The 102,213-nt window shown below is 43.8% G+C and overlaps 4 protein-coding genes across 8 annotated transcripts; 2 read left to right on the top strand and 2 right to left on the bottom strand.

Annotated features, from left to right (window-relative positions):
* The first annotated feature begins 400 nt into the window (after positions 1–400).
* Positions 401–23,593, top strand: SEPHS1 (selenophosphate synthetase 1). Of its 2 annotated transcripts, none has more exons than XM_033058280.2 (9): positions 401–520; positions 3,598–3,859; positions 6,926–7,029; positions 11,457–11,564; positions 12,307–12,461; positions 13,285–13,375; positions 15,834–15,933; positions 17,430–17,642; positions 22,251–23,593. In XM_033058280.2, the coding sequence occupies exons 2-9, from the start codon at positions 3,667–3,669 to the stop codon at positions 22,463–22,465; spliced, it is 1,179 nt and encodes a 392-aa protein (XP_032914171.1). In that variant the 5' UTR covers positions 401–520; positions 3,598–3,666; the 3' UTR covers positions 22,466–23,593. The 2 variants fall into 2 exon arrangements, with proteins under 2 accessions (XP_032914171.1, XP_032914172.1); XM_033058281.2 differs by lacking the exon at positions 401–520 and adding an exon at positions 1,083–1,317.
* A 4,959-nt stretch (positions 23,594–28,552) lies between these two features.
* PHYH (phytanoyl-CoA 2-hydroxylase) lies at positions 28,553–37,302 on the top strand. Its single transcript, XM_033058881.1, has 9 exons — positions 28,553–28,664; positions 30,814–30,869; positions 30,984–31,094; positions 31,186–31,351; positions 31,923–32,004; positions 32,928–33,109; positions 33,861–34,010; positions 34,961–35,092; positions 36,297–37,302. Exons 1-9 carry the CDS (start codon positions 28,578–28,580, stop codon positions 36,348–36,350), a joined length of 1,020 nt encoding a protein of 339 aa, XP_032914772.1. The 5' UTR covers positions 28,553–28,577; the 3' UTR covers positions 36,351–37,302.
* A 3,436-nt stretch (positions 37,303–40,738) lies between these two features.
* Positions 40,739–58,537, bottom strand: MCM10 (minichromosome maintenance 10 replication initiation factor). Its single transcript, XM_033057567.1, has 19 exons — positions 58,447–58,537; positions 56,502–56,822; positions 54,778–54,882; positions 54,067–54,201; positions 53,765–53,939; positions 52,893–53,058; positions 52,217–52,384; positions 50,767–50,883; positions 49,534–49,733; positions 48,590–48,690; positions 47,479–47,580; positions 47,269–47,386; positions 46,694–46,922; positions 45,671–45,830; positions 44,893–45,011; positions 43,897–44,010; positions 43,022–43,167; positions 42,768–42,810; positions 40,739–42,389 (listed from the first exon to the last, which is right to left on the bottom strand). Exons 1-19 carry the CDS (start codon positions 58,535–58,537, stop codon positions 42,306–42,308), a joined length of 2,694 nt encoding a protein of 897 aa, XP_032913458.1. The 3' UTR covers positions 40,739–42,305.
* A 1,671-nt stretch (positions 58,538–60,208) lies between these two features.
* Positions 60,209–77,499, bottom strand: OPTN (optineurin). 4 transcript variants are annotated; one of them, XM_033058205.2, is made up of 14 exons: positions 77,298–77,499; positions 76,474–76,650; positions 74,617–74,819; positions 71,351–71,506; positions 70,250–70,326; positions 68,047–68,181; positions 66,859–66,940; positions 65,666–65,781; positions 64,839–64,988; positions 63,793–63,886; positions 62,964–63,122; positions 62,155–62,285; positions 61,348–61,427; positions 60,209–61,189 (listed from the first exon to the last, which is right to left on the bottom strand). In XM_033058205.2, the coding sequence occupies exons 1-14, from the start codon at positions 77,482–77,484 to the stop codon at positions 61,068–61,070; spliced, it is 1,869 nt and encodes a 622-aa protein (XP_032914096.1). In that variant the 5' UTR covers positions 77,485–77,499; the 3' UTR covers positions 60,209–61,067. The 4 variants fall into 4 exon arrangements, with proteins under 4 accessions (XP_032914096.1, XP_032914097.1, XP_032914098.1 ...); XM_033058206.2 differs by having other exon boundaries at positions 68,047–68,178; XM_033058207.2 differs by having other exon boundaries at positions 76,474–76,647.
* Between the last annotated feature and the right edge of the window lie 24,714 nt (positions 77,500–102,213).

Genomic DNA, 102,213 nt, shown 5'->3' with positions numbered 1-102,213 from the left:
GCAGGTGGCGGAGTCACCGTCCCTGGAGCGAAGTTTGGGAAGCGCCTGGCGCCGCTCGATGAGGTTCAGGATTTAAGGGGTTACAGCGGCACTGCTGCGTTGGACTGGCTGAGCTTAAAGGTCTCTTCCAACCTCGACGATTCCGTGATTGCCAGAAGGGACCAGACCCCACACACACGCCCCGGCTGCCCTCACGTGCTGAACTGAGGGGGGGGGGGCGGTGTCGCGACATGTCGCGCTGCAACGGCGCGCGCCCCCGCGCGGGAACGCGCGTGGGATGCGGTGTGAGGGGGAGCGGGAGGGGGCGGGAAGCGCGGAGCGGGGAGGCGGGAGGGAAAGGGAGGGAAAAGCAGGGACAGGGAGGAAAAGGGGGGGTTTAACCCCCCCGTGCCCGGCGGCGGCGGCGGCATTTTCTATTCAGGCGGCGCTGAGGGAGCCCGGCGCGCCCGGTGCATTGTGGGACCGCGCTGGGAGTCCCGTTCGCGGGAGGAGGCGGAGGGCGAGGAGGCGGCGAGAGCCGGTGAGAGGGAGACCTGAGGAGGGAGGAGGAGGAGGAGGGGGGGTGCAAGGCGGGGAGATTTAAAGGGGAATTCGCCTCCGCCGTTCCCGCCGGGCCGGGCGCGGGGGGCGGCGCGGCGCGGCCGGGGCGCGGGGTGCCCGCCTGGCCCGGGCCCCGCCGCCCTCCCTCGGCCCGGCCCCGGGGGAAGGGCGGAGGAAGGAGCGGGGATGGGGGGGCAGCGCCTTCACCGCGATGTGGCCGCTTTAAAAAAATTTGGACGCCGGCAGCGGACGGGTTAAATTTTCGCCCGCCGACATTTTTTTTTTTCCCTTTTCCCTCCTTTCTCCCCCCCCAATTCCTCCCCCCACCGCCGTGCTTCCCTCCCTCCCCATTACGGAGTGTCGGCGGGGGCGGAGAGGGGGCTGCTCCCAACATCCCACCGGCCGTCCCCGCCGGCGAGGGGTGAACCCCGCCCCGGTGACACCGTACCTGCACGTGGGGACACGGGGGACAGCGGGGTCGGGCACCGCGGGCTCCGGCCCCGCCGCACCCCGGGAAGGAGCCGCTGCCAGCGCCGCTCCGCGCACCTTCTTCCTCCTCGTGCTCTTCCCCCGCCGCCGCTCCGGCCGCACAAAGAGCGGCAGCGAAGGCCCCGGGTTTGCCTCTAAAGGCAGCGGCTGGAAATTTAAGGTGTCCCGGAGCCATGTCTGCCCGCAGCGCTCCCCGCCGCATTCCCCGGATCGATGGTGGTTGCAGCGCCTCGCCTCGTGTGTGTCGGGCGGCCGGGCTGGCGGTGGGTGCGCTGGGGTTTGTTCGGGGTATGTACCTGGCTCCAGTTCTCCCTCCCTCCCCCCCTTTTTGCTCCTGTGCTCTCCTCTCTCTGCTGCTTAGGAAGGCAAGGGTTAACCTTCAGCTTTTAATATTTATTATGCCGCTCTTTTAAAGTAAGAAACGTCTGGGTTAGGAGGTGGTGTCTGCTGCTGGGGAGGGATGCTTGTCGCTCACATCGCAGTGCTGCATGGATTGCCAGAATCACAGAATGTTCAGAGTCGCAAGGGCCGTCAGTCCAGCAGCTGGCTCGGCACAGGACAGCCCCAAGAATCACACCTTGTGCCTGAGTGTTGTCCAAACTCTTCTGCCAGGCTCGGTGCTGTGACCACCAAAGTTACCAAAACTTGTTCTTGCGGGGACTGTTGCTGCCATGGGAGTGTGTGGATTGCACATTTGCATGCAGCTTTAATCAGATCTTTATTAGAAAAGTTATCGTGTTCTTGAGCTGCGGATGTTTTCCATTAAATGAAATCGTCTTGTTTGCTTCACGAGTTGTTTTCAAACGGGGGAACTGTGTCCTTACAGTCCTCAGGGCTGCAAAAAGTTCCTGGTAGTCTGTGACCTCTGCATCCATCCCTGTGTAAGTAGGCAGGGGGTGCTAAGCTTATTGCACTTTTTGGTTAGATGAAGGAAGATGTTTCCCTTGTGGGGCAAGCTGCTTTTTATAATTTTCTGGAATTAATTAGAATGAAGTGTTAAAAAAGAGTGAAGGAAAAAAAAAACCAACCCCCATCCTTTAAAAGCTTTTGTCTCGTATTTCTGTTGACAGGTTGTTTTCCAGACACTTTTTTTTTTTTTTTAATTGCAAGTGCTTAGTGTCTTGCATTGGAAGACAACAGCTAGGAACTGCATTCATTGCTCATCCAAGACACGTTCTTGTAACTGGAGTTTGGATTTCTGCCCGAGCCTAGGCTTTGGAAGATTTGTTTTAAATAAGTGCCACACCTCCCAAAGAAGGAGGGAAAACACAGTGAAGGGGAGTTGGGCTCCACATCAAAAGTTCTCAGGGAACTTAAAACTTCAATCTGTACAAATTATAGTCCATAAATTGACTTAAAGGTTTATGGAACAGATGTACTTGTTAATAAGTGCTGTGTAGGGCAGATACAACACAGTCTGTAGATTTACTTCTTCCCTTCATCTAGCAAAGTTGAACTTGGCAAATACCAGTAACTTGCGTTCTTCTTTTCAGCTTAACCTCATTAGGGCATGGCCATCAGTATCATGTTTTGTCAGTGATGCCACTGAACTCTGTTCTTGTTGCTTTCTAAGAACCTACTGCTAGACAGGTTGCTTTTGGTAATTCCTGAAAACTTGTTCTCTGAGAAAGATGAATTATCACAGCCGTTCCTGTTTAGAAGTCAGTGTCTCTGTTAGGCCTCTTACTAGTTTTGGAGTGTGGTGGATGTGAGTCAGAGTGGAAAAACGTTCTAAAATTAGACATGCATTGTTAAGAATTTTATTAAATGAATTGCATCAGTGTCTTTTTACATTACCATTTTAATGGGCAATTCTCTGATTCTCTGTATCATTAGTTGACTAAAAATGGGCTGAAGAGGAAAGAAACTTTTCAGCATTTTTTTGTCTGTGAACAGACAGCTAAAAGGTAAACTGGCATGTTTGCAGGTGAACCACTCCGCTTAAATGCGGCCTCTTTGTTCTTCTGCTGCCTGTTCTAACAGAACACCAGGAGCGTGTTTCCTCCCAAGGAGGACAGGTGTATTATGGAGCTTCAGCTTCTTACTTCAGGACTGAAGCAAAGCCATTACTTGAAAAGCATCTTATTTTTGAGATTAATATGTTAATGGTGAAAATTATGGCCCCACACTGAGCTGAGTACAAACAGATGTCTCTGCTGAGCATGCTGCAGGATCAGGGCCCAGGTTGCCTTTGGGAAGTTGGCCTCTGTGCTCTGGGAACTATTATTTCTTTCATTACCTCTGTGTTAAATGAGGTCGGTAAGTGTGTTGGATTCTTTTTTTAATGGAAACCTTACTCAGCATATCTGGAAAAGAAGTTAATTCTCTGATTCACCTGGCACAGTTATAGTGTTAAATGTCAGAAGGTAAGATGAGGAGTCATCTCTTTGTAGTCGTAGGGAAATGAGTTGTGTGAGATGGGCACACCTGTCTTAACAGGTGAACAACAGCAACAAGGGCTTTCTTTTTCTTTTAACTTGAACCACGTGGTAAACATGATGTCTTGCAAGTCACAGGAATTTCTAACGTTCCCTCTTTTTTTTATTCTTATTTTTATTTTTTAATAAGACTGATCAGCAGAGGAACTGATCCTGTTGCTCTGGGGTGGGAGAGGCCGGCAGTCTGTGGGAGAGAACCATGTCTGTTCGGGAGTCCTTTAACCCAGAAAGTTACGAACTGGACAAGAGCTTCCGTCTGACCCGATTCACGGAACTGAAGGGCACAGGCTGCAAAGTGCCGCAGGATGTCTTACAGAAACTGCTTGAATCTCTACAAGAAAACCATTTTCAGGAAGATGAACAGTTCTTGGGAGCAGTTATGCCCAGGTTGGGTAAGTAGTTGCTGCTCTGGACATTGGTGGTCCTTCTGCTCAGTTTGCTTAGTGACACAATCGTATTTGTGGTTTGTTTAATCAGTTTGAAAATTGTGTGTTGTATAATGCATGCACAGCATCCAGAAAGCTGAAGAACGAATCTCATGCTGTCATTTGTTGGCATCTGGGATACAATAATATTATCTTAATTATTTAACATCCTGCAGTGCACTCAACTACAAAAGCAAAACACTCAGGAATGGCCATTGTGATGGGCACATGCTTAGGTGTTAGTCTGCTCCTCCCTTTCTCCCCAGTAGATGCTGTGCAAACTGAAGTCCTGTCAGTTAATTTCTCAGTTAATTTTAGACTTTTATGTTCATGCATTGCATTTGGAATTTGATGCAATGAACAAATGAATTTGGATGGCTCCCAGGTGAATTTCCTCTCTCCCTCCTCTCCCCTCTGTTCCTGGGTCACAGAAAGTGAGCAAGAGAACTTCCTTGCTTCAGCTGACTGGGAGCAAATTGTTTCACAATTGTCATGATTCCTTTGAGTCCTTTCATTGTTCCCCACTCTAACTCTTTTGCTCACCTGTAGAAGCTGCCTGGGAAAGGCTGCCTTTCCAAGACCTCTGTGTTCTTGCCAGCTTCACTTTCTCTTTGATATTTGCACAATGATGCAAGCAAAAAGGGAAAACAACCTGCACAAGCCACCTACATGGGGAACAGGGCAAACGTAGGTATTTTGATACCAGCTACTGTACCTAATATTGATATAGATAAATTAATGTAGATAATGTGTTTAATGACACTTTTAATTCTGTTTGTCTATTTACTCAGCCTTGCATATTCAATCTCTTTGCAGTGCAGAATGGTATTTTCCCCCCTCAACTTAGGAATATCAATGGAGCATTTGTTCTGAAGTTATTCATTATCAATTTAGCGTTCAGTAACTTTATTTAAAATTATATAAACATTGCTAATTGTCTATTAGCAGGCTAACAGGTTGCAACCCATTATTCTGGTGGAGATTGAATATAATGAGAGATTAGTAAGGCGCCCATGCTCTTGCTTAAACAATGGGAATCTTTGTATGAAATATATAAGCAGCAATTGTGTGTGAAGCTGGGGTGGCACTGTAATTTAATATTCCCTGATGGAGGACGCTTCCATCTTTTTTCATCCCCAAACTGTTATTTTTTATGTATTTTTCTAAATTAAGTAAGCTGTTCACAGCAGCATTTCAATTTAGCAATTTTCTAAAATCAACAATAGTTTGGTTTAGATTTTTTTTCCTCTTACAGACTTACAGGCTCTAAACAATAATGGAATTGCTAGTAGACTTTTCTTCTACTGCTGTATGAAAAGGTATAAAAGTAGATTTATGTCATCAGTGTGTAGGTGTGATACTATGTAACAGAAAATCTGTTAGTAATAGACTGTGAAGAGTTTAGGTCTCTTTTGTGATGAGTATCCCTTTAGCAAATGTGTCTTTGTATAAATTTGGTGTGAGATTTGCCTTTGATGTCTTGTGCTTAAAAAGTATAGACGGGTAACTTCACCATCTGTGCACAGGCACCATGCTTTTGAAATGCAGTCAGGAGGGAGGTTGCCAGCAGCAGGCTCAAGCTCTTGCCTTTTTAGTTTAGCGAGGGATGTTACCCAGAGCAGACTTAAATATGGCTGTGAGTAAGAAACTGCAAATCTGCAAAGCTGATGTTTATTCTCAGTGCTGTTATAGACCTGAAATCAGTCATGGCTCTGAATTGTTATTCAGGCCTGTTTTGGTGGGACATTAGCACAGCCTCAGAAGGACCATCATCATAGCCCCTTGGCCTGGCTGTCAAGCAGCTCTTTTGCTGAAATTGTGGGAAAATGCACGGGTGAAGTTGGTCTTGCAGCAGTATGTCATGGAGAGGTGAACCCAGGGCAAAGCAGCTCCTGCATCTGGGCCATTTCTCTGCAGCTGCTTATGTACCCTACCCTGGAGGCACTGAACATCAGGCATAGTGGCTTGAGAACTACTGTGACATTGAGCAACCCTAAATTTCTGCTTGGGAGCTTGTCAGTATGTGTTCTCTTCCAAGGCAAGCTCTCTTGTCTCTAGCAGGAGAGGCAAGATCCTCTCCACCTGTATACCTACCTGACAGACCTCTGTCCCCTTAGTAAGACTCAGATGACAGCAGGTTGCTCCATCCCTGTACAGGACACTGCCAAGCACTGCTTTGTAGCTCTTGCTAGGGTAGTGTGTCTCATTAATACATGGTGAAAGGTTCCTTCTCCCTAAAAATGGGCTGTTTTGAAGACTCTTGCTCTGTGGGGCATGCAGAGTAATTCCGGTCAGCTTGCTGCCAGCCTGGGAAGGAGGTGAGCTTCCTGCCATTGCTGCAAGGTACAAGGCAATCCATAGGGGAGCATGGCTCAAGCCAGCATGTTGTGATTTGTCACCTGCCCCTTTGGCGTGGGCTCTTCCATTGCAGCAAATGCTGGGAGTTGTGGTTTTCTCCAAGGAGTTGTGTGTCCATCAGGTGGTCTGCAATCTTCCAGCCTTGTAAGGTGAGGTCAGTTTGGTTGCTAAAGCTTCAAATGGGTGAATCATCTTTTCACCAAGGACCTGGACTGTGACTTGTTCCTTCTGAAATGAAGGAATGTCCTTTATGAGATGCTGTGTCCCTTCATGGCTGTTACCATATTTTTGTTGAGATCAGAGTGACTGGATAACTTACTTGCTTTTGACAATATCGATGTACTTAGTTCCTCTTAACTTTAAATGTACTTACATAAAAGCACAGATGTTCTTGATGTGCTGTTATGCTGCTGCAAAAGAATAAAGAACATTGTAGTTAAATTCTTGCCTTCAGCCATTTGCACTTATGTTCAGTTCCAACCAGGAGGTTTTTTTTTCTTTGCTTGTTTTTAACTCTTACTTGTGCTGTGTGCTTTCTCTGATGAAGGAATTTGCCATGTCTGTTTAGGCAATATTAGGTATTTCACAGACATGTTTTATAAACTCTTTTCTTAAGAGCAACAGATAAGTCAGGGCACAGTTACCCACCTCACTCATGGATTTCTGTCTTTGCAGGAATTGGGATGGACACTTGTGTAATTCCATTAAGACATGGAGGTTTGTCATTAGTCCAGACGACAGATTATATTTATCCTATTGTGGATGACCCTTACATGATGGTAAGTTGGCTAAACTTGATTCTTGGGCCTATTGCTGATTTGGGCTTCTCAGCAACCTGATGGCAGTTCTGACAGTTTCTTCTAGATGTGTGGTGCTAATTGTGTGATTAATTGCATTCAGAGTCTTTCCAAAATAGATTTGAAGAGGAAAGGCATAGTTTCATCCTGGAATCTCCCAGGAATGCTGCAGTGCTGCTTTCTGTGTAGGTGAAAGTTGGGAGAACTGCCACCTTTTAATTCAGATTTTCTTTCATCTCTTGTGGGATTTGGTTTGAAGAGCCCAAAAGGGGGAAAATGAGCAGCCTGTGAAGTAGCAGAGAGTAAACTCCACTTATGAGCAGAACCACTGGCCTTTTTTAAGTATTGAGATAACCAGGTAACCTGTTAGAACTGGAAATACCTAATGTCAGTAGTTGGCAATAGCAGCTGGCAATTTCAGAGTGCCTTGTGAAGACCAGTTTCCTGTGGTGCTACCTCCACTTGAACGTGGACACACTGAAACGACTGATTGGAAGGTGTGTGCACTTTGGCCTTGCTTCCTTCTGTGTTCCTGTCACGTTTAGTCTGTCTCAGCAGAGATTCCTCCATGTGTGGCAGTGATCAGTATTGACTTGAACAGATCCTGGGAAACAAGTGAGCTTTTAAAAAAGACATTAATAAAGCTATAAAGAAATGTTAAATGAAAGGTGCTAGAATTCATGTTTTCTGTGGTTTGGATGTGACTCCATTGCTTTTACTGCTGTTGATGTGACTGAATGTTTTATGTGCTGCTGTCAGTTTGTTTGCTCTATGAGACCTGTCTGGTAGGTTTGGATGCAGTTTGAAATTGGGACTTTTTTTTTTTTTTTTTTTAAGCATGCTTGACCACGGGTGGTGCCCATGTGTAAGCCTAGCTCCTGTGATTTCTCTTCCAGGAGAGTTCTCTTTCTGCAAACTGAGCAGCCAAAAATCTCAGGCTGGCCTCTGGAGTTTGGAGTTGATTCAAGTGGGTTACTTTAATATCATGTGGAAACTTGTCAGGGAGCAGAGGAGAAAAAAATTGTTTTGGAGATCTGTGTTCAAGTTCATCATCTGAGAAACTCTCTTCTCATCTTGTAACAAAAACTTGAGGGACAGTGTTAAAGGCTGTGGTGAAGTGGGGGGGTTGCTTTGTTTGGACATACAAAGGGTTTGAAATGCCACAGGAGTAGATAGATGGGCCTGTGCCCAGATGAAGTTTAGGTCAGTGTGGTAGGAGTGGAATGTAAATTTGGCATTAGTCCAGCTTCAGAGGTTGCATCATAGTTAGAGTCTGTGCTCTGATCCACATGCACCAGCACTGTAACCTTGGTACTAACTCTCAAGTCCTTCACTTTTCATTCTTGAGGGCATTTATTTTAATCTGATGGCTGGCCACTTCCTAATCTGTTTACATATGTGTATTTCTTCCTAAGAGCTAACTGAGGATGGAGATTCTGTCTCAAGCCTTCTTGCTGATACCACCAAAGATGATCCAGCAGGATTATTGCTCCTGGACCCTCTGCTTAGACCTGTCTCTTGAGGGCCAGAGTACCCCAAGGGACAGTAGAGATTACTTCTTGCTTGTGTGGACTAACATTGGTTAGAGGACAGTCAAATACAGTTTGCCATGGGATTTATGGATGGTTGTTACTAGCAGAGGATTTGTGAGGTTTGGGAATTTCGAGGCAGTGTCCAGGCCATATAAAAGGTTGTACTGTGGCCTCCTCTGCTTGAGACACACTACTGCTACCCTCCTTCTCCCAGCTGCTTCTTTCCCTGGTTTAAGTCCAGCTGTCCCCTGACCCACACCTATCACTCACCTGCAGTGCACACTTTCCTAGCCCTTCCCTTCAGTGTCCTTACCCAGGCACTTCTAAACTGGTTTTGAGTGAGGGTTCCCTGATCTAGAGTCTCTTCCTTTCTCTGTGCACAGAGTTTACCTGCAGCTTCCTATCTGATCTCTCTTCCTAATTGGAGGGGAGGAAGCAGAGAGGGAAAGCCAAAAGTGAACTCCAAGCTGGGTGCTGTGACACAAGGGATTAGGAAACAGCTGAGGAAGGCAAAACTGCTTGTGGACTCAGCTGAACTTCCGATTTCTGCTTCAGAAAACAGCTCACTCTGGCACTGCCTATTTTAAAACTAAGTTCTGCAGTTATATGCAAAATCATTCTTCCTTCTTTTTCTCTTTCTCTTTCACTTTGGCTCTGTCCTTGAAAACAGTCCATGTGTAAAATCATTCCTAGAATGTACACCTGTAAAATCTATACCAAGCACAGGATTTATTCAGCTTAAATGGTTTATTAGAAAACTTACAAACAATCAAAAAAAGGTTTTGTAATAAGCATCAATCCATTGGGACTAGCACTGGATACTGGCCTCTGGTGTAGCACTGTGGAGACACCTGTCTGAGTACAGGAGCAGAGAACTGCCTGGTTTGAGAGAATATATCTTTCCTCCTTCATCCAGGAACCTTTTTGTTGCTGTTTTAAGAACCTTCACTCAGGACTGGAGATGAATGTCTGATCCTTCATCCTTTGCCCTTACAAATAGTTCTTAGTATTGCATAAAATCTTTTGTGTTTCAGGGCACTATGCAAGCAGGCAGGTGGCCTGCAGGACCTGGCCACTGTTTGTGAACCCTGTTGGATTTGCTGGTGTGTCACAAAAGCCCTGTGCTGTTCTCTCTGCTCTTTCAGACCTGGGAATCACACTTCCCTGAATTTGTTTCCATAGTGGTTTTGGCAGTTGGCAAAAGCATTATTAGACTGACCTCTGACTATCAGAGGTGTTGTCCTTACGGTTTTTAAAACCATAATCTGTCATTCCTAACAGGGCACAAACCAGCAGTTTGCTTGGTAAATACTGAAGATTACAGACAATGGCTTGATAGTACCACAAAAGGGAAATGGCAGGCATGTAGAAATTTAGCAGCCAATATCCATCAAACAGTGCAGTATACAACTCTTTTCTTAATAGTTTAAGATTTTAATTATTAACTGGAATTAAAATATATTCCAGTTCCAAATATCATGGATTCCTCTGATGCCACTGAAAACTCTTGAACTTAGAAAAACTGTATTATATTTATTTGTGATTTGGAGATGTTGTTTCATGTTATCAGTGAGTGAAGTCACTGCCTGAAAACATTACCCTTTTTGCAAATTGTATCAAATAAGCATGCTGTTGCTTTTACCATGGTGGTGTTCCCTTTGAACATAACGAAAAGCACAGACTTGTAATCATAAAGCCAGGTGTTGATTACAGTTCTGCAGCTGTAAACCTAAAACAACTTTCATAGAATGCATGAAGTCTTCCAGAGTAACACAACAGAATTTGTCCTATATTTTTAAAATACCTTGCTGTCCCTTGGGGCACACTCTGTATGAGGAAGTTCTGCATCTTCATCAGAAAACTTGATGTCTCATCTGTGCTGGGTCTGTACCTCAGAAACCCTGACTCTAATTTAGTAAAATTAGAGTAACTAACCTCATGTAATGTGTATGATGGCTTCTGAGTCCTCTCAGCTTCCTGACTTCTTAGAGGAATCTTGAGCAGACAGACAGATTTGTCTCTTGTACAAGTTTTTATTAGTGGAGATACATACACAACAGTCAGTAAAATTGGTGCTGTAGCAAAATTCAGCCTGATCTTGTCATCTGGAAAGTGACAGATAAACACATCTCTCTCACTGTGTGAGTGGTGGGGATACACAGCTTCCCTCAGTGGTGGCAAATGCAGATCCTAGGAGCCCTGAGCTCCTTTATTGCCTGCACACACTGTCATCCCCAGAGCAGAGGAAGCAGCCCAGTGAGGCTGTGTGCTCACAGCACAGCTGCATCCTCTGGGAAAGAGGAGTTCTGTCCTAGAAACTCAGGAGTGCAGACATGGCCTCCAGAGTAGTGCAGGGAACAAACATTTTTCTCAAGGACCCATCTCCTGTGTATTCTGATGCAGAAGTTCAGCAATATGTGCATTTTGGATTAATTTCCTAGCAGTTGTGAATTCCATGCCATGGCCATCTCCATCAGGATGCAGAGTTTTGTGCTGGAATAAAGTTAATAGGAGTATACCATGTTAAGTAAACAGAGCTTGTTATCAAAGATAGACTGTTGATCTTAACTTATTCTCTCAGATTGGGCATCCAGTCTGAACTCTGGGATTCCTATGGAGTCAGTGGGAGAGTGTTGACCAGGACAGCTGGGATGGATGAATTCTCTCCATGCCTGTAAAGGAATGATACTTGCACTTCTAGGTGGGCACATAGCACATAATGGATCCTACCAAATCTCTGCCTGGATTTCTTAATGCTGTGGAGTAAGAAGCTGTGTCAGAGTGCAGACTCACACTGGAAGCTTTGCTTATGGAAGGTGTTTAAACATTCATCAACAGTGCTGCAGATTTTTTTTCTTGTCTCTCTTTGTTTTTCAGGGACGAATAGCGTGTGCCAATGTCCTAAGTGACCTTTATGCCATGGGGGTCACAGAATGCGACAACATGTTGATGCTCCTTGGAATCAGCAATAAAATGACAGATAGGGTAAGACTTTTGGCACTTTATCTTGAAGGAAGACTCAAACAGTTAAATGTGCTCAGAATGTATTTATCTTTAGTGTATTTTCTCCTCAAAGTTTGAAGCTGTTTGAAGACATGGTCTTATTGAATGGCTTAGTTCATAGTATGGATCTTGCCTCATAAGCATTCTGAGGTCATGTGCTAAAAGTTCAGTTTTCTGTGGCATTGTAATCTACTGCCTTCATCCCCACCAAAATGGGGTGCCACCTTCTATCAAAGGCCAGCATTTGATTGCCAATTCATCTGTCATTTTGGATAGATGATTTTGAGTTGGTTTTGCTTTTTTCTTTGTGGAAGTGATCTGCACATATGTTTATTTTGCTGTAGTTAAAAAGAGGTGTTTATTCTTAGAAGGATGTAAGTTGAAACTTTGATGGTTAATGGAGCCCAAATGCATCTTGATTCTTGTAGCGCTGCACTGCTGTGGCTGTGCCTGATTACAGCAGCAGGGTAGTTCTGAGTTTCCAGAGCTCTGATTACTCTTACATGACCTTTTCTAAAATGTTTCTTCTACACAGAGCTGTAAAATGGTAACTCTGTGGGATAACATGCAGTTTTCAGGAGGCCAGACCCTTCTTAAGGGTTGCTTTTCTGTCACGAACTATTTGCCAAGAGGGCATTTGGTTGGAGTGGTTAAAGCCTTGGACCAGTCTTGCAATGACTAGCACTGCTGTGTATGGAACTCTGACTTCTGTTTTGATCTCTAGGAAAGAGACAAAGTGATGCCTCTAATTATCCAGGGTTTCAAAGATGCAGCAGAAGAGGCAGGAACATCTGTTACTGGTGGCCAAACAGTGTTAAATCCCTGGATTGTTTTAGGAGGAGTGGCCACGACAGTCTGTCAGCCTAATGAATTTATAATGTAAGTTAAATCACTAAACAATCAAAGGCACTGGTCTGAGGGATAATATTCCTTTAAGTAATGTTCCTTTAAGCACTGTGTTGTGATCTTGTGGTGTGTCTCCTGATGAATAAAGCAGTACCTTCTCCTGCTTGCATTTGTCCTTAGCACTCATCAGATGCCACATCTCTTTGTACATATTTGCTTTTTTTAAACAGGATGTCCTTTTACTTCTCCCCACCCCCCAGTCCTTTTTGATCCTATTCTCCTTTTGACAGGAGAATTAAGCTTCTAATCTTTAAAGGTGGTGGAGATTGTTTTGAACATAAATTTGTGCCACATTTATACATACATTTCTAAACCGTGTCCCAGTTGTCCTGTTAGTGGCTATAGAGAGCTGCAGAAACTGCTGTCTTTAGAGCATTCTGTCCATTTAACAGTAGCTGATTTTGAATGTCCCACTGTGGCATGTTACTCTACACAAATGAACTTGTGCATGATTCTAATGCTGGATATGATACCCTGGGTAAAAAATGTAATTTTTTTCCCTTATCCTCTCTTCCCTTATCAGTCTCAAAAAATCTGAAAGATGTAATTTGGTATGTGTCTGACTGCAAGCATTGTTTTTTTTCCAAGAAAGAAGGATTAGCACTTTTAAAACAAGTTTGCAGCATTTTCCTCAATAATATTGCAGTGAATCCCAAAGGGTAATTCTGCAATTAGTCAGTTTTTTAACAGTGCAATAAGATGCGTGGGTCTGTGGAAAATGTAATTATCAGCACTTATTCCTAATAATGTGTTTGAATCTTGCTGTGTCATTAATATGTGAATTCTTTGTTTCCAGGCCAGACAATGCAGTGCCAGGAGATGTGCTTGTATTAACTAAACCCTTGGGAACACAAGTAGCTGTAGCTGTCCACCAGTGGCTAGATATTGTGAGTACACCACAAAAAAAAATAGGGAAGAGGGGTGTGAGTTAAAGATGACCTTCCTCATTCCCTCAACAAAATTCAGCTCAGATGGGAGTCATCTGTCACTCTCTCTCCTTCCTCCTTGATATACTCCAGCCTTCCCTACTTGTGTGCAAAATTCCTTTGGAACCGAGGCACTTTACAATTTTGTGCTTAGTGAGCCCATCTTAATTGCACCTAATTCTTAGTTATTTCTCAGGCATTGCTGTAATAACCAAAATTGTTTACTAACAGAACAACAGACTATCACCCTGGGCAACATTATGCCCTACTCCACCTGCCAAAGTAATTGGCAACACTTATTGATGGCAGTTAGGCCAAGAATGCTCTCTCTGTTCTTGGGCTTTCTGCTTGTGTACATGGAAGTTTATCTGCGTTTCACACGTATTGCCCTGTGCATTCACTTAGAATATTTCTAGCAGCATTATGGATGTAGACATACTTCCATCTGTTACTTCAGGCAAAAATGTAACTACTGAACTGAAAAGTAACTGCAAAATTGGCATCTGCTTATGTTGTCTGGCTCCCAGTACGTGTCTTCCGAGTTAGAACTGCTCAGTTTACACTCTAAAAAAATGCATCTTTTCTGCTTTTGGGACTTCTGAGCCAATAGACTGGCAGAGGAATGAGCTGGAATCTACTCTGGTTTGGCTGTTGGCCACTGCATTGTCAGATGAATTCTAATTAACACAGCAAAGTGGGAGAGAACCAGCTTAAACCTTCACTGGAGTCTGAAGTGTGAGCAACAAGGGAACAATATTTTTCTCCTTCTTCATAAGGTCTGGCCTAGCAATTTTGACCTCTTCAGAATCCTGTGTTTTCCACAGATACAAGGATCAGGGCCTCAAATAATCTTGATATGAAAATGAAGTGAAACAACAAGACCCCAATTCCATAGTATGTTTTCTGGCCATAATCTTACTTCTTAACATACCTTCTTGTACTGACAGACTTGCAAATTAAGGCTATTCTGAATTTCCACATATCTCAAATACTACTAATTTCCTCAACTGCCAAAAAGAAAAACCTGGTCTGAAAAATGAGGACAGCCAGGAAATCAATACTGCTATTATGTGTAAACAGAATATATCTTTGATTGTGGTAGGAAAATTTCTGAGTAGCTGTGCTGCCTTTTCTTTAGCTTTGTTTTGTGAAAGTGAGACTAGAATTAATTGCCCATCACAAATCCACCTGCAAATCAAATTTTAGTGGGAAATTGGACTTCATATTAAAAAGTGTATGGGAGAAGGTATAGTATAGCACAGTTATGCACAGGCAAGAATGGAAAACTGGAGTGTAGAGATATGTGTGCTTAAAGGTATGAAAGGGGGTGCTGTGATGTGCCCCTTCAGGGAGGGTTTTCTAGCTCTTTGCTGTTGTCTACAGACCCGTCATATTTGGAAATCTAATCTTGCTTTTATAACCTGTTAGGGAGTTTTTGCAAACTTTTCTGCCATAATTCCCTTTTGACTAACCCCAGTATTTGACTGCTGTAGTGGAGAGGAATTTGCCTTCAGTTCATACCTTACCTGTGTTTGTGTCTCTTCTACCCTCAGTCTGGAGTTGTGCTTCCACATGGTTTGTGATTTCCATTGCCATCATCTGACCAGTTTCCTTCCTGTGATCAGCCTCAGAACTGGTTTTGAAACCTAAGGCAGAACCCCAAAAAAAGCCAAACAAAAAAAACCCCCCGCTTAAATCAGTTTGTAGTGTGGCTTTTAAAATAAAATAGTTGCTTTGTTTCATTCTGGATCTGGAATCACTTCAGCTTGAAATGAAAGAATTACCCCTTTATAAAGGTACTGTTTCCTAAATTGTTGTGAAACCCTTCTGGGACGAAGAGCATTTATGGGAATATGGTGAAGAGATGAGACCATACCAGACACTGGAGAATGGATGGAAGATGCTGGTATTAAATTGTAAAGGAGGCTTATGAAACTACCTTCATCATAAACTAGAGTGATTGTATCCTGCCTTAGCATATATTCCTCTGCCAGGACTGGTGGATATCAGTGGTCTTTCCTGATCAAAGTGTCCAAGTGTGAAAATAAGAACAATCTCTAAAAAACCCAAGAAGCCAGAAATTACAAATCTCAACATCCAGCAACAAAGTTCTTTTAATTTTGCTGTGGGAGTTCAATCCAGAGAGTTGCCTGAAGGAGTTCTTTCCCTAGGGTAGTTTATTCCACTCCACTCAGCTGCTCAAAGTAGGATTTGAGGTGCTTAGTTCCTAATAGATCTTTAAATGAACTTTTCTGGGATGCAGCAGACTAAGGCACCACCTGTGACTGGAACATTTTGCGCCTCTTTAACTGTTTAAAAAAAAAGTGTATTTTGGGTTTGGGTTTTTTTAAGTGGTCAAGGTGTACTTTAAAATGTACAGCTGAAAATCTGAAAGAAACATCTTTATTTCATCCATTAGCCTGAAAAGTGGAATAAAATCAAACTCGTGGTGACACAGGAAGATGTAGAACTAGCATACCAGGAGGCAATGATGAATATGGCACGGCTGAACAGGACAGGTAAGAAGAGATGTGTGTGCTGGAGGGGAGGGATTGTGAGGCTTTTCAATTCCATATCAATTTCATTTCACTGCCTTGGGGAATTGGGCCACAGACACTTTGTCCCCTTTCATTCTGCCCCATCCTTCTGCTGTTCAGTGTTAGTGAAACCAGCAAATTGAAATCAAACGCCCTCTTGTAATTATACAGCAAAAACACAAAGCTGCTGGATATGGTTATGACTCATGTGAGTGCTGCAAGTAACATCCCAGTGAGTTAAAGGATGTTTTAAAGGGAAAAATACTGGATTTGTTCCTTACTTTCTTGCATAGAGAAGGCCTGACTGTGATAAGGTTAAGAGAAATGTAAATAGAATGAAATAAAGGAAAAGCTCTAAACTTATGTAAGCTTAAATTTAATTTTTTATTTTTAAAAAAATTACTTTCTTCTAATTCAGTCTCTTACTTTGCTTTCCATAGTGCGGAGTATGTATGTGGAATATGTTGTTGGGGTTTTTTTTTTCTGTTTGTCTTTTTCCTCCAGTGAATTTTTAGTTTTGATTTTTTTTTCTTTTAATTTTGGTTACAGAGCAAAGGCTTTGCTTTTACTCTTGAAGTTTCCCTTCTTTTTACCCAGGATTTCCCTTCTTTGTTCAAAGTATCTTTTGGCAGAGTGGAGAATTGAATTACTTACTTCTTATTACTTATTTCTCAGCTGAAGGAACAGGAATAGTTAAATATCTCTTCTCCCGTTTATTCAGTTTTAATTTCTTTTATCATCCCCCTGGTTTTTCATTCCTTGTCAAAGCCTTCCTGGTAGGATAAATGATCGGCATTGTCTTATGGCAAAGAACTTGTTCCTGCTCAAGTGTACCTAAAGAAGGTCAAAGCGTTCTTGGTTTTGTTTTTCTCTGTTCTTGTCAGACACCTTTAACAACACTTAAATACTCTAAACTGGTGCCATTGTCCTGCATGCATGGGTGCCTTTTTCCCACTCAAGAGCTGCAAATGTGCAGGAATTTCATGAATGTATAGGTGGGGAGGCTGGAGCCCTTCCCCCACAGCCGCAGGCTTTGTTTTTTCAGCTCCTGAACCTTGAGTGTCCACATCTCAAGTTCTGATGTCACCATTCCAGGGCTGCAGAGGAAAAGATGTGAGAAGACTGAGCTGTGTCTGGTCCTTGCCCTTAGTGGAGCAAAGCTGAGCTCAGAACCTCCCTGGCTCTCAGCTTTGGGAAGTTTGGATCTGAAGTAAACCCTATTAGACTGCCAATATAAATGAGTAGCACATGTCTAATAGACCATGGTCATAAATACAACTTCCATGACAGATTTTCAGCATGAGTTAATACCTTAAATACAAATTGAATTTTTTAAGTGTTACGTGCACTATTGGTGAATTCCAGTTCTTTTTATTTTATTAATTTAACTCAACCTGGTTTGCATTAAATGTATGTTAAAGCACTTCACTGATAATTCTGTATTTTCTGATTTGATGTTCTTTCTCCCTCTCTTGTAGCTGCTGGACTCATGCACACTTTCAATGCACATGCTGCTACAGACATCACGGGATTCGGGATCCTGGGGCATGCACAAAACCTTGCCAAGCAGCAGCGGAACGAGGTGTCCTTTGTTATTCACAACCTCCCTGTCCTGGCTAAGATGGCTGCTGTCAGTAAGGCCTGTGGCAACATGTTCGGCCTCATGCACGGGACTTGTCCAGAGACCTCAGGTAGGTGGCAGCTGTGCCAGCCTCTTCCTTCCCTACACCTGCACCTCAGAACTGCATTTCAAACGCACAAATCGCGTGCTGTGCCTTCAGAGTCACAGTTGGTTTGGCACCTGGCCAGGCTCATGAGCAGCAGCCACACAGCTGTTCACAGCTAACTCCTTCAGCCTGACTTCCAAACCACTACTCTGTCCTGAATGTCTGCTGCTCCCTTATGGAACACGATTACAGAAACCCTCCAACCCTCCAGTTTGCAGTTGGAAGTTAGTGGTGGTTCTGAATTCTTTTGAAACCTGTTTTTCTCTGTTAACTCCAGAACAGTGAATATCTGGAAATGCCACCGCATCTGGCACAGTTTTTTCAAAAGCAAAGCCACTGGCAGTAGTTTGCCTTACAAAGGATGGTGTTTGGTTTGTTATTATAGAATTTAGTGTTGAATGGGCTGGTGTTGGCAATTGAGGCCTTCTCTGTCCACAGCATACAGACATCCAAGAACACAGCTTACAGCTTTTCTCCCTTACTTTTATGAAATTTGACTTTATGGATTGGGAGTAGCAGCAAAAAAATAAATGTTGCTCTCTGACCCATTTATTACTTGAAATCAATAAATCTGCTGCGTGCAGTGACAGTGAGTACAACAGACTGTGCTGAAAACCTGGCTGTGGACAAAAACAGTTACAGAGTCATCAGGTGATGAGAACTTCTGATGGTTTTTAAGTTGCCTTATTAGGAGTAGGCTCTTCTCTGATGAGCACAGTCATCTTCTGTATGTATTTCTACTTCACTTTCCTCTTGACTCTTCTATCCTGTTTCATTTTGTTTTTCTAATTTAGTCTGACTCTCTTTGGGAGATAGAGAGAATCCATCTTTTTTCTCTTACCTCATTTCCCTGCCATCTTCTGGCTCTCTAGAAGTATTATCCACATTCTCTGCAGTTCGCAACAGAGGGGCCCCCTTGAAGCAAAACAGTCTGAAGATCTGGAAGAAAGCACCACAGTGAGAGCCATAAACTTTTCCCCTAGTGAATACATAACTTACCCTGATCTGCTGAGTTGTTCCTTGGCCATCTGTGCTTGAGCAGACACTCTGTCCTACAGAGACTGTGTGGCTCAGATGATGTGTAACAGGATATGGGATGTGAACCCTTTCCAAATCCAGAGTCAGAAGGGAGCAGAAATATCTGGTGGCAGCTTGGCAAGCTGTGTTGATAAGGTTGGTAGCACCAGTCAAATTCTTACTGCCCAGAAGCCCACATAGTTGGAGTGCCAGTAGCATTTATTATTTGGAAAAAGCCCAAAAATTAGCATCAGACACAGCTGGAACTGCAAAGTGCTCTTCCAGGTGAGTGGCTGTGGTAGAGGTTTGGATAGCAGTTGTTGTGGGAATGGTTTAGCTGCAAACCAAGTGCTTATATCTTCAGAACTGCCCATCCTGCACCTTGGGGATACCCAATTTTCTTTTCACTGAAAGAATGTCAAACAGTGCAGACGGATGCACTGCTGGGAAGTGGAAATGCCTGGCTTCAGAATCTCTTCTGGGAGTGAGAGCAAGAGGTCTCTTTGAAATGCAGAGCCTTGGCAGAGATGGATGGTGATGGGAAAAACAGCGAGACAGATCTGGTTGGTGAACTGTGGCTGCCTCAAAACACATCTTTGTGATTTGATCACAGTGCTGTGTTTCTTGCATTAGAGGTGGACACAGGGATTTGTCACAGGGCAGTGTTTGCCACATACCCAAAAGATCCATAGCCACATGGACATGCTGGCCAGGTTCTGGAAGCTGAATAACCACCCACAGGCCTCAGGCTTGCACTGCAGGGCCTGGTGTGTGTCAGAGTGGAAGCTGAGCAGGCTGTGCTGGCATGGCTCATTGGCATTCAGACCAGGCTGTTTGCACACCTCCAGCCCTGGGCTTGATTTATGTGAAGGCCAAGGCCTGCCTTGCTGTTCCCCAGCTGTGGGGAGCCCTGCTGGGGCTGCTCAAGGCTCTGCTTGCTCTAACACAGACTCTTACTGGCTTAAACTTCTAGACACGCTCTGTCTGTAGCTTCTTCAGCTGGGAACAGATGTTTTTCAGCAGAGTGGGCAGGCAATAAGAAATTTACTGGAAAACTATTTGAATGGATTTTAAGGTTATTATGTTGGGTTTTTTTCCCTATGTGCATTTGCTGGGCACCTGTTCACAAAAGGCAGTGTTGAAAAGATGTATTATGTCATCTGTTCCATCCTTCAGGCACTCTTGCTAATGGTGTAGTCTCCTAAAATTGCACTTTTATATCATTCTCCACTCTCTTTTAGGGAACTCCTTGGTAATGGTTAAAGTTGCAGTTGGGCATTTGGTTTCAAAAGAATGAGTTAGAGTGGCTACTTGCAGAGATAAGTCACAGAGTTTGGGACATTCAAATGTGTGTATTTTTCAGTCCTAATAACTTTTGGATGGTATCAAATTACTCTTTTAGTGTAGTAGAGGTATCTCAGCAACTTGGTATTTGTGGAGATTTGGTGGAAATAGGCAGATGGATGGAAAAGAAGGGCTGTGTCAGTGCCTGACAGAGAGGCAAGGCTAATGATGTCATCCTGTTGTAAGTCATTGCAGGAAAAAGCCATTAGCAGGAGCAAGGACTTGGTTTTGATTCATGAACTATTTGTATCTCTGCTCTTAATTACAGAGCTTTGTCTGGGCTGCTTTTGAAGTGTTCTGTGCCTCCTTCCCTGATTGATACACTACTTGTTAAAACCAGCAATGTTCAAAACCTCTTACCAAAAATACCCTTTTGTTCTTACAAAGATAAGCTAGGACAGCCACCAAGTATCTGCATCCTTTCAATCCCCAAAAAGCAGAGCATCTGGGAATGCCAAGAACACAGACTAGCCTAAAAAACATGGTGGAGAACCTTAAGGACTTACCCAGAGGGTTAAAGAGACTGGTCAGTGTAGCAGAGAAGTAGCTGCAATCCCTGCATACAGGAAGCCTGCTGCTGGTTGAGAGTAGTTCACAGCCTTTTTAGGCATCATTGATCAAACTGGAATGTAGCCAGCAGGTGGGAAGTGATTTTTTTTTTTTTTTTTCCCCCCACTGGAAACTGGGATTTTGTACATGTTTTTGGTCTTGCCAGAGAATGATAAGGGGGTATATGTACAGGTGATACAAAATTGCAGGAAGAGTGTGTGTGAAAAAAAAAACTGAGTGAAGATTATTTTTCTGCTCTTTCTTGTTTCCTTTTTTACCATACTTACCCACCTCCCTTCTGGCTGGTTAGCACCTTCTCTGCACTGCCACTTGCAAACCTCTCCCATGACTCGATTGCACCAGGATGTAATTTGCCCTTCAATTGGATTTAGAGCCTTCCATGGGAATGTCACATAATTCCTTTGCAATTGATTTGTCTGTTACATCTGGAGTAGTTCTAGGCACTGTCATTCAAGCTTATGGGTTTTTTGTTGTGTTTGATGGAAATACTGAGATGTTATTTTGAAATGTCAGAGAGGTAGGCATTTTTTGGCTGGCACACTTTTCTTCATACAGAATCCAAAAAAATCACTTTCACACTTCCACTTACCCTTTTAATTAACTCCATGTTCAGTAGCTGCTTCTTCATGGCCCTAAATGAAAAGTATCTTTAGTCACCACCAAGGGGACTGTGTGCTCAGAAAAGCCAACATCAAGGTGCCGACGGTGCTGAGGAGTTGTCTGTGGAGGAGGAGGTGGCACCTGAGCCCAGGGTGATCTGCTCAGCAGGTGGCCCTTTGCCCCCAGGGCTGGCTCAGAGCTGGTGGCAGAACTTGTGAGGATGAGAATGCTTTGGGTCAAGGAATAAGTGAGGCTCAGCACGTGCTCAGATTCCAGGGTGTGTGAATCTAGTCTCTGTGTTCTCCAAACATTTTTCAATTCACTTGCCAACCTTTCAGTGCTTTGGGATTCTAAGGATGGAAATGCTTTTAGGTTTAACAGTGGAATGGTGAGCTTGCTAACTCATCACTGTGCTGCTTCTGAAAGCCTTAATTAGTAAATGAAGTAATTTCAATTGTGTCTGAGGAAAAAAAACTTAGAGGAAAGGCTGAAAAGGTTAGAAAATTGTCAGACAAAGGGGTCACAAGGTCTGGCACAGGGAGCACTGGATCAAGCCTGTGTTTCATGTTCTGCCTCTTGCATTCTCAGCAGGGCAGTGGTCCCTGCTTTGATGAATGATTTCATTGCATGCATCAGGATTACTCACCAAATCAGCTGCCACCAATATGTGCTTACAGGTATCTGCAGATGACCTTTATCCAAAATGTTTCTGTGCAGAGGCACTCTGCAGTCCTCTGAGGAAGGTTACAGTGCTGGTGTTGTTTCAGTATGTCATTTGTTGGCATCGGTACCAAGTCCTTTTGCCAACATCTTTTCGTGTGTATTTGGCTTCATTTATATGAAACCAAACACTGCATTCAGGCACAGACATCTTGCTGTAAAGCAAGAACTCGGACTTCCACTGTGTCTTTTCTTGGAGTCTTTGGAGCTCAGCAGACTCCACTGAAGTCACCAAGTGCTTGTCCAAGTAGGGGTCTGGCAGACCAAGGCTGGAATACTTTGCAGTCAGATGTTCTGATGTTGTGCTCTGTTTCTTTGCAGGAGGCCTCCTCATCTGCTTACCACGAGAGCAGGCAGCGCGTTTCTGCGCCGAGATCAAGTCCCCGAAATACGGCGAAGGCCACCAGGCGTGGATTATCGGCATTGTAGAGAAGGGCAACCGCACGGCCAGGATTATAGACAAACCCCGGATCATTGAAGTGGCACCACAGGTGGCCACTCAGAACGTGAACCCCACGCCCGGTGCCACCTCTTAATAGAGATGAAATAGCTGTTTGTTTTTGAATAGATCTATTCCCTTATCATCCTACAATTTAAAGAACTGTAAAAAGAAAAGAAAACTTGTTGTGTCTGCACATCTGGTGGCCTTAGGTCAGTTTATGAGTGGATACAAATAATAAAATCCATTGCCTTTTTTTCCTGTTACATTAACTGAAGATGCACCTAATCTTGAGGCAGCTTCTGAGTTGAGAATTATATTGTTATCCAATACTGTTGATTCATTTTGAATCTTTAGACACTTATCTCTTGCCGCATAGGCTCTTTTTAAAGGTGCTTTCACGTAGCACAGACATTACCAGTAGTAGTGTCGAATAGCAGTTTGTGTCCTTTCATTATGTGTATATTTATCATGAATCTAATTTTGATGCCTTGAGTGATATTCCAGAAAGGCAATAAATTGACAAGCGACACAGTGGGTTACCCAGTAGTAAGAGGTTGCATGATTGCATTCAATCTTTGATTTTTTTAAAAAAAATTATTTTATTTTATTTTCTAAATTTTTTTGTAAGGTTTAGTCTTACCAAGAGCATCTACGGCCCTGGACATTGCTTGGTAGTGCACTCAGTTTAAACAGCAAGTGCTGACTTTTTGCATGGAAAGCGCTTCAGAGTCGAAGGAGTCATTTTGAATTTCATTATTTGTAGACCTGACAATATTTACTGTATTTGATTGTTTTCTTTATTGATAGTAAGGACAAATAAATCTTTTTTTTTCTTTTTTTTTTTTTTTTTCTGGCAACGTGATTGGATGTGCTATAGTGCAACAAAGGTTTTGCAGACCAAAAGGAGGTTACTGTATAATATTCATTTACAATTCACTATATAAATAACTACACAAATAATTTTTAAATATAATCAAACTAAAATAAACCTCTGTTCTGTGGATGGTAGTGTTTAATACATTTTATATTTTGTATAGTGATTACAAGCCTTTTTTGTTTCTTTAAAAATCAGCAGCTGTTTAGTATAATTCTTAGTATTATTTTGTTCTTTGCTCAAATACAATTTTCTGCACGCTTTTGTGATCTGTGTTTAAAACCAACATTGCCAACAATGCAGCTGAACTTAAGCTTGTTATTCAAAATAAATATTTAATTTTTTTTATTGCTCTTGTATAAGTGCATGAACTTTTTTGATTCCTAGCTGAATTACTCACTGGAAAGAAGAGAAATCTTAATTTTAAAAAATTCTTTTGCATGTGTTATTATATTAATAATTGTGATCACTCCTTGAATCAGTTCTCCAAGCTGTGATGTCCAGGGGTAACCTCGAGTAAAGCTGAGAGCAAGTAGGTTATCTCCAAGTGTATTACCCACTTGATTTTGTTTATTTTACTTACCAGCACAAAGTCTGCAACATTTTGACTAGTTTCCCCTGCAAGTGCTCCTGTGCCTGCTGTCAGCAAGAAGAGGGCTCGTGGAAGGGATGCTGGACCCCTCTTTTTTCAGCCAGCACGGGGAGCTGCCCCTTGCAGCAGCCTCACCACTGATCCTGCTCTGCCCAGACACTCCCTGCTGTCCTGGACTGCACTGAACCCGCTTCTGAAGCTTCTGGAATTTGCTCCTTGATATCCAGACCAGCAAGAAGAAGATCGTGGATAATTGTTACCACAGCAAGAATTACGAAGGCTTCCATCTATAAAAAACGAGTTACTGGTCAGATCAAATCTTGTGCATCATGCAAGGTTTAAATTTCCAGTCTTCCTTGTAATGGCATCTCTGGCAAAACTTGGCTCGTCTTTTTTCCACTCAATACTGTTTTCAACAGACACCTTTTGCAAAGGTAGAATGTTTTGATTTTTTTTTTTTTAATTCCCTCCTTGTCACTAGCTTAAACCACACAGTCCCTCATGCTCCTTTTCCTGGAAAAGAAGTCTGAGAGTTGTGGGTTCACCACAAAACCTCAAAGCAGTAACCAAGTTTTTGACTTTGGGTTTTTTTCTCCCGCTCAAAGCAAATAAAAACTGTTAGGTTTTTCATGGCAGATCTCAAAATAAAGTATCTAAAACCAGTTGTGCAAAAAAATACTGATTTAATTATTTTTTTCCTGTTGTTTTGTGATGCTTGTTCTGTTCATTTTCTCTATGGTCATGGTCAAGACTGTATCTGTATAGGTTATTTTAGTTTTAAAAAGCAGTAAGTAGATCAAATGGCCACAGAACAGCTGAGTTCTGCATGGGAATGCTTTTTACAAAGGTTTGGTGTAGCTGAAGCTGGCACCGGATGTGTCAATTCCCCTCCGGCAGAAGAAGCTCCTTGCCTATGGATGCTGTTGGGTTTTTTCACTTGTTGTGATAATGGGTTCATCAGCCAGGTGTGAAACATTTGTCCTTCTCTAGACGTGCTCCGATGGTGGAAGGTTCATCTCCAAGGGAAGGTGTCTGAAGGACGGAGGATTTCCTGTCACGGCCACTGGAGGCAGCTGCAAGGAAAACCCCTCGGGTGAGCCGATTTAAAAGCCTCTCCCAATGCTTCCTGATGGCTGGAATTTACATCCCAAAGCGCTTCCTGGTGCACCGCGGAGTGGGTGACAACTTGGCTCCTCTGTGAGCATCACCTTTGTTAACGAAATGTTATTATTTGTTTTGCTAAATCAGAGATTGTAGATCCCAGTGAGCTGTAGCAGGATGTATTGTAAGGGACTGGCAAGTCCTGAATCTTTCACCATTAAACAAGACACTTAGAGATTCCCCTTAAATGAAGGGGTTTTGAGATGCTGGAGTCAAAAAAGCTGCGGGAAAACAACAGTGAACAATTTTTAGTAGCCACATCCAGTCATTTGTACAAACATGATGTACTTTGTTCACATACACAGGAATCTCTGTATGCACCAGCTCCCATTCCTGCTTGTAAAACTCCATCCAAGTTATGAAAAGAGTGGAGAAAAAAAATCTTTATTTGAAAAGAAAGCATTTAATAATCACAAATATTAATCTTTAAACATTAAAATATTCACTAGGCTAATCAACATATTTGATAAGTAGCATATATTTCTGGAAAGTTTGTAGCAGTTGTTTTCTTTAGCCTGTTTTCCTCAGCGTTTTGCTTTCCCCCCCTGCATCAGGGAAAAACAACAACTCAAAATCTGTGGCAGTTTATAAAGCCAGAATAGTTTGGTCCTTTTTGTTAGGGATTATTTCATATTCTGCTCTAAATTTAGGATTGAACCTTTTCTAATAAGGAGATAATGAAAATTAATGTGACTGCTGCAGTGAGAGGGCAGCAAACCTGAGTGACCATGGGGAGTGGCTGATATTTAGAGCTTCACTGACTTTTTAACTGGAAGTCAGGGGAACAGCTGGGAAGAGTCGCCTGAGTTTATATCTGCTTTCTGACCACAAGATGTGATTGCAACCCGTGACTGGTGCTTGAGAAGGGAAAGGTAATAAAATACCCTCCTGTTCAGCACTTTGGTAGGTGTTTTTCTCAGCCGGGTGGTTGGGATATCCATAGGAGCAACATGTCCATGAGGGAGACTTTTCCTTTGTGGCTCACTGGCTAGTGAGGATGGCTGGCACCACAAGGGCCAGCCACAACTGGGGATTTTTACACTCTCTGCTCAGAGCACTGGTGGATCCAGCTGTCTCTGGTATTTCCAAAGGGATTTGTGTCAATAAGGAATGGGTGGGCACGCCCAGCTGAGAAGTTTGGGACAGCTGGAGAGAAGCCTGGCAGGATAAAGGCTGCCCAAAGTTTGGAATTCAGCAGAAACCAGGAACTAAAGCAAAAGCCCAAGGCAGAGAAATCATTGAGACCCTCGACCCTTTCCATGTCCTTTGTCACTATGCCCCTTATTTTGTTCTCTGGTGAATCCATATCTTCCTTTCCCTCCTTCTCCCTTCTCTGTATCCATAGAAGCCCCTCTTGACTCCTCTGGTGATGAGAAATGAACCTGTGTGTTGGTGGTGGATTTTGTTGTTCTTGTTATTGTCTCATCAACATCTGTTTTCCCTGGCATCTCAGTTAAAAAAGCTAATTTTGCTGAGTTGGAGCAGCTGCCGCTTCCCACCACAGTAAATTAAGCTTTCAGAAGACCTCATCTTTGGAATTACAGTTCTGATCATAATGTGGATTTTAATAGTCAATTGAGATGCTTATTAAATTATAAGACTCTGCATTAGGAATGTTCCTGTGCTGCTGGAGGAATCTCAATCGTTTAGTTTTTATTAGTTTTGTGATTTAATGAACAGAAAACATTAAAACTAAAAGCCAAATGCAAACCATCTGTATAAAAGTGTTCTATAAAATTCAGGAAACTGACAGACATAGCTGTAAAAGTACTTTGCAAAGACACAGCCTCTCTTAAATGCCATCCATTTTAATACAATGATTAATGCCACCATCAGTTTCCTTAACACAGAAAATTTCTCCCTTGTTTCTTTTCCGGCGTTCATGAGATTCAGCCTGTATTTCAGGGATGCTTATCAATAGATTTGAAAATTATTCACTCTGCACTCTGGATGCAAACTCCTAAATCAGTACAGCCAAATTCCTACTTTTTGTTCATTTTTTTCAGGTATGAAAGACACCTTTGCATAAGATGCTGTCAAACACATCCTTGTGGAAGAAATATCTACATTGCCACAATAGGCATGAGTACTATTGTTCTGCTTCATCTTTTCAATGGGGCTTTTACCTAAACTTTGAAACAGATGAGATTTATTGAGGTTCCTGCTTCAGTTTGGATTGTGAAAGCAGTTGCAGCATAGATCTGAATTATATATAGGCCTTTCAATGCAGTTATAACTAGGAGTTCAATAATAAAGCTATTACTCTAGTTACTTTTTTTTCTGTTCCCCCTCACTAGTTTGATTTGAGGGACTTTCATTAACTTTCTTTTTTCTTTTTTCTTATGACTAAGAGTTTTCCTATGGCTCAGGAGTCAAAGGTCTGATTTTGTTGGCAATGAAAGGTGCTGTCACTACTGCTGCTGTTTTACCTTCACAGTGCCTCTGTGACTACACAAAATCGTTTAGAGGGTTTTTTTCTGGGCTCCCAACCTTGTTTTTCCCATTTCTGTGAGCAACTTGTTCTGTTATGCCCCTGAAGGGAGTGATTCCACCAAGCATACTGTAAGAGCCATAAACATGAATGCAACACAGACCAGAGCAGTTTGTAAACCTGCTGTAGTTTACTGATATCAGTGGGAGTTTTGCCATTGAGTTTTAAAGGGACTGAGCTCCCAGGACACAGGTTATGTGCCAGAGCCCTTCCTACCCATGCCTTGGCTTCTGTTCATCTGCAGCACTAACAGGATTTGTGTATTGACACCAACATGTCACCCCAGATTCCAGCAAAACCTGTTGCAGAATGGGAGTTAAGCTTCCTCAAGCAGCTGTAAGCAGAGTTTTGCTGCACACCCTGTCATCACGAGACTGCCTGGAGCTACAGGAGACTTTTGATGGTGCCTCTTTGGCAGCAGGGCCTGGGTTGCTCATGAGCAAGGGTTTTATGGAGAACCTGGCAGGTGTCAGATCTGTTCTCACACTGGGGCCGCAAAAATCCCTCCAAACGTTTTCATGGAGGGATGAGGCAAACTCTGACGGTCTCCTTAGAGACAGGAGACAACGCATCGATCCCTGCCGGCCTCAGCAGTGCATGGTGCCAAGCGCTGCTCTCCACACTGCTGATGAAATCCGCAGTCACTGCTGGCAGAGAACGGGAAAAAGAGGGGAAAGAGGAGGAGAAACGTAAAGAAAAAATTCCGAGCTGTCCGCACGCCCGGCCTGGCCTTCCTCAGGCCGTTTCCGCCCGGGAGTGCCGCCGGCCTGCGGCTCGCGGCGCTCTGAGGGCGCTGGGTCCGTCACTGCCGCCTCCTGCCCGGCACGGCCCTCACACCGCGGCTCCCGGCGCTCTGAGGGCGCTGGGTCCGTCACGGCCGCCTCCTGCCCGGCACGGCCCTCACACCACGGCTCCTGCCGGGATCCGGGCTCCGAGGCCGCCGGGTCCGCCCTGGCTTCCCTCAGGCCCTTCCCACTGCCGTCCCGTGCCTCCCGGCGGAGCCGGGGCGCTGAGGGCGCTCGGGCTCTGAGCATGCGGCGGTCCCGGCTCCGCCCCGGCCGGGACAACGCTGAGGCGGCCCGGGCGCCATGGAGCGGCTCGGGGAGCGCTCGGCGGCCCGGCTGGAAACCCTCCTGCGGCACCTATCTCCGCGGCTGGGAGCGGCCCCGGCCCCGGTATCCTTTGTGCTGCGGGATCGGGAAGGGGCGGCAGCAGCACGCTCCGCGTTCGCCGGCCCGGCGCGCTTTGTGGGTGCGAGGTTTGTCCTGCAGGGACACCGGCCTGGGAAGGGCTCTCAGGGCGAGCCCTGCCCTGTGTCCCGCTGGTGAGGACAGCGCTTCCGTGGCAGCCCGGACTGGGATTTTGGGGTCAGCACCTGACCCACCCCCAGACCTCTCGCTGAGCTTCATCCCCACAGCCTCTGGGGAGCTGGGATGTGCATCTTGGCAGCCCCCCAGCACCGAGCCAGAGGCTGCCCCGCAGCGAAATTTCCTCGTAGAGATTCAAGGGGTTTGGGGAGAGAAGCTCCGTATGACTTAGAAATTGCACGGCAAGTCACAGATTTCGTTGAAAGGCACAGACTCGACTGGTAGAGCTGCAGCAGGAAAAACATCAAGGTTTGGTTTGTGAGTGGTAACCGAGGTGGAAATGTTGGAGGCTGCCAGCATGAGGCGCAGGAAACCTCGGTAGAAAGTTTTTGCATTATGTCCCGTGGTTCCAAAGTTGAGACTGCTTGCTGAGGATCTTTTTAAAGCTGCTGTCATAAAGGTTGCTTTAAAAAAATGCTTTTTCACAGAGCAGAATGCTGACAAGTTACCTCTGAATTATAGTACATAGAAGAGGATGTGATCAAACAGGATGTAGGAGTCCTCAAATTGATTACAAATATGAAGGCAGATGGATGGTTGTTGACTCAGACTGCCGTAATACAAGTAAGAACACAAAATTAGGAATAAATGATAGAGGAAGAACACCCTGGTTGTAGAGATACAGGGATTAAGGAGAGGTGCTGCACAACCTGTTTGTTTTTAAAGCTGGGTCATGATGCAAATATCTTTGGACAAATGCATGACTCAGCTGGGCTGGAGCAAGAAAGGTGTGTCGATAAAGTAAATGACAGACTCTGATAAGAACAGATTTATTTGATACATCAGATGGTACATCAGTTCACTGGTTTTGTGTTAATCATCTCTGCGCCTCCTGATTTCAGTTGTCCAAGCAACCCAGACTTGTCCTCTGAGTGTTGCAAAGTGTCAAGAGCCAAACCAGCGAGAGGAAGAGGCACTGCAAAGCCTGGGAGGAAGGTGCTGAAATGGAGCTCAGCACGGGGTGGATTTGTCTGCTCTCCCCACGTTCGGGGAGGTGGAGGTGCTGAGGGCCCCGTGCTGGGTCAGCCTGTGCCCGTGTCTCCATCAGCTGTCTGTGGACATTTTGGAACCTGAATGGTCAGGAGTCCCTGACTGAAATTAGGCCTGAAATGTGGTGTGTGGAGCGCTAGTGCCCTCAGTTGGGGGATTCCTTGCTCTGGGACCTGCTGTGGCAGTTGCCAGCTGCTCTCTCCGTGTTCTCTCTCTCTTCCATTCAGTTTCCTCCCTCTGGCTCATCATTTTTGCCACGCGCATTTGCATGTGTCGTTCTTCTCCCACGGTATGTGGCTCTTCACAAGACAATGTTTAAGCTTCCTGGTGTGGGGACCATAGACACAACTGCTGTGATTAAAACCTGTTTCTTATTCCCAAAGCATTCATGCTTTTGTGAGCAGTAGAACAAAGTCAGTGGCTTTCATAAAACCGTGATGCAAATATGCATGTGCAGACCAAAAGATCAGCATGAAAATGCTCATTTTTGTTATGGATGACACTTCAATACCATGCACAAGGCTCTTGTGAGGCTTCTTTAGCATGTGGGGTTTAATTGCCCATTTGATGGGAATGTGTCTCTGCATAAGAGAAAACAAAGGCTTTTTTAAAACCTGTTGAAATGTATTGAAGTGGAGGACAAGCCTAAAGCTCTCATCTCTTCCTGCTGTCCCTGTCATTTGGGAGGGGCCTAACTGGGGAGAAGGTGAGGGTTTGCAACTGTATGAGAATGTGAAACCTCAGGTTTACTCCTATTGCTTTATCGTTTTAGATTATTTTCATTTTCATTTCTTATTTCTTATTGTCATTTGTTTTTATAGAAGCAAAATGAACAAGAATATGGATTGAGTGTCCAGCACAGCAGCTACCTTTAAGATGAGCAGCACAGTAGGATAGAGGACTCATGCCTGCAGACAGTGTTCTAATCTATTTTGCTTGATTGTATATTCCTTAATTCCCACCCCAGATAAGCATTCCTACTTCAGCCCAAGTCAGTGTTGTTCCTCATTCAGGGAGGTTTTGGTAAGCTCCATCTTCCTTAGTGGGGATAAAAGCAAAGCAGCCTTCAGAGCTCAGTTCTTCCTTCCCCCAAGTGTTGGTCACTAGACATGGTTAACATGTCCCTCTGTGTCCCAGCTACACCCTGGACAACGATGTGCTGAGCACAGAGCAGAGGCAGTTCTATGAGGACAATGGGTACCTGCTCATCAAGAATCTGGTTTCTGACGAGGACATCGAGCGCTTCAGGTATGAGGCACTTGTCTGAGTGCTCGGGGGAGCTCTGGGAAACTGGAGATCGTTGGGTTCTTCCAACATGGACATTCCCTCTGGTTTGCAGGAAGGAGTTCACCAGGATCTGTAAAAGGGAGGTGAAGCCACCAGGAGTTATGATTATGAAAGACGAGTCCCTGAGATCCCAGTTCGGTCAGTCTGAAAAAGTGGTTAATAAAGTGCAGGACTTCCAGGAAGATGAAGAGCTGTTCAGATACTGCACTCTGCCAGAGGTAAAACAAAGGGTGGTGGTGGAAGAGCCTGTATGAAGGTATCTGACCCTACAGGTCACACCCATAAACACGCAAGTGAGGAAAGATCAGCTTGGCTTTTAAGAGTGTTCTGCATGAACAGGGGATGGATGGAGGTTGTGGCAGAAGACTTAAAGCAGTGCTACTGTGCCCCTGGTGTGGAGCCATCAGGAATGTGATTTGGCCAAACCATACCAGGCTAGAGGGACAGATCAGCGACATATTCTGAATGTGTTTTATCCAGCAAACATCTGCCCCTGGGCAGGTCCAGCCTTGCAGCCAATATTCATGTGGCAGGTACAGGTCTGTGGGAGTACCCTCTCCATCTTTGCCACCACTCTCAGCAGCCTGCAGCACCCTTTTCCCTCTTGGTCTCCTCCCACCATTCCCATTTGTGTGCCCTGCCAGATCCAGCCTCCTGTCCTGCATCCCTCCATCCTCCTCCTGTACCCTTGCCCTCAGTCAAACATCCAGCTCCTAGTGCTTCCTCAGAAATATTTCCTCTTGTTTTTCACATTTCTAATCTTTTTTTCTAATGTTTTCTTCCCTGTAGGTCCTCAAATATGTTGAGTGCTTCACAGGGCCAAACATCATGGCAATGCACACCATGCTGATAAATAAACTTCCGGATTCTGGTAAGGAAAACTTGGATTAGAGGAAAATGGATAAATTATTGTGTGCCAGAATTGAACTTAATATTTTAGCAAAGCTGTGAAAAAAGATTAAACGCAAATAACATTGAAAATTTACAAAGCCATTTCGGTGATAGTTTGTTTTCTTTTTACCTTTATGAGGTAAATGAGACAATATGAGAAAATGCAGGAGAGTTTTTGAGGCTGCACAAAGTCTAAATAATATGGCAAATGAGGCAAGTAAAAATATCCTAACTGTATCTATTTAAGGAGCAAAATCAATGGGCAAAATAAGTGTATAAATTATATATAAAAGGCTCTTTTGGTGTGGATGATGTTTCCATTTCCATGGGGGGAAAAATAACAAGCAAAACTTCAAGAATATTTATTTTTGTTTAGACTTCATGGAAGAGAGCCTCTAGGGCTGAGATTCCCTCTGGAGGCTGCAATCCATAAATTGAGATTTTTTTTCCCCCTTTTTTTTAAGGAGAAAGCTAAATAAACATGAGCAGGGTGCAGCACAGACAGGGTTGGTTCTGCTTGCATCACAGCAGTACATTCAGTGCCTGCAGACAGCACAGCTGTTGGAAGGTCTTTGTGCTGGGGAGGTTTGTGCAACACTGCGCTGGTTAAAGTTCTCAAAACTGGAGAGCAGCCAAAATGAGTGATGAAAATGGGTGGTGGTGGTCAAGGCCAGCAAAAAGAGCCTTTTGAGGGGTCACAGAGGCTTTCTGTGTGACCCAAGAGCCACCACCATGGTCCATTTTGGGGTGGGATTGCAACTCACCTGCTTGTCTTCCATGGCTGGGCTGGAGCAGGCACTGAGTACACCAAGTGCTGCTTAGGATGTGCTAGAGTGGTTTAACAGGAAGGAAAAGGCTGTGTCACATTTGATGAGGCTGGAGCCTTCTGAACCTGTGTTGCAGACACACAGACTTTCCTGCACCCCATGCACCAGGACTTGCACTATTTCCCGTTCCGGCCTGCGTCCCGCATCGTGTGCGCCTGGACCGCCATGGAGAGGGCTCACCAGGACAATGGCTGCCTGGTCGTGCAGCCAGGGACACACAAGACAGCCCTGAAGCCTCATGGCTATCCAGAGCTGGAGGTAGGGCGTGGGAAGGGCATGCAGGAAGGGGATGTGTTTTGGCTGGGAAGGACTCACTGTAGGGGGAGGATGCGCCGTTCAAAGCTGAGGTTTTCAGTGATTTTTTTTTCTTGTTTATGCAAATACTGCCATTGATTTGGGAGAGAGTTTCTTGGATGACCTCACTCCATGTGACATGGGTAGATTTGCCTCTGTTCTCACCTTCACCTAGAAAATGGCTAGCACGTTGTGGCATGCCACACAGGCCAGTGTTTTCCACTGCCCTTGCCAAGTCTGAGGGCTCTGTCTCCTCCTGTCAACTTGTTCCTGCCTGGGAGCATGTGCACTGTCCCAAAGAGGAGAAGTCTGACAGTTAACAACTGTATGGAATAAAATACCAAATGGTACCTTCCTCTTAAGAGTGTTTCCTGGCCTGGACTGTCATTGGTGATGGTTATACCAGGGGCAGAAGGCTGGACTCCAGCAGTGGCATCAGGCCACCCTTGTGGGGTTTCCCAGTGCTCTTCTCTCTTCTCTCCAGCTGAGAATGTCTGTCCAAACCAGCTGCAGAAAATACAGAAGGTATCATTTTTCTGTACATCAGGCTTGAGATAGAAGGGCTAGGTAGGCAATAGTCAGACTTGGCATATGGAGTTCTCTGTCCAGGGGAAAGCAAATCCATAGCTGTCCCTACTGCCCTGCTCTGCTCTGAGAATCAGCCCTTCCTCTGATTTTAGCTGAGTGATTTCAATTCAGCCTCTTTCTTTCCTAGGGAAAAACCAACAAACTTTTCCATGGGCTGCTTGATGAGGATGAGAAGATTCCCAAGGTTCACCTTGTCATGGAGAAGGGAGATACAGTGTTCTTCCATCCCCTGCTCATTCATGGCTCTGGGATAAACAGGACATCAGGTTTCAGAAAGGTAGGAAAACATCTCTTGATAATGTTTTTTTATATTCTTGATTTAAAAAAAAAATCCAACTATTCCTCTTTCTGTTGTTATTCCCCACCCCCTTTGAATCCTTTCTCATTTCATGAATATGTGGATGAATGTTTTAAAGAGTTTTTATCTTCCTAATATACTTTAGTACTCTCTTGTTTTTTTATTATTTTATTTTTAAACATCTGTCTTCTCTAAAAAGACCATGCTGTGCAGCTGCTGGAGAAAAATAGAACAGGAGTAGAAATTAGATGCTGAATCTACATTGAATAAAGCTGTCTGGCTGTTGCTTTTTCCTTTCAGCTGTCCCAGACATCAGGACTTTCCCTATTTTTTTTCCTGTCTTCTTGGTATCCCATCTCTGGATAAATAAATAATATTTATTTATATAATTGCACAACATTTTTCTATAAAAGATTTGTTGACATGCATAATTATTTAACTGAAACAGGCAAAAGTACCTTCCTTTGGAGGCCTGCTCCTGTCTCATAGGGGATTCAGGCAGCACAGGCTGCTCTGTCTTTATTTTGGTTTGCCTATTGTGTGGCCTGTTTTTTCAGCCCCTGTGAGAGTTTATTGGTGGATTCAAAATAAGTGGGTGCACCTGAGTGGAGCAACTAAAAGAGAGCACACAGGTCTGCCCCAGCCCTGACTCTCCCTATTCCCACTCTGGCTACTGATACTCTGAGATCAAGTAGTGCAGCTCATGCTGAGGGAGAGAGGGGGAGAAGGGAAGGAAGAAGAACATGTCAGCAGCAAGAATATTTCTCCAAGGGGACGCTCTCCAGAGCACTTGGAAAGGAGGAAGGAATTTGCTGACATGGTCTGTAAGGAAGGAGGGATGTGTCCACAATCTGGAATGCATGAGGTTTTCTTCCAGCAGTTGTTTGCAGTGGATGTCACAGTGAGTGATGCCCACTTTCCTCACATAGAGCATCAGCTGCCACTTTGCCAGCTCAGAGTGTCACTACATTGATGTCAAGAACACGACTCAGGAGCACCTGGAGAAGGAGCTGCAGGATATGGTTTCCAAGAAATACAATGCAACTAATGTGGATCTCAAGGTGAGACTTGGCTGAGTGCTTTTTGTTACAAACCAGGTCAGTTCCCTTTCCCAGCTCTCTTGTGTGGCAGATTGGTGCTCTTTGCTATGCCAGTTTGGCAGATCAGACTGCACCAGGCAGAGATACTTGAGAGGATAAAAGACCTGATGGTCAGAGGATGACTGGCAGGCTTTTTTGGGACTTTTTTCCTCATAATGTCTTGCTCTCTGGCAGCCTCTTCATGTCCCTTGAGCTCCAGAAGTTCCTTCTGAAGCTCTGCGTGTAAATAAAAAAATGTGGTCATTTGCCCTGAATTCAAAACTGTAAGTTGGAATAAATTCAGTGCTTGTCCAGTTTGTAGCCCAGTTCTTACAGTTTCCCCTCCTAATGGTGGGTGGATTTTCCTTTTAAAACAAGTAGCCACATCTGATCGCAATAACAAATGATTCTTCTTTGCTTAAATATATTTATACTTGAGGCTACAGCACGTTTGTCAGCAGTGATACCCATCTGCCTCAAAAAAAAAAAAAAAGACTAATGAAGTCTTGCTGAATAACTGAGACCATTAAGTAAAATAGAAAGCAAATGTAAATTCTTCAGGGATCCAGCCACTGAAAGAAAAACCTTGTTACTGGGGTGAAAATATTCTGAATATCTTAATCCTCAGCAGTTCCCAAGTGTGTGCAAAGCCAGTATCAAGGCAGTAAAGTCTAGATGTAAAAGCAGCAATTTTCTTTTAAAATGTACATGTTTTACAATGTCTGGGGCTTTTTGGAGGGGTGAGGGGAGACCACTTTCTTTTTCACCCTTGGCATTTTTGTGTTGTTCCGCATGTTCCCCCCCAGTGTGCCTGGGTGTGGCAAGGTGCCCAGCTGTGTTTTGCAAGCTGATCTTTCATGTCTGTAAAGCCACAGCTTGCTTGGCTTTCAGTTCCTGGGGTTGTTTAGGTGCTTGGGGATGTGTAGTGAGGATCTCTCCTTCTTCTGAGTGGAAGTGAGGTTGTTCAGGCAAACCCCAGAGAAGTCTGTGCTTTCTTGTAGCTTTAAGGATTTTTTTTTAAGCCAGAGTTGGTTTTCTCCCAGAGGAGTGCCTAGGTCTTATTTCACCTTCACAAGATGCTAAGAACTAAGTAATCCTCTGTTTCCATCTCTGTAAACTGGAATCTTGGTCAGTGTTTTTTCTGGCCCTCAAGGTGCTTTTCCTTTGTTTCATTTTTGTTTTGAAGGATATTTGGAACTTTCGAGCACGGCTTGTGCAAGGGGAAAGAATCAACCTGTAGAAGACCTCTGAAGAGCAGGAGGGAAAACATGAGCTTTTCTGAGGGAAGAACACAGACCCTGCATGGGCAGGCAGAATTCCCTTTGTTGATCTCTGTAATGGTAACTTAGCCAAATGCTGCATTGCAAAATCGTTTTATGCTAATTCAGAATAATTGCACTGAGCTTGGACAGCTGATGTATGTCAGAGGAAACCTAGCCTAGAAAAACAGATTTGCTGTGGGTGTCTTAGACAATCAGAGAATCAAAGTTGTGAAAGAACACCTTGGTTTTCTTGGTGTTTACATTCTTGTTTCTTAAAAGTTTTTAACATGGCACACCTTTAGAATGATGCTATACCAACGTAGGATTTTACATAAGAATTTCCAGCATTTCCAACTTCCTTTCCTATGCAAAAAAAAGTAAAAAAAAGAAGTCAGAGTTTCAAACAAGCCCTCAGTGACATGGGGAGTTACTGATGTAGCTGATGAAGATGTGGGTGTTGGTACCTGCAGAATCAACAGTGTCAGGAAGTAGCTAAAGAGAAAACAGCAGCCACTCACAGAGAAAAATGGGATTTATGGGCAGGAATATGATTGCTGGTAGAGTTCCTCAAGCATGGCTTGGTGTGGCATTGTATCTGACCAAACAGCTCTGGCACAGGTGAAATATGTGTCTGACAGTGCTGGGAGCTGCTGGGCTAACAAAGCAGCCTCCCACTGGCCTTGCACAGCTGACCCAAGGCTGTGTGAAGTGAGGGAATCCTTTGAGTCTGGCACGTGTGGGAAAAGATGCCTTTTGCTGCTGCCAGGTTGAAGAAGTGTTTGGATGCTCCCCAGGATGCAGTGCTGGCAGGGTGGAGTGATGCACACTGAAATGATCCTCTTGCCTTTCACAATGTTTTTTCCTTGCTTTCTGAAAGATTCTTTCAGAATCTATTTTTTGAAATAAAGAATAAATCAGAGTGAAACTGCACTCAAGGGCTGTGTCGTGTCATTGCTGCTACTCAAACTGGCAGTGGAGATGTCGTTGAACACTCCAGTGCAAAGCATCAACCCTCAGCTTGTTTCTACTGCCCCCCAGCCCACCCAAAAGAGGTGTCAAAACAGCATCAGAGGCTGCAGTGATGAGCTCTTCTGGCACCTTCTGCCTTGTTTTGTGCTTCTTCATCTTGCAGCATCTCTAGGTTTTCTTGTTTATTTGTTTTTTAAAGAAGTTGAGGTTTGAGCACAGTTAATCATTGGTCCTACACCCTTGCTGCTGGAATGAGGTGTCTGGGCTGTGGTTCCCACCTGGAGACAGACATATTCTCTCAGCAGGCTCTGGTTTGACCACAACACCAAGAAGTCTGATGATGTCACTTAGGACAGACACCCAGCTCTGCTCAGTGTGTGATTTTGGGTATCCTCGTTCCCCATGCCCTCTATAATCCAGACACTGATCAGCTCCTGTGGAGAGCATGGGTCTAGATGAATGATTTCCAGTGAGTTGGAGATCCCTCTGCTGACTTTGCTGAGTCCTTTCCATCAGATTTTCGTGAGAACTTGGTGTGTTGTCTGGTTCACAGCCCATGGAGCCTTCCCTGTCTGGCATCACTGGTGGAGCTGGGTTGACTGCAGAGGGAGCTGTGACCACAGAGAAGAGCTACAGGTGTCACATTCCCAGTTTCAAGACTGTGTTTCTCTTACTATAGCTAGGAAAGAGAAGAAAATGAAGAAATTTGTTTTTAAAAATTTGTGCACCTCTGCCTATGGATTTTGGCTTAAAATTGGCTCAATCAGAAGAACAAACCTATCAATGACCTCGGAGATCATCTAAACTCGGCAGTTGTCCCGCCTGATGGGACTCTGTCCTCATTCCTTCCTACACCTTGTTTGGGAACCACCCTCTGTGCTTGTTGTGCTGGGCAGAGCAGTTGGATGAAGCTGGATTCTCCCAGAATGGTTGTTGGTGTTGCTGGATACCTCCTCTGTAACAATAACACCTTTGAGAAATAAACTTCCAGATCTGATAGGCAGAGCTTGAAGAGACAGGGAAATGCAGGAGCAGCTGAAATGTTTGGGTTGCTGTGTATTTTAGTGATGCAGCACTTACCCTATCAGAAAAGTTGCTTGAATTGAATCAAATTCAAAGCAAAATATTGAAAGTTACTTTGGTAAAGTGTTTTACTTTAGCCTGGGCTTGGTGGGATGTTTCTTGTAATTTGGTTTGCTGTAGGTGTTCAGGTTCACAGGTTGGACAGACGTGTGCTCCTAAACTGATGTTACATCTAAAACCTTCTTTCCAACTAACTACATGTTCCTGCAGTTTAGGTTAACCATGTCAGCCCTCCTTGGACTATTTTTTTTTAATAGCAGCATCCAAGTTTCAAAAAAGAGCATGTAAACATTAGACATCCAGCTGCTTATTTGGCCATCTGCAGTTGCATGAATTGTTTCAGACACTTTTTTTTTTGCCTTGACATTTCACATGTGTTGAAAACAAAGGCTTCCTGAAGCTTTGTAAAAGACAATAAACACAGAGAAGATCTTTTGCTTAGAATTTATGTGCTATTTTCCAGACTAGCAGTTCAGAAATGTCATTTAGTCTGACTCCTGACCTTGCTGACAGCAGTTGCAGGGTCAGTGCTTTGATGTGAAGACTCTGGGTAGGTGCCAAAGGAAGGATTTTGAAACCTGGCTTTGGCTTCTAATGCTGTAGATCAAAGTCTTACTTCATGCAAGAGAAAAGGGGGGAAGAAAGGAAGTTTAATTAACTACATTATAGTTCTTTCAACGTAGATTTGACTCTATAAGCTGATCTGGGATGTGGGAGATCCTTTTCCAGCAGTCATTTGTAATCAGAGTGGCAGTGAGTGATGCCCAGTGTCCTCACACAGCTGCCACCTCACCAGCTTAGAGTGCTACTACAGTGATGTTAAGAACAGATCTAAGAGCAGCTGGAGAAAGAAGTAAATGAATTTGGACATAAAAAATATAAAACGGTTTCTGCTCCAGACCTTGTACTAATCTTAAATCACTACCTTATCTTGTAACTCACATGTAATTTTGGCCTTTCTGCTGATAAGACTTCTTGCTGCTTGCCTGTGCTGGAGAAGTGCCCTTGCTCCACAGACAGCCCCTTCACATCCCTGGAAATCAGCCCAGGAGCTCTGCAAATTCTTCCTCCAGCTCTATTCATCACCATTTGCATCTCTGGGCTGCCAAAATTGATTTCACCCATATTCTTTGCTATCTTTTCAGTGCAAATCAACACAGGTAGGATGAGCTTGTGCTAGCAGGTATTTAGATAGGAGAGGCTGTTATTCAATCCTTCTATAACTGGATTTGCAAGAAGAGGACATAGTTTATAAAACACCCATTCAAGTGCCTTCCCTGCTCACCACATCAATCCAATGAGCCTTTTGGCTTACACCAAGCAGGGTTTTGTTCACTGGAGCTTGTAGCTTTTAATTTAATTTAGTGTTGTCTGTACAGTTCTGTTTGAGACTTTGAAGAGATAGAGAATAAGTTAATGGGTGTTTTTATGGCCAAACAGATCTGCTCACACCAGGAACAAACAGGAAACACTGCATCCAAAGATGCTGTTTCCTAGGTTTGTTTTGTGGTTTTTTTTAATGCAGGTAGTTTGGAAGAAATGAGCAAAGGTAGTGCAAGGAAAAATAATCAATCTTTAAAGTGACCTCTAAAAACCAGGATGGGAAACCAGTGCCTGAGCATCAGCTTCTGAGGAGCCAGATTCATGTGGTTTTTGCCCCCCGTGAAAGGAATTTGCCTCAAATGCTGCATTACAAAAGCATTTCATGTTAATATAAAATAGGTGCAGCAAGGCTGAAGAGCTGACAGATGGAGAACATGGATTTTGTTTTTGAAATAAAGATGAAATTGAAGCAAAAGCAGCTTTATTGGTTGCACTGGATTATTTCTGTGGTTAAGAAATTCTGTTGTGACTTGTATGGCTGAATATCCAAAGTGAACCCTGGAGAGGCAGGTGCTGGGTCTGAGGGAAACATTAGGGTGCTACAGCTGAGAATCACCCAAAAATCCAGTAACTGGTGGTCCTGCAGGATGTTTGGGTCAAATCCATTTTGGAGACAGCTTTGGGCAAAGCACCTGCCACTATCTCCTCATGTCCTTGCTGTGACCATCCTGACTGATCCCAGTTTTCCTGTTGTTAGAGTTGAATATTCAGGAATCAGGGTAGTAGTGCAATCTCTGGCACAAGAAAAGCATCTGAAAACAATGAGGCACATAAATTCTAATACATCCATCTCCCCCACTCCTTATTTACTGCTAGAGCTTAAGCAAAGCAACTGCTTTGGTTTCTTCACCCTATTTTTGCATGTAAGCATTGCTTTCACTCCTATGGAGATACAGGTCTTACAGATCCTGGGGCATTACAAATGCACAGTAGTCCTGGGGCCATCTATGAAAATAAAGCATTAACCCTCCTTTGACATTTTAATTTCTGCAGAATCTCCTTTCCTTGGGCCCAAGAGACAGGAACTGCAAAGTGTGAAGCTTTCAACATGCTGGCTGAAGGCTGATTCCAAGGTGGAATTTCATGGTGGTTTTGTAGACTCCAGGTAGGAAACTCCTGTTAAGTCTGAATGAGCATATTCTGTGAAAGCTGAAATTACAGACCACAAACCACTTCCTTTTGGTGATTCAGCACTGAGTTTGTGGGCAAAGATGTTGAGGAAACAACTCATCCTCTTCCTCAGAGAGATAGCATGCAGACCCAGGGAGTGTTTTACTCTGTACTGTTTATTCTGAATGAGACATTGCCAAGCAGTGTCACAGTTACCAATTTTGTCCCCTAGCAGTGACACCCCACTCAGCAAATGGCACCAACAGGAGACTGAAATGAATGCTGTGGGCCAAGTTGCACCAATAAAAGCACCAGTAAGAGATGAAGGCTGCAGCATGCTGCCGAGTTGCTTCAAATGAAGTAACTTATTTCTCCTGCAGTCTCTGTGCAAGCAAACAAGAGGCATCAACAAGACTGCTGGGACATGTGGGACATTTAGTGGCATTTGGATTGAATCACTGAGGTTGGAGGGGGTTTAGGCACTTAAAAATATCATGGGCATGAGCCAGTGACAGGAAAAGGCTCAGGTCCGGGAAAAGCTGATTAAATGCCCCAGACATCCCTACAGAGATGTGCTGTCAGAAAAATGCCTGTATGGAGACAGCATTTCTCAGGAGCCACCTCTTGGAGGGAGATTTCATCCTGCTTGGTCTGAGGCAGCTACTGTTCCTATTTAAAATACCAGAAAAAGGGTAAAATCTTTCAAGTATAATCACTCACCTCTTTAAAAGCACTCACAAAATGGTGCCAGTTTCATTAAAATGTTTTTCAAAGTGGAAGCTACAGGTCTGTAGCCACAAGAGCACTGTAGTGTGGATGGTGCTGGGGGGACAGGGAGCTCTGAGTTTCCAGCAGAAACATTGCTGACTTGCAGGGCTAAAGCCATGGAAGGGTTTTATATAACAGGTAAGCCAAGGAAAAACTTGTGACATCTGCTTGACATCTATTCCTAAGGGTTCAGAGTAATTTTGAAGCCAATGGAGAATGCTCTGTGCCTTCAACCCTCTCATACCCGTTTTTGTCCAAAAGCTGAAGACAGGTTGGCACGAAGACATCAGAGTATTAATTTCGTAAGTGCTGATGGAATCTATAGTCATTCCCATTCATGATGATGTCACCTAATAGTGAGGTCACTCTTGTGTTGTTAGTTGGAAAGAACAGGCACAACCATGCATTGCACATGCAGTCTTATTCAGTCAATTAAAAAAAGATCAAAGTTCAATATCCATGCAGCGGCCTGGTGGACACTTGGCAGATGGTCCTTTCATCCAAAACTGGTTCCCCTACTGATTCATCACTAAAACCTGAATCCTTTTGGCAGTCCAGTATAAATGTGTGTTTCAGACACAAAAATCCATCCATATGTTGTGAAAAAAATCAACTCCAGGTCACTTAAGACTATTGAGAAATTTTGGTTGTTCTTCTCCTCTTGGTAAAAGTGTTTCTCCACCAATCTTCGGACCTTTTTTCTCCTGAAAACATGAACCATGGAGAAAAGAAGTTAAACACGTGGTAGGTGTCTCCCAAACACTTGTCTGTCAGAAATTGTGGCAGGGCTAAATTATCTGAGTAAACATTGACAGACCTTCTAGGGACCTTGACATTCTGAATTCGTACAACTTTGTTCAAAAGCCATTTCCCCATGGTTAAATAAAACAAAGCTTTGAGAACAGAAAGCGAAAAGTGGAAGTCCACTATAACACAGCTTGCAGACTCCTGTGTGTACCTGGCAAAATGCAGTTGTGGCTTTGCTGGGAGCTCATAAGGGCACAGAAACAAAAAGGGGGACAAAAGTATCACAGGAAGCAGCTGGAGTGCTGAGGTGCTCAGCACTGCTGGCTCACACTTACCTTTAACATCCCATCTCGCTCCCACTTGAAGAGGCCACAGTTACTGAAAGATGAAGAGGGCATGTGAGGATCACTGTGCTATGTTTGCTACACGCTATGAGGGGATCCTAAGGCAGCCCCACATCCAGCCCATGCACCTTGGCACAAGGGCTAATATTCCCCTTTTAGGACACGGTTATGTGACTCTCAAGAAGTTACTTGTGAAGGGACAGTACCTCAGTCCCAGTCACTATTTCATGAGGCTCATTTCTTACCTGCAGGGCTTTTTTGGAAGCCTGTCAAGGGAAATAGCTCTGCTTCCACAAGGACATTTGAAAAAGCTCTTGATGGCATCATGCCAGCGGTAGTCGTGGTTATCCTGCACACAGGTCTCCAGAGGCTTGAAATAGGTGTAATTACACTGTGAGGGAGGAGAGAGCATGTGAGACCTGTTCTGAGGGCTGGCAGCAGCTCAATGTTCACAGGAAAGCATCCCTGTCCTCTCCCATCCTGAGGAGCCCAGCAGTTGGATCACCACCCTAGGTTTGTCACTGCTACTTCTAATACCATCCTCCCCTTGCCACCCTGTGGTCCTGCTCCCAGCACTTCATGGGACACAGGTATCCCCCTGTGCAATCCCAAAACAGGTAGGGAAGGCAGCAAGAGGGAAAGTTCAGGAGGGGCTGAAACTTTGAAAGTGGGAGGTTTGGAATGCTTCCCTTCCTCTTAGTGCATTTGGGACAGTCATAAAGCTCCACTCCTCTTCCTGATGGCAAAGTCCTGGAAATGCAGATAGAGTATTTCCAACCAGTGTTAATGTTTTCAAGGACTTTGCTTATTTTTTTCATTAAATATGGGGAACTGAGGGTCCCTGGTACAAAGCACTTAGTGGAAGCAATGTAGAAATTCAGGACAGCAATACCCATGGCATAAGCATTGAGTTGAGATGTTGAGCACAGCACTAAAGTCTTGCCATGTCTCAGTCACTCTGTGCACAGGCTGCTCTCAGAAACAGGCAAAAAAGGGACAAAACATCAATCCCTGGACCAGAGCCAACAGTGACAGATGGGAGTCTGCAGGATAGTCCAGCACCATTTTGTAGAATCCATGTTCCACTCCCCTGCTGGTACCCTGGCTCCCCTTCACTCACCGTTTTACACGTCACAACTCGGCATTTCACTGCTTTAATGTTCCTCATCTTCTCTTCCAGTTCTTCCTTTTTCACCAGTGGCTGAAAGTATTGCTCCTGCAGTTCAGCCTCAGCCTGTGGGGCACACAAAATGGGTTGTGAGGACACAAAGAGAAGAGAAGCCACTCCATAAATGGCCTTAGGACAAATTATTACCAGGCCTGCTTGAAGCAGAGAAAGCCAACATCTCTCTTGCTTGCAATGGTAATATAATCCATTAATAAATATTAAATATAATCCATTATTATACATGTACTGTAGTTCACCAGCACTAAAATGAGCCACCTCTGAAATGTATGAGTGGGAAAGTTTAACAACAGCAGGAAGTACTGAAATAAGCACACAATCATGAGGACAGTGCAGAGAGAAATCAGGTAGGCAGATGTAGTTAATGGAATAGGTTCTTAGCCAAAATATTCCTCCCAGAAGACCTTAAAACAACTATGACTTCATAGCAGTAAGTGTCCAAGACAAGAGCTCTGTACCATAGGAGGTGCTGTAACCCTGGGAAAGGGGTCAGCAGAGATCCCAGTGTGAGAAACCCAAGCTCTCAGCTCTTCAGGACATCCAATGGCACTTCACAGCTGACATGAGCCACAGATGAAGGTGGCAGCTGGCGTTATGTGACCAAGATATCATATAATGAGGCACAGAATAGGTGTGTGGCTCATTCGATTTTAAGGCAGAGGGATTTCTTGGATTATCCACCAAGAGGAAACTTTACTGATCCTTCCAAACACAAAAAACCTGATGTCAACTGGCAACATGACCTTACCCCAGCTATGGCAACAGTGCTGACTTGCAGGCCCTGTGCCCTGTGTGCTCAGAGACACCAGCCCTGCTCCTAGGAACAATCTGGCCTACGAGATGTTTGGGTGCCTGATCTTGCTGAAATCATAAGGAGTCCAGTCAGCTCCCAGTTCTAAGCCCTCAGTCATGGCTGGATGGAGGCCATACCTCTTTTAGGACATCTGTGTGCTTGGACTTGGCCTTCAGGATTTTCTGGAACTCTTCTGACTCCAGATAGGCCAGCTGCTCACGCCGTTTCTTTTGAGCAGGTTCCAGTTCATCCATTTCTAGGGAGACAAAAAGGTTCAGTCCAACAAAACAAGGCTGTGATGGCTAAACTTGCTCACTGCAGGAGATTTTGGAAATCTCAGGTCTCTCAGGCAGATGTTCAGGTCAAACAGCAGCCTTTCATAGTTTGGGAACATGAAAACAAGTTAAATATGACTTCAGAAAAAAAAATAAAAATAACATTGCATCTTCTCTCAAAGCACTGTACTAGGAATTTTCACATTACTCCCAGGAGTGCAAGCAGTGTTCTCTCACTGACTGATGAAGAAACTTTAAAGGGAATTAAACAATTAATCCAAGATAACACAGTAAATCACCAGCAGGGAAACTGAAGTTCCCACAAAAAAATTCAGAAACCTTCCCAGCTGGGATTAGTTCTTGGTTTCCCCTGGTGAAGTCAGCCTTGCACTGCAGATGCTCAAGTGCCGGAAGAAAGGGAGCAGAGATGAGCACAGGGAGCTTTCAGAGATTACATCTCACACTTTTTCCACAGGGTTAGAGATTTTTTTATTCTTTCTAACAAACCCTTGAAGTTCCAAACAGATTTAACTGGGCCTTTTTTTAGTACAGCAATTAAGTCCTTAACCCAAAGCAACTACTGCTCTGTCAGTAGGACAGGAGCACATTTTTTCTGTTTCTAGAAGCTAACAGTACACACCATTGTCTGCTTTGGCACCTTGTGGCTGAGCAACATTTTTCTCAACTCTTTCAACGATTTCTAGGACATCCTCAACATCAGTCCGTTTCCTCTTGACACTGTTTGGGTCTGTTTTAGGAAGAATCTGCCCTTTTGCTCGCAGTCGTTGTATTGCAGCCAGCTGGAAAACAGGAAAGAGCAGGAAAGTGTTGGTGACCTGTCTGGCTCCCAGCTCCTACTTCCAGAAATAGCAGAGGAAGGCTGTCAGCTAGAACAGAGAACATCCACTGGCCTGAGCACTGCCTGGAGGGAGGCCCAACAAAACTCCCAGCTCTGATATACACCCAGCCTCTTGTGACTTCCCAAACCATAAAATCACTTCTCCACAGGTGTTACCAGGCCTGGTGTCTCTGCAAGTGAGCTTTACCTGCTTCACAAATCAGTAAGTTTTTCAGAGAAATCAAATCACTTGAGATTTCCACAGAAATTGATAATAATTTGGAACTAATAGAAAATTTCTTACAACTATTCCTTCTCATACTCTCAGAATGCTAATACTTCCACATTCTAGTTGGAAAAGTTTCTTTGACAAACAAATGAACACATTTTTGCAAAAAAAAAAAAAAAAAAAGAAAAAAGAAAAGAAAAAAGATGCAGTCTGTTCTGGCTAGAAAACAAAACTATCCAGACTCATGACACAACACAGCTAAACCAGTTGTTTACCCACCTTTCAAACAGAAAACACCTGCAATACACTGCACTAGCAATGACAGAGTTTAGCACTCCAGGGATTTTCAGCACAAATCCCTTGCCCTAAGAGGCTGAGTGAAGGCAAGATGGCAGCATGGACTTTGGCACTAATAGCTATCAGGAACCACAGGTGTCCTGTGTGCTGGAATACAGACCAGTGTGGTCCCACAAACGAGAAATTTCCCTAACACCAGAACTGAGCTGGGCCATATCTGACCAAAGATGACTCTTCTACCACAAACCAAATTTCCCTTAACTTCTCTCTGATACTTAAAAGATCCAAAGACCTGGTACCTTTTTGGCTTCTGCCAAGCTGTCTAGCTTTGGCCTTGGAGGTGGAGTCTTGTCAAAGAAGAGGATATCTTCTCCTTCTGAGAAGCCTTTACCTAGCCTGGGCCTTTGAGGAGTTGACATTTTTGCAGCTTTGGGAAACTCTGCCCCAGGCACTGGGGAATGGAGGGAGGTCTGTCTGGAGGAGGATGGGAGAGCAGGAGTGCTGGCTTTACTTGTGTTCTGGAGAAACCTTGTAAGACAAGAATAATTCATTCAATTAGGGACACAAGTCAGAGATAGAAAGGTTTAAGAAAGGAGGGGATGCAGACTATGATTTTTTACTATTTGACCTTTAATTGCTGAAAGAAACACAACAATTTTGGCATTCAGGAGAAGAAAACAAGACTGGTAAAGGACTCACTGAGTCACTAAAATCAAGAGTGACCTGGAGAAGTCACCAGGAGTGAATGGCCAATTGTTTTCAAAGCTAAAGGCAGAGAGAGGCATCACACAAAACCAAGAAATAAGAAGTGAAACACTGCTATCCTTAGGGCTACAATAACAGAACCCTTCCTGTGAAAGCCAGTGTGTCTTACCGCCTCTGAATCTCTTCAGATCGCTTTTTTCTGGCCTCCAGCAATTTCTGTTTCTGTTGCTTGAGCAGTGCTGAAGCAGAGATAGATTGGAAATTTGTCCCTTGCTTCTTTTCAGCATCTGGGAAAAAAGGAAAAAAAAACCAAAATAAAAAGCCACTTTGTTCAGAGTGATTTTAGAAGTGGGTCTTCCTTCAGGCAAGAAGACAATACCTGTTTTGGTCCAGTGTTTGCAGAGATTTCGTGCTCCAAAAGTTGGTTGTGCCAGGAGTTCCCTGAATTCTTCAGAACATTGCATGGGTCTCTTTGCTGCACCTGAGTGGAAGGGGCAGAAATACAAGAGATTTGAAGTGAGGAAGGGGAGTAGGCCTTTGGAGATGTAAAGTTGTGTATATTGGAAGAAACCCTTGAAGGTCACCTGACCACTTCTCAAAGCAAGACCAACATTTACATTATATTTGGTTGCCCAAGGTCTTGTCATTTGTCACAGCCATTTCTATCCCTTCAGCAATTGAATTGCTCAATTTCTCATCAGCCTTGGCTATCTGTTTTACTCCCACCATTGTAATTTTTAGGATGCTTGAACAGTCCTGAAGCGTCCATACTTTATTCCTGGAGAATTAAGAGCAGCTAAAAGCTGTTATGGACAGACACTATGCTGTCTGAAATGGAGGCAACTGATGGAACTGAAAGCTGTGAATAAAACTAGGTGGCATCTAGAACACAGTTTGAATAACCTGTCACCTGCTCTCCAAGGAGCATAGAGTATAATTATTAAGTGCTTTACAGAAACAAAGCAGAGAAGCAGAGAAGACTGGTGACATCCTAGGGCTATGAAAGGAACATGCTCTGACACAAAAGAAAAGCACTAGAAACAAGGTGGGTTCTCAGGAGGTCCCCTGCATTGCAGACCTGACTGATTTATACTTAGTATTCCTTAGGAGCTTTCAAGGTTGACAGAAGCAATTTGTTTTAATCAAATAAAATAAATTGTCTGGTTCAAAGTTCTTAAAACTTCCAATTCCTATTACGCTGGCAAAGATCTTCTGTCACTGTCCAAAGACAGAACAGGAGACTTAATTTGGGGGCACTGATGAAAAAAAGATGCATGGAGCCACACAGTTGCTTAGTTACATTTGCCTTGAAACTGTGATCTCAAGAGGGAAGAGGAGTTTTGACCAACTGAGGAAGCTGCCTGCAAATGACCCCTTCTGCAGCCAAATGATTTCTAGGTTCACTCAGTGACTAGAAGGCCCTGGGACACATTTACACATGAAGCTGGAAATATCTAAGGAGTGAAGAGACTACTTGGGTAATTGCATACCAATTTTCTGCCTGGTTTCCTGGACAATTGCATCAGATCCTCTCACGACCAGGCTGGAGAGAGTGGTTTGAATCTTCCTTTTTGGCACACCAGCTGCTGCACTAGAAAGAGGAAACAAATTCTGAAAATCAGAGTTTTCCCATTCTTAGAGCAGTGACAGAAGCCTGAATACTCTCCCAGTGCTACAACAAAAGTCCAGCCACCCCAAAGGGCCATCTGTCTGTTTTTTGGAAGGAAGTGAATCTAAATCCAAATTCCAGCATAATGTTTAGGATCTCCCATTTCTACCTTTGTTGAGATTTGTATTTCCTATGCATTACAGGAAAATGAAACATAAATCAAAACTTTGCTCTTCTCACAGGTCTTTCCAGGGACAGAAAGGAGGTTGGAATTGTTTCATTACTGTGGAGTCACGCCAGGTGTCAGAGGGCAGTGGTAAGGGAATAAAAGCTGTGTCCAAGCACAGGGCTGGATCTAGCTGAGACTCATCTTTCCACAGCATACAGATCTTGGTCATTCCTGTTTCCTCATTAACACAGAGTGACACTGTATTATTTCAGCCAAGGAAGACATAAGGAAATACAGAAAACACTGACTCTGGGATTAAATGCAGTAAACCATAAGAAAATACAGTAACAATCTCAGAGACTCGAATGCTTGGACTCTCATGATCTCAAAGTCCATTAATCTACTGAAACACAAAGCTGCCTGGTTTCACACCACATCTTAGTACAAACTTAAAATTTTCCTGTCAAGCAGCAGCTCTGTTACCCCATGTGGCTGGTAGGACTATGCCAAATGTGGGGTTTTATTCCTGTTTGATGAATAGTTAATGCAAAAGCATTCTCTAAATGAATAGACTCCCTTAGACAGGGCTTCAGGCTCCCTTGTACATGTAAGGGAAATTCTGTTCAAAAGCAAAAGAAATAAATGGTTTTTCTTACACTGAGGCTGCATATGCTGCTGAAGAGACTCCTCCATAGTAAAACCCATCCTGACACAGCTTTTCCTTCAAAGTGGGATTTTTCCGACCAACTTTTTTGGGAATGCGGCCACCAGAAAAGGTGGACTGCAGATCTGCCCGCTTTGAGCTGAGCTTCTTGTACTGGGATTGTATGTGATACTGACAATATTCACAGTCATTCTGAAAAGAAATGGGAGAAGCCTGTTACTGGACATCAGCAATTACAATCTCTTTCATTCCTCTCACCCACATGCATCCTTGTATGGCTAAAATGAAGTAACATCTCTACTGTGCTACTGCAGCATTTGATCAACTAAGCAAAAATACACCCACATTCAAGTAACTAAAAACAAAGCTAAAATTGCCTATACTAATCACTGGAAACAACCTTGTGCATCAAGGAATTTTAAGGCCATTCCTTGAAGTCAACTCATATCCCACCCAGGCCCTCTTGCCCAGATTCTGTATTCTTGACTCCATTCAGTTTTATGTATTGCATGCACAGCCTCCGCAATCACAGTCTTGATTGGCTACAAGTACCTTCTGTATTTGTCTCCTTCCCACTTCCCACACTTCCAGCTCCTCCCCAGTTCTTCATTCCTTTATTTTTCTCCTCCTTCTGATACCCTGTTATCTACAACCCTTCTGACTCAGACAAGGTTACTTTCAGGTATCACAGCATCACCATAGCCATGAAGTAACATAATCCAATAGTCCTTTAAACTAGTACAAGTCAGTAATGTCCTAAAAGAAGGATCTCAACACTTCCTTCTCTCATCTCCAGTGTCCCACATTCAGATGTAAGTATCCTAATAGCTTGCAGGTACACTAGACAAGGGAGTTCATTGGGTTAAAATAATTTCAAAAAAAAAGCCACTCCCCCAGAAAAAAATCTCGTGTTGTTTTTTCCTGGATGAGTTTTCTAGTGCAGTGCATGGAAGTTTGCACTGCAGTAAAGGAGGGTGAAAGGGTGTGGCATCATGGGTCAAGACAATCTCCTTTCTCTGCAGCACCAATTCTGCTTTTAGGGAAATTCCCTGCACAGTGGCAGCACAGAAACAGCTCCTCTGGGTTTCATTTCTCACTTTCTCCACTCACTTTAGTTAGTTGCAAGTCAGGATACAGAAACAAGTAAAAAGGTCAGAGTATCAGTACAAAATCAGGAGCCAGATTTTCACCAGCTTAGGAATGCCCTGATTACTGAGATACAGACCAGGTTCACAATCTGTGCACAAGGATCACCATTCTTCTTTCTGGCTTTGCAGGTGCCCATATCCAGAGCTTCTCCCATGAGGAGGATCTTCTGGGGATGGTCAACAGACAAACACACCTAGAAAAAAATCAAAACATTACTGGATAGCCTCTTTTTAGATGTCACTGGTTTGTCTCTGATCTGGTTCATTACCTCTAGTACTAACAAATAGTATTAAAATGAACACCTAGCTTAAGAAAGCCACATGTCCTATTCAGATTTAGAAATGGCTCAGTTCAAAAGAAAAAAGTAAATTTTTTTCCTCACAAAGAGATGAAAGACATTTGAGTTCTACACTCAGAGCCTCAGGGAGCCAAAAAACACCTAAGGCAGTTCTAATTGTGCTGTAAATCGTCCTGTACAGCTGCTTGGCTCTGATACCGTCATATCCCTACATCCAGCAGGGGATGGGAGGAAGAGCTCTCTGTCCTTATCCAAGTGTCTTGGTCCAATCAAAACTGAGTCCTGTACCAGAAAAGCATCTGCTTCACACAACCAAATACACCAGGGACTGTGTCTGTAGCCAAGGGACAATTTCAGAAGTCAGTTTTAATGTAGTAATAAATGTGGACATTTTAACTACTAAGAACCATTCTTGACAGTTAAATACAGCCCTCCTATTAAATCTGGTGTGCCTTTCTGCTCACCAATGGGATTATCTACTGCTTATTCATGCTAATTTAAGCAATTATATAGCTTAAAAGACAATTAATGACATCCTTAATTTTTCTAGTTGGAGAATTTAAAATGCAGAACACTACATGATCAGCTACTAGACCAAAATTCCTTGACAGAAGTAACTGGAAACAGGTTCCCTTCCAGTGCAATTAAAAATAGATTCATTTATTAGCAAAATGAAACCATCTTAAATGTTCTGCATTTATAGATAATCGATTTAACAAGTGAACTACTAAGTATCAACTGACATATATTGACATAATCCATTGTTTGTTTAATAAATTAAATAATGTTGCTTCTCCATTGCGATTTTTGAATCAGAAACATTATTTTGTAATCGTATCTCATGCTTGAATTAGAAGAATGAAATGTGCTTCTCCACCTTTTTCAGCTTTGAGAGACCTGTAAGTGAAATAAGTGTTGCAGTGAAGTAGCTGAATAAACTGAAATGAAAATACACTCCATATATTTGTGGAAGAGCCAACTACTACCAAGAGCAGATTAAAAATTGGAATAAACTCTGTGTTTAAATGCTTAATAGGACTTCTTGAAGTTCAGTCTTCCAGGAGGCCAGGAGCAGATACACACCATGCAACTACCTGAATGCAATTCAAACTGTTGGGCAGACTGCTGCAATTTCAACTTGAAGATGTGTTATAAAGCTGTATCTCAGTCAAATATGAAAAGGTTCAGCTATAGGTTTTATCTACAGCTGAATGAAAAATCCTCTCACCTCATCTGAGCCTTCTTTAGGTTTCATAGGGTTGGCATTGAGCAGGCCAATGACTGTGCCTTGGTCGGTCTTCCAGTGCTCCTTGTGGACATCACCAAACAGGAAGAGTGAGACGCACTCGTTGAGGTCCCGCAGGTCGTTCAGCCGCCAGATACTGAAGGTCCTGCCCTGGAACAGACATTCCCTGAGCTTTCAGCTTTGCTGCAGACACACTGACTGCATCCCCTCTGGCTGCTTCTTTTGAAGAGCTATTCTGACTTTCCTCTTCCCAAGGTTGTCCCGATTTAGAAAAGGACAGTTTGTAACCTTAGATATATTATCTACAGCCATCCATGTTGCCAGTTCTGGGGCTCCTAAAGTTCAAAACAACAAATAGTTCTGCTGCCACCAACCTTTCTGATATCAAAGCTGGGCAGCACACTTGTTCATTGAATAAGAGGTTTCTACCCCACTGAACACACAAAACCATGGCAATATCCAGACCTGTTTTATCAGTGACTTTCTATAAGATACATACAATACTGAATGAAACCACACAAGCCAAGATTTTTCATGCAGAAGTTTTCCATTAACTACATTAAGTCAGCTAATTAAGCTGAAGATCTAGGAAAGTTTCTCAGGAAAGACCACCAGCATTCCACTTGAACTGAGCAAGGGATACAATGAAGTTACTTACATTGTTTGCACTCTGAGGAGTGACCTTCCTCACTATGACTCCAAATGTTACCCAGTCTATTTCCTCCAGATTTTCAGTAGCAAGTTTGTTCTTCAGCTGAGACAGTCGGATGAGCTTCCTGTTAGCCATTTTCCTGTCCATTTCGGCTGAAGACACCCGGGGTTTTCTAGATCCAGTGAAAGCAGGTAGAAGACAACACATCCATTGGCACAAGTGGACAATCAAAACCAACAGCACTTTCTTGGGGAGACTACATCTTGCTGCAAAACACCTCTGTGTGTTACTTCACCCTGAGGTCACTTGAAATAAAACCCCCCATATCAGAAAGCTACTGATGACACGGGTTTTTGTCCAAATAGCCACACTGCAACTCAGCCCCAAGCCTGCATTAACTGCTCATTTCAGACTAAGCAAGAATGGCTGACTGAGCTGGGAATACAGCTCGGGTTCTGGTGGGGACACCGTGAGGATTCGGAGTCCTCTTGTGGCCACACTGAGTATAAGGATGGTGAGCGGCTCCTGAGGCTTCTGTGTGCAGCAAAAACAAAACTGGTTCAACTGGAGCTCAGCTGGGCTTTGCACATGCCCACTGCTTCCCTGATTCACCACTGAGGATATCCCAGGGAAGGCAGTGCTAATAAAATCAGAGCTTTTCTGTTAAAAAGAGCAGAGGTGAAAACAGAAACATGGTACTAAGCCAAAAGTCAGTGTTACATGATCACTGATCAACCAGCCAGTGCTGTGGCTTTGTGTTATAACCCTTGATGACAAGTGACTAATCTGACACAGTTAAACCACATATATCCATTGTGTTTTCTTTGCCTTTACTGGAGGGGTTGTCCCCAGACAGGGCTCAGAGCTAGGCTGCTGACCTTAATCTCAGTCCTGAGAAGGTTTCCACAGACACTGGCTGCGTGGTTGCACTGGAGCATGCAGGCACATGAGAAGTCTTCTCTCTGGTCACCTTACTGGGTGTGTTCCCCGCAGCAGACTTGAGAGGTTGGAACGCCAGACTGAGGACTTGTTGTGGAGGAGGAATCTTGTTCTCTTTAGCAGAAGAAAAAAAGTACAGCTCCCATTACAAAGAATACAATAATTAACTGTAATAAGTTCTCTGCCACATTGACCAGACCAGTCCTGGTGTACTCAGTAAAAGGTAGACTGAGAATAGTACCTGCTGAGGATGCTTTTGGCTTCTGCATTCCTCGTTTGGCTGGTGGTAAAGGATTGCCCAGCTGGGCCGAGAAGCATGGTGACTCTTGCAGCTTCTGAACTTTCCTTTCCTTTAAGGGTGGACAGGGAGATTTACCTGGCCAAGGGAACAAAAAACTATGAGACCTTGGGATCTGGACTCAGACTCTAAGCACTGCTCCAAACTGTGTAATTCCTGAATAACAAGTCCAAGTCAGTGCCCCACATGGAAACCTTTCAGCCAAGTTGTCAGCTGAAATGCAACAGCTGAAAAAGCCACAAAGACTCCTCCCCATAACAACTTAAGACTTTAGATATCACTGCAACCTCAAAGCTGTGGAAAGAAGAAACACCCCCTGTTCTGCCATCTTTCCATGAAGTCTCATTACTATATCCAACATGCTACAGCAACAAATACAGCTGTTTATACTGGCTGTACCAACATCTGCCAGTAAGAAGGGACTCCAGAAGAGTCTGGAGCACTCAGTCATGACAGCTGTCCAAGGTAGAATTAAGCCATGATGCAGAGATCAAAACTGATTTAATCAGTAGCTGTAAGGAGCAACCTGTGTGGGAATACACCAGACTACCATTCCATCTTGCTACTTTGTGCCCACTTCAGGATTAGTTTAAATCCTGCCTATAAACTCAGATTGGTAAACCAATAAATCATAAATTCATTTAGTGTCATTACCAGGGGTTTTCTTCTCAGGGCCTGAACTGGATTGTTGCCCAAGAGCAGTCTTCTGCAACTGTTCCTGTAACATCTTCATCTGTTCTTGCAATTTTTTCAGCTCAGCTAGGAAAGAAAGAAGAAAAAGGATAATAATGAAGATAGCAGGAAGTCATTGCAAATAGGGATTTATAAGATCCCTAGAAGTCTGGCAGTTTTACTGTATCATGGAAACTTAGAAAATGAAAACTTGAGTCACAATGCAGATTTACTTGATTCTACACAGCTCATAATGAAGGTAAACTTTTCCATACAGTCTGGAGCTGGGTTGTCTCATATAAACATTTTACTTAATTGTAATGTTGAATAAAACTTTCCTGCTCACCAGTGCTGATGATTGCACTCATTACCATAAAGAAAGTAATTTCACAATTATAAGCCGCACCATTTTGACCAAAATTTTGGTCTGAACCCGAAGTGCGGCTTATAATTAGGTGTGGCTTATATATGGACAAAGAACAAAAAGCTGCTGTTTTAGTTTGGAGGACAGGTGTCTGCTGAGAAAGGCAGGACCTTCTCTTTGAAATGGAGAATGTAAACCCTCTCCCTCCATATTATTATAATTTTGAAATCAAGGGGCTTTCAGGCAAAAATATGGGAATTAGGAATAACAGCTCTTTTCTAGGAGAATTAAAATAGAAATACAGTACTACAAAGAAACAAACTCCAAACCCTGACACAGTCAGAGCACAACCTGACACCCCATCAGGCAGGGTGTTGGTAGCAGTCCCATTCCATGGTGGCTGCATCCTCCTGCAGTGACAGATGTGGCTCAGTTGGAGCAGTGCTCCTGTACAAGGTGCAGTTTCCCTCCAGACATCCAGTGGTGATGTGGAGAAATCCGGTTTTCCTCTGGAGTCCAGTGGAGAAAGGGGCTCCCTTAGTGTCCCAAAACCTCTGTTTTTATCTTGGTAAGAAATGTTGAGTTCTTCTCCCTGGCTGGAGCAACTTCCAATGGGATGCCGTAATTTTATCTGTCCCACAGTGGGACTCAATGGGCCATTAGCAGAAAATGACTCTCTGGAGGAAGGATGGGTTGTGAAAAGATAAAGAACAATGCCCTGCCTGGTTTCAATGGATGGCCCATTAGCAGAATATCTGCCGTTGAGATAAGGATCACTGCCCCCACCCTCAATAGATGGTGATAGAACAGATACCTTTTATCACACTCTGTATTGTAACCTGCGGCTTATAATCAGGTGCGGCTTATATATGGACAAAGAATGAAAACTTGCTGACACCCAGAAGTGTGGCTTATACTCAGTGCGGCTTATAATCGTGAAATTGCACAATGAATTCCACATTGACCTCCTGTCAATAAGCCCTGAGAGGGAAGGGACTGATGTGCTGGTGAAAGATGCCAGGATAATATCTGTTACCCTGAAGACAGAGGCAACATTGCTCTTCATCAGACAAGGCACAGGTACACAGGCAATCTTCCCTATGCTACTCAGCACAGCTCTGTTAGTCTCCCTGGCTTACTTAGGTCCTCTGTCTTTCTTTTGGGAAAAGAGGTTTGGTGAATTTGGCCACTGGATGCTAAAAATTGAACTTAGAAACTTTCACAAGGCCTTTCACTTTTCCTCTCCAGCCATCATCAAGAGGCAGGCCATACCCCCTGCCCATTAGCTCTCTAGAGACAGAATATATCAAACAAAACAGCTCAAAGATGCTGTTGCAGATACCTTGCAGTTCTTCATTGGTTTTCTCCTTCGCCTCACTGGGAGCTGAAGTGGGGACAGCTTCCTCTGCCTCCTCCTCTTCCAGCAGGTCATCCACATCTCCGAACAGCGTAGCCAAGTTCTCCTTCTGCTCATCAATCATGCTGTCCTCAGCATCAACCTCCTCGGTGTAGGAGGCATCATCTTCTGCATCAAAGAGCTCATCGTATTCGTCCGGTTCTCCACCCTCATCCTCTGGAGCATCTTCCTTCACAGGAGAATTCCTCTCCTCAGTTGCTTCGTTTTCTTCCAGAAGGGAAGCCAACAGATCCAAGTCATCATCAGCTAAGGCAAAAATTAGACTCAGAGTTATTTCTGTCCAGTTAAAGAAAAGCTGCTAGGGAATAAAACATCCAAGACACCTTGATTACAAGCTAATGACAAAAGAAACTACATCAGAGCAGCAAGTAGCATTTTTTTTAAAAAATACACTTCATGTTTAGTTGAAGTCTTCTAGAGCAGCTACTGGCTGTGAGGCCAGATGGAAACAGTTGCAGATGCTGTCAGCTTGTGGCACCGGCTGGCAAGTCAGCAGAAAACTTGCCAGCTACTCAGCACTGGTTTTCCCTCCTATGCAGTTCCTTGAGCAGCAGCTGCTGTTACACAGACAAGCCTGGAACCTGGAAGCACGTAGCCAACAGAGACATCTGTGTGGCTTTTGCCAATGGAAGAGATGCACAGCGGGCAACAAAGCAAATCCTCAGACATAGGGACAAAGGGACCAAAATGGGGACAAGATAAGTACAGAGGGAAGAATGGGACACAGAGGAGGAATGAAAATCTGAGCAAACCAAGAAACTGATTTAGCCTTTGCTGCTGAGGAAAACGCCAAACCAGGGAAGGCACAGAGCAGCCTCACAGGAAAGTGACAAGAAGGAAAGCAAGAGGCAGTCTCAAAGGACTCAAATAAACTCAGTGGAATGTAAACTCAGCTAAAAACCTTACCAGCTTTTCTGAACACTTGAACTTATTAACTAACAGGCTGATAAGAAGACAAGTTCTCCACTGAACGAAGAGAATTTTCTCCCTTACCGTCCATAGTTTCACCAGGATTTCTTCAACAGCCCCTCAAAGCAAAATATTCTGTTATGGGGAGAAAAAAGTGATACTGTTAAAGCACATATACCTCATCTAGAAATACATATTTGACAACTTGCAATCCACCAGCTTGGTTTTTCTTTAGAGATACAGATGACGACTTCACTAGATTTTAAACCCTCACAGACATTTTCTACATCAAAAGTCTGACCCATGCTGAGTTCGCTGCAGGGCAAGGACACTAGTTTTGTAAAAAAAGCCCATTACAGACTCAGAATTTAAGGAATGCCTACCATGTTCTCATAGTAATAACCATTTTCACCTCACCTGATTGCACCAAAATTAACTAGCATTTAACTAGTTAGAAGTCTAACAGTTGTTATTCTCAAGTGTACATTCCACGTTTCTCACAGCTGCTCCATTTCATGAAGAAAGGTCCGTGAAAAACAATCAGCACGGGCGGACATGAATGGGCCAGGGAAGCTTGGATAAGAAAGATGGAATATCCACTGAGGCCAAATGAGTCACAAACCCACACTCTAACTGTGCTTACAGATCTTGCTGCTGCAGGATCTCTTGTTTCGCCTATAAAACCTGCTTTCGATAGCTTTCTCATGCTCCAGAATATTCATTTTCAGCAACACTGCCTAACTCGCACGAGCAGGGATGGCCAGTGCTCACCGCGGACCCCGCGCTTTTTCATTCACAGTTCCGCTCTCCGCTCGGCAGCCTCCCCCGCCCCGCAGAACCCCGACTAACCCTGGGGCTCCTTCCTCCGCGGCTTCCCGACCCTCGGCCCAGGCTCCATGGCCCGGGATCGCTCCGTGTGCCCCGTTCCCCACACATCGCACTCACCGCCCGCTCCCCTCACGCACCCCGCTCACTGCCGCGCGCTGCCGGTACCCGCCAGAATTCGGATCGGCCCCGCCCCTTCCCCTCCCGCGCATGCGCTCGCGCGCCATCTTTGGTGCTGGCAGGCACGGCGCTGCCCGGCGCCATCTTGGCTGTGGGCGGGCGGAGGGCAGGGTGCGCGTGCCCGCTGAGGGGCGGCGATGGCGGCGTGGGGGTCACAGGAGCCACGGGATTGGAAAAGTCCTGTCGAGTTTAACCTATAACAAATCACGACCGCCTATCAGCCTGGCACTGAGTGCCACGTCCGGACTTTCCTTAAACATCTGCAGGGATGGTCACTCCACCGCCTCCCCGAGAAGCCCGTTCCTATGTCGCATCACCCTTCACGTGAAGAAATTCCTACCAATGTCCAACCTAAACTTCCCTTGGTGCAGCTTGAGGCCGTTTCGCTAGTTGCCTGGAAGGTGAGGTTACAATCTCCTGTCAGGGAGTTGTAGAGAATGAAAAAGTGCCCCTTTAATCTCCTTTTCTCCAGACTGAGCCCCCCAGCTGCTCCCCTTCAGACTTGTGCTCCAGCCCCTTCCCCAGCTCCACTGCCTTTCTCTGGACACAATCCAGCACCTCAGTGCCTTTCCTAAGTTGAGGGACCAGAGCTGGACACAGGATTCAAGCCACACCAGTGCCCAAATCACACCCCTGGTCCTGCTGGACGCATTACTCGATACAGGCTCTGGGTGAGCCCATGTAGCTGCAGTTGCCCCATGTCACAGAAGGTGCCATCCCCATCTGGATAAACTAAACAATGTCAACACTTGTGGTACCCCACCAAATTCAATCTTAGTTATTGTCACATGCAGCAGACAAAGTTTTGTAGTTTGGTCAGGTTTTCTTTGGTACAGCTATAATTATGTGAAAAATATTTCTGGGGATGTACAAGCTCATTGCTGGACTGCAGGTACTAAGGACAAAATACATACTCTTCCCTGTAGCATGAACAGGTTTCATTGTATTGTGGCTTTATTCTCTGGAGTTCCTTGCCCCTCCTGATTTGTACTATGAGACCTGCTCTTTTATCTTTTTATGAAGACCTATTTCACCTAATGCCCATGTTTTCCTGTAAGAATTCCTGTGCTAACATCCCCCCTCACATGATTCATTTTGACTTGACAAATGCATAAGTTATTCCTTCTTCAGCCTTTCACATTGATTTTCTGTGCTTTCATTAAGGTTAATACTTCTCAGATGCAATCGGCTCTATTATCATTCTGTTACTTTGCTTCTGGCCTAGTAGCATTTCCATCAGATTTTAATCATTGCAGAATCTGTAACTGTCACAAAGCTCCCAAAATAAAATTGGATTGAGGGTAAAAAAAGCCCATAAATCTTACTGTCAAAAGGAACCAATTAAAAGCCAGTAAGAGATTGCATCTGCTGGGACTAGTTGTAATTGATGAAGAAGGTTGCAATGAGGCTGACAAATACCTCTTCACAACAGTCAGCTCTTGTGTTACCTCAAATTATGGATGAAGCTACAGATGAGCTATAACAAGATAAGAATCTGGAGTCTGAAAGTGATTATTATTAGAAAAACAGTGATAACAAGCGAAGTAAAAAACTTACTCAAATTACAATGGCAAAAAAGGGATTGTCTCCCTTTTGTTGAGATACAAACACCTGGGAGGACAAGAATAGAACTAATCCACTACAGCTGTTTCTACACAAGCTTTTCAGACAGGGATTTGCAATCCTGTTTCAGTCTCCCAAGTATTCACAGGCACAGATAAATTTATAATTGTAATAGATTTATTTTGATGAAAATCCACTGTACTCTTTTTAAATTAGGTTACATCCATCTCAGTGCTTTCTACCACAATACTGTACAAGTTCAGATGCTTTTCTTATAATAAAGAAAAATTAAGACAACATCATAAAAATTAACAGTTCTATAAAACCAAGTGACTTGAGTACACCAGGAGCTACATGTATCAGACCTAGCTGATCAGTTTTAAACCTTACCCTCATCTGGCTAAAGCAAGAAGTTACATAAGCCATCAAAAATTTAACATCAGATTAGTATGGTCACAAGGGCAGCAATGAAATGGCCATCTGGAGAAAGAGCAGGATTCACTTCAAATGCTTGATGAATACAGCACTATTCCATTTTGCTGGATAGCTTTTCTCATGTATTACTTTCCTGGTATAAAGTAAGAGATGAAGTATTTACAGGCTCACATATATTTGAGATATATATATAGATATCTATAGATATATATATATTTCATCAGCAAATATCTCATCTTTCCTCCAACTTCAGTGATCCAGCCCCATTCTGCAGAGTAGCCATAGAGCAGAGCACTTCAGGGGAATGTTCCTGAAAGGTTTCATAGCAGCAGACACACTGAGCTCTGTAGCACATCTATGCTGTTAATCTATGAAAACTCCTTCCCTAAAGCAGATTACAACAAGATTAGTGACTACAGGGCAGGGGAAGTTTTACCCTTTTCCCACTGAATAAAAAGCAAACTCCTGAAAACCTCCTTCATAGGACATAAGAGCTGAGCATTATTTGAGCAAGAAGGAAAAAACCCCAAAGTGTTTGGCAGCTGAAATTCCAGAAGATAAAGAACTGGAGGGCATCACTCAATTAATGCAGTCCATAACATGAATCTGCAGTGTGTCCAAATCAGGTAGAATTTCTTCACATTTAGGACATGAATAAATTGAAATATTCCGCTGCTCTGGCCAATCTTGACTATTAGTTCCTGCAAGCAGAGAAGATAAATGATTAACTATTATATTACCCAATTTTGCTCGCTGCAGCTACCCAGCTGCCAGAAGAACCACAGGGAAGCTGCCTGCAGCCAAGCAAAGCTGCTTTAACCTGAACCTGACCCCGAGGAGGGGAACGTGCTTGCAGTACCTCTTTGGACAAGGTGAGGTGAGTGCTCCCGATCTGGCATCCTGGCTCCGTGGCGACTCTGCATCTCTGCCAGAGAGCTTCTGTGGATAATAAACAAGGCAAGGGCTCTGAAAACAGACTCCTGTCAATTGGTCATGCATTTAGTTCACAACTGCTGCCAGAAACAGGACCTAGAAATGCCACTGCTTTGTGAGATCATGCCAGAGGTCTGCTGAAATCAGGGTCATGCAACTGACACCAGCAAAAGGATTCAGGCAGTCACACACCAAGGGATCTAGGGCACACTTCTCTGGAAAGCTCCAAGGACTCTCAGCTGTTCAGAGAAAACTGCAAATTTGCTTTTAGGAGAAAAGCAAGTTATACCATAAAAAGGACTCGGTGTACAGTTAATGTGAAATATAACTTGATTCAACTACCACAGTACTCAGAACTGTGTACTCACTACTGCCTCCTGGAGAAGCAGCAGATATCCCTGGCACACATGCAGCAAGATTAGCTGCAGATTCACAGCTAAAATTGAGGCCAGAACCCAAAGAAACTCACATGGATCAACAGGAAGAATTTACCAAGCATGAATCATCCAAAATGAAAACTTACTAAAGCATTCAGCTAAGAACTAACACACTTTACAGAGATTCTATCAGAAAATTGAGAAGTTCACCTTTTTTTCTCCTTTTAAATTCAAATTAAGCAAGAAATGTCTGCAAAGTTATTTCCACTGAGACACTCACAAGACAATGTTGGTCAATATGAATACACAGAGTAACAGGACAGTGCAAAGGCAGTTCAGCCAAAGTCTGTTCTCACCGGCCAAGATCTTCAAGGTTTTGCTGATCTTTTAGCAGGTATGCCAGCTGGACAGCCAACTGCTCCTTCTCCTCATGGATCTTCTCTCTTGCTGCCCTCTCAGCATGGAAATCAGAACAATAAACCTCCATCTGATCAGAGAAATGAAATCAGGCTGAAAATCTGTAACTTTGACTGAACCATATTTTTATGTTTCTTGTCAAAATCACCAGTCTGTATCATAATCTGCATCTACTCAAACATGCACACTGCAAAGCCAAGACCTGTACTTCTCACAAGGTGAAGGAGACCTAACAGTTTCTGGACTCTGTAAAAGATACTCCAAGTGTCTTACCTGGGACAGGTATTGCCTCTGCTGTACAGAGGCAGAAACAAGGCACAGACAAGCAGGAGGTGACTTGACTGATTATACTGACAAATCCATGGTTGAGACAGTGGAACTATCTGAAGATGCCAGTTCTGTGCCTTAAACGTGAGGCAAACCCTTTTTTAGTCACTGAACACATGCTGGTTTGAGTAAATCATTCCTAAAACATATGCATTGGTTCTTAAGCCAGTGGTTCTAAATACACATCTACTCCCAACTTCTGTGAATTGTGCCAGACTCCAGCATACACAGTTCCTCCTACAGAGCCCTAGGATACAGTGGATAAAGGCTCTGCAGGGATCTGCAAGGCAAACCAAGTAAGGGGAATTGTGCTTTGAAGTTGAGAAAACGTATTCAGCATTCCAGAGTGAGCCATTAAATACCTCCTGCTTTCTGAATACTGGGTGGGGGAAATAGCCAGTTTGTGAAGAAGAGCTGATACCTGAGCACGGAGCACAGACATAGTTTCAAGATCCTCCTCTTGCTTAGCAATTAACTGCTTCATTTCATCTATCTGGAGCTGCTTTGCAGCAAGGGCTTGTTCTGCCAACTCCACCTTTGCTGTCAGTTGTTCCACCACAGCTTTATCTACTCTGTCCAGCTGCAAAGAAGAACTGTGATTACAAGATGAACTCCAAATATGACCCTCCTCAAAGTGAAAGTTGCTTCTTAGTCCTCCTGTCCTTGGAAAAGGTTCCCATCCTGGTCACTAAAGGAATTTGGACTAAGACAGCAACAGTGAGTGATATTTTACCTTAGCCATTAGTTTTGAGCTTCCAAACTACATTGTACCAAATTAAAAGACAACCCCCTAGTGGACACTGTAAGAGACGTTTTCCTAGTTTCCAAAATTACACAGAACAATACGGCACTTCCATGGTGGTTCAGTTCTTAACAAGACCTCACTGTGGCAGGCATTCTGTTTAAGAATACAAAAATGTTTAGAGATTTCCCTTCCCACATTTTTATAAATGATGCTGCAGGAACACTGATGTATCTACCACATCTGTCTAAGGACTGGACTCTGTGCTGCATTGCACTGCAGATTAGACCTTACCCAGAGAACACCATGAAAGTACTGATGGGTGGATCACGTTTTCTGTAACTGACAGCACAGGATCTGTGTTTATCAGAGCAGTGCTGCTATGTTGCATGTAATTATGGAGAAGGGATGACAGTTGTTTCCTGCCCAAATCTGATCCTAAAAATGTTCTCCCATCCCTTCTGCCACGTCCCTAATTAAGTATGATTTCTTCTTGTGATGAGTTTACCTCTTTGAGTTTCATTTCATCAATTTTCTTCATTGCCTCAGTGAGTTCTGGAAGGAGTTTGCTATATGAATCCTGGAGGTTATTGTATCTTGCCCTGTTTATGACAAGAAAAGAGATGAAGGTTTGAAGTAATTCTTTGAAATCTAAATAATATTAGAACTTTAAAAAATGCCACTACTAGCCCCTTGCAAATCAGTCTGCATTTCTGGTGAGAAAAAGTCATGCTCCATTTCTCAGCATCTCCCTTCCAATGAGCTGTGTGCTGCTCTATCCATGGATTGAATGTAAACCAATGTCCTTACTGTTCATCTGCACGTCATATTGAAGAATCCATCACTCAGTATTTTTATATGAAGCTCAAAAATTCTGTTCAAAATGTAACACCCCTCTCAGGAACACATCCAAGTCTTTACTCAGACTTCAGGTGAAGAAGAATTCATCAGAATAACCAGACACAGACTCCAGAGATAACGAGCAGCTTCTGCAATAGCTGAAGACGTGTCCTCCAGGAAGTTCAGCCTCTCTGAACAGCTTGGACTGACATTTTCACACTCCTTACATGGACTGCACATGACAGGAAGCAGGGAGCCAAAGCAAACAGCCTCTCTTTACCTCAGCCTCACCACACATTTGACTCTCCTAGTGCAAACATATTGTAGGGATTGCAGACCTCTTCACTAATGTCACTTTCCCAGCACTGTCACCACCTGACTTGTCCCTGCCCTCTAGGATGTGTCCGCATTTACCCCTGTGAGTCAGTGGCACAGCTGTTGTCACTTCTCTGCTTCCTCCACTTGTCTGTTACACCCAGCTCTATTCCACCTTTGACTTCATGATTAAAGGAAGACCCAAGTCAGAGCTGACAGCTCAAGTAAGGGGTTCAGTAGATGAAAGAATACAAACTCCTACTTCATAATCTACAAACATAGCATAGTTTCAAAGGGTGCAGGACACAAAAGCAGTACTTCAGGTTCAATTTCCCTTTCGCCAGGTTCCCTTCTTCACTGACAATACCTTCCTGGAATACAAAACCAAGTCATACTCACTTTTCTTCATGTGTCTTTGCTTGTTCCAGCTTGACTTCTGCCTGCATGCTCTCCACCTGAAGTTCCAGCTTCTTGATGGTGTATATTAGCTGTTGCTTCTCCTCCAATTCCGATGCAGCAGCCAAGCTTTTTCTTTCCAGTACCTGGCACCTGATAGAAAAGAAAACAAGGTTGATCTCTTCTGTTCACTCTCTCCTGATGGATTTTTCCCACGAGGCATACAGCAAACAGTATTTGTATGGTATTTCATTTTGTAAAGTATTTCAGTTCAAAGGCTTATTTTGATGATGAACATGGAAAGACAGAAATCAGTCTATGTACAACCATCAGAAAACAAAGCTATAGAAACCAATGCTTACTTTCTTACTATTATGAATCTCAAAGGACTGGAATTTGACAGGAAACTAAGCAAAAATGTGAGGGTCTTGTAACCATTTTTATAACTTACACAATTTTCTTCAAAAGCCCAGACAGCTCATGTGAAAAGATTATAACCAAGTCCCTTGGCTTTTCCAGAATAGGGATTGATTATGTGAAGGAGAAAACAGAAAATATTTTTCTTTACATCATGAAGGGTTAAAAACCAAATCTTATAATTCAAGGCACTGAGGTTCTATTTGTAGAACTAGGTTGGCAGCTCAGATTTTCTGACAATTGCTGTATTTCTGCACTTCACCACTTACAAAGAAGCAGCATTTTTAACAGCACTTCTATGAAACAGTTATTTACATTGCTATTTGTAGAGCTGGTGAGTTTCCCAAGATGGGAGTTGTCATACAAATATGTACTGGGTGTCATGACAGAACTTTTGTGCTTCTGAGCCTTACTTTTCTTGAAGTTTCTTCTGAATCAATTCTGCTTCTTTTAACTTCTCATGGGCTTCCTGAAGCTCTTTAAACAGAGCACAAACTTGCAGATTCAGGGTTTCTACTTCACTGCCAACCTTTTAGAGAAAAAAATAATTAAAATTATGATACAAGGTTTTACAATTATTACACACTGCACACCCCCATTGTTCCACTAAAGAGCTACATTTTATCACAGAGGCAGGTAACATGAGCTCTGCTGACAAGAGCCTCTGAAGAAACACAGCAGTGTACATGGAAACAGCTGCCAGCACACGTGCTGACCTCAGTATCCACTTCAATGAGGCCCAGGCTGTAATTCAGGCAAAGCATAGATAAGAGCACTGGAAAACATTAACTGAGACATCATCTGCTTTCCCTAGGAAGGTCATCTCTTGGCCTGACTGCAGCCCTGCCCTAAAATACCTGAGCTGACCTTCAGAAGGGCACAGGTCTCCAGCATTTTCCAAGTCCCATGCAGCACTTCAGAAACTCACACACCACACATACAAGCACTCTTAGTTGCCTGCATTATGCAGGTGCACTGAACCAGCATCAACCTCCAAGGCTATGGGATTGCACTCTCTTCTTACACAGAAGCTTACAGCTGCAGGCATAGAAGTTTAAACTGGAGCTGAGTCCCAACCTCAGCATTTTTTCAAATCTTAATTGAAAACATCAGGACCAAGTTTTTGCTTGGAACCTCATCTCAATCCAAGATAGTTATGCCCCACCATTGTAATCCCACTGAAAACAAACAAATCTAAAGCAGGTGCCATAGGAGCTCCACATTTAAAGTGTGTTTTACAGTATGCTGTCTCTGGATTCTGATCTAAAAGATGACCTAGGCAGCAGCAAGGAAATTCATGCAGTCTAGATGATTTCTGGAGCTAGAAATTACTGTATTTCTCTCTGCTCACTGGGCATGGCCAGGGCAATGTTGTATAACTGCAGCTGTGCCAAGCCTCCCAAATACCTGGCCCCCAATCCCACCCCTCTGCAGTGGCTGGTGTAATTTGGAACCATCTCTAAGATATATCAAAGTTCACTTCCATTACCTGTGCAGGACAATTCCCCTTGCTCCCTGAGTGCAAGTGGAAATCTAGACCCTGAGGTTGGTGACCTCAACAAGCCAGCTGTATGTTGTTATATCTTGGCAGAGGACAGGAACTTACAGCTTCTGAACTCTCTTCTTCCTGTTCAGTTTGTGTCCCACTCTCCAGGCAGATTCTGGTCTCCTTCTCCAGCTTTGACAGTCTGGAAAAGAGAAGGAGCCAATAATGATGGATTTGGCTTAAGTTTCAGGTGAGATTGTGACTACACAAGAACTTCATGCAAGTGATGTAACATCACAGCCACCAAAAAAACCACAAGGCAGAATTGAAAGCACAGACATGCAGGAAGGCCTGCACAATCATGGAGGTTCTTGAAGAACACAGGACACTGTGTACATTTAATTAAAATGGATGTGTAACTCTGCAGGTGTGGTGAAGGTCATGACATTCAGTCCAAAGGGATTGATCTTTGGTACAGTCCAAAACTGCCAACTCTTTGGAAATACATCACTCTGTTCACTGAATCCAGTGAATAATATTGCCTCTGTTCTCCTGTGGTATTTTCAGGGGCTGAGGTTTCTAAGAATTGTTTGGTTATGGCTCATTACCTCTTCTAGGAAGACCACACAGAAGCAATTCTGTGACACCAAGCTCTCATAGTAGATAATGTCCAGGAAGTCTTATCTGTCTCTCTGAAGTGGGGATCTCGAACTGCTTGGGGAATTTGCCACTCCTGAACAGTCGTGATGATTTACACCCACAGAACTGAGCTGACACAGACCCTCATACAGATCTCACTGAGAAAACTCTCTCTTAGAAAAGTTTGGAATTAAACTTATTTTAGCCATTTCTAAGAAGCTTTTGCAAGCTCACACACTGCTAAATGTAGCCTGCCAACATCACGAAGAGGACTATAATCCTGTTTTAGACATAGTGATTTGGTTAAGGCCCCACACAGAGATGATTCACACAAAATCAACTGTGGAGGAGTGAATGAAGAGAACAGCCTCAACTAGTCATCCTATCTGAATAACCCAGGGATAGTTCAAACCCAAGAGGAAATGGATAATTTGCCTTGATCTGTGGCATTTCAGGAAAGCAAAATGAAATCTCTTTTACCCATGGAAGAGAACTGTGGTTTATCCCTGTACAGACAACCACAAAATGTTATTACAACCAAGTGCTCAGGAAATTCCCCATCCAAATCACACTGATATTTCAGCTTGTTGCTGATCATTCAGAGAGTTGGTAACTGCAGCAGCCCTGAAAGAAAAGAGCCCCAAATGTTACAGTGCACCTACTTCATACCTCTCTTTGTGATCCTGCAGCTCCTTCTCAAGTTTTTCCCTCTTCTGAGTTTCATTTCTAAGGCAGCAGAGCAGCTGGCTCACAGTTAGCTCCTCAGACTCCAAATTCTTAGATTCATCTGCAGATTTGCTCCTGCTTCAAACCAAACCAGATGTAAATAATAACAGCTACAGCCTTTAGCAGTGCACTCCCTTAACCCTAATGCTGGGATCCAGTCAGAGTACACCATTTCACACAGTGCTGGAAACCAATGCTCTGAGCAAGGGGCTCATTCCCAATTGCCAAGAGCCAAGACCAGCAGCCACAGCTCCTGTGTATGCAAATGAAGGGCACAGGCAGCTCCCTTCCAGCTGAGGGAACAATTTAGCACTTAAGCAAGGAAAGCAAAAGCAGTCATGACAATACAAAACCCAATGCACTTATTCTGACCTGTTTTGCAACCCATTCTGCCAAGTGCTGCTGTCTATTCCTACAAACAACATTTTTTTTGTAATAAAGCAGGGAACATTTCTTATCTCTGCCTTGTTCCTTTACGGAAAAGAAAGCATATCCCACTAAAAATGGTCATTGGAAATAATTTTCTTTTTCAGAAAAGATATCTTTAATGTTTCATTCTCCTCACATTCTATAGCTCTTTTCAAAATCATATTATGCTACTGTAAATTGAACCAGAACAAATGTAAAGCTCCAAAAAACAGGGTAAGTGATAAAATACTGTATTCCATTATATTCATTTTTATGGCCATCTAGACATAAAGTCAAAATTCCCAAACTATATGGAAGACAGGCAAGTTAGACTGTACATTTCAGAGTCTCAGCTGTAAAACAGCATGTGTTACAAATTCTGTTTTTGTAGTTCAGAAAAGAAAGCAAAGCAGAGTCTTCTGCGTGCTTCTGAGAGGTAGCAACCTCTGGTGAGCAAAATTCAATACCCAAAAGACAGTGTTCAGCCAGGGTATTTTAAGTAAATAACTTTTATCAGGGGATTTTTAGTGCAGTTCTACCCTTACAGAAATAAATCCATCCTGAGTGGATCACATTTCTCTGAACCTGTTAACAGCACCCTTCTAAAGTTTCAGGGCTGGACAAAGACACGTGGTGACACTGGAAATATTTTAAGAGTTACATATGCCCCCTGTTCTTGTAGATATGGCCCAGATTCTCTACCAAAGGTAAGCAAGTTCCACAGGGAATGTCTTATCATAATCAGTGTTCTCACAAGCCACAACTAACAACAAGCTTAATCCTTGCAGCTCTGTCTGTGGTCAGCAAATTTCTCAGTTTTATTGTAACAGTTACAACTGTAACACCCTTTTTTTCCCCCTCCTTCAACTTCTTATCTGCATGCTGAGGGACAAGTCTCTATGATATTACACTGAAGCTCTGTTCTCCCTGGCAGTGACATAGGAAGTGACAACATGGAGCATAGCTTTCTGGACTGCTATGTCCTTAGCATTTCCCATATCCTTCCCTTTCAAAAGCAAAGGCACAAAGTAAATAAGAGTTCAGCCAAAACCATCTAGCTGCTAAACTGGGCAGTATCCAAAATGGACAGTTGAACAGTATCAGATGTCTATGTCCACGAGGGGTAAAGGTTCAGCCAGGGGCAAGAAAGTCCCTTGTGTCCTGGAGCTGATGTAAAGATCAAATTTTGAGAAGTAACCTGAACAGAATGCTATCTTAAACCCAGTAACCTGAAAAGCAATGACTATATTGCACTGCGTGTCTACCCCATCATGGATACACTTCATACCAACCGCACACAAACAGGGTCAGATCTGAAAGACTACAGGACCTCTGACTCTTACCAACATCAGTATAATTGAGTAGAGGGCAGACACTCTATTAGATGGTCTCCAATGATTAGGAGGGAAGAAGTCCCTAAAACCTCTGTCTTTTCTGTTTGGCCTCCCTTAGAAGCCTGAAGGGTTGGCAAGTCATAATGTCCATAAGTGCCTGGCCAGTTGGCCAGAATATGCATTCCTTGACTCTTGTCAGCTAGCAAAAATTGGAAGGAAAAATGTCAGAGAGCTGAGGGTCTTACTGCATGCAAGGAAGGTAGAGCTACTGCAATGGAAGGGTGCAAAGCCAAAGAAAAAGAGGATTTTCTAGTGCATTCCTCAGTGAAAGAAGTTCCCTTACATTGAAAACAAAACCCAAGGCAGAAGTCTGAATCACACATATCACACAAGAATCTACATACATGTAGACAGCAACATTACTGGGCATTTCACTGCTCTTCTCTTGATGTTCATTTGCAGTTCTATTTATATCCCCTTCCTAGGAGAGAAAAAAACACTATTAGCTTGGTATTTGGACTAAGCAGGACAGGGGTTTATTTAAAGAATGAAGAAAAACAGGGAGAATTGCTATCATGGCAATACAGATAAATTAAAAACTCCTACAGATCATCTTCACTTTTGGAAATTCTGAATGTAAATATTTCACATGCCCTGTATCTCTTCCAGCTTGATTAGAGAATAGGAGCAACAATGAGATTTGCCCTTCTCCATTCATCAGCAACTTCCACAGCCTCCCCTGTGAAGATGACTGGGCACCACACAGCAAGCCAATGGCACTGCAGGTGACTTTCAATATAAGCCTAGAAATCACTCTCCAGCCTCCCGAAAGAACCACTCCTCTTTCCCACAAATCCCACTCCTTGATCTTTGTAGCCCAAAGGAGAATCCTTCTAGCAAATAAAAAGGAGAATGTACCCCTGAGTTTTCTTTGACAACTCCAAACAAATTTTAATTACATTTAAAAAATTTCTTGTTGCACATCTACCTTCCAGAGAGAGGATGTGGGGAATAGAGGGATAGCAGAGGCCTGCAGTTTCACATTTCAGTTTGCCTGGGAAGATTTTCCAGATACAAGAACAGTAAAAAAGTACTTTATTATTATACCTCTAGGGAATAATCTCTAGAGTTTTGCATTTACATTCTGTTTGCCTGCATCTCTATTTATCTGTCAGTAGGAAGTAAGCCCCATTCTCAAAAGGAAATGCAAAGGTGTTACCCCTTAACAAAACATTGGACTGATATTCCCAGAAGTTCCAACTAAGACAGGACTTAACATTTTTAACTAGTGAGACAGAGGCTATCTATGAAATTAATTTACTTAGTGCTTTAAAGTGGAATGACAGAAATGAATTCCAAGTCCTGTACCACGACCGTTACACTATCTTGTAATACACAAGTGCTCTACAGCAGGTAATGTAAGAGGCCAAAGAATTACAGAGTTATTTTGCCTGGCACCTGGCTGCAGGTTACTGTATTCCTGCTATTCCCCTCCCTTTACTTACATTCATCCCAATCTCCACAAAGGAATCCTCTGCTGAGATGCTCAGCTTGACCTGCAGCTCTGAAATGATGGCAAGCAGATCTGCCTTCTCAGCCTGGAGCCGCTGCACCTGGGACTTCAGCTGCCTCACTTCCTTGTCAGGAGCCATGCTGCCCTCCTGGGATAAACACACCCTGCATTAGCCAACCAGAAGGGAACACTAGCCAAGGAGCACACAGCCCGAGCATAACAGTGTCCTACATCCCTTCTCTTCTGTTCAGGCTTGCCTGCAAACCCCACAGTACAGACCTCTAAACTATGTTTTGGTTCACTCAACAGTAAGAAGTCTAAACTGTGAAACCAAGTTAACCAAACACTGGGCATCCCAGTGCTGGAAAATATGGGACTGGTTCTCTGAATGCACAGATAATTAGGATGTAAATTTTTGCCTGAATCTATGCCTTTTGCTATCACACAGGGTATCAACCAACCTCCAGAATTATTGCATTTTTTCACCCATATCCCTATTCCAATTTTCCCAAATCTAACCAAGATTCAAGGGAGAAAAGACCAGTTGGGCAGTGAGCCTTCCCACACACCCCATTCTTAGCCTTTCCCCACCATCTAGGTTCTTTGTACCCCATTTCCATGTACAAATCTTCCTTTACAGTTCCTTCATCTTTACACAAGTCCTAGATCCCTTCCATAAAGTCTGTTCCTCAGAGATTCTCCCCAAACTTCTCTCCTTCTGATCAAGACCATCTCCTTTGCCTTCTGCCTTCTCCCTTTCTCTAGGTTACTCTTAAGCCTCTACACAACCAGCAAGACTCATTCTCCCTCTCCTTTAAAAGTCACTCCCCATTATGAAACTTTCCCTGTGAGTTTGTTTCTTCCTCATTTTGTAATCTGAGCTTCCACCTCCTGATAATGCCTTCATTACAACACATACCTTCAATGCAAATTCTGAACAATTCCTGGAGTCTGAATTACATTCTAAGCAATGATTATGCTAAATCTCCAAATTATCTCTACATTGGCAGTGTCTCTCATCCCACAATACCACTCTGTCCCTCTGACCAGCTGCTGCCTCTGATTTTGTGCTTATACTGTAAGAGGATGCATTTAGAGGCAGTTCCAGGGAAGGAGAGAGATTTTAGATTTGTCAAGCAGGCGGGAAAACCCTGGCAACATATCTTAGGCATTAAAAGTACAAGAAGTTCTACAATAGATAGAAGGATTATAAATCCTCTACTTTTCCTTAAAAAATATTCCAGATTTATGAAATTCTGAACAATTTATGAAATTCTGAATTTTCTTGACAATCCTGAAACACAACTTCAGTCTGTAAAGACTGTGTAATCCTTACACAATCACACTTTTTAAACATGATTTTCCTCCCCCTTGCATCTTCTGAGCTTATTGGCCAATTTTGATTTACATACTGAAACATTTATAACAGAGTTCCATAAAACAGTCAGGAAAGGAAAGGAGAGTCTACTAGTGACTCTGTTGAGAGAAAGGTGAATACACTCATCCTTCAACAGAAAATCCACATGGGTCCTGGAGGTACCAGACACCAGAATGCATTAGTTTGGCTGTGCATGGAACTTCTTAAGTAACTTTTCACATGACTGTTTGTGACACAAAGCAGGTTTTGTTTTGATCGGCTTTGCCCACAGATGCCTTCAGTACCACCTGCAAAATGTTGCCTGGCTACTGTGCAACCAGCAGCAACATCAGAAATGATGTGTGACAGAGCCAAAGGCAGGACACAGAGAGAAAGCTCAGATTCAAATGGAGCAGCAGAAGTACAGATCTAACCTGACCTCTGTAAAAAAGCTTTCATAAAAGAAGACTGATACAAAAAAATAGATGGCACGTGATTTTTTTTGCTTGTTTACATGTCAACTTATCCCTGGAAACATGCTCCTGGAAATACAATACAAAAAGCAATTAAATGATAATGAGAGACAGATAATCTAACAAGTAAAGGGAAGCATAAAGAGATATCCAAGAGTAAATGAAAAATTAGCAAGAAATGCTAGTTCTTAGTTATTATGTAAAAAAGTTTACAGTAATTTCACGAATACAAGCCGCACCAATTTGACCAAAATTTTGGTGGAAACCCGGAAGTGCGGCTAATATTCCGGGGCGGCTAATCTATTAACAAAATTCTAAAAGCTGCCAACAGGGAAGTGAGAGCCCGCGGCAGCCCCAAGCCAAGCTGGAGCCCGGCCGGCCCCGGCAGAGGTGGGAAAGCCTGGCAGAGGCGGGGCCAGCAGTGTGGGGGGCGGGCGGCAGAGCCTGAGCCAGCAGGGCGGGGCAGGGAGGGCCGCAGAGCCTGAGCCAGCATGGCGGGGGAGCCCGGGAGAACTGGGGCTAGCAGTGCAGGGGAGCATGGCAGAAGCAGGAAGGCCGGCGGGTGGGGCTGCCTGGCAGCGGGGGAAGCCCAGCAGAATCGGGGCCAGCAGCGTGGGGGAGCCCGGCGGTGCGGGGGCCTGCAGTGCCGGCCAGGGCGAGGAAACGCGGCGGCGGTGCAGACGGGAGGGGGCGGCCGGTGAGCCTGGTGGCGGCGGCGGCAGCCCTGCCGGCGGGGCGAGCGAAAGCGCCGCTCGCGAAAGCGCCGCTCGCGGGGCGGGCGCGGCGCTCACGAGGCGCGGCGCAGGGCGAGCGAAAGCGGCAGCGGGGCGGTGCTGACGGGAGAGGGGGGCCAGCGAGCCCGGCGGCGGCGGCAGCACCACCCGGCCAGCCCCGCCGAGCCGTGGCGCTGAGCTGGGCCACCTGGCCCCGTCGGCAACCATGAGCGGGCCGAGCCTGCCTGGCCCCGCCCCGAGCCAGTAAAGCCCGCTATGCCGCGATCCTCTTACTAATTGGCCAATTTGTGAAAGCTGCGCACGGATTCTCGCGACGAACGAAAGTGCGGCTAATATTCGGGGTGCGGCTTATCTATTGACAAAGACAGCAACATTGTCGAGGCACCGGGGGTGCGGCTTATAATCCGTGCGGCTTGTATTCGTGAAACTACTGTAATTATTATTGTTTATTAAATGCTAACAAAAAAAGTAAATTATCTCAAGTGTGCCATAATTTTCTGTTACTACACTCTGAAAGGCCTCACTTTCTAAGGTAAGTCAGGTCAAGACCATTTCTTAGAGCTAAGGATAAAAATGGAGATGTTAACAAATCTCCAAACCATCCCAATGTGATGAATCCTAGAATCATAGAAGGGACTGAATGCTCCAGACTTTCAATTCAAAAGCATGTCAGTCTAACCAATTCCTTATTTACCATTTCAGCTCCTTCTTCTCTTTCCTTTAAGCTCTGAAGTTGCTGCTGTAGCTGTTCATTCTCAATGCACTTGGCCTGCAAGCACTGCTTTGCCTCCTTAAACTTTAATTCATAAAATTCTCGTTCTTCTTTCTGCTTCTCTCTCCAGGTGGAAAGTTCCTCATATCGGTCCTTCATAGCTTGGTTGTGCAACTTCATGGCTTCTAAACGGCAGCCAGAGAGAAGACACTGAATCACATTAACACTCTGTCCATGAAAACAGATTTCTACTACACTGAGCTCAGCATTCTTCAGTATCAAATGGGTTGGCAATAATAGGGTATGAAATGTGAGCCTTTGTCTGGCGTACCTTAAATACCAAGCCAAAACCAAACTTATCATAGTTAGCACTATAATAAATAGCTTTAAAGCCACTGCTGAGATCACATGCCCACACTCCCTCACTTCTTGACTTTTTCCTAAACCAAGAAGCCAGAAGGATTGTTCACCAGAGATACTTGGTATCTTGCTGTGTGTGGTATTTACATGATCAGCCCAAATGAAACTGCTGAATTGAGTTTCCAAAACTACTGAGACTTGGCAGGGAAAACATCCTAGACTGGTAAATTACTGCATGGAAACAGATGCTATCAAATCAAATGTCTCAAATATGCCCAACAATGCTCTCCCCCAACATTTGGTTAAGACTTGATTGCAAGTATTGAAAAAAATATACCCAACAACTTACAGCCGAGTCAGTTCCCTGTAAGTAACAAAGTCAGTATGTAACAATAGCAGTCTTACTATTGCAAAATGCTTACAAAATTTTTAGGCAATTATTTTAGACATGATTTTTTACAAGCAAACAATTCAAAGCCAGTTGTTTAAAAATCCTTCATGCTTTTACTTTTCAGTAACTTTCATTACAATCCTAATGTCATATGATAAACTGCCCATAAAATCCTTCAGGTTATAAAAAAACCAAAATAGTCTGGAGAATGATTCTGCAAGTTATGGGTTACAGCAGCTGTAAATATGTCCCTGAACATTATCTTATATAAGGTTTTTAGCAAAACACCAGACATACTTCTACAAACAATTTTCCCATGAGACAGAGAACTTGGACCAGGTCCAAAAATGATTCAAGAAGAATTTAAACACCAGTGTAAAATCACAATACAGGAGATACGTGACTTCATGGTCTGCTGTCATATAAACAGTGAGATACCTCTGTCTTTTACACAGAAAATTCTCAGATCCCCTGTGTTTTGCTCTAACCATTTAAAGTAAAAAAATAACTGACACCTAAATTCCAGATCCAGAAGTAAATCTATCTCACTCAAAGGACTCAAATCATTAGGAATTTTCAGGGAAGGCTATTGGTTTCTCCCAGATGTACCCTCCATAGCCACCACTTTTTTGAAGTATAGAAGGTACAGTACCCATCTCCCTTCTAATGCAGCTTTGGCAAAATGTTTGTAATGGAGCCAATGGTTCTACAATACAAACAAAAAAAAAATCCTTTACAGTTTGATGAGCAAATAGCACATCACAGGAAGAGATTTTTCATGTCACCTTCTACAATACACAGTGCTATACTGCTTATATATATAAAACTCTGGAGCAAGTAAGTCACCCTTACATTGGGCTGTTCTCCCCTTAATCTACCACAGCAATTCAATCAGATGTTGCTACCAAATATCCCATTGATGTGTCTTATCAAACTGGCATTGTCACTTGCAGAGTTGTTTATACAGTGAATGCTACCCAGCAAGGGCAAACAAGCACAGAATTCATAGTCATAGGACAAAACAAACCCTTCAGAAGAGACTAAAGGCTCTTGTATTTTAAGAGCAGCTCACGTGCACATTCATTCACCTTTTAACTCATTGTTCTCGGTGATTAGTTCTTTCATCTGCTGCACCATCTCCTCGGGGGTGTAGGTGTTAAGGGCTGGGGCAGCCGTGCTGTCCACTCCATTTTCCATTTTACTCTTGGAATGTTCTCCATTTTCAGCAGGACGGCCCTTCAGCTTGCTGGACATCTCCGAAGCAGCTGTTACAAGTTTTGCCAAGAGAAAACTTTCAGTTTCTTGCCCAATTATAAAGAAAGCATAATCACACACTCATTTTATTAACACATGCATGCCTTGTCACAGCACAAAGGCACCTTCAATCCCGCTAACCCTGCTACACCAGAGCATATCCGTGAGCCTACGTTAAATCCCCCATGGGCCTCAAACACATGATCCCCAAGACATCGTCCGGGATTACCATCCCTTCCTCAGGAGCCCATTTCTCTGGGAATGAAACGAGAGTCCCGCCTCGCCCGCTCCCTTCCCAGCCTTGACAGCACTCGGGCCCCGCCGCCCGCCCGGCCCTGCCGGCGCTGCCTTGAACACCGAGAGCCGTTTCCGCTGATTTTTAACTTTCATTTTCGCTTTCTTGTTCCCTATTCCCGTTCTCCTGCACACCCCGCCGCGGTACGGGGGAGGCTGAGGCGCCTGCACCCGCCGCTGCCCAGGCACAGTCGCTGGGTCCCTGGGCCAGCCCAGCCCCCGGGAGCAGCAAAACGGCGTTTGGCCGCCTGGCCCTTCCTTCCCGCAGGCCCAGCCCGGATCCGCCGAGTCACCGAGCGAGCCCGGCCACGGCGGCCGCCGCCCCCCGTTCAGGGCTGGCCCAAGGCGCCCCGTCCCCGCTCACCCCTCACGGCGCGCCCATGGCGGCAGCGGCCCCGCTCAGCTGACTGACGGACGGACGGACGGACGGACGGACTGCCCGCCTTCCCCCGCCTTCCCCCGCCGCCTCCTCCTCCTCCTCCTCCTCCGCGGGGACTTCCCAGCCCGGCACCTCCCACCTCGGGCACGCCGCGTTCTCTTCCTTCTCGCATTCCCGGCTCATGCTTTGAGGTCAGCCGAGCCTCTGGGAGCCAAATACCCCGTGGAGCAGCAAGGTCGTGTGGGGAGCGCTGCTCCTCAGGGGGAAAAGTCCTGCGGGTCGATGAGGCTGGAAAAGACCTCTGAGATCTTCGAGTGCAGTTTATGACTGAGCACCACCGTGTCAGCCAGGCAATGGCACTGACTGTCACTTCCAGACTTTGCTTTATGGTCCCCTCCAAGGGCAGTAACTCCACCACCTCCCTGGGCAGCCCGTTCCAATGTCGAATCACCCTTTATGTGAAAAAGTTCCTCTCAATGTCCAGCCTAAACCTTCCCTGGAACAGCTTGAGGCTATGTCCTCTCATCCTGTCGCTGATTTCCTGGGAGCAGATCCTGACCTACACTGGGCTACACCCTCCTGTCAGGGACAGCAATAAGGTCACCCCTGAGCCTCTTTTCTCCAGGATAAACAAACCCAGCTCCTCACAGGACTCATGCTCCAGCCCCTTCCCCAGCTCCACTGCCCTTCTCTGATCCCCCTCCAGCACCTCAATGCCCTTCCTGAGCTGAGGGACCAGAACCGAGCACAGCACTCGAGGTGTGGCTCCCACTGCCCAGTACAATGGCTACTCCTGGCATGAGGCCTGAAAGACAGGATCGAGAGGTGGGTGTGAGGGAACAAAAGGGAATGCTATTACACAGCACATTTTAGTGATTTTTGATACAGGATCAAATCAATTTGGGAAGGAGTTTTCTATGCTGTGGGGATATAGTCCATTAATGCCTGTCAAATGATGTGGCTGGATGTAGTGTCTAGCTCTGGAAACCTTTAAATGCCAGATTCCAGGGATGGGGTTAGCTGGGGTCATTCATCCTGCACAGCCCCAGTGCTTTGTGACTGTGCTTAGCAGGATGTGGGTGTTATAAATACATATTATGGTATTGGCTTTTCGCAAATATTAGGGTGTATACTGTATGTGTAGTGTTGAAATGGTTTTTAAGATATAGTTTTCTTTAGGAATAACATAGGCTGATAAGATGTCTTTGTAATAAGTGAACTGCCTGCTTGGTTGGATAACACCCAGTGAAGACACCTGCTACCGATACACCAGCTACCAGCACCGACTGTCTGCAGAAACTGAAGACTACAGTCCAAATTAAGACTGATAAGAAAAATAAATTAAAACCACAGGCAGGAAACATGCATGCTCTAAAAAGGCGGACTCAAGGAGCGGCCATGTATAACAGTTCTTGGAATATGGGAAATAGTTTGTAGAAAAGTTTGAAAATATATGATGGGTCTATGAATATGCAACAGGCTGATGAATTTAAGGGGTGTCTCCAAAACAGCAGGTGTGCTCTTGGCTAAATGCCAGGCACCCTGTCATTATAACCTTTTGCTTTGTTATTTGTTGCTTATTGTCTTATATTAAACCTTTTAAAATCCTCCAGGAAAGTGAACCTTGTTTTTCACATGGGCCTGGCAGCACCTCAACTGCCTACTCTTAAGAAATAAAGCCAACCACCACGTTTTGGTTCCTTCATTTACAATGTGAAAAATTGTAGCCATTTTAGCTAAAATGTCAGTTACCCATGTGGAAAACACGAATCTTTCATTAAATAACCCCATGGCTCAAAAATAAGCTCTTTTGATTTGAAGATGCTGCTTTGCCATCTCCTGGGAGTTGTGAGCTGTCTGTTGTTTAATGAAATCATGCCTTTCCACGGGCTGGTCTCCCCAGCTGCCCTCCGAGTGCCACAGCCAGGGATTTCCCAGAATGAGGGAGCGAAGAAAGGTCCCTGTTGGATGGTGGGCACTGACAGGGAGGAGTCCTTTTACAGATTGAGCATTTAAACAGGGTGCAGCTTACAAATCTCCCAAGAAATAAAACCAGCAAACATTTGGGACCACCTGTGTGGCAAAGAGCAGGTCTGATAGCAGATTTATGCATGCTGAGTCCATAATCCATATGCTTTTTGCTGACACTGCTAATGAACAGAGTCTGTCTCCTTGATGGTACAGTGAGATTTCTGTATGAGGGAGTGTGATCTTGGAATTGCTGTTGTCTCCCATCACTGCATCTGTGGCTGGATGTTAGACAGGAGTGCATGGGAGTTAGAGAAGCAATAAAGAAACCTTCTGAGAGACTGAGGAACAGAATTACTAGCAGCTCATCATAGCTTTTTATTTGAGCTCAGAGCTAAATTCTTGCAGACAGCAAGACCTTACTGGATGTGCAGCAAAGAAAATTAAGTTTTACTTGTCAGAGGGGTTTAAATAAACATTTGCTATTTTTTTACACTCCTGATAGCTGTTTGTTCCCTCAGTAATCCCAGGTCTGGTTTTAGTACCCAGAATTAATTTTTGGCAACAGATCTTATTTAAGCCACAAATACCCAAGTTTTGAAGGAGCAGTTTTCAGTGTGTGCTTCACTGCCAGTCAGATTTATGTATCTCACAATTCTTTGAAGAGATCCAGATGCAAGAATAAGCCTTGCTTGCAGTTCCAAAATAGAGGTGGGTTGCCTAGAAGCAGAAGTCATATATCTGATTCTAATTGGAATGAAGCACTTTGCTTTTTAAAAGCCAAAGAAAAATTAGAGTCCTTGTAGATATGGAAAGGAGGTAAATAATGAAAGAGGCTGTGTGAAAAATAAAAAATATTAGACTATTTATTTACATGAAAGAAAAAAATGGCTTCTGTCTAAGGAAGATTAAAGTGTTTGCACATCAGCCTTGTGGGAAGACAAGGGATAAAGCTATTGTTTGGGCCCACCTATTTTATTTAGATTTTTTTTCACCACAATTTCTCATGTGATGAATCCTTTTGTCCATTCTGCAGGTTACAGGTGACACACAGAAATGAAATGTGTGGGCTCTGTGTAGGAAGGAGATCTGTTCTGGCTTTCCTGGTGAGTGGTCTGAACTGCTGGGCTGAGTTAGGAGTAGCCCATCTCTCTATGCTGTACGACACTGATAATAAATATTTGAAGGTAAGAGGTATGAAAGTGTCCAGCTTTCCCCAAACCCCTCCATAACATTTGTTTGCAAATAAGTACATTGGTCATCTCTGGGTCTGAGGGCTCAGATGCAGTCAAGTTACTTTAGAAATTTCCTTGTGGCATCTGAGCCATGGAAACAGTCTTTGTGTACACCCCGACTCCCTAGCAAATGTGGGATAATTCAGTTTAGCTTAGTCTGAAATGGTGGAGAACTGTGCTGAATTATCACATCTGTCTGGGCTAACATCTTAGGTGCTGTGTTTGCTGGGAGTTATCTGGGAGCTGAGTCTGAGAATCAGCCAAGGCTTGAACTTTGGAAAGCTTTGGTACAAAGAACACGTCTCTGTGAATATCTCTACGTATATACACTCAGGGCTTATGATTTATCCATCACTCTGTCTGTCGTGGATTATGGGGAACTTGTGCCTCTGACTCTCTTGTGCTGGCTTTACTCTTCCTGTCTTTCTAGTCTCAGCATTGCCCTCTTGACTGTTGCTGCAGTAGCTGCTGGAAATTCCTGATTTTGGCCAGGATCCCATAGATAATGTACAGACATAGCCCAAGGACTGACTTCTCTCTCAAGACAAAAGGAATACGCACTATCCTGGTCTGGATTGCATCTTCTGAGCAGTTCAGGTGCCTAAAGAGGCTTTGCTTTATTCTGCCACAGAGTTATCTGCATGTCTGCAGAAGAACTACTAACCTTGATTAATACCTGGGCCTCTTGCCAGCATAAATACTGGAGTGTTTGCTGTGACTTCAGATTCGCTGATTAAGCTTAACTTCCAACTGATGGGTAATTTGAAAACACCACAAAGATATGTTCTTTGCAGGCTTTGAGCAGATTAAGTGGGGAAGAGGGGTTGTTATAGACCACATCCAACTTCTGCAGTAAGCAGTACTCTGTGATGAATGTCACCACAACCTAGAGAGAAGTAAGATAATGAAATGCATTCATTTCTTCCAATAACTAATTGCTAGCATGGCCTGGAAAGGGCTCAGAGCCAGCTGGTAAAATTTACATTAAGCAGAGTCAAGTCTTAGATTATCATCTACAGTAAAACATCTACAAAGTGCATGAAAGTCCGATGTATGATCTGGATGTTTACTACCACTGACAGATGGTATGATATGTTAAATCTGGGATCATCACAGACTTTTGATTATCAGTCCAGTATTGAACCTGTTGCTGGTGATACTGTTCTTACCTTCCAAGGGAAAATCATCAGAAAGGAGGTCCAGGAAGCCAAAAAAGGACAGAAATAAAATAGTAGATCCTCTTTTTAATCTAATAACCCAGATGTGGGCAGGATATGTGAAGTAAATGTAGTGCCAAAGAATGTGTCTAACTAACTGTTTTTGTTCTGTTGTGAGTTTAATGCAGTGTGTTGTGTACCTCTTTCCCTCCCACCTCCACCAAATGGATAACATCTTTTAAAGCTGCAGTTATATAACACTCCTGTGCAATGACACAGGAGAGTAAAGATGTTCTAATACAGTTTTTGGATGATCTAATGCAGAGGCTGCTGGTATGTAGGGAGATTGTAATGTCATGGTTTTAGTTTTCAGATTTTTCCTTCCTCTAATGAGCTGCAGTTTGATTGTGCCAACTCCTGGAATTCCTCACCAGCAGCTCTGATGTCTTTCTTGAAACCAACTCATTCTGTCACCAGTCAAAAATATTATCTGTATTTTTTTTTCTAATAAATGTAGTGATTTGTGTCGAACTAGCAAAAACATCCCACTTATCCTCAGTCTAGCATGAGCAGCAGCCACGAAAAGTATTCCACACTATTTTCTCTAGGCACCTGGCCCTGCCTTAGGAGCTCTGATGACAATTTTCTGCCTGTCAGTAAGCTGCTTTAGAACTTCTGCAGAGGAGAAGAGCAAAATGTTAACCACAGGTCTGGTGGTTTTGTGATTTTGTCTCTGTCACTGCAGAGGAGATGAACTGACTCATAGCTGTGGAGTAACTGCCACAGACAGCACTGTAGGGTCCTTGTTCAGGCTGTCTTCTCTTTCATGACTGCTCAGCAGATACTGGTGTCAACTCAGGATGCAGTACATTTCACTCAACAGCTGCCATGACAAAAATAAGATGGATAAATGTGCAGAAAAACTAAAAACCAAACTGACCACCATCCTTGTTTTCTCTTTCCAATAGATGGCAGCAATTCTCTTTCCAGATCGTCATCTGTGGAACAGGTCAGGGGTTCCAGAATGCCAGAAGAGTTTAAAAATACAGGCATCTTTGCCCTTTTCTTTTGCTCTTTCTGAGTGTGAAATTTGCACCAAGAAGGCAGTGGACTGAGAAAATATCTGAAGCCCTTGGAATGTGGCACTGCTGCCAAGTACAGCCATACCAGGAAAACACAGGCAGGTCAATGAGCAAAAATGACCCAAGGCTCAGAGATGGGGGAGGGAGGTTTACTTTTGCCTAAAAATGATCAGAAGTAAAAGTGGGACTATTTTAGGGTTTAATTGAGAAGGAGAGTCATGGAAGAAGGGAATGGAATGTGAGGATTCCAGGTCAGATGGAGAAATCATTCATTGTCAAGGAGCAATGACAGTGCACCTTGTGGAGGAAGAATCACACAGAGTGGACTGTCCAGCACAGCAGGCTCCCTGTGGAAGAAGTGACTTCTTAATGTTTGTATAAACATTCAAGAGAAAAATCAAACAAGAATGGACCTGAGGAAGCCTCTCTTCAGAAAGTACTGTGGCAAAACTCTCCTGCAGATCAGACTGTTTTCTTTATCCTGAAATGCACCTTGTGTTCATTGTTAGACCAGAACAGCTCCATGGGCCATGGGGAGGGATGAGCCAGGTTCCCATCATACATGATGACATAAAGAAAGCATTGCTTCCTGGCTGCAAAGAGATGGTCAAAATAAAAATATTTAGGTGTAACATTATTTTAAAGGCAAAAAAAAGCATTATATGATTTAAAAAACATTATTTTAAAAAACATAACTCTCAACTATAGTGAGGAGCAAATTAATTATTCCTTAATTTTACCACTTTAATACTTTTTAAAAATCTCTTTCTAATGTTTTCAGCTATACATGCCCCTAATTTTCTTTTTATCTCAAATGTCTTGCTAGAATTTTTGGTGGAAGAGGTCTTTGACTCCACAAGCTGCTTTCCTGCTAAATGTGGAACATGTCACTCTAGTGGGTTGTGTAATTGCCACTCCTCACTATTTCTCTTTTTACACAATCTGGAGGAGGGAAATAGTGCTACCCCAGTGAACTGAGCTGCAGTGGCATTTTTGATGGGATGTAGCAAAACCAAACCACTAAGAGGACAATAATAGAACGTTATGGAGGGTGTTACCGTACAGAGTTTTCCAATAAGACATCTCAGATCCTCCCTGACAGGTGCTAACTGGGTTTTTTTTTTCTAGAGCATCTCCAAGTCTACAAGCCATGAACCCTCAACAATACTCCATGGGACCATATCTTCATCTTGCACTTGAGATACTGTGGTTTCTACTGAGTGGAAATGAATCTTGCAAGCACATCTCATAAATTGCAGTGTTCTCATGATAATTTAAGGGATATTCTCATGTTTCAGCCTTAGCTTGTCTCTGTGATGGCCATAGGAATACCCCAGCATGCCTGGGGAGATAGCTGCTGCAAGGAGGCTTGGAGTGCAGTTTGTGTGGTGTTTAAGCCTCTTTGAGACAACACTGCCATTGAAAGAAGTGCAGGTGGAGACATACAGACAATCAGAACAGGGTGAACCAGAGGCTTTTAACTTGGAACAGTTTTTACCTTTGCTTGTGCTGGCTCAAAACATGCTCACACAGTTTTGGTAGAAGGCTGGGGAGAAGTAGCCTTTGGACTTGTTGGAACAGGTCCAGAAGAAGGCCATGAAAATTAAAAAAGGGCTGAAGCCCGTCTGCTGTCTTCACAGGCTAAAAGAGTTGGAGTTGATCAGCCTGGAGAGGAAAAGGCTCTGGGGAGACCTTATTGAAGCTTTTCAATACTGAAAGGGCGTTTGTAAGAAAGATGGGACAGACTTTTAAACAGGACTAGTAGTGACATTAATAAAGGCAAACAGTTTTAAACTGAAAGAGGGTAGGTTTAGAGTGGACATAAGAGTAATTTTTTTGCAAGGAGGGTGATAAAAATGGGCCCAAGTTGACCAGAAAAGCTATGGATGGGTACCCCATTCCTGGAAGAATTCAAGGCCAGGGTGGATGGGGCTTTGAGAAGCCTGATCTAGGGGAAGGTGTTCCTGCCCATGGCACTGGGAGAGCAGCAAATACTGGGAGTAATTTGGTTTGCAAGAAAAAACAGAGAAGGAGAATTGTTCTGAGACTATTTGAGGCAGTAAACTCAGACTGAAATTTTGGCAGAAAACAAAGTGCCTTTCAGACAGCTGAGGGCGCTGAGCACTTCTTAAGTGAGGTTGGCGTTTTGCAGGTTTGGGCTTTAAGTTACAGCACTAAAATGCTCTAATTGCACATAGTAATGCTGGTGAGCAAAGCCTGGGCTTTGCTCAGGGTCCAACATTGCCAATAGCTGAAAAATGAAAGACCTAGAGCTGGTTAAATGACTGCTTATGTTCTTCAGTGCCAGCATAAATCTATTGCCTTAATTTTAATGGCATCTTGAAAGAAGTCTTAGACCGCTGATTTCCCCTTCTGAAGCAGCAGGGTTTTGTTTATTTATTGCAATTTCAAGCAGCACCATAAAAGTAGAACTAGAGAAAAATGTCAGGCTCATATACCTGTATATTTGTATTCTGGTCATCTTCTGTCAGTTTTCTCTCATCCTGGTTTTGTCATTATCACTCAGGTCTGCTTCTTTGCATGACACACCTTTGCCAGAATCACCACCTATAGCTGTCCCAAATTGCCCCAGAAATGACCTCTCTTGCGGTGGAATCTGCATTTTGGGCACATCTGTTCAGGTCTGGAAAAAAGGCACAGTTATTTCATTTCACCCAGACTACGATGCATGATTCTTTTTAGGGATTTTTAATATAAATCAGATTTCTCTGGATTCTCATTTATCTTGCATTGATTTCTCTAGCTTATTCAAGCTTCTTAAAATCGTTCTGTGGTTTTTGTTTATTCACCACTTTTTATGAGCAAATCCTTAATTCCTTAGTGCTTCTAAAGCTTCTTAGGACATGAAACAATGCTTCTCATTTGTTAACTCTTATTATTACTTCCAGTGGTATGAATACACTTAATACACTTAATACATACACTTATTTTATTAAAGTCAAGTAATTACTGCAACTAAAGTCTTTCTTAGTTGGATACTTCATGTCTTTAGAAAAAAGGTTAATCTACTTATTGTGGCAGTCATTTCTGTAATTTTTTCAGCTCTAAAGGGACATCTTGGCTTAGAAAGTTAATGATTTTTGAGTCAATCACTTGCCTTGTTTTCATCCTCAGAAACTTTGATTTGCTTTTTCAAGTACTGGTAATTAAATTAAAGGACCTGTGACTTGCAAGGTCATTTGACATTGGGCACGTAACTCATTTCTCAGGTGTATGTGTGCATGGTGAATTCTCCACATGGAGGTAAATGTCTTAATTTGGGGTTTGTGTATGACAGTGTGGCTGTGACAGTGTCTCCTGTGAGGCTGTGCAGAGCCTCAAGGCATGGCATGGGCCACCTCATTTTTTGTTCAGGTGCCCTGGCACCTAAAGCTTTGCATTGTGCCATGGAACAAATGTCTTCCTCTTTGTCTTCTGTGACCATGCAGCCAGGCTGCAGCTGGCATGGGACCTTTGGGAGGGATTTGCTTGAGCACAGGACTTAGCTCCTGAGCTATTGAGCTCCTCGATTTCTCCACTGAGGGATGAAGCACAGAGAAATTATTCTGCAGAGAAATGGCAGAGCATCTTTCACATTACACTCTTCACTGAGAAAATATAATTTCTCAGTACTCTTAATGTGGGATTCCCAACCCATGTCAGCATTTCCAATAATATAAAAAATGGCTTTGGCAACAGATAAGTTCCTCATGGTAGAACCAGGAGGCACAGGGACCATCTATTTTCTCCACATGAAGAAATACCTGGGTATTAAAGGAAGAGACATGCAGAAATCAAGCTGCCTGATGAGATGCAGACTGATACCCAGATGCCAGACATTTGAATCCATGTTTCTGCCTGTCAGATCTGCTGGGGGTGATTAAAATTGGATTTCTCAGGAGGTAGCCTGTGGGTGTTCCCAGTGGCAAGTGATTTCTCTCAGGTGTCTCCTACTTAACATGTTGTCTGTCCTTGGCCCTTGGGTGCTCTGGGCAGCACCACAGCTGTCAGACCCAGGGGCTGTTTGAAGGGCAGGGACCTCTGGGCAGGTCAGTATGTCACAGGTGTGATCCATGAGGTCTGTGGGATGCAATAACACAGGACAGAGGCATTTTATCCCTCCTGCCAGCCTTTCTGTCTCCCCCTGCAACTCTGATCTCTCTTCAAGCAGGACCTGATCCAGGTGGGGTTGATGGCTCTGTAACCAGCTATCTGCTGGAGGCAGACTGTGCTTCCTGAATCAGGAGCCTAATGGCAAGGGGATGGGAAGGGATGGGTGCTACAGACAGCCACCACTCTAAATCCCTGCTGCTTCCCAAAGTGACACCCAGCCAAGGAGCAAAGCAGATGAGGGAGCAGGCCTTATAATCAGGTTTACAATTTGATCAATTGTTATCCTAGTTGCAATAAGCTAGTTACAGAGATGGAACAAGCTGGTGTCATAGAAAGCCAGCTATAAAAAGTGTGTTTCTAGACATGGTGAATTCTGTGAGGACAGAGAAACAGCCTATTAAAATATCTTGTTAACACACAGGTTGTAGCCTCAAAGCTGCTTCTTGCTTTATACGTGTTTTATTTTTTCTCTCATTTTCACTTGCTTGTTTCTTTGCTGTCTTATGTAAAGGGATATTGTTTTATTTGGGTAGATTATTGGATAATATAATGTACAGGAGGTAAACATTTGTAGTTACTTTATTTACTCAGCTCCCTCAAGGTGAATGGCACATGATGCAGACCTGAACAGGAACCCAGGCAGTTTCTTTGCAGTTATTTCTCTCATAGAATCATAGAATATCCTTAGTTGGAAGGGACCTACAGGGATCATCAAGTCCAGCTCCAGGCCCCACACAGGACAAGCCCAAGAATCCCACCATGTGTCTGAGAGTGTTGTCCAAGCAATTCTTGAACTCAGACAGGCTTGGTGTTGTGATCACTTCCCTTGGGAGTCTGTGCCCAGCTACCCTCTTGGTATGGTGTTATTACTGTCTCACTTGCAGCCATCTCTTCTTACTTCTCTGTTTTTCCCCAGCTACCTGATTTTTCTGGTTGGCCATTGGGTTAGAGGATACAAAGGAGAAAGGATACCTGGCCTCAATTCCGTGTTGAAGAGAAAGAAAAGTCAGTCTTGTACCTGACTGAATTACATCACAACTTCTGTCTATTCATTTATTCAAGAGACAGTGAAAGGGGAAGGAGATGTAAAAATTCTTATGCACTTGCTCTCACTGAAGGGTTAGGATACTAAATGAAGATATTTGGTTTAGCCTATCATTCTTCAGGAAAGGGACCTGTGACAAAATCTGAATCAAGCGCAATGTCAAACATCACTAATATCAAATATCACTGCCATTATTCCCAGCAAGGTTTCCATTTAAACTTGCAGTTTTTCTATAGTGTATCACTGTAGGGTCTGAGCTTCCCCTGATGTAAAACCTTATAGATCTATACACAACCCATTCTATTTTCTGCAAGGTTTTTTTCTTGGCCTGATAACTTTCCCTTTGGAATGATCCCCTTTTTTATAGGCTGTGCTCTGGCTGGGGATTTAGTACAAATCTCTTTAAGAGCCCCAGTTGTTAAGGCCAAATTTGAGCTGAACACAGGTGGTATTGGGGTCACAGCTGGACATGGTGAATTTTGGCAGCAATAGTGTGTAGAGAAAATATGGGAGGGTGCTTTAGGCTCCTGGGGGATTATTGTATGAGATATGTGAACTTAGGGCTGGGGCAGGACAGCTCAGGAAGGTAAACTTCTGAAGAGGCATTTTTCCTTCTTTATTCTTTGAAAGCAAAAGGCCAGTTAAGATTTTGGACTGCCTGAGACTAGCTAGTAAAGTACATTTTGGGATTGAGCAGGGGAAGACTGTGTTTGAGAGTAAGAGCTGGCTTAATACATTACTTTTATTTTTCCCCTTGTAAGCTCTTCAGTGTGATATCTCTACATACAAAATCTCAAAGAACTTCTAGGTTACAGTCAGCTCCCATAAAGATATCATTTGCCCAAACCATTACCCCAGACACATCTCATCCTTGAACCTGAGAAAGAAGAGTAATCTTGAGGAAATGTAACTAGAGAAATTTGAGAGAGAAAAAATAACTTCTGTGGGAATGATTTTACACAGATTAATGTGTTTCATGGACCACTTGGATTTCAGGTGACTGAACTGTGTTAGAAGAATATGCTGTTTTCTCCTTGTTCCTGTGCTTGCCACTTCCATTTTTCAGCACTTGTTCACCACTAAGCTCAGGGAGGCAAAATCAATAGTGCTCCAACATTAATAATTGAGCAAAGGAGGCAGCCAGCTGAGTAAACCTAATCTCACTTGAAATCAGAGCAGTTACTCCTGGCTTGAGCTAATATATCTGAGAATTAGGTGCAGGCTGAGGTGGAAAATGGAATAAAAACACCAAAATAAAATAAACAAGCCAAACAGCCGGATCCCTCCTGTGCTGTGCTGTCATGATTCTCACCAAAGGAGTGGCAGAAGTGAATAAGCATTGCTCTCTTGAATCATTCTGTGTTGGGATGCAATCAGGCAGAATAGTTTGAAAGCATCTTTAGTTTGTAGGAATGAACTCTCCAGGGGTCTGAGTGCTATTTCCAGGCTTCATCCTAAAGCATAAATCATGTACTTATTGAGAGCTGATTGTGTAAAGTACACAAAGATAAGACTGTGAGCTTTTAACTTGGGGAGTGAAAAAAAAAAGAAAAAAGAAAGCAATAAACACAGTACTGAAAGTGTTTCTGAAGGGCATTTGGATACTCTCACAATGCAGGGTGAGAACCCCACTAGAATGTGATGCTCCACAACATCCCCTCACTGAAATGCTGCTGCCATTTGTGGAAAAGACTGCAATAAATTCCTAACACTTCTGGTGAAATTATACAGTGCTAAGGAACAGGGTCTCTTAAACCATTGAGCAGTAGGATGTCACATCAGATTCTCATACCACCCTGGTGGCTTCTGCAGTTTATAGATGAAAGTTGCCTACATTACATCTTCTTTGAAAGTACTGGGTTTGGGAATTTCTAGATCAAACCTGCTCATAAATATTGAGAAGAAGGGGCTTCTCTCAGGGATAGTCTTGTTTTAATGGGGCAGAATATCAGTAAAAGGCATAAATAATATCTGAGACAGCAGGATATAGCTGGCAAAGGAATTCAATAAGGGTTAATGCCAAGGTGTCAGCAATCCAGGAGATGCATGATAGTATCATTGCAGAGCCAACAGATAAAAAATACCATGTGAAGTTTTCCTTTCTTTTGGGGAATCTCCTGGGTTCCTTTTGCAGTGTGTCTAGGAGAAGTGCTCTGAATCCTAATTAGTGTGAGGAGGCAGACAGCCTGATTTAAAAGTGTTAAAACATTGCCAAGGGATGGGAGCATCCACAAGGACAGCACTCTGGGGTGGTGCTGAGCACTCACTGCATCAGTGCTGGTAGGTGCCATGTTGAGGATGAGCTGTGTGAGATTACCCCATCAAGAATTGTGTGCCATTTCTGCAAGGAGTAAAAACTGCCTGTCATCTCTGTAAGGGGGAAGAATCAAGAAATCATTATGAACCAGTGCATGAGGGAATCCCATTTCTGTGCATCAAAGCATCCTTTAAAGAGACAACACAAACTCCCAGTTTGTTATTTGGATGAAGCCTGCAGGAGTGAGTTTAGGAGAAGCTCAGTTAGGGCTGCATTTCAGCAGCGTGGAGTTTGTAGCTTTTTCTCCCAAACAGCAACAGAACAAAGCCTTTTATTTTCATGGTTTGCAATATGGTTTTTTATTATTTCTTTCAATGGCCTCCAACACAAGTGTTGTGATACGAAGAGATCATGATATTCAGAAGCAAGTGAATCTAAAGCTTTTCTGGATAGGACCCATCTGTATCTCCTCTCCAAGCTCTATCTTTCCCCTTTGGCTTTCTGTGCAGCAGTTGACAGTATGTGTAAATCCAGAAAAGACTGGCAGAGCCAGGGGAAACCCAGTAGGCAATTAATTCATCTTGAAGCAGCTCAGCCTAAACAGTCACCAGTGTCCTGGACTGTCTGTATAGAGAATTTAGGTAATTGTGCTGCCAACTTGCCATCAGGCCTGGGTTTTTATGAATAACTTTTTTGCAGTGAGCAGCAAATACTGTCCTTAAATATGTCAGTGAAGGAGCAATTGCACAGCTCTTAGCTGCAGCAATCACTTCTGGTCTTGTGGATGCTACCCATCACCCTTTGAGACCAAGGTCGGTCCAGCAGAGACCACTAGGTTGAACAAGAATCTCCAACCATGAACTCAAGGGCCAGAAGAAAGAACAGAAAAGTAGAGGCTTGTTTGTCCCTGATGATCCACATGGATGTGTGCAGCCTGGAGGTGTACAGATGGAGTGAAAAATAAGACTATATAGCATGATTCAGCTGATCCCAAACAAAGGTTAGGGGCAAGGAATTCCTATGTGAGCAGAGGGAAGGTTTGCAGGGAATTTCCCCTGGCTGCCTTTCAAAGTTCTGGCTGCTGCATATTGACCTGTGAGGCATTTGTTTGGTTTGGCTTTTATTTTCTTTTTCTTCCTTTTTTTTTTTTTTCCTTTTCAGTTCTTGTCTGTTTTGTTTCTGAGAGAGTGACATCCTGGCCCCTCACATTTCTGGAGGCAACACACACATTCCTTGTAGCTCTCTGTTACCAAGAGGACAGAAAATATTCTTCATAATTACACATGATTTGATCATTCCAGCATTTCTACCTCTTCCCAGAAGTTTTATTACCATAATTAATTTGTCTGGCATCTACTTATAGCTCTAGGCATTTTCCCAAACCTTTAAACACACAGTTAGCAGTTCTGAACGTTTCACTGCTGTATTTCTTTTCCTCAATTTACTAGTTATAAATTCTTTGCTAGTAGTCTTTCCTGCAACATGAGCTTTATTCATGTAGTCTCCATTACTGTAGCATCATCATACTCCAGGATCTCTTCTTCACCACAGCACTGTAATTTTAAAAAATGGTATTATCCCTAGTTACAAATGAGAATCTGGGGTACAGTGGGACCAAGATTCATCTTTTGGTGACTTGCCCAAAATATCACAGAGGCAGGAAAGAGAATTATACTGTGGTGTCCTGACTCCAGCTCCTGCTGGGCCAGCTGGGTTTTGCTGTCTTACAATGTATTTGTTTTTCAGAAAATATTCTGCACTTTCCAGTGTATGCAGAACTCATCACTTTCTTAACTGCTTTAAGGAAAGATGAACCAAGAGGGAAGTGATCTTAAGAACCAAGGATTCCTGTGGGAAGTTGTCTTCTAGGTTCTGGATATTGGGCAGAAAAGAAACTTTTGCTTAAGAGAGCTAAACTTTGATCTAAACTGTGGAGTATTAATTATATCATATGTTCATCATATCTGTATGTGATTGCACTTGTCCATAGTAAGTTTCTTCAATGGCAGAGGGATGCAAATGAGATGATCACAAAAATGTTGAGTTTCAACAGCCAGCTCAAATCACATTAGAAACATCAGTTTCAGCCTCCTGTTTGTTTCAGTGAGGATTGGTAGATTCCCGAAATGAGGAACTCCAATCACAATCCAGCACAAATCTTGATGTGATTGAGTGTGATCCCTCAGTCACCACATGATGGGCAGAGCTGGACATTAGCCTGGACTGCATGTCCCCAGGAAAAGCCATGTACTGCAATGGTGGAATTCATCCTGCCTCTGTCATTGCAAATTAATTGTACAGGCCGCCAAAATTCCACAAATTCACACTTTTCATCTGTTTAAACTCAACCCTATGTAATGCTCTTGACACAACTCACAAGACCCACAGGTATCCTCAGTCTGAGCACAGGCCACCTGTGCTTTGTTTGCTGGAATGGGAGCAACAGCCCGGAAAACAAAGCTGCTGATGGAGATGCCAAAATCGTGCTCTTTGTCAGACAGAAACTGAGTCAAAAATCAGGTTTCAACCTATGCAGAACTTGGCCAAACCTTACTATTAATTTGGCTTCCAGCACAAGCAGCGCAGCACTGTAATACAAAACTCCCTCGGTGGGTAAAGCACTTTGCACACACTGTCGGATTATAGCTGAGTAGGATTAGAGATGTCCCGGTGTGGGCAGCTTTCTCCAGTGTCACAGGGAGTGCCAGCTCTCCTGGCTCAGCACCCTGAGTCCTGGTGTGGTTCGGTGAGAACGTGGTGAGCAACCCGGGGTCTCCAGTCCCATCAGGTTGTGCTCCTGAGACTGTCACAGGAGGGAAGTGGTCACTGAGTTCATCGCGACAGAGAGAGCAGCTTGTCAAATTTAGACATGGTGACTTACCCAGCAATGTCCTAAATAATTTCACTGCATTTACTCCAAATATACTTTTACCTATTAACTGGACAAAGGCTTAAAACAAACAACTAAAACAACAACATAAAAACCCCCAAACAAACAAACAAAAGCAGCCCCAAAGAAGAATAGAAAGGACTTCAAAGCATTTAGTTTACATTAATTAAGCTATATGTCTATGTCAGTCCGTGTCAGCCAACAGATATTCAGCAATCCTTATCTCTACACCGCTGAGCCTGATAAAGGTCTAATTGCCTGAGAAATGTACAGCCCTTGGGACTGCAGTGGCAAAAGCAATTTCCTTCTGCACAATGGAGCCTTAACGAAAACACCTCCTGCTTAATGAAAGCAGGGAAGATTAAGGGACAAAGGTAGGGGTGTGGAGCTGGGCTGCAGCCAGACGGGGTCTGCGTGGGATGGCTGGGGGCAGGAGGAGCCCCAGGCAGAGCAGGAGGTGCCTGTGCCATTCCTGCCGGTGTGGGGGCCCTGCCACATGCCCCAAATACAGGTGTCACCGAGGGGCAGCCCCTGCCTGCGGGTCTGTCAGTCCTGCTGGGTGCAACCAGGGCACCGCCAGCAAAGCTGAACTCAGTCCCCGCAGCTGCCTTCATTTGCCTGAGCGGAGTCTGGCCACTTGTTGGAGAAGGGTTTGGAGGTGAAAGGATTGAGGACAGAAAATGTGTTTGTAACAACAGAGTTTCTTTGTTGCAAGTTAAAGAGCCAAGTTTAATGCAGGATGCAAAGCTGACCCTGGGGTGAAACATCACTGAGCGTCCTCAGAGGCTGCCCTCCCACGCATGAACCAAACGCAGAAAATCTTTGATCCATTTGTGTTTAAAAATGAGAGAGGGGGGGAAAGCCCTACAAATTGTTCTAGAGATAGAATAAAGCAGTGGAAGCAGCAAAGAGAGTTTAATGTGGATTTTACAGCAGAAACTGATGAGGGACAATTTCCCCATTTCCTTTCTGGTTTAGAAATAAGATTTCATGGACACAGAGATAGTTATGGAAGAGATAATGCTTAGTGAAAGGCATCATATTCAGGGGGCTGCTCACAACTCACAAAAAAAGTCTTTCTCCCTTTTTTTCTCCCCACAATTAAAAAAAGGAGAGTTAACACCTGTGCTTGCTTTACTCTGCCATTTTTCACATTTCCAGTTGTTCTCAGGGGAATCAAAGTGACAGATTTATGCAAAGCTTCAGTTTGGATCTTTTCTTGCCCCGGAGCAAGGCTTTTATCCAAGGTTTTCTTGAGGGAGGATGGTGAAGAGGAGGAATGCATCACACTTAGAAACAGCAAAAAAATGAAGTCGTTCACAGCTGTTTCTAGCAGCTGAGATACATTTAATCCAAACTAGAGATTAACATTCACCTCTCTGGAAGAGCTATTTCCCCTCCCCTGTGGTTATCACCTGTGTAGCAGACTGGGCACAGAGATTAACTCAGCAGCAAACTCATGGTGAGAGGATAGAGGGCTGCAGTGGGAAAGCTGTGAGCGAGGGACTTTTTGCTCTTATTTCCAGAAATTCCTGCTATGGATTGATTCTCCAGGTAAGATGGGCAACTTCTTTGGACTGTCTACATTATGAATGCCACTTCTAAGTGCTTCAGGACTTCAGGTTTGCTATGCCTAACTCCAGCAAGCCTCTGTACAGCAAGCTTTTTAGCAGGGTATCTGCAAAAAGCAGCTCTGTAACTGTTGTGTTGAGAGGGGATGAGCAGAGGTCTCTCTCTCTGTGCTATGTGCACGTAGATGCAAATGAGTAATGGCAAATCTTCAGTAGCACAAGGACTCCTGCTGTCTCTTCAGGGCGCTGAGCCATGAGCAGCAGTTTGGAATGTGCCCTCCTAGTGAGCACTTATGTTTTATCTTCACTGCTCAGCGTGCAAATGCCCTGAAATCCCATCCTCGAATCTGTAAGGGTTTGGGAGGCAGAACTATTAACACCTGTATGGACTTTCCTGTAGTGCTTGTCTCTGTGTTATCTGAGTGCTGCAAACGAGTTAATGAATGTGAATTCACAATCCCTTTATGAAGTAAGAAGCTGGTACCCATGTGACCTCCCAGGCATGGCATTTTTGCCCCCAAATCTTATCCTTCCAGTCAATCTCCTTCTCCATCCTCATGTTTCATTCAGATATGAAAGTCTTGCTTCTGCTCATAGGAAAAAAGTCTCCTACACAAGAAAAAAAAGAGTCTAATTACTCTTTGGATTGCCCTGGTGAAGAGAGCATTGAAATCCTTTCTATAGAAATCACACCCAAGATAAACCTGTAAAATGTGATATTTCAGCCCAAACAATTAATGCAATCCAAGGAGGAGCCAGGCAGCTCTGCTGACAGGCCATATAATCCAGCAAATCATTTGCTTTGGCTGCTGCTGCTGGGCCTTGTAGCCTTCACTGGCTTCAACAGCACCTGTTTTGTACGTGTGTCACCAGCCCCTGAAATGGTAGCCAGGGGACAGCTGTCCTGGCCTTGACACATGATGTGAATTAGCCAGCTTTGCACTGGCTGCTGTGTGTGTGCAAGTGCAAGGATCCCTGCACATCTCTGCCACTGTCATCAGCGGTTGTGTGGGTGAGTTTCAGCAGAGGCAGGTTCTGGAGCTGTTTTCTCCTCCTTTGCAATTCTGGTGGTGCGTGTGAGCATCTCATTGCCACACAATTTGGGAGCAGGACTGAATTACCAATAGGAACCATCAGCAGTATCGCCCACATCACAAGCATTCAAGTGAATCCTTCCTGAATATTGGTGGCATTGCTGACCCAGCTGCAGAGGAAGGAAATTCCCCTGAGTCAGGAGGACAGTTGTGCTCAGCACCAAGCAGCTGATTGCTATCAGAAGAGGAGGATTCTCCATGAGGGAGCTGGATCAGAGCCCATTTCACTGCCTTGGCCACATGTTTGGGTTAGCTCACCAGGTTAAGTGTATCTTTTTTATCCTTTGGAAAGGGTAATTTCTAAAACCCAAAGAAACCTCCTGCACATTGTTGGGGGGATGTGCTTTCATGTCAGCTGCTTTGTGGATAGAGTTCTATTCAAGACCATGGCAGAGATGAACAAGAGCTACTTAAGGCAGAAAAATACAAAGCCCATATGCTAATAGAGCAGGGCCTTGACCCATTTAGTGAGTTTTTTTCTAGGTGGTTTGATGCCCTCTCAGCAGCAGTTAAAGTAAGAAACTTGCTGCCTGGTGATTGGGGAATAGGTGGTTGTGGGGAGTGTGCACATCTCACGTGAATGTTGCTGGAAATTGATGGGAAGGTTATGACCCTGCACTGTCAGGGACACAGCTGATAAGGCCACCCCAGACAAGAAAACTCACCTCTCTCCTCTCGGTACTTAATTTAAAATGGCCCAGAAATTGAAGTAGGTGCAGGGATGCCCATGAGAAAAAAGGTGATTTGAGGGGCTGTGATGGGGCACAGCAGGTCTCTGGCTCCAGGAGGGTCAGGAGCACAGGGAGCAGCTGAGAGAGGCAGAAGGCAGGGCATGGCACTCAGGCTAAGCCCAGCTTTCTGCAGGACAGGAGGCCATGCAAGCCGGAGTGAGAGTGAAAGCTGGTGTTACAGAAGGTCTGACAACTCCTGTGGGGATGTACAGGTTTCTCTGATGGGGTTTGTACTGGACATCTCCAGTTGGTGGCCATGTGAAAAAAACAGTTTAGGGTTCTCATTGTTCCTTTTTCCTTCCTTTCTTGTTCTTATTTCTCTAGTTTTACCATATACTGTTCAATTAGTTAACTTAATTCCTTCATTTGCTCCTTTGCTTAAAGTTTTCCTTGGCAATCTACTTCCCTTACTGCCCTTCTCTTCCTGTCCTGAGTTTCTGTCTCCCACTTCCTCTGCCTTTTCCCCACTGTCTTCAGCTTTCTCTTGGGCTCTGCATCCCTGTGTCTGCCTCATCCCTCATTATTTCCCACCCCTTCATCTGTGGGGCTTCCTGGGGTGCAGGGGCACTTCTAACCCTGTGGTGGTCTACAGTAATCTATCACTCAGGAATCTGTGCTGCCTTGCCCCTCTTTGCCACAAGTCTCTCCCTCCAGATGTGCATGCACATCTGTACACAAGGCACACAGGGCTCTAGAGCCAGGAGATCGAAGTCAGACCCAGTTCAAGGAAATTCCAACTTTGGTGGAATTCCCCACTCCAAATCCAGAGCTCATTGGGTGTTGAATGAGACATGAGATGGGAAGCAATTGTTTTCCTTACCCCATCCCATGAAAAATAATGATTAGTGCAGTTTGAGAGAAGAGAATTTTTGCTGAAAATTAATCATGTGTTGGTTTATAATGGAAAATATTTTAAATAAAAATACTTTAAATGATATAGAAGTGTTTTGTAATAGAACTGTCATATACCATGAGACAACTTTACTGGAAAGAACATCTATAATGAGAAACAAATCACACTGACCTTTGCTAGAGGCTTGCAAGCAGGTTTCTTTGGGGTTGTGGGGACTCATTTGCCCTCCAGCAGTGGAAGAATTAAGATGTAATGTTTAACATAAACAAGAGAGGTTTAATCCCAAATCCTTGTGGGAGAGCACTTTGTGTTCTCTTGAAAGTTCAGTAATTCCATAAGCAAGATGGACAGTTGGGTTATTTTAGACTCAATGAAAGCAGGGGAGGGACAGAAGGGATGTCAAAGGGAATTAACTCATCAGAGTAAGAACCCAGTTGTGAAAACTGAGCAGAGAGTGAGTTCAATTGCATTAACCATACATGGTGCCAAGGTCTCTCATTATAAGATGCCTTTTCCCCCTTTTTGTTCTGTCCAGCCAAACTGCAAGAAGAGATGTTTGTCTGTGTGGGATCATCCCAAGCTGTACAGGGCAGCCTCCTGTACACAAGTGCCCGTTGCTGTTCAGACAGCAATATAAGAGGAAGATTCTCATTTCCATTTGGGCTCCACACAAGACCCTCTAAGGGTGGGTGTTGGTTTCTGAGTGATGAAGGAAGAAAGGCTGCACAGGGACTCTTGTTGTTTCTGATGACCTGTTTTTGCTGGATCTACCTGCACATCTGCTCTGCACTCACAGAGTGGGTTTTGTTTGGGAGCATCTTGGCCCTTTTGAAAGGCAGCCCCTTCCACCAGCTCTGGTGTGTCCTGCTTCTCTTCTGCTGGGGGCACAGAGAGAAGTCAGCCCCACAAATCTGTTATCGCTTAGAGCACTAAACTCACTTTAGAAGAAGACTGTGTCAAACATGTTATCTCCAGCTGACTGAAGAAAATTCAACTCTCAGGAGACATAGGAGGGACAAAATATAAATCAAAAAAACTTGGGCAAAGACAAAACATTTCACATCTCTGTCTTTTTATTTCCAGACAAGAAGCCAAAGTCCTACAATATGACTGTCACATTAGGGCTTGGATATGTAAGCATCACCTTCTTCATCACTCTCCTGTGATCCTGCAGCTGAAGAGAACCAGTGTGAGTGACTGGGTGCTGGAAGGATCATTGCCCTGGCCCAAAACCAGGCCAAAATTACCTTCACTTGATAAGTGAAGCTTGGATTGAAGGGCAAGTTGTACTTTGCCAATACAATCTTTCTTCAGGAGTGACTAATGAAAATTGTTCCATACTTGTGTAATGCTGGCTAGCAGAATAAATGTGGTTCTTGGATAAAAGAGTAGAAAACCAAATCGATGTGGTAGTAATGCTCTCTCCCTGACTCTTTGGAGACCAGGCTTTGTGATCCTGAGTTCATCTCTGGTGTCTGCTGAAAAAAATAATGTTAAAAATCTGGGACAATCAAGCTACAATAATGTTCAGTCATCTTGCCACCAAGTAAAGGAAAATCTGTTCGATTTATTCAAGGGACTACTTCATTTTTGGATTATAAATGCCAAAGCTTGGTGAGAATTTCTAATAAGAGGGTTTTTTCCCCCCACACAGCAGACAACAGCATGACATGAACCTATGGATGGAATCTGAAGAAGAAAAAGCATAAGATTTTAGCATGGGAACACCTGACCAAGGGATGACCTGTGTTCACCACCTGAGATTTTAAAGTGAGAATTGTGTGTCTTCCACTTCCTTCTTCTAAATTCAGTAATGATCATGACATAGGAGTCCCTGAGTGACATCATCAGTGAGGAGAGACTAGACTTGCCTAACAATCCCTCTGCCTTTAAAGCCTCTGATGTTTAAAAAGTGCATTTACCTGAGCCAGGGTTCACCCCAGGGACAGGGGAATTAGACATCTTTATCCCTTTCTCCCCAGCTGTGGGAATGCTGTGTTTGGATCTCTTTCCCATCACTGCCTGTGTCAGTGGTATGTGTTATGCAGATGTGTGTCTACTGGGAGCTACGTTCAGACAGCACATTTCACACTGATTTATGAACCAGCTTATGAGCACAGCAACTTCTGGCCTCTGCTGACTTGGGCTGGAATCAGCTTGCATGCTGTTGCTATTCTTGTTCTTGGACCTGCAGTCATGGCTCATGAACCAGCTGCTGCAGAAATGTGAACCTGAGGAAGCCCTTGCCTCAGAGCTCTTCTGTAAACAGAGGTGGAGGAGGCAGGTAGCCAAGGGAGTCCAGGGAAAAGATGGGAGGTAAACATGGTCAGTCATGATGAGCTGGAAAAGGACTGGGTGTGGCAGTAAGTTGGATAAGCAGTGGTGGGCTAAGGCTGGGTCTGCCCAGGAGAAGATGTTGCAGGACTCCAGGTATGAGACAGAAAAGCATCTTTGCTTTATGAATGGCAGGAAAGGGAGAATGTCCCGGAGAGGCTACAGGGGAAGTGTTAACACAAACTTGAGAATAGAGAGGGAAGTCTAAAGTGAGGATATCATCCAGGTTGTAAGTCCAAGTGATGGATGAGAAAAAAACAGTTCCCCTTCAGACATGGTGGGACTGAGATGAGGACCAGATGTCAGGGGGCCAGGCTGAGATGGGAGTGTCAGTAGGAGAACACAGCTAACAGGACAGAGGTCCAGATCCAAAGGAAACTGCGTTTGAATTGGTGAGGTTGTCAGAGATCAGGGCAGAGGGAAAGGAGAGCAGGACTCAGTGACCACAGTGAGGGAAGAATGGAGAAGGAAGATTGGTTTCAAACTGAGACTAAGTTTATATTAGATATTAGGAAGAAACTCTTTAGTGAGAGGTGATGAGGCGCTGAAACAGGCTGCCCAGAGAAGTTGTGGATGCCCCATCCCTTGAAATGTTCAGCATCAGGCTGGATGGGACTTTGAGCAACCTCATCTAGTGTAAGGTGTCCCTGCCCACAACAGGGGGTTGGAACTAGAGAATCTTTAAGGTCCCTTCCAACCCAACCTGTTCTGTGATTCTGTGAAGATGGACAGGGGAAAGGGTAAAGGCAAGGGGGACAAGAGAGGGCAGAAGGAAACAGTGAAGGTACAGCCAAAGATTTCCATCTATACCAACTACCTGATCCTTCTACTTAGTCTTCTATTTGAATTCTAATTGATATTACAGAAAGTCTTTTACTGCTGTGCATAAAGCAAACTTTCCCAAACTCTTTGAGACAACAGCTGATCCCCAAATACAAGGTACAGTTTCTTCATGGTCATGATTACTCTTCAAAAGAAAAAATATGAAGAACTATGTCCAGGAAATTTTTTAAAATAGGAATCAGTCAGCCCTGTATTGGTACTAAAATAGTTAAATGCAATGGACCAAATGTCAAACTATGAGAAGAATGACTCAAATTAGAAAAGCATAGATAGAAGAAGTTAACAAAAACATCTCTTCCTGTGGGGACACTAGCACAGCCAAATACTCATCTTTGTAGGTCACCCAGTTTAAAGAGCAGTATGTGGGGGGAAAAAGTCTGGGTTTGATATTTTGTACCCTGGACTACAAAGGAATCACTGCAGATATATAAATAAAAGACAGCTGGGCTGAGATTTCAGATCACCTACACCCATCAGAAAGCCAGCCAGACTGAGCACTGTGCTCTCCTGTTTGATACCAGGAGTAATGCTCACCTCAGTCAATACTTTAGAGGCAAAGAGAGAGCAGAGCAATGTTCATTAAAATGTTTCAATCACACACATTGCCACAGAAACAGCAAAGAAAATTATATAGCCCAGGGGGAGAAACCTTTGATTTAAATATCTGTAAAAATGTGTGAAAAAAAAGGGAAGAGCTCCTGCCTGGGAAAATCATGAGCCTGTCTCAAAATCTACAAGACTATCTAAGCAGAGGAAGTGAATTAATAACTGTGGCACACGCATGAGTGGCTGAAAGTGCAGCCTGAGCAGTAATTGGCTCTATTGGTGCTCCTCTGATTAGCTGGTTTTGGCTGCAACACTTGTCAGACCCACGCTGAGTTCACAGTACAAAAGTATTCACACTGCACTGAAGAACGTCTCAGATCAGCCGGTGGATCCCTGCAGAGCAACAGCAAACACAGATCTGAAGGATGCAGTCTCCAGAGAGGGCTTTAAATCCTTACTTGATGTCACTAATTCCTCGTTATCTAGAGCTGGAAGAGAAAGGATTCCTGGAACGGATTCAGATGCTCCTGTTACTTTTCACTACCTCAGAAACGAAGGAAGAGAGAAGAAAATTGATGGTGCTGCTGTGGAGAAAAGTTTAAGAACAAAATCACATTAATTACTGAATGTAGGTGGTTGGAACTCTTTACCAAAATACCCATCTGAATTACTAATGAACTGAACAACAAAGGGATCAGCTTATTGATATGAGAAGGAAAGGTTACACACTGATAAATCTCCAGAGGGACAGGGAGAGGTCTCAGCTGGGGACATGTCACAGAGGGCATGGGAGGAGATGGGCCACCCTTACAGTGACAGTGGGCACAGCACCAGCAAACACGAATGAAAGAGACCAAGGAAATCGGGCACTTCCAAGGGAGAGGTATTTTTATGTGCAGACTGTGTGTGTTCCAGGGTTATGGCTAAGACCACCCTTCAGCTCATTCAGCTCTGAAATCAACTCCATGGATGCCTGCTATATCCTCAAAATGCTGACATGACCACTGCAGAATGACAGAGAAATTCCACAGAACATTAATTATTTGCATCCACACTCTGGTAATCATCACCAAAAAGCAAGTTGGAGAGCACAAGCCAGCACCAGAGTATGCCAGCAAATGCTGTTGTGTTTTCTGAGCTGTCTCACTGGTTCAAACACCCTGATCAAATATAAGTAGTTTA

This window comes from Catharus ustulatus, chromosome 4, assembly GCF_009819885.2.
Source record: "Catharus ustulatus isolate bCatUst1 chromosome 4, bCatUst1.pri.v2, whole genome shotgun sequence".
NCBI lineage: Eukaryota > Metazoa > Chordata > Aves > Passeriformes > Turdidae > Catharus > Catharus ustulatus.
This window is presented reverse-complemented; position numbering and strand designations above follow the sequence as displayed.

What these genes read in the sequence shown, in the direction of transcription:
- OPTN (XM_033058205.2), bottom strand. Translation starts at nt 77,484, where the DNA reads ATGCGAGAAGGAAGAGAACGCGGCGTGCCCGAGGTGGGAGGTGCCGGG. An exon ending in CTGCAGGATCACAAAGAGAG is followed by an intron (nt 66,941 to 68,046) that starts GTATGAAGTAGG and finishes TCTCTTTTCCAG; the next exon opens with ACTGTCAAAGCTGGAGAAGG. An exon ending in ATGAAATGAAACTCAAAGAG is followed by an intron (nt 63,123 to 63,792) that starts GTAAACTCATCA and finishes TCTTCTTTGCAG; the next exon opens with CTGGACAGAGTAGATAAAGC.
- SEPHS1 (XM_033058280.2), top strand. Translation starts at nt 3,667, where the DNA reads ATGTCTGTTCGGGAGTCCTTTAACCCAGAAAGTTACGAACTGGACAAG. An exon ending in CAGCCTAATGAATTTATAAT is followed by an intron (nt 12,462 to 13,284) that starts GTAAGTTAAATC and finishes CTTTGTTTCCAG; the next exon opens with GCCAGACAATGCAGTGCCAG. An exon ending in GGCACGGCTGAACAGGACAG is followed by an intron (nt 15,934 to 17,429) that starts GTAAGAAGAGAT and finishes CCTCTCTTGTAG; the next exon opens with CTGCTGGACTCATGCACACT.
- PHYH (XM_033058881.1), top strand. Translation starts at nt 28,578, where the DNA reads ATGGAGCGGCTCGGGGAGCGCTCGGCGGCCCGGCTGGAAACCCTCCTG. An exon ending in CCTCATTCAGGGAGGTTTTG is followed by an intron (nt 30,870 to 30,983) that starts GTAAGCTCCATC and finishes TCTGTGTCCCAG; the next exon opens with CTACACCCTGGACAACGATG. An exon ending in AAATAAACTTCCGGATTCTG is followed by an intron (nt 32,005 to 32,927) that starts GTAAGGAAAACT and finishes CCTGTGTTGCAG; the next exon opens with ACACACAGACTTTCCTGCAC.
- MCM10 (XM_033057567.1), bottom strand. Translation starts at nt 58,537, where the DNA reads ATGGCGCGCGAGCGCATGCGCGGGAGGGGAAGGGGCGGGGCCGATCCG. An exon ending in GTGCACAGATTGTGAACCTG is followed by an intron (nt 49,734 to 50,766) that starts GTCTGTATCTCA and finishes ATTTCTTTTCAG; the next exon opens with AATGACTGTGAATATTGTCA. An exon ending in ACACAGATGTCCTAAAAGAG is followed by an intron (nt 44,011 to 44,892) that starts GTATGGCCTCCA and finishes TGTGCCCCACAG; the next exon opens with GCTGAGGCTGAACTGCAGGA.